The following is a 108,766-nucleotide window of genomic DNA, read 5'->3' on the forward strand; positions in this document are numbered from 1 at the left end:
GTGTGGGTCACACTGGCCTGAAACTCATATGTAACACAACCTGATCTGGCATTCACAAGCATCCTGTCTCGGGGCTTCCCTAGTGCTGGGATCACAGGCCTGTACCATCTAGCTTCCAAGTAGACTTTAAACTCAAACAGTGTGATTTGGCATAGCATTACTACTCTCTCACAGGATAACTCAGGGGAAGACTTACATGGGATGGGATAGTGACACCCCACTTCTAGGAAGGATTGAGTTGGGCTCTCAAGGAAAAGCAGGAAGAACAGAGTAGTGGTCCACTATCTATTTTGAGAGAGGCTGAGGACAGGATTCTAGGATTAAAGCCTACCAGAACTGCCAAGAGTTCAAGAAAAGGATGTGAACTGAAGGGAGAGGGGTAATAGAGAAGAGATCACAAGAGCAGCCTCTCTCCCACCCAGAGATCCCAGAAGTGCTGAAGAAAGGACCTTCCAGGGTCCCAGGTAGGGGTGGACTTCCTTTAGAAAATGGGGCAGGAACCCAGAATTTCACCCTGTCAGCATTCGAGTAACCGCCTATATTTCTAAAGAACACACCAGAGTTTACAAATTACTTGCACAAAAATTTCCCATTTCACTGTGACGACAGGCAACCTGTGTTGGGCAACTTATAAATCCTGCACTGAGCTCAGTTCCTGTGGGCCCAATGAGGGTGGTTCTGTTACTGTCCCTCCCAGACTGGAAAACACAGGCCAAGGTCGGCTGTCATGTGGCAACAGTGGGGTTGGAGCCCAGATCTAATTCGGGAAGGACTCGCTTTACCACAGTCCCCAAACAACCTAAGAAGCAAGCAAGTTACTGTTAGCGCTTTGCAGGTGGAGAGGCTCTGAGTGAGTCTGGACCCTCGAAGGTTCACTCTGCTTGTGGTTAAACCAGGTTTCCCGATATTGTGTCCCCACTCCCAGACACAAGAAGCAGAGAGCCTGAAGGAGGAAATAGGCCACTGGCGCAGGCAGACACGCCCAAAGCCTGGGTAGTCTATCTAAGTTCCACAGCTGTGGTACACACCCGGACAGACAGCCTTGGGGAAACATATTCCAGATTACCAAACACAGGACCCAAAGTCCTGTACAATCAACCATCAGGTTGTGAGGAGATTAGGGAAGACCCACCCTGCGTTAGTACCCTCCGGATGGTACTGGCTCCAACTGGTGATACCTCCTCACCCAGAACCTGGAATTAAGAGAGATGGGTTCTGAGCTCCTAGAGCCCAAACTCGAGGAAGGAAGTGGAAGGGTGGGAAGGTGTCAGACAGAAAGGAGAGCAGAAGGGAGGAAGACCAAAGCCAGCAAGGGGGAAGGGAGGCTCAGTGGTCTATGCTCTGGATGTACAGCAGATGTGTGAGGCCCCCAAGCCCCAAGACTGCCTGACAAGTGCCGACTGATTGCACAGAATCAAATACCATGCAAGGTTAGAACACCGTGTGCTAGGTAGAGTGGAGAATTTTAATACAAAATAAAGGCCTCCCTCCTCCTTCCTACCCTTCTCCCACAGAGGGGGGTGGTGACTAGGCCCTGGCAGGTCGCCTGTCCCCGCCCTGCGCCCTCCCCAGAGCCTCCTGGCTGCTGAGGTCGCTGCCCAGCAATGCCTGGGCACTCCTCCCTTGCTTGCCGCAGGTCTCGGCCCATCACCCGAGCCTGGTCCCACCCGCCAAACCGCATACTTTCACCACGGTCTCACCCTTTCCTCCACCCCTCCCGTCTTCCTGGCTCGGGCCTGCCGCTTCCTTTCAGTGGCTGGAGAAAGGATGGAAGGCTTGTGTGTGCCAGTGTTTAAATTACTTCAGAAAAACACCCGGTGGAAAAGACAATTAAGAGGGAACGGTTTCTTAGACTGCTTCTGCGGGGGAGCGGGAGGGGCGGCCCGATAACCTCCACCCACCTGCCGCCCGCCCGCCAGCTGTCTGCTGGGTGGACAGCGCGGGGGTCTTGCCCCTGTCCCCTCCCCCACCTCCTCCTTTTGGCAGCCTGGCAGCCTGGGCCAGCTGGAAGGCTTGTCTATACCCTCTCTGAGCTAAAAGGCTTCCTAAGTTAGCCGAGGCTCACAACTCAGAGATCAGAACTTTTTACTAGGATGGTGGCGCTATTGCCTCCTATCCTTGTCAGAGACCCCTCCTGACCAGCTTCGTCCCCACGGGCGGCTGCAGCTCATGCCACCCGTATGTTCCCTTCCTCACAATCACGCTGCCAACCATCCAGAACAGGAAAAGAGCTCGGCACACCTCTGATCACCCTGCCTGTCCCCAGGAAGACTCAAGCTCGCCCATAACTCCTACCCTATTTCTTTCCAATCCCATGTCTAGAGAACCTCCCATAGCAGGACTGTCCTCCAGGAAAGCATCAAGCTGAGAAAGACTAATGCATTAAAACATCACATGCTAGAGCAGAGATATGTTCAAGCTTCTAAGCGACTGTCTAATGATGTGACCTCGGGTAAGCCACTTAATCATGCTAAATTCCATGTTCCTCGCCGGTGGATCTACGCCAGAGGGATGCCTGCTGCCCATATGAAAGGAGAGTGAATCCAGCTTCCTCGCCCTTCTCTCTACTACAAATGGGGCCCAGGGCATCACACGCACTACCATGTGCCCCTGACAGGCCTGAGACACACCTCCACTCTGTTGCCTGAAGCAGCCCGAGCCCCCTCTTCAGCTGCCACTCCAGTGAAGGTGGGAGTCTAGATCTCACTGCAGAGAGAACCTTTAGGGTAAGCCAGACTGACACACAGTTGGGGGTTATTGGCAGATATGCCCGCTTGAAGAAAAAGGTCAGAGATGATGCACGCTGGTCTACAGCTGTGGGGAGCCTCTCGAGGGGGAGTCTCCCTGAAGTGTCCTCCTGGTAGCCACAAATACAAATTTTGGTAGCTCTCAAGTTACATCTCAAAGCATTACGAAGAAGACACACACACACCCTTTTTTGATAAAGAGGTTGAAGTTGGCTCCAGACCTTGGACAGAACTGCTATCTGAGAAAGAAGATAAACCATGAGCCTTGGGGGTTGTGCAACGGCTAAGACACGTCCTTTACTATAAATGATGTTTTCTGGTGAGATTCTTCAAAAGCTGCAGGGAGGGATTGCTGAGTGAGGAAGAAAGGCCGAACCTGCTTCTGCCTGAAGCTTGGTCATCTCGGCTTGAACGACGTAAGATAAACATTGGAGTTCACCTTGTCATCACTGTTTGGTTAACTGCACTGGAACTCCTAATTCTTAACCAGTGAGAAACGCTTCCTTCCTTCCTTCCTTCCTTCCTTCCTTCCTTCCTTCCTTCCTTCCCTCCTTCCTTCCTTCATCTCTTTTTCTTTTTCTGTGACAGGGTTTCTCTGTGTAGCATGGCTGTCTTAGGAGCTCACTTAGGAGACCGAGCTGGCCTTGAACTCAGAAATCCACCTGCCTCTGTCTCAAGAGTGTTGGGGTCAAAGATGAACTGCTATGCCCAGAACCACTATGCCCAGCATGGCTATGCCAAGCCCCTCTATGCCAAGCCCCTCTATGCCAAGCCCCTCTATGCCCAGCATGGCTATGCCAAGCCCCTCTATGCCACGCCCCCCTATGCCAAGCCCCTCTATGCCCAGCCCCACTATGCTCAGCTCCAAAGCAGAGTTCTTAACAAAGTACCTTTCACACAGCAGCTGTCAACAGTGGCTGCTGCAATCATTTAGACAATATCCCTGAGCCCCTACAGTGACCTAGTATGAATGCCCCAGCCTCAAGAGTCTTTCTGTTCGAAGAACAGTCCAGTATACTAACAATTGGGCATAAAGGAAACCAGAATCTGGCTGGAAAGATGGCTCAGTGGTTAGGAGCACTAACTGCTCTTCCAGAGGTCCTGAGTTCAATCCCCAGCAAGCACATGGTGGCTCACAACCATCTGTAATGGGATCTGATGCCGTCTTCTGGTGTGTCTGAAGACAGAGACGGTGCACTCATATACATGAAATAAATAAATCTTTTAAAAAGGTATTTAAAAAAGAAGGAACCAGCTCCAATAGCGTATATTAAAGTTGCTGCAGTTAAAAAGCTCGTAGTTGGATCTTGGGAGCGGGCGGGCGGTCCGCCGCGAGTCGAATCACCGCCCGTCCCCGCCCCTTGCCTCTCGGCACCCCCTCGATGCTCTTAGCTGAGTGTCCCGCGGGGCCCGAAGCGTTTACTTTGAAAAAATTAGAGTGTTCAAAGCAGGCCCGAGCCGCCTGGATACCGCAGCTAGGAATAATGGAATAGGACCGCGGTTCTATTTTGTTGGTTTTCGGAACTGAGGCCATGATTAAGAGGGACGGCCGGGGGCATTCGTATTGCGCCGCTAGAGGTGAAATTCTTGGACCGGCGCAAGACAGACCAGAGCGAAAGCATTTGCCAAGAATGTTTTCATTAATCAAGAACGAAAGTCGGAGGTTCGAAGACGATCAGATACCGTCGTAGTTCCGACCATAAACGATGCCGACTGGCGATGCGGCGGCGTTATTCCCATGGCTGTCATGTACGCCGGAGGTCCTATCAGCAGTATCTTGGTGAATAAATATGGCAGCCGTCCAGTAATGATCGCTGGTGGCTGCCTGTCTGGTTGTGGCTTGATTGCAGCTTCTTTCTGTAACACGGTGCAAGAACTTTACTTTTGCATTGGTGTTATTGGAGGTCTTGGGCTTGCTTTCAACTTGAACCCAGCTCTGACTATGATTGGCAAGTATTTCTACAAGAAGCGACCATTGGCCAATGGACTGGCCATGGCAGGCAGCCCCGTGTTCCTCTCTACCCTGGCTCCACTTAATCAGGCTTTCTTTGGTATTTTTGGCTGGAGAGGAAGCTTCCTAATTCTTGGAGGCCTCCTCCTAAACTGCTGTGTAGCTGGATCCCTGATGCGACCAATAGGGCCTGAGCAAGGCAAAGTAGAAAAACTCAAGTCCAAAGAATCTCTGCAGGAAGCTGGGAAGTCTGATGCGAACACAGATCTCATTGGAGGAAGTCCCAAAGGACAAAAGCTTTCAGTCTTCCAAACAATTAACAAATTCCTGGACTTGTCCCTGTTCACCCATAGAGGCTTTTTGCTGTACCTGTCTGGAAATGTGGTCATGTTTTTTGGACTCTTTACCCCTTTGGTCTTTCTTAGTAATTATGGTAAGAGTAAGCATTTTTCCAGTGAGAGGTCAGCCTTCCTCCTTTCCATTTTGGCTTTTGTTGACATGGTAGCCAGACCATCCATGGGACTTGCAGCCAACACCAAGTGGATCAGGCCTCGGATCCAGTACTTTTTTGCTGCCTCTGTTGTTGCAAATGGAGTGTGCCATCTGCTAGCACCTCTGTCTACCACCTACGTTGGGTTCTGTATCTACGCGGGAATCTTTGGATTTGCCTTTGGTTGGCTCAGCTCTGTATTATTTGAGACATTGATGGACCTCGTTGGACCCCAGAGGTTCTCCAGTGCTGTGGGCTTGGTGACCATTGTGGAATGCTGTCCAGTCCTCCTAGGGCCACCACTTTTAGGTCACCTCAATGACATGTATGGAGACTACAAATACACATACTGGGCTTGTGGCGTGATCCTCATCATTGCAGGTGTCTATCTCTTCATTGGCATGGGCATCAATTATCGACTTGTGGCCAAAGAACAGAAAGTGGAGGAGAAGCAGAAAAGAGAAGCTAGGGAGGACGAGACCAGCACTGATGCTGATGAGAAGCCAAAGGAGACAATGAAAGCAGCACAGTCTCCACAGCAGAACAGCTCCGGAGACCCTGCAGAGGAGGAGAGTCCAGTCTGACCTGTGAAGCCTGAAGACAGCAGTGTAACCCAAGACATCCGAAACCATTCTGCTGGCCTCTAGTCTACCAGTGGTGCTCAGTGCAGACAGTGGACATTTGTGTGGGAAACTTACCAGGTGTTCATTGGTGGGATTTTTTTTTTTTTTCACTCCTTACCAATGCCTGAATTTAAAGTATACTGTGCTTTAGGTAGGGAGTGGTTGGCAAAGGATATGGGAAAGAAGTAGTAATTTTTCTTTTTGTTTGTTTGTTTGTTTTGTTTTAATCTTAGCTTTTAACAGTGTCATGAAGATTATAATATGTGCCTTAAGTTTTAGTTTTTAGAACTCTTTAGAGAGCCTTAACTTTTAAAACCATTCTGCTGAATTCATCTGTTTTAAATATTATTTTAAAAGGAAAAATAACAACTAGCTTGCTTGAGGTAAAAAAAAAAAAAAAAAAAAAAGAAGGAAAACCAGAATCAGGCTGATGTTTGTGGTTCAGTGGGAGAACCGCCTCCCCCCACCCCGCTCTCTCTAGACCAGGCTGGCCTCAAACTCACAAAGATCTGGCTGCCTCTGCCTCCCCAGTGCTAGGATTAAAGGTGTGAGCCACCACACCAGGCTCCTAATATACTCCTTAAATTTTCCTATTTGTTACTTAGTGTTCACATAACAAATCTCTGTTCAATTTCTGGTCCCAGGACACAAAAACCTGCAGTTTAAAGAAGAGGAGGAAGAGGAGGAGGAAGGACCTGACTTTTCTCTAGGAAAGCCCCTTGAGCCATGCCAGCACTGACATTGCTTTGATAGAGGAGAAGGTCCCTGGCCCCTTTCTCTGTTCTTAATGTGGCCTCTTCAAATGGTCACCTAGGATGCTGCCAGTCAGCTGTGGGAAGGAAGAGACTGTGCAGTGAACCAAGCCTACTTCCTTAGCCTCCCACCACTTCCCTGAAACCCCAGTCCTCATCTGAGTATCCCCTTCATCTGGAGGAACTCAAGGGAAAAATACCCTACAGCAAGCAGCCAGTCAACACACCTCATTGTACCTCCCACAGGGAGCAGTGTACGTGGGGTAGACACGGCACGTGAGTGTAATCAGACTGAAGATCCACTAGGAATCCTGGGGCAGAGCCATTCTTTGGAGACTGAGAAGCCCAAGAGCTTCTGGTGACCATCTGAGGACCAGAATCAGATAAAAGGGAACTTGGTTCCTGGGCAAATTAAGATGCTAGATCGAACCTTGCCTAAAGCCTGTATATCCCCCTAGAAATAAATAAACCCTTCTATATTCAGTCTCAGCTTCTAGTTTTCAATGTATGTTCAAGAATGAACCCAGAATTAGCCTAAGAGCTAGAGCTGGGAAGTGTAGCAATCAGTGGGGAAACTGGTGACTAGAGGGTTAAATCAACAAAGGTTTTCTTTGCTCTGAGCCAAAATATTGAACTTCTGGGCAACAACAGAAAGCCCTGCTCAAAAAAAAAAAAAAACCTGACCAAATTTGTGTTAGGAAGTTAGCTCTGGTGGCCATCACATGACATATGGGTGGGGGCTTGAGGCAAAGAACTGTTTTTTTTGTTTTGGTTTGTTGTGGTTGATTTGTTTGAAACAGGTCTCAGTACATATAGGCCCAACTGGCCTGGAACTTGCTATGTAAACCAAGCTGATCTGCAGCTCACAGACATTCACCTGCCTCTGCCTCTTTGAGTGCTTTGGGTAAAGGTATGCAACACCATTCCTGGCCAAAAACTTATTTTGATTAAGTCATAAGCTTAGGTATTTTATCAAACAACCCCAGATGTGTTTGGCTGGGAGTGGGCCAGCAGACAGCGCCTTTAGCAACACCTTATCAGTGCCAAGGGCCTTTCTCTCCTCTCCCTTGAGAGTCTGTAGTACACAGCTGAGAGGTCAAAAGCCCACACTGCTGCTCCTCACAGATCGGACACTTAGAAGCTGCTTTTGCTAAAACGCATGAACTGCTCACTTAGGCTCACAAAGGAACTGAACGCAGTTAGGGGGCCTGGAATCCCCGGCTTCACTAACACCTGCTTGTCAGACTGGTCTCCAAAAGTGTCTAACCTATAGTGTTGCCCTCAAGGCTGAAGGTACAGAGATAAGTCACTGTCTGAAACCTGCAGTCTCCTTAGACACCAGGAACAGCAAAACCTCAAGACAGATCATCCCCCAGTGAGGACAGCTGTCCATGATGTGGGGGCTACACCTGGGGCAGAAGTTAACTAGACAGATCTGCACTAGGGAGAACTTCTTCAGACCACCTTGCAGGACAGGTCCGAGACACTAACCAAGCAGCCCACACCCTGACCAGGACTTAACCAACCAGCCCACACCCTGACCAGGATTGCTCCATTGTGCAGACCACTTGCCCTGTGGTAATTCTCCCTCTATTTACCCCCACAGTCAGTCACTGAGCCCTTTATCTGTTTCTCTCCCCGGCGTGACTTCACTAAGCAAACCCAACTCTCTTTCGCGACAGGGGAAGTGGGAGCCTGGTCTGCTGGGCTGTCAGAGCTCAGGCTTTTGCCCTAAAAACTTTAGTAACACTCAAGATGTGGTCCAGTTGTTTAAACATTTCAAGAAATGGGAAACTCGTCATTTTACATTTTAAAGCAATGCCCTGCATCTTTTTAAAAATGTGCACGGAGACTTCTCCTGCCTTCCTTTAAGTGATCAGATAAAGGGACTCCGGATCGCTTTGTTTTAACTCCTGACTCAGGGCCTGCCTTCCCTGCTGTAGCAGTGCCAACTGCTCCAGCCTCCCCTCGGGCTGACTGTGCAGCTCCTCACCCTCTCTCTGCCCTGTGCGGTAGCAGCCCCTCAGCCCCACTCACTCCCTTATCCCAGGACAGCCTCCCACCTGCACTCCAAATGGTCCTATTTGCATATTTCCAATTGCTTTATTCCAGCCCTAAACCCCTAGAGGATGTTTGTGAGTTTGATTAAGAAACAAGAGCACTGGCTCACAAGCACTCTCTCCCAGTCCTGTCTCTCCACATGGCTGAATATGGGTAAACCAGCCTTTCTGATGTCCGTTTCCCCTTTGGCTTCTAGAAATAGAAGCTTAAAACACACCCAGGGGTTTCCAACCCGGAGAGGTCCACAGAAGCCTCTGGTTTCACTGGCTACTGGCTTCCTGTCTGAGTCACAGAGAACTGGGCCCAGCGGTGACTCATTAGTATCATGACAGCCATTGGGACCACCATGGCTGCTGCTGAGGTTTAGTTGGAACCTCGCAGACAGGCAGCAGTGACCACAGAACATAATGGGTTGACCTTAAGGGCAGGAGACCAAACCAGAAGCCACGAGTTTCAGAGGAACCTCCTCTGTGTCCACCTGCCTCTGGCCAGAAGACCTTCCCCCAAAGTCTGCCTGAAACACTGATACAGGCAAAAGGGCCACACATGCCTCAGAATGTGGATGTGATGAATTCATCTGGGAAAATGCTCATCATTTGAGAGACAGGAGAGGGTGGGATGCTAAGGCACAGTTGCAAAGACCACCAGGCTAGGGAGAAGCAGCAGGGTCAGGGAGAATTCCTATCTACCTTGCTATGAGGTTATCTTAGAGATGTCATCCAATTCCAAGATCCCTGTGGCAGCCCTGGCAAACAGCAATGCTGGATCTGCTGTGTTGAAGCTTCCAGGGGATGTCAGCAGGTTCACAGACATGACTAAGAACACTGCCGTGCTTCCTTACTGTTCTTGAACATGCTGTAGGGTGTAACCTTAATTTTTTTAAATGCTTATTTTTAATGATGGTTCTTAAATGCTTTATCCTCCCTTTTAGCCTTTTACTGGGGGTAGTGGGAAAGAAAAGATACAGGGGAAGTGAACGGGTTTAGAAAGGTTCTTTGGGGAAACTCCCGCCTGTGTTGTCTGGAAATCGGCAGTTCAGTTTACAGGTCAGCAGCGACAGCTCTGTCTACACAGCAGCAGTGCAGTTCCGTAGAGCCGGGATAGCAAACAGGAATCAGCAGTGGTGGCACCCACTGTCTAATAAAGACAGCCAGGCCTCAGCCTCTCAGCATGAGCCAGCAGCAGGAGGAACCAGGAGGGATACCAAGAGTTCTCGAAAGCTGTGCCTCTTTCAGGGAGGCAAAGATCAGCAAAGACTCGAGACCCACCAACATCGGACGGCACGAGCGTCGGACGGCAGCGCTGAATCGGCAAGCCAAGCCCGTCACTGTCTGCAGAGTCCTATTAACACCTCCAAACGTCATGTCTCCTCCAAGTGTCTTGCCTCGGTATATCAGTCTGTCTCAGCTGACATCACTTTGCCAATCAGCTGTGGGAGCCGTGGGAGCGGCAAGAAGCTGCAGCATGCCAACAGAAGGTTTTGGTGGGTTCTCTATGGTGACAAATGCAGCTCAAGTACACAGTGTAAGGTGGACCAATACATGCATGTCATTAAGTGAAGAAGCCTTCATCACGTGTCCTTTCACGTGCTTGTTTTAGCAGAAGAACATCCTCTCTCCTGTGTCTGCTTCAGCTAAACCTTCCTTCACGAGTCTGATTTAGTCTTTCACCTGTGTCCACATCAGGAAAAACCTCACGTGTTTTCCTCAGCAAAACACCATCTGACACAACTGACTGTCCAAAGAACCCTTAAGTTTCCACTTCAGCAGGGAGTGGAGGAAGCTCTGAATGAGTGATCCCTTTGTGTGTGTGTGTGTGTTGACACAGACATAGACTGTTAAGGACTCCAAGACCAAATAGTAAAGCTATTTTCCATGGGGACCAGGTTCAAGAGAAATGTTGAAGCTTTTCTTGGCTGTTTAGTTGGGGTTTTCTAGAAGAACAGACTAATAGAATGTACTGGAGGAGACCACAGGCTGTGGTCCAGCTAGTTCAACAATGGCTGTCCACCAACAGAAACACCAAGAAGCCAGTAGTTGTTCAGTCTATTAGGCTGGATGTCTCAGCCTGTCACAATATGCTGGAATCCCACAGAATCGGGCTCTAAGGCAAGTGAAGGAATGGACTTGCTGAAGAGAATGAGAGCAAGCAAGCGCATCCTTCTTCCTTTGTATAGGCTGCCACCATGAAGTACATACAGCCTTGATTTAAAACAGGACAAGAGGCTCGAGCGATGTCTCAGCCAGGAAGAAGCGTAACACTCAAGTAGGAGGACCTGAGTTAGATCATAGGAACCAATGAGAAAAAGTCATAGCATGGTGGTGCTTAGCTTGTGAGCTCAGTGTTGGGGAGGCTGAGGCAGGAAGATCTCTGGGACTTGACACCAGCCAGTCTACCTTAATTAGGGAACTCCAGGCCAAAGAAAGACAAGACTCAAAAGACAGGCCTCTACAAATCAATACATGGACAGACAGAAACAACACAGAGATACGCACACTCGCACTCACGCGCACGCACGCACACACACACACACACACACACACACACACACACACACACACACACAAGAATCAAGTTGCGCATCTTCTGTTTCCATCCCTCAGTATGTTCAAGTTTATTATCTGTACGTTGCTGCAGTGAGGCTGCTTCTGGGCAGAGACAAGCACAGCAGGGCTACAGCCTTGGCCAGGTCTCCCTGACCTGCAGGACATTGGGCTCTTCAGTCTGCTTCCCATTCCCTTCACCTCCAACCCACATACCCAACCTTATTTCCTCCCCCATCACAGAGCCAGAAAGCATGTAAGATGCTAGGAATGAGAGAAGGCTCAATCCTACCCAATTTATGATCCAAGCGAATCACCCCCAAGTCCCAACATATTTACTACAACTAAGTCACTGTGAAGGCTCTGCCTGCTGTCTGCCCACCTGTCTGAGAAGTCACGGCATCTAATGCTTTCATGTGTGCTCGCCCATGTCTGCACTACCATTCTCTGTTAAAGGCATGGCTGGCTTTATTTTAGCCGCTTCGTGGTTCTAGTTCACTTCACACAGTAGCTACCTGTGTTCCTGAAAAACTGCATTTGAAGTCTTGTCAACCTCGCCATGTTTGAAAGGCAAGAAATTCTGCAGTGAAGCCGGGACTCAGACCACAAATGCTGTTGTAGAGATGCTGATCACAGAAGGACACACTAGAACAGGTTGTGGATTGTAAGCAAAATACATATCCAACTAAATACACAAAGTATAAAGTGAAGCCACGCCTAGAACCATGTTTTATCTGAGCAATTTTTGTGCCAATAAATGACATCATAATTTTAAAAGCAAAAAAAAGAAAAGAAGAAAAAAGAAATCCTGCAGTGAGCAAATATTAAAACGTAGGGCTACAAAGACCATGAGCAACACAAAAGATGCTCATGACTTGGTGTGAAGAGAAAAACATTCCCATCAAGCTTCTTTGTGAATCATGATTAAAATTCTCAAAAAAAACATAATGTTCATATGATAAAATTTCAGAGTAGGATTTAATAAAATGGCAATAGCTACACGGAGGGAACAAAATGTAAGTCAGTTATTTCTTATTCTACTTTCCAAACTTTACTAGGTGAGGGGCGGGGGAGCTGGCTCAGCAGTTCAGAAACCGTACTGCTCTGCAGAGGACCCAGGCTCAGCTGGCAGCATCCGTATCAGGCAGTTCCCAAGCCTGGTCTCCTCAAGTGACTGCACACATGCCATGACCATAAATCCACCCAGGCACACTTCCAGACATAATTCTATAGAGGGAGGTTACAGTCTATAGATTAATAGTGGAAGCTAAAATGTAAATTATAATCCTGTGGGTAGTTTCTGACAATTAATAGCTTGGGTTCAGAAATAGTAGCCATGTGACTACACCCAGAAAAGGACAGACAAGACAGTTACTGGCAATATGGGTGACTTGCAAATCTTTATATGCTCAACAAGTAAAAATATCTTGGGATATTTATCACATAAATCGGTTGCATGTCTAATAAACCCTTTATTTTCTACCACACCAAAATTATAAGCAAAAGTTAGCTAAATAATTTTCAGTAAAATGATTCCTTTAAGAAAAAAAATGGGCTGGAGAGATGACTCAGATGGCTCAACAGTTAAGAGCACTGACTGCTCTTCCTGAGGTCCTGAGTTCAATTCCCAGCAACCACATGGTGGCTCACAAACATCTGTAATGAGATCCGATGCCCTCTTCTGGTGTGTCTGAAGACAGCTACCGTGTACTCATATAAATAAATCTTTAAAAAAAAAAATGAAAAAAGCCTAAGGAGCCTGGCGTAGTGGCGCACATGTTTGTGTTGTCAAGGGAGGCAGACTCTCTCTATGAGTTCAAGGCCACATTGTTCTACGGAGCCAAAGATACATAGAGAGAGCCTGTCTCAAAAAAAAAATAAATAAATAAATAAGGAATGATAGAGACTTGGATCAATAGTTAAGAGCACTTGTTGCTCTGTCAGAGAACCCAGGTCCTTTGAGTTTGATTCCCAGCATCCGCATGGTGGCTCCTAACCATCCACAACTCTCGTTTCGGGGGATCTTGCACCCTCTTCTGACTTCCTTGGGTACCAGACATACCTATGATACACATACACATGAAATGAAATCATTTTAAAAATTAAGGACTGAAGATATAGCTGAATAACAGGGTGCTTGCTCTGCATGCCTGAGGCCTAGCTAAAAACTTACAAGTGGGGAGGATTAATTTCTAGGCTTTAAATGGCTTTGTCAACTGTTAACAAGCAAAACGGGATTTTAGGAGATGATAGAGGGCCTGGGGTCAGTGCCCCGGCTCTCCAGGAGAGTCATTAAATCCCCGTGTTACAGGGAAAGCCTGGGCCCACCCAAAGGCTGAGAAGGAGTCCCACGGGGACCATACCTGTTTGTGGCTCCACAGCAAAGTCAGACAGACATAGATGGAGACCCTGGACTCACATGCAGCCCCAAGTTAAAAATAGAACAGCTATAAACATGTTCTACTCTCACAGATGGAAGCCAGAGTCCGTCTCTTGAAGACCTGCCTTTCTGTTATTAGTAGTGAGTAGAGAGCTGCCTGACAGCTGAGCCCAGATGCAGCCAGGCAAGACCACACACTCCTGTGTGAGTCTTTCTCTTCTGATTGGAGGCCTCCACCACACCTGCTTGTAGCCAGCTACCACCTCACCCTACTGAACCCTGCCTGTGCTCCTCTGGCCCTGGCTCCATCACCATCCTGACACTGCTGGTTATTGTGTTTAAATTACCCAAAGCAATTTAGTTTGGCTGACAATAGATGTCTGCTCTTCTTCCCCTCCAGGTACACTGAAGACTGTAAACTCAGAAAAGAATAGCAACCTTTTAAAGAACCCCCCCCCCAAAAAAAAAGAAGCAGGAAGGGGTTTGGCAAGTGTATTGACAGCCTCAGAGCGTGGGAGGACCGGATGTCATGTCAAACATACCTGTCAATCTTTGTTTGTTTGTTTTTTAAAGATTTATTTATTATATATAAGTACACAGTAGCTGTCTTCAGATGCACCAGAAAAGGGTATCAGATCTCATAACAGATGGTTGTGAACCACCGTATGGGATTTGAACTCAGGACCTCTGAAAGAGCAGTCAGTGATCTTACCCACTGAGTCATCTCTTCATCCCCTACACCTGTCAATCTTAAGAAGCACCTGAGCAAGGACCCCCATCCCCTAGCAGACAGATGATTTCTTGAAAGCAGACTTCTCAGCCCAGGATTTATGAAACAAAAGTGAAGTTCTGACAGTTAAGAGAACAGATTTATACATGACTAATGTTCTGTGCCTCACTGGTTCATGGGGAAAAGTCCTTTTCTTCCTTTTTATCTCTAATTATAAAAGTAGCAGGATATACTGTGCAGGCAGGAATGAAATATGCTTTGAAAGTCATCACCTCAACACTCCTCAGAAATGGAGCAAAGGAAGACACCTTTTTACGAACATTTTTAGTATTAGTATATGTTTTAAATTAGGAAACAAAAACACTTTCAAGATATTGATTTGCTAGATTAATATACTACCTACAAACTACCCAAAAGCAACTATGAAATATTATTCAAAAGGATTTCTTATTGTATAGCCCAACCTGAAACTAGGTAGCCTAGGTTGGCCTTGAACTTATCACCTTCTTGCCTCCTAAGTGCTGGGATTACAGGCTTCTCCAGCAATTCTCCAAGTGCTTTTATGAATTAAATTTTTTTCTTTCTCACGATTATATAAATACTTAGGCTTCGTAGACATGCATTCTTCCAACAATTCAGCTGGATTAATCAAATGTGTAACAATAACCAAGAAACAAACCTTGCTTAATTGAATATACCAAGCTATTACTAAGGATCAAGGATTGTGCTTTGCAGGTAAGGGGGAAGCATCACTCATGCTAATGACTGGCAAGTGGTTAACTGTAGCACAGGGCAGTTTCTATGGCAAAAATACTCCTTTGTGGCCAATTTCGACAGGAACATCTGGCTATAGACCTGGGAGGAGAAAAGCAGTTACATCACCGTGAAGTCGCCAGAAAGATACAGTTGTTGGAAATAATATTCCAGGAGCAGAGGGGAAAGTAACTGCTGTCCAATAACCTGGAAGTGGTAGGTGCTGAGGACATATTGCCCTTGTTTTCAATATAATGTATTTCATTGTACATTATCAAGTTCAATATTTAATAATGACCATGTTTAATAAACAGCTTATAAAATCAGTTCTTGTAAGCCAAAACTCACCAGTTTTGCACACCACTCCCAGAGGTTGCTCTGAAGCCCATTAGTTTAACTTTTTGTTTATTTATTTGTGTGTGAGATACAGAGGTCGGAAGCAGGAGCTGACACAGAGACGGTGCAAGGCAAAGTTTTCTTTTTCCGGCCAGGCAGGCTGACATCCTCCTCTCGCCAGGAATGGAGCAGCACAGGCCAGAAGTGAAAGGACCCTTTCGTATCAAGTGAGCAAGTGATTCAAAAACAAAACAAGATTTTTCACAGCTATTTCCATGATCTTGAGAAAGGTGCATGGGTTTATGGTGGGACAGTTAACATATTATAAAACATTTTATGGAAAAAAAACATTTTATGGTCACCCAATTCTCAGAAAAATGGAAACAATTTACAAAACTATTGAGGAAGGACAAAACAACAAAAACAAAAGTAATGTGACCACTAGACAAGGACATGATCAAAGTCTAACGTCATTTAACTGAAAAGAAAAACAGAGTCAGCTGCCCCTTAGCAGGAGACAGTTCCCACATGGGTTTACGGGCATCAAAGTAAAGCCACGAAGCTCTGTGGTGAGCACCTTTACTCTGAGCCATCTTGCTGACCATTTTGTTGTTGTTGTTTGGTTTGGTTTATGAGATTATTCTATGATGTAATGGATATCAGCTTTGTAGGTAGTTAAGAATTTTCTTAAGCTAGGCCTGATAGCACGAACCATGATCTAGGATCCCAGCACTTGGGAGGTGGGAGGAGTTTCACTCCATGCATGGCCTGGTGCATAAACGTACATTAAGATGTAGAAGACTGTTGGCTAAGTCTCAAGCAGAGGCCCTGGTTTTATGAATCTGTAACAAGGATTTCTTTGTATTCATTTCTTCTATACACAGTGTAAATGAAAACAAGCAGATAAGCAAACAGAAGTCCAAACAGGTTGTACTAAGTCAGAAAATCTCAACATTTGTAAAATCAAGTCTGCAAGGCAGAGGGATGGTGACTATAACTGTAAGGGAAACCACACTCACACCCTGCAGAGCTGCAGGTCAGCCTTCATGGGGATCGGGAGAGCGCTTCACACAAAATAGAACACTACTTACTGTGCTTACTGGCAGGAACCAGATATGGATGCCTCCTTGGAGGCTCTGCCAGAGTCATACTGATACAGAGGAGGAAGCTTGCAGATAACCATCAGACTGAACACGGGGTCCCCAATGAAGGAGCTAGAGAAAGGACTGAAGAAGCAGAAAGGGTCTGTCTGCAACCTCATGGGAAGAACAACATCATCAACCAACCAAACCCTCCAGAGCTCCCAGGGACTAAAACACCAACCATTGAGCACACATGGAGAGACCCATGGCTCCAGGTGCATATGCAGCAGAGAATGGCATCATCTGGCATCAATGGGAGGAGAGGCCTTTGGTCCAGTGAAGGCTCATTTTCCCAGTGTAGGGGAATGCCAAGGCACAGAGGTGGAGAGGATGATTGGGAGAGGAAGCACCTTCATGGGAACAAGTGGAGGGGGAAGGGGGTGGGAGTAGGGGGAAAGGGAATAAACATTTGAAATGTAAATACAGAGAATATCCAATAAAAAGAAAAAGGAAAAGCACGTTTGGGCTGGAGAGATGCTCAGCAGTTCAAAGCACAGCTGCTCGTGCAGAGGGAGGGCCCGGTGTTGATTCCCAGCATCAACATGGTGGCTCACAACCATCTGTAACTCCAGTTCTGGGGGATCTGATGCCCTCTTCTGGTCTGCAGGCACCAGACACACACGATGCACATGTATGTGCAGGCGGAACACTCGTGCACATAAAAACACAACAGAGTTCTCATTGAAAATTGTCCAGTTTGAGCATAACAACAGAAGATAGTGAACTTGGAAAGTTAGTTTTTGGGGTTTTGTTTTGTTTTACTTTGCTTTGCTTTGTTTTTTTTTTTTTTAATTAACAGTGTTGGGGCTGGAAAGATGGCTCCGTAGTTAGGAACACTTGTTGCTTTTGTAAGAGCCCGGCATTTAGCTCCTAGTATCCACGAAGTTGCTCACAGCTGTTGGTAAGTAACTTCAGTTCCAGATCTCTCAACACCCTTTCTGGGCACTTTGGGCACAGAATACACAGACTTGCATTCAAGTAAGCAAACATATAAAATATAAACAACAAATCTTCAAAAGTTGATAAATAAAATTAACAATATTAGGTGATAATTTTTTAAAAACTAACACTGTTCTAGGAGCCTATTCAATCTTATAAAATTGTTTTTAATTGTTGGGCATGGTGGTGAGCTGTTAAGAGCACTGGCTGCTCTCCCAGAGGTCCTGAGTTTAATTCCCAGCAACCACATAGTGGCTCAGAACCATCTAATAATGAGATCTGGTACCCTCTTCTGGTGTGTTTGAAGACAGTGACAGCATATTCACATACATAAAATAAAATTTTGTTTTTAAAAATACAAGAGAATCTAAATTTTAAAAAAAATGTCAAACTGAGTTCAGAGTAAAAAGGGCTGTTTCATCAATAGGCCAGTCACCAGGATTTCTTTCTCTAGAGGCCTCCAAATGGTCCTTTTCTTACCTGACCATTCATTCAGTGCAAAAGAGGAAGCCTTCTCTATACAACTTGACAACATGCCTGTGTGTATGTGTGTATATGTGCATGCCTGTGTGTATGTGTGTGTGTGTGTGCCTGAGTGTGTGCATGCTCCTGCATGCACATGTACTTACATGTGTGTGCTCCGTAGGTGCACATGTGTAAACAAGAGTTCAATGTCAAGTGTCTTCCACCCTTGTTCTGCACTTTCCCTTTTAGGCAGACCCTCTGATTGAACCTGGGGTTGACTGTTTCACCTGGACTGGCCGGCCAACAAGGCCCAAGGACTGCCTGTCTCTACCCTCCCTGCTCCAGCACTGGGGTTACAGGAGCATCCCCACTGTACCTGGCTTCTTGATAGGCACTGGGGGTTTGAACTCAGGTCCTAATTCCCACCTTCATTGTTTCTGCTTGATATTGCCTTCACCTGTTAGACATTTAGAGCTGATAAATTACAGTTTCAGTAGGTTTTGTATGTGTGTTTTAAAGCTGTGTGTGTATGTATGCATGTGTGCCTTTTCTGTGTGTGGACTGTGAGTGCTCCTGCACTACAGTGTGTGTGTCAGAGGATGACCTTGGTGTTTGTTGTCACCTTTCACCTAGTTTGAGACGGGGCTCGGGTTTACTGTTGTAAATATATATACATATGTATATATGTATGTATTAATCAGGGGCTTCTACCCTGCCTTTGATTATTCAATTCCCAGATAAGAAACACATCTAACCTTTTATTTATAAAAAGCCTTTATCAGCACTAAAGCTGGGCAGACATCTACCCTCTATGCTATTAGAACCTACATTTCTACCCATTACCCTGAGTTATTACCATGTTCCATGTGGGCTGCTCTTAACTCCAATTGGCCAGCACGCAATGGCCGTGATTTTAAGATTCTTACCCCATGGTGTTTTCTACTCTCTCTACCTCCCACCCTCTGCTAGTGGTTTCCTCAGATCCCAAGTCCAGGAACACTCCCCTTACCCCCGCCCTTACCCCCGAAGCCCACCATCTTCCCATCCCCTTACCTCCCCACTCCCACCTATGTCTCTCTTCTGCCCTGCCACTGGCTGTAGGAATCTTTATTTAACCAATAGATTTAAATTAAGAGGCAAGGTCACACTGTAAGTGGGGTTTCTCAGTCCGGCCTTGGGGGCCAGTATTTATCATTACAATACATTACAATACATACCAAGACCATACATATCAAACCTCAGTTTACTGCTGCGTACTGGGCCAGCTAGCTGGGCCAAGAGCTTCTAGGGAGCCTCCTGTCTCTGCCTCCCATCTTGACTTAGGACACATGGGTTTTAGGGGTCCTCAAGCTTAGGCAGCAAGGACTTTACCCACTGAGACATCATCCCTGTGTGTACCTGTGTGTAAGGCGGGGTCAGGGGATGTTTGAATCATAGAGATGATTATTAGGAATTAGATTTGGGTATGTTCACAGGGGCCTCAGCATCAGGAAGCAGCATTTATAAGCTTGACTTTGAATCTGTCACAGCTCTTTGGTGGCTTCAGTCTCCCTGGTGCGCCTATAGCCAGCCCAGCCATGGGTGGCACTCTTCCCAGCAGCTCTGAATCCTCAGAGTCCTCAGGCAGTGTCTCTACCCGAGCACCCACATCAGCTAGAAAGCAGTGGTGCCCGGACCTCTCACCGACTCTCGCTGACTCTGGCTCCTGTGCTGTTGATTGGTTAATCATGACTGACATGTAAAGAGCATGACTGATGATGATAGACAGATGATAGATGGATAACAGATTATAGATGACAAATTGATGACAGATAGAGACAGAGCTGATTAATGATGGATGATAGACACATAGATGGATGATAGATGATAAATAGATAGATGGTAGGTGAGAAGTTGATAATGACAGATGATAGACAGCTGATAGATAATAGATTGATATGACAGGTGATAGATGGCAGGTTTCTGTGTGCGCTCCTATAGGAACTACAGAGAGCATGAACTTTACTGAGTGCTATAATGAGCTCAGATCGTCTCAACACTAAATAGCACACACTGAAAGCTACAGGCTACCCTTAAAGGCCATACATAAAACATGAAGAGAAAGTCTGAAAGCTTTGTGGTGGCTACCGGAAGTCACTGGAGACTCTTACATTTTCATATTGAATGCATCTTAATGTAGATAATAAACAGCCTCAAAGGGATGGCGGTCCACCTACACCCAAGATGGAGAGGGTTCTATGTTCCCTTCCACACAGTGCCTCTGTGGACGAATTAGGAAAATGCGGTTTCACGAGCTCATAATTGCTGGTAGGCACAGAGGCATGCGTTGTACCAGCCAGCTTTGTGCTGCTTAATGTTTTCCATACACAGAGTTGTTAAAGAAAGGGGAAAGGGGGAAGAAAGACCCATGGGAATCCACCTAAGATGAGAAAAGGGTGATACCTGGGAACAGAGAAGTCTGCAAGAATAATCCATCATTTCAAGAGCAGCAGACTTGGGGAGGAGAGAGCTCTCTAGAGCAGACAGTGCAGGCCAGCTCGGCAGTAGGATGCAAACTCCAGCATCCAGGGCCTGAGAACTGCAAGGTGTGGCCAGCCTGAGCTACACAGAGGGGCTGACTCTGCCTCAAAGCCAGCCTTCTCTAAAAAAAGAATAATAATAATAAACCCAGCAAGGCTTTTTTGTAGACATCAACAATCTTATTATGAAATGTATAGGGAAAGGCCATCTTACCACCTAGAAAAATAATAGCACCCTGTTTGGAGGCAGGGACAAGACTGACTGCACTAAAAGTGAAAACCCAGGCACCACGGCCAGCAATCTGATACACAGCACGGATGCATAAAATACTTTGAAAGGGAGCGGGAGCAAGGCTCAGCTCCATGCTCCTGACTGACTGGGAGACAGTTTCCAGCATGCTGCTGTTGGCAGCTGATGGGAAAGGTGAGGCCTGGTGAGAGGCTTTGAAGTGATGCCCTTAAAGGAGACTGGGGCCCTGGTCCTGTCACCTGCCTCTCTTTTATTTCTGGCCATGGAGTGAGTGGCTTTGTTCCATCAGGTACCTGTACTGTGACTGCCTTGTTGCTCAAAACATCAAGGTCAACTGCTCCTGATTGGAGGCCCTAAATCTCAGGAACGTTCCTCCGGTTGGTTGGTTGGTTGGTTTGGTTTGTTCTTTCTATTTTAAAGCAGGGCCTCCCTGTGTGGTCCAGGCTGACTTCACACTTCAACTTGCAGTTCTCCAGGTCTCTGAGTGCTGGGATCAGAAGCCTGTGCCACCATACCCGGGCTTCTGCACAGAAACTGACAAACTAATTTCAACATTTATATGATAATGCAGAGAATTTACAGAGCAGCCACAATAGCCTCGGAGAACACCACAGCCTGACTTCCAGATTTATTTAAAAACCAAAGGATTCAAAATAGTGTTTGGTGGGGGGGGTGGGTGGAAGGCCCATCAATTAATAGAATAGAGAAATGGGGTCGGGCAAGGCTCAGTGAACAGGGATTGCCTAGTGTGAGTAAGGCCCTGGATTCAACCCCTTACCACTGTCCAGGAAGGCTGAAGGAAGAGCAACGGGATGCTGCAGCTGGTAGAGGAGCCTCCACCTGACCTGATGTGCTTTCCCGAGACATCACATGGTAAAAATAAAAAAGAAAAATCAACTCTCACAAGTTGACCTCTGATTTCCACATATACGTTGTGACACATGCATGTCTTACCTCCAATTTAAAAATAATTAAAAGAATAAAGCTGCCATGCATGGTAGTACATTCCATATCTGGGAACTGAGGCAGAAGTCCTAGTTTAAGGCCAGCCTGGGCTACATAGCAAGAATCTGTCTCAGAAACAACAAACAGAGGGGGGGGGAAATATTACAGATAAGATGAAGATGACAGACAGGTTAGGAGAAAGTCTTCATGCAGCGAGTACCCGAGGAAGGATTCATCTGTGAAATGGGCCAGGATTTTCAAGAAAATCCTTTTTACCATCTACTTCAGATATGTCCATCCAGGTGGCGAATAAGCAAAATTAAACTGCATCACATGACCGACATTAAAAAGTCTCGCTACCCCAAATGTTGTTAAGTAATACAGAGGAGGCCGGTGGCAGTGAGCATGGGAAAGACCTGTGGCTGAACCCCAATACCTCCAAAAGCAAGCAAGCAAATGGAAAGGAGTGTGGAAGAGCCCCGTCCTCACACCGTTGGCCACTTCACAATAACGCTTAAGAGTTTCTTTAAAAGTTAAGCACAGGTCTGGAATGTCGGCACACCCTTTAATCCCAGCACTCAGAAGACTGAAGCAGACAGATGTCTGTGAGTTTGAGGCCAGCTGGGTCTATGCAGCTAGCTTCAGGCCAGAAGGATGGCATGGTGAGAACTTGTCTCTAAAACAAACGGGCCAAGCACAAGCATCGTGGGTTTAAAGGGCAGTGAACTATTCTGTATGATAATGACCCAGAAAACAAAACAAACTTGTAAGTAATAGCAGACAGGCTGCATTCAGGAATAAACACACACACACACACACACACACACACACACACACACACTCAGTACCTAATTACAGTTACAGAGAAGATGATTTTAATGAGAGTGGGGGATGGGGAGTGGGTAGGTATTGGAGGGTTTGGAGGAAAGAGAGGAAAGGGGAAGTGATGTCATTATAATCTCAAAAAATTAAAAAAGAAAATGCCCATTAATCCATAGTCATAGAGGGTAACCAGTTTATACTCGCCAAGGGAAGGGTGATGAATTACAAGAGAGAGGCTTAAGTAAACTTTGGGAGTAACGGTTATGAACACTTTATTGACCGTAGTGATACGTCCCCATAAACATAAGAGAAAATGTCAGATTATATACTTTAAGCATTTATAGTTTTCTGCCTTTCAGTTATACCCCAATAAAGCTAATTTTAAAGGGTGGCTCCAGGATCAAGACCATGTGATTCTAACTTCACCTCCTCTCACCATCCTGGCAATGGTTGGGTCAGGAAACTGAACCAAGAGCGTGGACCCACCCTGCTTCTCCCAGCTCCTCTCCAGGGCTTTGCAGACTCCAAATGTGCATTTCACAAAGGCAGACAGAGCAGCCTGTCTCCCCGCTCTGAGTCCTTACAGCCCTCCTCATCCCGTCCCCATGTTTAATCAGATTCTGACAGTCTAGCTTCTGCCCAGTGCCACCCCAAGAAAGACTTCAAATCCAATAACTATAAGAAAGCTAGCACACAGATTTTACAGTATGTGCAGAGTTCCATCAGAGACTTGAGTCATCAGTCGAGTTGTTTCTGCTCTTCTGCAAGGGTAGATGAGAACAGAGAAACTCAGCTACCGCATGGTCCGTTATGATCGGGTACAGCTGCATGCAGCAGGAAAAAAATAATCTAGTGGTTTACATGCGAGGACTTACTCTCTTCACTGTACCAGGGCCAGGAGTAAACAGTTAGGTACTCATTTGGTTGGCTCTTTGAAGTTATCAGGGTCTCTGCCTTCTGTCTTCTCTGGCAAGTGACTTCCATTTTCAAGGTCACATGACAGCTGCAGAAGTTCTGTAGAGTGTCAGTGGGAAGCTAGGAGGGGTGCCTGGTCACCTCAGGAGACACAGGCAGGCTGCAAGGAAGGAGGGAGCAGAGACCTCTCCACCAGGCCAGCTGATTGGAGCCTGAGACAGGGCAGACTCACAAACAGGTAGGATCAGACACAAGGATGAGGACCCTATCTTTGGTTGCTAAGGCTTCTCTTTCCCTGAAGACCTAGCTACTGCAAAAATAGCATCTCTGCTGTACTGTGGTCCAGCCTTTAGGACGGAGGTGAAAACTGGCCCTGGGAGCCTCCTGCATTGATGCTCAGCTTCAAATGCCTTCACCTTCTCTGAACATGTGCAGCAAGTGCACTGTGTGCAAACAAGGCTGCACTGTTTCTAGGCTATGGACAGAAAAAGAAAGAAGACTTCTTATCTATGACCATGTTCTTAAAATGTGTTAATGTGTCCACACCTTCATATAGGAGGGATGTCATGGAGGGTGATGTGGGACAGTAGGTGAGGGGATCTATATAGTGAAGAGTTTCTTGTTGGCTCTCTCACCCCAGGTCTCCCCAGAGTTTCTTTGTCCTGTTCTGCAATCCTCTGCTGCTGTTAGTGAACAAGACCAGAATGGATTCAGCCATGTTTTGTTCCCTTAAACACTCCAGAGGCTTCTGAGCACAAAAACCTGGAGACCTGGAAGGAACAGTTTGAGACTTTGGGGCTGCCCAGAATCAGCTCTTAACTGATTTTACCTGCCTTTGTTTAAAATAGCTGTTAGCTGGGTATAGTGGTGCACACTTTTAATGCCGGCACTCAGGAGGCAGAGGCAGACAGATCTCTGAATTTGAGCCCAGTCTGGACTATATAGTGAGTTCAGGACACCCAGAGTTATGGAGAGAGACTTTGTCCCCCCCCCAAAAAAAAACCAACAAAACAAAACAAAAACCCTAAAAACTGGGGTTGGGGGGTTAGACAAGAATGATGGCTCATCAGTTAAGAGTACTGGCTGCTCTTGTAGAGGACTTAGGGTGGGTTCCTAGCACCCACACAGTCGCTCACAACCACATGTAACTCCAGTTCCAGGGGATCCGATGCCTCTTCTGACTTCCATAGGCACCAGGCATGAACATGGTACACATAACTACATGTAGACAAAACACGCACACACATGAAATAATAAACCTAAAAGAAAACGTGCGCATACATATACATATAAATTAGGTTGTTTTTGTTTTTGAAACAGGGATTCTCTGTGCAGCCTTGGCTCTCCTGGACTCACTCTGTAGACAAGGCTGGACTTGAACTCAGAGATATGCCTGCCTCCACAGTGCTGGGATTAAAGGAGTGTACCACCATGTCCAGCCCTGAGAGAAAAAATGTTTAAGCTTTATAAATAAGTAAAATACATTTAGAGAGAAGCACATTAAAGCAAAATAAATCTTTCTCCATCCCACAGCTGTGCTCCCTGGAGATCCTCACAGAGTTTCTGGTCTATCTTTCCAGAATCTTCTACCAAAATATATTTTGTTGATTGCATTTTCAAGAACCTTACTTATAAATAATTCATTTAGTAACAGTAATGACTGCTGATGTATAAGGTCCGTCTTGTTTATATTGAAATTTGGAGGCAGAGAACTAGAACAGTTAAAAACAATAAAGATGGACAACTCTTTCAGAGTGCAGTTTTTGGAATGGCCACCAGGCGGCAGAGCAGCCAGGCGGAATCCTGGAGTTCTGGAAAGTTACTGGTGGGAAAGTGTCCACAGACCGTGTGGGTGACTCCTCCCCAGGCAGCTGCTTTGGCCCTTTGGCCCAGTGTCTCACCCGCTGGCTTAGAGGTGGTCTAGGAAAGGGATCCTCAGGAAAAACACTGGGGTGACAGGCCATGCACACACGTTCAGCTGGCCTCCCTTGGGTCTCTAGAGAAGCTGTTTAAAACTGTCAAATCTCCGTGAGAAACACAAACGTGCTCAGCCCTCCCATGACTGCAGGGCTGCTTTTTAAAAGGGCAAGACCTTTCCTGTCCAAAGCTGGGGAAGAGGACTCAGCCATACCACCGCATTTCAGGGGGAACATCCAGTTCTGGGTAGACAGAGCCCTGTGTAAGCAGAACACCAGCTCTTGCCACTTCCTATTTGACTCAGCACATGCTTCCTGTCCAGGCCCAGGCTGCCATCTCCAGATGTTGGTAGAGAAGTGCCAGCCCCTGCATGGAGCACAGGGGCACCCCGTTCACAACTCTTAGGCTGCTATTCCAAGGGAGTTACACTGCTGCTCTTCCTTGTTCCTCCTGGCCGGCCAGGGGTACCCCACTCTGTGGAGCTGACACCTCGTGGGATACAGAGAGATTCCTGGGAGCAAGCTTCCTCCTGCACCTTCCTAGACTGCCAGCACCCAAAGGGACAGGGCACAGAGAGGGTCCAGTGTGAGAGACCTCATCCTGGGAGGGCACAATGGACCCGGGAGGGGAACAACAGAAATGTCTTAAAGAGACAGGCACATCATTCCGTGGTGTCCCAGTGAGCATTTGTCTAGGGGGTTCCTTGGACCACATCCTACTCAGACCCACTACATACTGCAGGACTTTTTTCTCCATATGCCTGTGGAAGGGGCAGGGGCTGATGGGATGCGAGGGAAGATGTAAAGATTGTTCTGCCCGTCTCAGGCAATGAGCATTCCTGTCCTACTTGAGATGTGACTTCCATGCTTCCTGACAGGCAAGTTAAAGTGACCTTTTTATGGGAGTTGAAAGTCTGTATCTGCTAGACTGGCATATCCAATACAGGCCGCATGAAGCAACCATAATTATTTTAGTCACTATGCATTTAAAAAGCTATATACATAATTTAAAATGACACATCTGTGATGCCATACACATAGTAAAAATGCTGGCTATTATTAAAACATAGGTTCTATTCACAGTCAAATAAGATTACACAGGATGCTTGATGTCCCGTACATAATGTACGAGCCAGTGCATCCTGTGATGATATAAAGGGATGAGATGAGGCTCACTTTGGGATGGGTATTAACCTAAAATGCAGGATAGTCGCTGTTGCTTTGATGTGGCTTACAGAGGAAGGACAACAAGGCTCCCCTCCCCCTTTATCCTATCACATGTGATGTATGACGTGTGAGAAGAACATCTTGTAGTGTCACCCCCACTCCAGCCCTGACAGTGGAGGCTGAGAATGTGCTGCAGGCTGAGCTGGTCCAGCTGTCCCATCGTTGGCCACTGCTTAGTGACCCTTGGGTAATACTGGACCAGCTAGATGTCTAGAAAGCCAAAGAGCATCCAGGTCTCTGATCAAAGCCTCACTTTGAGTCACAAGGGCCACTTCACTGAACCATTCAAATGACAAGGGTTCCACAGGCCAAAAGAGACTTCACAGGCTCACCTGGACCTGAAACCTCCAGGCTTCCAGTTCCTTTGGAGAGGGAGCAGTGGGTACTGAGGGCAGAGGAAGGGACTCAGCCCCACCCTACTGAATCAAATACCTGCTTGCCCACCCTCTACGTTACTCATGCTTCAGGTCTGTGAGTCACCCAAGAGGTGGGCGGTCATGTTGAGTTTGTCACGTGTGGCATCCTAACGACAACAGCTCCATCCTCTGCTAATCCTTCTTCCTTAAGTGACTCCACCTCTTAGGCCCACGGTCAGCCAGGTGAAGGCCAGCTTTGCAACCTTCGAAGTTTCCTCTGCAGGACTATGGGGTGTGCCCCTTCCAGCGAGTGAGTCAGGAAACTGCTGAGGTGAACAGACAAAAACAGCACTTCCTGCATCAGACGCCAGCCTGGTACACAAGGAGGTCAGGCTTGCTCAGGTCACGAGCATCCCTCCCACACGGGCAGGTGGCCTTCCTCACCTACAGCCAAACAGCAGCTTCCAAGGTGACGAATCACTATGCTATTGCCCTGCAAACAACAGTGAGGGACAAGGATGCATTCCTTAGCAGGTCTCTCACTGAGCTCCCTTGACCTGCCAGGAGAAAAGCAAACTAACTACATGGAGAGAGACAGAGAGGCTGGCTTCCCGTACCCCCCAACCTTATAGCTCATCACATTTCAGCCCCACTCATACAGTGCAGCTGGATGCTTCTAACTTTGCAGAGCCTCCTGGCTTTTATACAGAGATGTCAGTTGGAGGAAGTGAAGGACAGATAGAAGTGGGGGAGGGGGCATGGGGGGGGGGGGCTGGAGGGGAACCGTTGCCCATAAAAACAGTTCCCTAAACAGCAGTGTTCAGATTTGGATGGGCAGAGTAAAGCATCTTTTGTTCCAGGAGCCATGTTAGCTGGACAGCTCGGGTGCCTTTTCTCAGAGTAGTACCCGCACTCCTGCTGGCGCTCTCCTGGCGACTTTGGCTGGATCACAACAGAACCTCTTGAGCCAGTCCTATGTGAATTCTGACACCCACTGCCCTACCTATCCAGGGTCTGAATGATCTGAGCCTGGCCTGAGAGGAAGAGGAGACAGCCCTGCTCCTTCCTTGTCCCATTCTTCTTCCACGCTACAACAAACCAAAACAACAACAACAACAACAACAACAACAACGCTCTCAGAAGTCAATGGCCTCACCGTGAAAAGAAAGAAGTGCTCAGACCCTCTCTTCTGATCATGGTGCTGTGGGTTAAGGACAGTCACAACCTCCAGCATCTACCGGTGCCTGACAGCTGCACTCACACCGGTGTCCTAAATGTCCTGTGTTCTTCCAGCCACCGAACACCGCCGTGCTTTCTAAAATACCCATTTCTTCTTGAAATATAGCCTATGTTTAATAGAGACACGGTAAGAAAATAGATCACTTTCTTCCAACTCTGGCCATCAGAAATACAAAAGCTTAGCCACAAGTACCAGTTGATGGTCAATCTGAGGTCTGGGAGGCAACAGGGAGTAGTGGAGACTGAGGTGAACAGAAGCATACATCACCTGTTAAAGGCAGAAGCCTCTGTTTATATCAGACACTCACCTTGCAGAAATTTGTACTCAAGTCTTTGAAGAGAAAAACCAGAAATCCAATTTTTTTGATAGAGAGAGACAGTCTCAAGTAGCCCAAGTTGGCCTCAAACTCATTACACAGCCAAGAATAACCTAAACTCTTTATCCCCCCTTATCCGTCTCCAGAGTGCTGGGGTTTAAGTATGATCACACACACACATACACACATGTGTCAAGGATTCTTCTATGTACTAGCTCAGTGTCTACATGTAGACTCCGGCTGTTTTCATCTGGTCACGACTTTGCTATGTGTCTTTCAGGCTGGCAGCAGTACGAGTGGAAACAGAACCACCACCCTGGAAACTAGGAGCCCAAGACTGGTAGATCCAGCTCTGATACCAGCCCACGCTTCCCCTGAGCAAGACACATTATTGTTGTGCGCCTCAACTGCCTTGTCTCAAAAGTTTACAAGTCCAGAATTCCTTCCGACCCTTAATCACTATTGAGTTTGACTGAATGACTCTTTTGAGGGCACCAATTCCCATAAGTAAATAAACCTAGGACCTCGGTAGATGGGAAAACAAATGAAGCCTGGACCCTGCACCACAGCAGAGACGTGGCCTGGGTGTGGCAAACACTTGGTTTATAGGACCACAGGAATAGACATGCTTTTGTCAGTCCAGATCTGGAGGATACCCACCACCCATCAGGGCACACCGTCGCTAAGCATAAACCTCCTTCCACGTCACAGACCTTCTTGGGCATCTTAAGGCCAATTCCAAAGATTTAAAGGAATGTGAGTCAGAACAAACCTCCCCAAGCAATGTCTCTCAACAGCGCCTCCCAAGCTGGGCCTCCTGGTTGGCAGCTCATGCCAGCCCACCTGCAACAAGCATTATCCTTTGTCTCTGTCACTTGGTGACTTCCGGCAGGGGCCAATTATACCAGGAGAGGAGAGGCTCATGTGACCTGAGATTCAGACAAAGCCCATGAAGGCTTTAAGTACACAGGTATTAAGTACATGGCCTGCACACAGTGAATTGGATGGAGGAAGTGACACCGAGTTTTACAAAGAGCATAGGAAGAAAACAGAAATGCTAAGAGAGAAACTTCTCAGTGTAGCAGATACAACGAGCAGAACAAAGGAAAGGATGCATTTTCTCGTGGTTCTATTAATCATGTATCTTAATGATGGAAACTTGTGGGAGTTATCAGGAACCTTCTTCACATGGGCCTTCCTGGCATGACGACTTGGCTGCAAGTGACAAGAGGGAGAGGGTGTGTGGAACCCTCATTCCGAGCTTCTGTGCATCACTTAGGAACAAGGGGGCCCTTTGATTTTGTTACCAGCATCTGCCAGCCAGAATGCAGTGTTCTGAAGAATGATTACCTTTGGTCCCCAAACCAGCTGCAGGCCACGTGCTCTCGTCTCAGTGCCCTAAAGGCATTTCTCACTCTGCTCTGTTGCTGCCTGTCGGGTAACTAGGGTGCTTGTTCTCAGCGTCCGGTTGTGCTTTCTCTAAAGCCTTCATGTAGTCACCCCCTCTGCTGGCATGCCCTCTAGTCCCATCTCGAGAGCAGCTGATGCAGATCTCAGCCATCAGGACGCCCCTCAGAGAGGCACTACCTAACCGTCTGCATCATGGGACCCGGACTTGAAGTCTCGGGTTAGCACCACACACCATGTGATGTGTTTCCTGTTTCTTTCTTCTTTATTTTGGGTCTTCCTTAGAAGACAGAATCTAAAATGAGCATTTACAGTGATATGAAGGTGATGTGAGCTGATAAAGGTATAAGCTCCATAGGAACTTGGAGTCTGTCCTGTTCACCACAGGTTTCCGGGGACAAGAATAGTGTCTTAGAGATACGGCAAGTGCGTTAGACATTGATTGGTTGGATGGAGAGTTGGCTGGACAGAAGAAGCCATTTGGCTAATGCCTGAAGGTACTTGAGGTGGACTGAGACACAGCCGTCCTCAAAGGCAGACCGTGGTAGGGTAAGAGAGTTGCTTTTTCCCTAGATGATTCTGAGGACAATCTCTATGGAAATTTAGGAATTGTCATGTGAGGAAAATCACACAGATATACAAACTCTGAAAGCACAGAGCCCCAGGAGATCTAGTGTAGCCGGTGTGAGGGACAGGGGGCTCAAAATCAGTGCCCCTAAAGGCATTTCTCACTCTGCTCTGTTGCTGCCTGTCTGTCGGGTAACTAGGGTGCTTGTCTCAGAGTCCGGTTGTGCTTTCTCTAAAGCCTCCATGTAGAGACCAACTTCTAAGTCTCTGAGCATTGGATTGTGGCTTATATTATGGAGAACCATCCAAATAGTTCCAAGTGACACTGTTTTTGTTCCTTATTATGATTTTGGTAGCAGTAAAGGCAACTAATTAGAAAAAGTGCAAAGCATTTAGGAAGCTGTTGTCTAATCCAGACTAGGAAAAAAAAAGAAGCAAAATATTACGGCAATGATGACAGGAGAGAAGAGCTGGGTCAGGAGCTAAGGGGGCAAATCAACAGAGCTCAGTGACACGTGACATACAGGAGGGGATGAGAGGATAAGGTGAGAGAAACTTCCAGGATCCAGTTTGTGTCAGTGGGAGAAGCTCTGATGTTTTCCTCAAAATAAAAGTCTCTGAATCTCTCTCTAGGTCTATCCTGTCTGTGACACAGTGTGACTGCGCCCCGGCTTCCAGGAGCGGGTGGATTCTGGCCTAAGTGGCCAACTATGTGCCTAGCACAAAGCTTGTTTATCTGCTTACTAAGCAAGTCTGTGTAGCAGTCCCTCTGGCAAGGATGTGCCAGACCTACAGTGCTGATGACTTCTCTGCTAAGGACACACATGCGGTTTCAGCTCACAGCCGTTTCTGGAGGCACACACTGGTCCATCACCACAGAAGCGTGACTATTGATCTAAATATAGACATGCTTGTAACCTCAGAGAAACAAAAGACCAGAAGTCAGGCTTGCAGTTAGTTCAAGGAAATCTTAAGGTGATAAAATTGATAAATCGATGATGTTCTGCTTTTCCTCTCAATTTGATTATCTTTACATTAAGCTAGGAATGCCTCAGCTGTTTCCCATCTCTTGACCTCTTAGTGTTATCACAAAGTCGCTCTCAGACCTGTGCACAGCCTCAGCTGTAAGGTATTCCTGACAGTCCTCACAAGACACCTCACAACCTAACTGAGTTCAGAGCAAGCATAGTAGGCTGTCTGGGCGGACACACTGCAGGGATCCTTAAGTCCCCTCACTCCTCCCCAGGCCTCCATCTGCAGATACCATGGCAATGTCATCTACTCTGAGCAGCATGGGCTCTGGGACCTGCCACCTTGGGTTTGAGTCTATGAGTTATGTGATTTGGTCATTAGCCTTGCTAAGGTTCAGTTTCTGCCTTCATTAAAAAAACAAAAACAAACAAACAAACAAACAAAACCATGAAGAAGGGAGCTGGGTAGAGGACTCGGTGGTTGAGAGTTCTTGCTTCTTTTGCAGAAGACCTAAGTTCAGTTCCCAGTACCCATGTCAGACAGCTCACAACTTCCTATAACTCCAGCCCCAGGAGATCCAGCACCCTATTCTGGGCACCACAAAATATGTGGCATACTCTCACACAGATACATACACATAATTTCTTTTCAAAGAACAGTGTTAACTGGCCAACCTTCTGAGGGTAACTGTGATGATTAAAAGCATTAATATTCATTAAGTAGATAAAAACCAGCACGTGGTACTCAATAAACATAAGCTACTGTGCTACTACCATGGTACCTGATGGTATGGAATGCCTCTGGTGGCTTCTGCCATAAGGCACCGAAGCTCTAAGAGTTCATCATGAAGTAAAAGCCAATGTCCTCCCTTCTGTAGCTCTATACCAAGGGGATAACGAACAGCTTATATCCTAGTGTTCTGGATTTACCACTGAGACAGCTGGCCTGCTCCCCCCACACTCCTCATGACACCCACTTCCAGAAGACCGAAGAAAGACAGAAGTCCACATACCCCAGGCTAGAAGACAGATGCACCATGACGTCCTCTCTTTCCTAACGCTTCACCTGGGTCAGGTGGTTTAGCCTTGTAGTGCACTTGGCCCATCACAGTGCTCCCTTCATCAGCAGATTCCAGAGTCTCTCCTCTCAGCCTCATTAAAGGGTGAATTGAAGGCTGCGGCTTTGAGAAGACTCAGGCACCAGCTGTACTGAAGACTGGCAGTTGAAAAACACTTAGTCAAGACTGAAAACCAGGCCTGACACAAGGTTTAATGTGCTGTGATGATGAAGTTCCTGTCCACAGGCTAGCACTAAGGCAAAAGAAAGGAAGAAAGAAAGGAAGGAAGGAAGGAAGGAAGGAAGGAAGGAAGGAAGGAAGAAAGAAAGAAAGAAAATCCAATGGGATGCCATTTAACCAGTAACTAGAAATAAATCCAACAGAGGATGTGAGATTCCTGTAGAGAAAAGTCACAAAGCATCCAGGAAGAGAGTAATTGTGGAAGTGGCAGAACGGCCCAGCTGCTGGTCCTCAAGATCCAACCACCTGAGTTTAGTTCTTGTAACCCAGAGACAGGTGGGAGAGGAGAATCAATTTGCATAAGTTGTCCTCTGACCTCCACATGCACATCCTGGCATGCATATGCATGCCTCTTCTACATAAACAATAATAAATAAAAGAAAAAGATTGTATTTTAAAAAAAGATACAGAGCTGGGCAGGGGGTACCTACTCAAAATCCGGGCACCTGAGAGCACGGCTGCATAGGAATACTTAGTCAGAAAATAAGAACAAAGAAAAATTAGGAAGACAAACAAAAGGAGAAAGAAAACAATAAAAACAGAGAAATATTCCATATTCTATCGGTGTGTGGTGGTACTGGTGGAGGTGGTGTTGGTGGAGGTGGAGGTGGTGATGGTGGTGGTGTTGGTGGAAGTGGTGTTGGTGGAGGTGGAGGTGGTGGTGGTGGTGGTGGTGAAGGTGGAGGTGGTGATGGTGGTGGTAGTGTTGGTGGAGGTGGAGGTGATGGTGGTGGTAGAGGTGGAGGTGGTGGTGGTGGAGGTGGTGATGGTGGAGGTGGATGTGGTGGTGGTGGAGGTGGTGATGGTGGTGGTGGTGTTGGTGGAGGTGTTGGTAGAGGTGTTGGTGGAGGTGAAGGTGGTGGTGGTGGTGGTGGTGGAGGTGGTGATGGTGGAGGTGGTGGTGGTGGAGGTGGTGATGGTGGTGGTGTTGGTGGAGGTGTTGGTGGAGGTGGTGGTGGTGGTGGTGTTGGTGGAGGTGGAGGTAGAGGTGGTAGTGGTGGTGGAGGTGGTGATGGTGGTGGTGGTAAAGGTGGAGGTGGTGGTGGTGGTGTTTTGGAGACAAGTTTTCTCTATGTAGTCCTGGCTGTTCTGGAACTCACTCCACACACCAGGCTAGGCTCAAACTCAGAGATCTGCCTGATTCTGCCTCTTGAGTGTTAGGATTAGAAACCTGTGTCATGACACCTAACCTTCCATTCTTAAATATTCAACATTATAAAAAAACCTGTTTACCCCAAATTGAATTGATTTACATATGCATTCTAATTGCAATGTAATCCAAGCATGTTTTACAATAACAAGATGATTTTATATTTTCTAGGAAACACAAAGGACTAAGAATAGCCAAGACAATCTTAAAGAAAAACCAGTGGAGAGACCCACACTACTAGGTACAAAACTTAAGACAACTACTCCCACTGAGCCAGGATGGCAGGGCTGGACTTCTGCCAGTGGCGGCAGAGATACGTGAACATACCGGAGAAATGAAGAAGTATTTAGAAGCATGCTCAAGCATGTGCTGGCCCCTAGTTTATGACAGCGACTGCCCTGAAGGACACGGGAGACGATTTCTCTAAAAGTATGGTATGTTCGGCTGGAACTGTGGAGTCCCTAACTCATACCTGCTTCCCCACTCCCCAAAACATCAGCCCATAAAGGCTACAGGCAAAAAAAGGAGAAAACACTGAGCCTAGAAGATGCTAGTAGGCTGTCCTCGTGTCCTTGAGGACATACCAATGTCTTCTAAAGTGAAACACTAAAAAAACAAAAACAAAAAAAAAAAAAAAAAAAAAAACCATTATAGTAACAAGAGAGTAGCTGAATTTAATTAAGAATTCATCAAGAGATCATTAAAAGTGAAAGCAAGTCACACTGTGGGAGAAGAGGTCTACAAAAGGACTCAAACCCAGAACATACAAAGAATTCCCAGAATCAGGGCTGTAGTCCATTTATTTCTTCTAGTATGCAGTAAGCCCTGGGTTAGATCCCAGTACCACCCAAAAGCAGAACGGGGGGGGGGGGTCACACCTGCAATTCTAGCACTGTACTTCTAGGAGATGAGAAATTCAAAGTCACGCTGGAAGTTAAAGACCAGCATAGGCTGCATAAGACCTTGCTTAAAAAAAAAAGAAAGAAAGAAAGAAAGAAAGAAAGAAAGAAAAGGAATCACAGAAATCAGGGGGAGCACTCACTGCTCCTTTAGATGACCTGGGTTGGATTCCCAGTCCTGCCATGGTACCTGTTTGTGACGTCGGTCCTGGGGCATCCAGCACTGTCTTCTGCCCTTTGTGCATACTAAACACATGTAATGTCCTTACACACATGAGGACAGAACACTCACAAACATAAAACAAAAATATTCCATATTTTTAACTTCATAAATTAGTAATATCTATAGAGTAACAGTTTTAATGGCAGGAATAAGGGCTGGGCATGGTGCACTAATCCCAGCACTTGGGAGGCAAGGACAGAAGAGTCTCTGAGATCAGGCCTAGACTACACGTTGAGTTCCAAGCCAACCAGAGCTATGTTGTGAGATCCTGTCTCAAAAACAAACAAACAAATAAAAAAGTAGGTGTGAGGCAGGCAGTAAAAAGACTTCACAAGAGAGAATGAGCACGTGCTAACAGCAAAACAAGCATACATGTTTATGCGTGTAAATAGACTCAACACTAGCCATAAGAGAAATGCCAACTGAAACTACAACTATTTACTACTAGCATCTGGGTATTGCTCTGTTTCACAGCCTGGGTGATGGCTGCATACATATTCACTTCAAGGGGGGAAAGAAGCCAAATTGTACACTTAAGGATTTATATACTCCTCTCTATATATGGTACTTTAATTAAAACCATTTCTAAAAAAGACAGAGAGACTTACTACTTCAAAGAAATGTGATATGTGGGCCTTGTTTAGATCTTGTTTCATACAAGCCAACTGTTTGAAAGAATTATGGCTGTTAGAGAAATTCTGAAGACTAGCTGCACATTTGATGATAATTAAGGGGCTATTAGCTGTTTAGGTGTCATAAGGGAACTATGGCAATGGTTTCTTTTTTTTTTTTTTTTTTTGCTTATGTCAGTAATGGGAAATGAATTTACACTTTCCAGCGTTCTACAAAGGCGGGCTACTGGGGAGGCTAAAGCAGAAGGATCTCAAGTTCAAGGCTTGACTAGGCTATGGAACAAATTCAAGGCCAGCCTGTATAAACCAGAGAGACCCTGTCTCAAAACAACAACAAAATAAAACTAGCTGAAGAACAGACTTCAGTGGTAGAATACTTGCCTGGTATGTATTAAAACTCTAGATTCAGTTCATAGTACTGAATTTAAAAAAGGAAAAGGAAAAAAGCCAGGGGTGGTGGGGCTTTCTTTAACCCCATTACAGGGAAGGCAGAGGCAGGTATATCTCTTTAACTATGAGCTTGAGACCAGCCTAGTTTATGTAACAAGCTGCAGAGCAGCCAGACTTCATAGTTACATAGTGATAACCTGTCTTGAAAGAAAGGAAGGAGGAAAGACAGGGGATGGAGAAAGAGAGGAGGGGAGAGAATAGACAGGCAAGCAGGCTAGCTAGCCGGGCTGTGGTTGGTGACACATGCTTTTAGCCCTTGTACTTGGCAGACAGGTCTACATGAGTCAGAGGCCAGCCTGGTCTACAAAGTGAGTTCCGAGATAGCCAGGGATAACCACGCAGAGAAACCCTGTCTCAGAAAAACCCAAAAATACAAAGAAGAAAGAGAAGAAAGTGTATTGAGAGTCTAGAGAGACTGCTCAGCAGTAAGAGCACTAGCTGCTCTTATAAAGGACCAGGATTTGGTTCCTGCCACTCACAAAGTAACTCACAACTGTCTATGACTTCAGTTTTACAGGATCTGACACTATCTTTTGGCCTCTGAGGGTACTACACACACACACACACACACACACACACACACACATACACACACACAGTACAATATATACTTGCAGGCAAATACATACATAAACTAAAAGTAAATACACTCATTTTTAAAGGCATCTTTACCTCTACCCATTTTCAAAATGTCTGAAAGAGAAGAAAACACATAAATCAAACTGCATGCTGATCTGCATAACAGGTAGCGCTGTGCTTCTTCTTAGAGAGCTCATCCAGATATGACAAAAAAAATTACCCTGTGCTGGTTATGGTTTTTTTTTTTCTGTCTGTGTTAATGTAACATTGCCAGGCATCTGAGAATAACCTCAATTGAGAAAAAGCCCCCCCCATCAGATTGGACAGCTGGCAAGCTTATGTGATTTATGTTCTTGTTGAGTGGTTAATGTGGAAGGGTCCAACCTTCTGGAGACAGTGCCACCCCAGAACAAGTGGTCCTGGAGTGTATGAGAAAGCCAACTGAGCAAGCCAATAAGAAGTGTCTATCTATAGCCTCTGCCTCAGCTCCTGCCTCTAGGTTCCTGCCCAGCCTTCCTTTAATGAAGAACTGTGAGCTGTTAGATAAAATGAATCCTTTCTTCTTCAAGTGGCTTTTGATCATGGTTTTTATTATAGCAACAGAAAACCAAACTAAGACAGCTACCTTCTTTGGGGTGTGCACCAATCTAAGGACTCTGAGCAGCCTAGCTGCCCTCCATAAACAGCAGCTTTCACTGCTTCCTGGAGCTGGCCTAGGCTATACACATCACCCCATACATCAAGCTTATGCCAAGTAACTCCATCTCAGTGATGTGCCAGCGACCTCCTCTGCAAGCTGCCCTGGCTGAAAGTGCTAACAATAAGAAAACAGGTATGACTTCCTGAACAAATCTAGTCTGGCTGTTTGCAACTCCAGAATCCTCATCCTAAACCTGGGTCTACACAAACGCAAATTGAAGTAGACTTGGTGAGGGTGTCTTGAGTCTCGAGAATTTCTTCCAGCTTCTCTAGAGGACATCGGCTGCGAGAGCTTTCTTACAGGGAGAGTAAATTCCTTCCTGTGCATACTGTCACTGTCTGCCGGGGTGTCCTGGTTGGTTAAGTCTACAGGTTACATCTGGCTTTGTGTATAATCTCTACCAGGCAGAACATCTGCATTCCAACCAGGACTCCTTGGAGAAGTGAGCTGCATCTTCAAAAGGGCACTGCAGGCACCCCTATGGCAGCTTTTGGTGTCCTTCAGTGATAGTCAGTGATAGATCAGTCTGGTGAAATGGGACAGGCATCAAAGCTGAAAGACCAAGGCTTCATATACACAAAAATTAATTTATAGGACTTGCTCTAAGTGTTCTTTTAACCTTGAAGAAATTAAACAGTGGTCCTTTTATAGTCTACCAATAGCTATCTCTGAAAAGTAGCCTATTGTAGAGTTGAGTACACAGCTCTGCCACACACAAACCGTGTGACCTCAAATTGTCTGGGTTTCAGTTTTTAATCTGTAAAATGGGGCTAATTGTATGTCATAAGGGTGCTGGGAAAAATAAAATTAGACAATGTATTTATGCCACTTAGAACAATGCCTGGCCAAGAGTGTCAGCTCTTAGTCTAAATGATTATGGAAGCTCTGTTATGGATATTTTCCATCACAGGATATAGAAAAGGTAAAAGGGAACCAGGGGCTGTCAGGATGGCTCAGAAGATTTGGCACCAAGCCTGAGGACCTGTGTTTGATGCCCATAACCTACATGGTAGCCCTGAGGTTGTCTCTGACCTACACACTCCCCAATACACACAAAAATAAACTATGGTAGTAAAAAAAGAGTAGACCCACTAGACACCAGAAAACAAGAATACCATCACTCTAATTCTGGATAAGCCTTGCCAACACACCTATTTCTATGCCATAGTCTTTGACAATGACCTAGCACTGGAAGCAGAGGTTGGACCAGGAAATGGGCATTCTCATCTTTCAGAAATGCACAAAGAAAACTTGTGGCCAGGCAGTGGTGGTAACACTTTTAATCTCAGCCCTTGGGAGGCAAAGGCAGGCAGATCTCCGAGTTTGAGCCTAACCTGCCGTACAGAGTGAGTTCCAAGACAGCCAAGGCTACACCCTGTCTCAAAAAGCCAAAGCAAAACTAAACATTGAAAGTTTATGTTCAGAAGAAGCAACTCCCATTACTGTTAAATAGAACCTACAAATCTCTAGTCTACCCTGGCCATGGTTTTCTTCCACTAGTCTCAAGAAGGGTCAGGCTATGTTTTGTTCTTGTGTTGCCAATCACTGGCATTATGGTCTCTCAAAAAAAAAAAAAAAAAAAGATACTGGCAGATTAAATGGACAATACATGTAAAGCATGTAGAACAATGTCTCGTGTAGTCTAGGTGGATTGACATTCACGTGTCACTAAGTAACTGAGGACTCTGAACCTCTGACCCTACCTCCACCTCCCAAATGTTAGGATTATTGACGTAGTTCCCACAGACAGCTTGATGGCCTCTCATTCAACAAACTTTTTTTTTTTTTAATTTAGGCTATTTCACATTTGCCTGTGTGTTTAATATCACTAAAACCAGTTAATATTAAAGGGCACAGTTTAAAATCTTTATTTGGTGCTGGGCACTGCATTCAGGACCTGAAACCTGCTCTACCACCTGACCTACAGATCCAGCAATCGCTTTATACTTTTTATTTCATGTGTATGGATGCCCTGCTGCCTGTGTGTATGCCTGGTTCCCTTGGAGGTCAGATTCCCCAGGAAGTGCAGTTATAGGCAGTTGTAAACCTCGGCATGGGTGCTGGGAATGGAACCAGAGTCCTCTGCAAGAACAACTGCTCCACACTGCCGCACTGTCTCCCCAGCCCCTTAGCAATTCTAAAATAACAATATTTTAGAAAGGGCTACAAAGTCTACATTAATTTTTCAATAATTGTTTTGAGACAGGTTTCACTAGCTGGCTGTGGGTGTATGTGTGAATAGTTTAGATCAAGTTGGTCTCTGACTCAAGAGAGATCCTCCTGCTTCTGCGTCTTGCTTGCTGAGATCAAAGGGATTCACCACCATGCCCATTCCAGTTTTAAAAAACCTGCTTCAAAAAAGTTCAGTTTTAAATATCTACTAGTCAGGTATCTCTACGTGGACTATATTTTTAATAAGCAGAATTTACTGAAGTCGTAATTGTCCCATGGTTATGTATGAGCTTTACAAATGCCAGAGGGAGAAGAGTGAATAAGGAAGGAAGAACATTTGAACTGTGAATAAGGAAGTCTGCCCAAAGGGCCTGTTGTCAGACTCTATGCAGGGACTCCCTGGCCTATTAATTATTTATCTACTTTTCAAAGTTAATAAATAGAAATGCCTTTCTGCTCTTTATCCCCAGGATGACTGTAGCCATGTTTGATGTGTGGGGGGGGGGGGGCGAGGGGGAGACAGCAGCCTGAAGATATAGGAGATCCAGGTTATGGAGAGAAGATTCTTAAAGAACAAATACAGAACACACACTGCGTTATCTGTCATGTTTTTATTAGGGTTAACTTCTTGTATTGATTGTTTTTTGAGCGTTCTTTTAGAAACACTAGTGTTTTAAAAGTGTAACATTAATACAAAAAAGCAAATTAATCTATTATCTTTATAACCCAAATAAACTCTGTTAACACTTATAAATATACTGACAGTTAGAAAATCTAAAGTGAGGGAAGTTTCATTCAGTCCCTGCACAGAAAGCCACTGTCCACATGTCTGTCCTACCAGAAATATAAGCATACGTGTGTGCCTACTCACTTCCCAAGAACAGCCCTATACAGTGTTTGGAACATTCCTTCTCTATGCATCGTGGTACCTGGCCTCTGTGTCCTTCCCAGCCCTGGTGAGTTCCTCTTTCTTTCAGACACTGTGCTTCAAGAGTGTCACCGCACCTCCAGGTTGGTGTCACAAAACGACTCCAAGCAATCTCTTATAGCTGTGTGGTAGAAAAACAGTAAGTTGTTAGTGTAGTCATTTCTTTCAGAAAATTGCCCCAGACATTTCTACCAAATGGGCCTCTGAACAGCCAGAGACAGCTACTGAGGAAAGGCTTCTTGCCTCTGGGACAAAGGTGGATGATGCTCCCTGTGAGTTCAAAGGCCTCTGGCTTCCCATGGGATGAAGCACCTGGTGCTTCAACACCCTCCCCCCACCCGAACTGTCTGTGCTAGGAGACATGCACAGGGCAGTGGTTAAAACTGGTTGGTGGCTGGGCCCTCCCTCCCCTCACAAGGCTGACAGAAGTATGACAGGAATGACTGTAAATGGCTGCATGACCAAGGCTGAAGGGCAGGGTTAAGGTCAGAAAGTGGCTCAAGTCCTCATCTCAATAATAAAGCTATCTGATATCACCACACATAGCTGCCTCAGGTCCTTAAAGGATTGAGGGTTTAAACTTATTTTAAAAGGTTTTGGTATGTTTTTTATTTGCTTGTTTGTTTGCTTTTTCTAATCCCATTTATCCATCCACCAACTCCATTAGACAAATTAATAGGGTTATTATCTACTTTAAAATAAAAATGACACATTGTGTCTGAGGGACAGTGAAGTCAAATGGCTTGTTTAGAGTCAGGTGACTGACCAAGTATTCTGACTCCGGGATTCACTCCGCCTTCTCCTCAGCCTACCCCAGTTCAGTAAGTCCAGTCTGCCGCTTGACAAAGGCAGAAGAGTTATGAGTGCGGGTGCATGCTTGGCATCCCTGCACTCCAAAAGGTAAGGCAAGAGGCTAGGTCCCAGGCCAGCCTGGGCTATATAGTGTGAGTGCCAGGCCAGCCTGGGCTCTATATATTAAACTTCTTTCTCTACTCCCAAATCCTAAACTTAAATATTGACAGAAACATAATTTTTACCAGTTTAATCAACAACTGTGAAAATTTACTTTTGTGATTATAAACACCTTTATATTCAAAACATCTCAACTTTTGAAAGTTGATCTTTTTAGTTTTAAGGACTGAGGTAAATGATTGAGTCTGTCCTACCCCCACCCCCATTTCTTTCTTTTTGGCTTTTTGAAACAGGGTCTCTATATCTAGTCCTGGCTGTCCTGGAACTCACTCTGTAGATGAAACTGATCCCAGTCTCCCAAGGGCTGGGATTGAAGGAGTGTGCCACCAAACCTGCTATATTACTGTGTTTGGTTTTGGGTTTCTTGGGCTGGAGAGATGTCTCAGTGGTTAGGAGCACTGACTGTTTTTCCAGAGGTCCTGAGTTCAAATCCCAGCAACCACATGGTGGCTCACAACCATCTGTAATGAGATCTGATGCCCTCTTCTGGTGTGTCTGAAGACAGCTACCGTGTACTTATATATAATAAATAAATCTTAAAAAAAAAAAAAAAAAAAAAAAAAAAAAAAAAAAGACAGGGTTCCTCTGTATATACTGGCTGCCCCGGAGCTCCTGTGGACCAGGCTGGGCTCAGACTCAGAGATCCGATTGCCTCTGCCTCCTGGGTGCTGGAATCAAAGGCATGCACCACTACTACCCAGCTGTTTTGGAAACTCTAAAACATTTTTTAGATTTACTTGTTTTTTCCTTTATCTGTAGGAATGATTTGTCTGCATGCATGTGCATCACATGCATGCCTGCTGGGTCCCCTGGATCTAGGGTTACAGGCCGTTCAGGTGTTGGGAATCATCAGACTTGGGTCCTCTGCAAGAGCAGCTGGTGCTCTGCTGAGCCATCACTTCAGCCCTCAAACCCTTCTGAAAAGAGAAGAAATGCATTTACTTTATAAAGCCCAGACATGTATCTGTCACTGAAAGACAAGCTTCACAAAATAACTACACCACCCTTAGGTGATTTACCTGAATATTCATGCTTGTATAATTTTCTATTTTACTTTTAAAAAAATCAATTATGGCTCAGTTTCACAAATGGGTTATGACCTATAGTTTTAAAAACAGAGCCTTAAGATGAATACACAGGGATTCTGCCCTCCAGGCAGCTGTACACTTGCTGTCCATCTCAAACATACAGTCCCAGGAGAACCTGAAGAGACTGGCAAAGGCCTCAGTGTCAATTACTTAACAACCTACTGAGCAGCCGACTGCAGCATCCCTGACAAGGTGGCACAATCAAAACTTCCGCTTTCTAGCAAGAGGGCACAGCCTAGCGCACAGAAAATCCTTGCTTCCCTAACGCTGCAGAACAGACCAAGGCGTCCCCTCCATTTTGCACCTACTACAGGACTTTCATATAGAGTCCCATATAATAGTACAGAAATTAAGTAAGCACCTAAATAAACATACCTGCAATTTTTCTCCCAAGAGGCAATTTGACCTAATCCTAGACCCAGCTTAGTCTTTTGTAGGAGGACAGAAGAGATAAAGCCAGGAGACAGAGGTCTAGAAAGTTCCCCTTAGTGAGCTCAGGAGTGTCCGTGGATGAGCTCATGGCAATCTTCAGTATTGGGGAGTCCCAACAAATCCCACTCATAGCAGAGGCTAGAAGTTGGGAAACACTCCTCTGAGAAGGTTCACAAGGAGCCGAGTCTTGACAGAGAAACTCCATATAATCAGACTGGTAGAGAAGCCAGAAAGTCTTCAGAAGAAACAAGCCTAGCACATTTGATGACAGTGACAAAGGGTTCACAGAGATGGCAAGAGATTAAATCCTTTCCATAAAGGTACACTGTACAATGTGAAACACATAATTTATGAGCTAACTAAAAATAAGATAACAACAAAAAGCTTTTAAAAAGAGAACTAGCCAAGAAGAAAGACTGAAATAAGACCAGATCTGCAGGGAATGCAAGTCAATTATACGTTTTTATACATGTGGATAGCATGAGGCTACTAAAGGTTTCTGAATGAGCAGAACAGTGTTTCAAAATTATTCAGGGGCAAGTGGGGCTGCAACCCGTCTCTAAAAGAGGCCTAGAGTCAGACAACAGGTTCTCAATATTTACTACAGATAAAAGGTGGACATGTGTATGGATCTCATAAATTCAACAACTGTAAGAGCAGTGTTGGTCACCCAGAGCTATGCATACGGAGCTTGGATGGCGATCAAGTCCTGTTTATTGCTCCTTTCATTCTTCTCGCTTTGTTTGTGAGTGTGAGCCTGTAGTCAAATGGTTCTTTTCTTTATAAAAGCGGTAGACTTTACTCAGACTTGGTCCATCTGAAGGTTGCTAGGAACCTAGTCAATTAGTATAAACTATTTTGTGGAGAGTAAATTTTGCCTAAGCAGTAACAAACCTTCATGATAATGAGATTTCTGAAGTTACTGTTTAGGGATCTGTGAAGGCATTAACTATCTAGTAATTCTGGCTCTGCTGGCTATACTGTCTGTGCCCTATGAACCTTAGCTACAACGAAGGTCTGTCTCAGGTGAATACCGATTTGGTATGTGAGTCACATTGCAATTACAGCTGACACCTGAAAACATACTGAAAGCCTGACAGCCACAAAGCTCAATCTCTGTAAGGCTGCCCTGGCCTTCTGTTTCTCTTCCCAGTCCCAAGGCGAACCGAGCTCAGGTTTCTTGACAAATCAGGCTAATTTTTATCACACTTCTAAATTAAAAAGGGCTGTCCCCCAAAGACCTCAAAATTACTGAGCTGTGAGTGGAGTAGACATAACATGTATTGCTTGAGGCTGTTGAGGTTTGTTTGGCTGGTTGACTGGTTGTTGTTATTGTTATTTTTCCTCCCAAAGGGAAGTCACCAAGGATTTCCTAAACGTCAGGGAAAATATCTGAACACACCAGGTCTACATACTACCACACAACTACATGTAACTGACTAGGGGTCCTGTGGACCATTTGCCACTAAGTAACATACATCTCAGTTCTCTGCTGCTTAAAGTAAGCCGCTTTAATGCACTAGGACAGTGAGACTTGGGCCAGTTGAAAATTTCAAAGGATCTGAACGATCTGCCCCAATCCGTCCCACCCCCCACACCCGTCAGAGAGGTAGCAGGAACTAGGAACAAGACATCTGAGCGAGCACTTAAAAGAAAAACAAAACAAACCCAGTAAAACTCCAAAGCAAAGCGCCTCTACACACCCGCAGTCTTTGAAACTTCTTGCCCCCACGAGTTGTTTTTCCTCCCAGAGGGAAGGCAGTTAGTTACAGACGACTTCGCCTTTCCAGGGTGGAGCACGCTCGGCTCTGCTGTCATCTCCCTTGTCCTAGGGTGACACGGATTCAACAAGTGTGTGTGGTGCTTGGCTGTGGAAGTTCAAGGGATTCCACCCTAACCGAGGCAGTGGTTAAATCCCGGGTGCAGAGCCTGAAGCCAGTGGACAAGGGCCTAGCACACCCTTGTGCTCGAAGTTACAGCTGCAAAACCAGGCCGCCCGCGGCCCCACCCTGGCCCGTGCGGCCCCCTCCACGCCGGCTGGTCGCTCCTTTCTGGGTCACTCCGGGTGCACAGCGCGGACACCATCTCTACCTCGCACTCTGCAGGGCCTCTGACTGTGGCTGCGAACTTACGGCGGGTGGAGCTCGCACGCCAGGCCCCGGAGCCAGGGCGGCTCGCACAGGCGGGCCAGGTCGTGCTGGGTCGCACCCCACCGGGAGCCGGAACCCCGGCGGCCCTCGCCTTCACCCCACGGCCTTAGCCCGGCTGCCGGACACACACGTGCCGGGTGACAGCCCCCTATAGGTTCCATACCTGCTGCCGGAAGTGAGCGAGGAGGGCAGTATAGGCATTTCCTGTGACGCCAGCGCCCGGACTCCATTAGGCAGCAGCTGGGGGAAGAATCAACACACCAGGGAGCGGAGCAGCGCGGACCGAGCACCGAGGCGGCCCCTGCCTCCGCCGCCGCCTCCGCCGTCGGGGTTCCAGCTTCGGGCCCGCGCCCCCCCAGTGCCCGCGAGCCCCCGGGCCGCGCCGCGAGCGCCTCCGGAGGGGGGGGGAAGGGCCCGGTCCTCCTTCTCCCCCTCCTCCCGCCCCACCGACCCCCGCCGCGCCCCGCCGGCCTCCCACCACGGCCTCTCTCGGCGAGGAAACTCTGGCCTCCGCTTCCTCCTCCTCCGACTCGGACGCCGGCGGAGCCTCCCCGCCCCCGCGGAAGAAGCCCCGAGCCTCGGCGGCGGAGGGAGCAGGAGAGCCCGGGGCCTCGGCCGGCCGAGCAGGCCTCCCCCCCCCGCCCTCGCCCTCGCCGGCCGCCTCCTCCTCCGTGGTGGTGGTGGTGGGACTGCCTCCGGCCGCCCCCGCCGCCCAGCAGCGGAGCAGCGGCCACAGCCTGGTCAGCGGCGGCACCATGCAGGCCAACGGGGCGGGAGGAGGCGGGGGCGGCGGGGGCCAGGGCCAGACCCCGGAGCTCGCCTGCCTGACGGCGCAGAACGGGGAGTCGTCCCCCTCGGCGACGTCCGCGGGGGACCTGGCCCACGCCAACGGGCTCCTGCCTGCCGCCCCCTCCGCCGCTGGCAACAATAGCAACAACCTAAGTGTCAATAACGGGGTTCCCGGCGGGGCCGCCGCGGCCTCCGCCACCGCCGCCGCCGCCCAGGCCACCCCCGAGCTGGGCAGCAGCCTCAAGAAGAAGAAGCGGCTCTCGCAGTCCGATGAGGATGTCATTAGGCTCATAGGACAGCACCTCAATGGCCTAGGGCTCAAGTAAGTGTCCGTCCTACAACTGGTGAGGAAGCCAGGCTGGGACCGAGCCTCCCGGTGGGTTGCGGGGACCCCGAGGCCCAGTGCGCAGGAGGCCGCGGACAGACAGCCCTGGGGAGGATAGGAGGGAAGGTGGAGGAAAAGGAATCGGCCTGACGTCTTGATACCAGCCGAACCGTCTGGGCTGGGGAGGGGTAGTGGAAGCCCAGAGCGACCCCTCCCCACGCACCTCCAGCGCTGGATTGTCCGTCCGAGAAGGCGGACACCGAGGGTGTTTATGCTGGGGGAGGGGTGGATCAGAGCGGTGGAAATAATGAACCTTGGAGGATTTGTTTTTCAAGTGTGTCTCAGAGGCATCTTTGTGGGACACATCCCCACCCCCACCCCTGACCGACGACAGCCCAGGCAAACTACCAATCAGGAAGGACAGTCGCCTACAAGTGTTTATGGGAACTAAGGGGCTGGGATAATTTGGGAAGAGGCTGTCGAGTAAATCTGATGGGAATAATGAAGCCAGATACCGAGTGGAAGTCATGCAGAGGCCGTGTGTGTGTGTGTACTAGAGGCCTAGCACTAGTTTTAAAAAAAAAAAAATCTCACAAAACCCAGAAGATTGCCTTTTGAAAAATATGATGTCTGGTCTGGTGAATCATTTGTTTTCAAGTAGTTTGGGTGGCCTTTAACTTAGGGTGAAGGTAGACAGCGACCGGGTTCAGTCAAAACTCAACTGCTTTGTACACACAGGAAAGAAAAGCTGATGGAGTTGAAGTAGGGTTGGTGGGAGTGTCCTGGAGCTTAAAGAAGGGGGCAGAGCCAGGAGCTGACAGTAAACATGCAACAGTTTCCTAGCGTCAAAGCAAATTTTAAATTAAACTTTTAGGCGACCCTGGTTTTTGGGTTTGTTTGGTTTTGCTTTGTGTGCAAGCTCCAGTGTGTGTGTGTGTGTGTGTGTGTGTGTGTGTGTGTGTGTGTGTGTGTGTGTGTGTGTCCCGCATTAGTTGGGAAAGGGGGAGAGCTGCACTTACTCAGAGTGACAGAAGTATTTTGACTCCCTAGCTGATAATTGCACTGTTGAGCTGAAAAATGGGGAGCGATAAAGAAGCACCGAGCAAAAGCATAAACAGCTCCCAAAGAAAAATCTAGAAAGATTTTACTTTAGTCCCCAAAGAAAAGGATAAGTGTGAAAATAAATTTTGTGAATGCTAACAGAATATGTTACTGAGAGAAACAGCAAGCTGACAGCAGCAGGCAGAAATAACTCGTGACTGGTGAGCCTACAGCATAGTAAACTGGCTATTTTTAGTATGGGGAGAAAGGAAAGGGTTTGGGATGCTGGCTTTGTTTTACTTTTAAAGATTGCCCTATCAGGATTTCCATACCAGCAAAATATCTGGAAGGAAAGGTCTACTACCTAACACAGCCATCTGTCACCTCGAAGTTTATCTTCCAAAACGCTGCGCCATAGGTAATATCCAGACCCTAGTTTGTATTTAACCAATGTGTTAGAGCACACTTTAGAAACTGTATACTCCTTTAAACTTCTAAACATTAAATGTCAAAAGTAGGAAGAACTTAATTCCAGTTTTGAAATGTAGGTGGCATTTTAAATCGTTTACTTAATGAAGGGTTTTTAAACTATCTTTATTCTTCATCAAGTTGTAGATACTAGTGTATTAGGAAGAGTAAAGCCCTGCGGTTGGTCAGGTCTTTTTCACACTGTATCTCTCCTGCAGCCAGACTGTTGATCTCCTCATGCAAGAGTCAGGATGTCGTTTAGAGCATCCTTCTGCTACCAAATTCCGAAATCATGTCATGGAAGGAGACTGGGATAAGGTAAAGTAGGGCGCAGAGCTGTGTGACTACTGCTGACGCTGCTGTGTGTGGTGGGAATTTTGTGACATTCTTGTTCTTCTTTTATATCCTTTTTTTGCAGGCAGAAAATGACCTGAATGAACTAAAGCCTTTAGTGCATTCTCCTCATGCTATTGTGGTAAGAGGCGCACTTGAAATCTCTCAAACGTTGTTGGGAATAATTGTGGTAAATACACTTTTGTTCTTAGTTTCACATTTATGCTTATTTTAGGTTGTTGATAACTATAGGCATCTGATCTTAAGAGGCTTGAAAGTAAATTTTACATAATTTATAAATAAGGATGAGTTGTTTATGATTGTAAGCTATGAATTTTAACTGTTTTAATTAAATCCTACGTAGTAAATGTAATTTGAAACAATTGGTAATTTAAGCTTTATAAAAATTCAAAGATCTTTCTGCTTTTAGTGCTGTTGATAAGAGCCTTATATTGTTAGGGTTACAAATAAAATATACTTTTATATCACTCAAAATACTCAATGTGTTTGTTAAAGAGAAAATATACTTGGGTGTGTATATACTGTACAGCCTGAAGCAGCTGGTACACTGGTTTCTTATTGTTGGAATTACATAGTTAAGACTAGTTATTACTGTTTAATGTGCCCTCCACGTTCTTTCATTTGACTTATGTGAATGACAGGTGTAAAGTTTGTATGATAGTGTCACCTTGGGAAGGTTAGCTGCAGGTTTGGCTATGGGTCTGGCCTACCAATTCTCATTTTCTTAGCAAGCTCAGTTTAATAGCTTATCCTTGTTAGTCTCTTTCATAAACCTTGACTGGTTTTCTTGTTTTTTTTTTTTTTTTTTTTTTTTTTTTTTTTTTTTTTTTTAATGCTGGTGGACTTTAATTCTTTAGGAAGGATATGTTTTTGATTTTTAAAGCATGAGTGATTGGAAAACTTAGAATTGGCTGCTGGCTTGTAAACTTGTAGCTGATTCACGCATTGTCAAAGGAGTTTCCTGTTCGGTGGGGGAGGGACAAAGGAGAGAGTAGGAAGTGAAGTAGGAAGACAGCTGCTTGTTCAGTGCTAGTGTGACCATCAACATTTCCTTTTTTAAATTGGGTCAAACATTAACTCTTTTTATCTTTGTCTATAAACTTGATAGAGCCATCCATGGCTTTTTGTTTGTTTGTTTAAAAAAAAACTTTGTTGCAAAATAGTTTGAAATTCTTTATATAATTCTGTGCAATAATCTTAGAAAGTGGGCTTCATGCAAATTAAAGGTTGAAAGAAGTATGACAAACATGAAGTTAGTTAAATTCATGGTTCAGTCTTTTCAATAAAAACCCAAAGTATTAAAAAAAATTAAACCAGTGTTAAGTCAAATGATTTAACTTAAAGAATAAAGAATTCCATAGCATAATTTAAAATTAAAATTGAGCTAAAGTAATTAAGTAATATTTGAAGGGATTAAATTTTTTTCAGGAATTAGAGAGTGCCCTCAATATCTCTGGAGTTTAAAACCTAAGTATGTTTTAATTGGAAAGTTTTCCACAAATTTTTGCCTCAAAATGAATGAACTAAAACAAAGAATCAAGTAGCCAAAATCTGACTTGGGCTTTATTGGTGACTATAAGGACATTTTTTTTTTTGTGGAGTATTTTGATGTGATTTCTTGGAACATATTTTCATTTTTTAAGTTTATCCAAATTGTGTCTGTACTCTAGTGGTAAACATTTAATAGATTCGCTTCTTATAAAACTTGATTTATAGTAGTTTTGAGACTTCTGCTTGGACTTAGATTATGACTCATTAGAAACTTCAGTAGAAGCAACGTGTGAATTGAAGAAAGGTCATTATAGATAATAAGGAGGAATCCCTTCTTTTTACAGCCTGTTGAGTCTGTAGAACATTCTAGGATCTAATAAGAAATGAAGATTAAATCTCTGACTGAGCCTCACACCATCAAACTGTTTAGGTATTTATACAAAGAAAGGGTCAGACTCTGTCTCCCCAAGCACTGATGAATCAATTGCTGTAACGGTTTAGTTGAGCATTTTTTGAAGCTATTTTTTTTATTTTCTGATGCTGTTTATTCTTTCCCAACCTTATTGCTAGAAGATCACTTTAAGCTGGAATTTGTAATGATATCTTAGAAGACAACTATGTGGGTTTTTATCATTATTACTTATTTAACGACATTATAGTCTCAGACAGCACGTTATTATTATTTTTGTGATGGAAATTGAAGCCCAAGCTTTGTCTGCATCAGCTAGTGTTCTCCCTCTGAGCTGCATCCCTAGCCTTTAGGCTGAACTTTGTTTTCTAAACCTGAATGTTTTTATTGATCTAGTTTACTCCCTCACTTTTCCTGCTCCCACACTGCACTCAGAATGGTAGGTATTACGGGTTTTAGATGTTAAGGTCATGAATTAACATTTTCTAGTCAGTTTGAGTTGATATACTCAGCCATATTTGATAAATCTAGGTAGGCATTTGAGACTAAGAACAGAAAATTGCTGTTTACAAAGTCTCTTTCTTTTGTTTTTTAATGTAATAGAAATAATCTAAACAAAAATGGAAAAATATTGAGTTAATATACAAAAATGAACTCATAAAGTCAAGAGAGAGCTTTTGCTTTTCTTGGAATCAGGATTTGATCTACAAAATTTGCTTTATAACGTTATTCCAGAGTTAAAGCACCACAAAGTCAGGCTCTGTGTGTATACTCTTTCTGTTTTTCTCCAGTGTTAAATTTAGTCCATTGACGTAGGGAAAAGAACAATGATTCAGATACTAGGCAAGGTGTAGGAGGGTCCAAGGAAAATTTCAATTTCAGGATTTTAAAAGAGATGAGGGCTGGAGAGATGGCCCAGCGATTAAGAGCACTGGCTGCTCTTCCAGAGGTCCTGAGTTCAATTCCCAGCAGCCACATGGTGGTTCACAACCATCTGTAATAGAATCTGATGCCCTCTTCTGTTGTGTCTGAAGTGGTGCTCACATACATAAAATAAACAAATCCTTAAAGAAAAAGAAAAAGCAATCTTCACCCTCTGGCTTCTTTTCAAAAGTTTTTGATTAAGAAAAGATTCCTGGGTAAGCACGCCTCAGTATTGCCTGGTTTTTAACTTTGTCAGGACTGAGTGACACTTGTACATTCAAAGGTCTTTTATTCTCTTGAGGGTCTTACATTTTGAGCTTTAAATTTAGGGAGGTAAAATACATTTCATTGTTACTATGTACCAGATACTTGCATGAGTAAAATTTCCAGACAGATAAGAGCTTTCTCCTCAGCAAGTTCTCTAGCTCTGTTTGTCTAGCAACAAGTTAGTTGGCATGCACTAGGCCAAGCTTTGATAGCTATTTGAGGGTGTTGGTTATTTTAATGTTGATGAAATGACTCAGAAAACTGTTCTTGGACTGCTTTGAGAGCGTCCCCTGTACATACAGAAGTATCTGTTTGCTCATTTTTATCCTGCCCCATCTTTGCCTCATAGACTACAGTAACATGTTCTGCCAGGATCTAGATGAGAAAGTAAGGGATAAATAGCATTTGGGCACTGTACACATTGGGACATGCTAGACTGAGGGAGGGGCAAGGTCTAGGACTTTATGATTAGTAATAATTTATCAAAGACTTGCCTGGAACTAAAAGGCCAAAGAGTGTTTCCCAAATTTCCAATTGCTGGGAAAATTTAATGAGGAATGACTAGTTGCATATGGCATTGTTTTACATTTGAATTAAAAATACACTAAATTGATAAAAACCTTCAGTACCATGCTAATGCAGAAACTTTGTTTTGTAAAATTAATTTTTTTTCAGAAGATGGTGAAAGTAGCGCTAATAACTTGAACTATAAGTCCTTCTAGCCCTTTTTAAGATTTCAGAATTTCATTTTGGGGTTTTGTCACCTGGTAAACTTTGAAGTTTTTTTTTTTTTTTTTTTTTTTTTTTTTTTTTGGTTTTGGTTTTGGTTTTTTTTGTTGTTGTTGTTGGTTTTTTTGTTTTTGATATACAAAAATAAGCTTAAAAATACACACACACACACACACACACACACACACACACACACACACACACGCTTTTTAAAGCCTTTAGGTAATTAGTCTGATATGATCTTTAGGATCAGTCCTACTTTATGTGTAAGATCGGTAAGTGCACTTTTTCCAGTTATAAAAGTAGGTCTTAGTTTAAAAAGGTTTTTTTCCTTACCTTTTAAAGTTTTAATATTAGATTACCAAACATAAGTAACATGTCTCAGAATGGATATTTTTAAATAGTTGCCTGTTTTTTATATAAAAGGATTTTTGTGTCAGGTGAGGATTTGCTAAATAAACTGTTGTATTTGAGACATAGTATAATAATTTATATCTTCTAGAAACTAATACAACAGTCATAAAACAGTTCATTATACTCTTAACTGTGTTGTTACATGGTAATATCTATGCACTATTTTGTAACAACTTAGGAAAATTTTTAAAGTGGACTTAATTCTTCATTTTCTGTGGAGTTTTTGGTGAACATTTCTCTGTCACTCTCCTTGCTAAAGCCCATGTGTCTAGTGGGAGGAGGTCCTTTCACACAGTGGGCCTTGGTTAGGGTTAAAGTGAAAAATCCCTCCTAGATAGAAGTTAATAGATGCTGCTCCTGTCTAGGAAAATTTCGAGGACTGATCATCACCTTCAAGTTTAAAGTAAGATGATGGTGTGACATGAAAAATATTAAAACCAAACATTTCTCTTTGGGAAAAAAATGGGAAAGTGTTTCATAACTAAAAAGTGTTTTATCCTTGTGGACAGAGAATAAATAATACTCATCTGTGCCTTGTTGCTAAACACTTTAGTGAACAGCGTATCACAAATGTACATAATAGATGCTGAATCCTTCTACAGGCCATTAAAGTCAGCCTTCTGATGTAAGTGTGTCTTAATATCCCTAAAGATAGCGAGTGAGCTTGTGTGTGCCCAGTTCAGTTACAGGATCTTCAAACGTCTGCATACCAGCCTGTAGTATGGATCTTGAGAAAGCCGTTTGGCTTCTGATAAGACCAAGTCTGGCGTTCTCCTGCTTCTCTTCAGTCCTGCTTTCCATTTCCAGTCCCCTGAGCTCCTCCTTCACAGTGTGTCTTTTTTGTTTTGTTGTGGGGTTTAGTGTTGTTTTTGTGGTGCTAGAGTCAAATCCAGAGCTCTGCGTGTTCTGCAAGCACCCTCCCCTGAGCTGCGTCCTGACTTGCAATGACTTAACTGGCAGTTTTTCACCAGTCTTTTCAAAGCTTGCTGCACAAGACATCTATTCAGATAGCCAGAAATTTTGAAAAGCAAATTTGGAATTCTTGGAATAGTTTTAAATGTTGATACATAAAATTAAAAATGCTAAAGAAATGTAAGAACAGTATTCATTTTTTTCTTATGTTAATGCCTCAGTCACTAATGGAGATTACTCATTCAAAGAGTTTTATTGATGTGTAGCCTTGAGCAGTCATATTTAACCTACGATGGCTAGCAAGCCAGAATATTTTGAGTCATCATGAAGCTTTATAAAATTATTTTCAGAAGGCATAGTAGATGGTTTCTACTGTTCTGTTTAGGCACAAACGTTTTCTGAAACTTCCAGCAACTTTTTCCCCTGACTGCTGCTTTCTGTCATGTCAGAGGATGAAGTTTCTGCTGCTGCAGCAGAAGTACCTGGAATACCTGGAGGATGGCAAGGTCCTGGAGGCACTTCAAGTTCTACGCTGTGAACTGACGCCGCTGAAATATAATACAGAGCGCATCCATGTTCTTAGTGGGTAAGGAAGCGATGGAGCTCTTAGACTCCAGACTCAGGAAGGGGCTATTATTATTATTTTTATATAAAAGTTTACTGTTGGCTAAAGTTATAATTCATTAACTTTTTAAAGATAGTACCTGGATATCACTAAATTCTTAGTGCTAGATAAATTTACTTATGTGCACAAGCTATGCAGCTATTCATACTAAGATTTGAGATACTCAGTAGGTGAGAAAGGAAGAAATTCATATCACAAATAACAATACTATTTCAAGATCACCAAAAAAAAAAGGAAAGAAAGAAAAAGACAAAAAAAGAACAAGCCTCCTGACTCTGGATCACAGCAAGCAGTAACGGGCATACAAGTGTTCTGCATACACAGTTATCAGTCACTTAACTGGTTGTGTAGCCTTTATTTTTGTTGTATTTATTTGTGTATTCGAATCATGATGTCAACTCCCAGTAGACTAGAATGGCCTAAAATTCATAAAAGATGTGCCTGCCTTTGCCAGCCTTGTGCTAGGGTAAAGATGTGTGCCATCATGCTGGGCTCTTGCCCTTAGTTGACCTCATTCTTTGTGGTACCTTCAGTACTGTTTGCTAGTGGTGGGTCTTCTTTTTGGTTTTGTTTTGTTTGATTCAGGGTCTCACTGTGTAGCCTGGCTGTCCTGAAACTCATTGTATAGACCAGGCTAGCTTTGAAATTGTCAGGCTGTGCTAATGATTCTTTATGTGCTCTATCTAATCACACATTTGAGTCTTCACTTGGATTTCTAATTGGCATGTCCAGCCCAAATGTCCTGTCTTCAGACCAGTTGTCTGTTTGGTTTTTTTCCTTCGTGGTGTTTTGTTGTTGTTTTACTATGTATTGTGATATCAGCATCTGGAGTATGTTTAATGTAATAAAAGTGATCTGGGTCATTTTAAAAGTCTGAGATACATTGGTACTGTGGCTGACTATTTCTAGTTGTCTAGGTGTCGTACTTTACCAGGTAAATGCTATTCACATGATCCTGTTTTCTTTCCTGCTCTGGTAGCAGAGAGTGCCTACATACACACACACACACACACACACACACACACACACACACACACACACACACACACACACACGTTCTTACTGATCAGGCTGGCCTTTAACTCACAGAGATCTGCTTCTGCTTCCCAAGTGTTGGGATTAAAGGTTTTAGCTACCGCATGGGACTAGAACATATAATTTAAAACATAATCTTTATTTTGAAGTGATCTTGAAAGAAAAGATTACCTCCTGGCAGTGTTGTGTCTTTTCTGCCCTACTCTGTCACTTCCCATAAGCACGTTTATCTGAAACCCAAAGCTTAATAATGCAAATTTTTGTAAAGGGCGAAGACCATAGTCTGTTCCCACTTTTGGCAGTAATCAAACCTAGGATTTCATGTGTTACCAGGAAGCATCTATCACTGAGGGAGGTACATGTCCCCAGTCTCTTTCCTTTTTATTTTGAGACAGTCTCCTTTAGATTCCCTAGCTACCTCAGCTTTTGAAGTAGCTTGGGTAGTAGGCATGTGCTTTTTGCAAAATTTAGAAAGGAAACAATTTTCCCACTTAGCTACTGACATTAAATTCTTCTTCTTTTTTTTTTTTTTTTCTTTCTTTGTTTCTTCACTTATTTTGTGTTGTGTACATGCACATGTTGAGGTCAGAGGACAACTTGTGTGAGTTGGTTCCCTTCCAGGGATCAAACTCTGATTGGAACAATAAAAGTGATCTGGGTCATTTTTTTTTTTTCTTTTTAGAGTTAGAGACAGATCTTTATTTTAAACTCTGATCTACCAATTTAGCGTTTCCCACCAACTCTGGGAGCAGAGACCTTTACAGGCTTCACAATCTTTTGTTTAGGTGCTGCCTTTGTGGGGGCCTTGGCAGCAGCCATTGCTGTCTTCTTTGATGCCTGCTTAGCCTTTTTTGCTTCCTTGGCAGCCCTTATGGCCTGCTCTCGCTGAGCTTTCCTGACTTCTGGTTTCTGATTCCTCTTGGCCATTATATCAGCAAGAGATGCACCAGTGATGGCTTGCTGGAACGTGACTGCACGGCGGTTTCTTTTGAATTTCTTCCGACTGTCCTTTCTTGTGTTTTCTTCTGTAGAGGACAGTCCAGTTTATCTGCCGAGGATTCCTTTTGGACAGGAATGCAGACTCGCATTTTGCATTAAGAAACTGGAAAACCTTCCCGTCGGTCTTGGCGTAGTGCCGCCCATGTCCCGGATAGATCTTGTACCCGATAAAACTGCACAGCTCGACCTTCATGGTGGTCGATCTGGGTCATTTTTTAAGTCTGCAATATTTTGGTACTGTGTTAAAAAAGCCTCGACTGGCAAAACCCTTTCACTAGCTCCCCCAAAATTAGTTTAGAGACAAAATATTCATAATCAGTTTTTCCACAGGCATGTTAAGTATAATTACACTTTTTAAAAAGTTTTTTTATTAACCAAAATTATACATCCACACTGAATACCAAGAAGACCATGTGCTCTGTTGACGTAGACTCTGCTTGATCCTGCATCTGAGAAACTGCACGGAGTCTTCACCTGTACAGCAGAGAGCAGAGTGAGCACTTCTCATTAGTTAGCCCTGCTGCCTAATTGTCCTTTATACAAGTGACAAGAAAGGTACATCTGTCAGAGCACCAGACATAGCACCCAGTAAGATCTCACATTCAAGTTTGAATAAAGGTCTTCACTTGCTCAGTCCTGTTTCCTGAGAAAAGCCATGTTGGAGATAGGCTCCCTTACCTCATGAGGTTCTTACTTCGTCCCCAGTGTTTAGGATCTTGAGCATTTACACCACTATATTTCTCACTATAGTGAGAACTAATGCCGGAGTTTCAGGCATACATGGCCCTGCCTGGCTCTTGTGTACTTGAACTCAGGTTCTTATGCAAAGTGATCGCCATTATCCACTAAATCATTTTCTTAGTTCATACCTCATTTTGATTTGTGTTTTTAGTACTTAGAGAGTAGAGAGAGAAGCTGTGGAGTTAGCTCAGTGGTGAAGAGCAAGGTCCGCAGCTAGAATACCTGAGATTCTGTATTCCCATATTGCCTACCTCCCCTCAAGACTACTTCCAAAGCTTTCCGTGCCCTGGTTTCTTCATTTATGCAACTAGAATAATAGTATCTGCTTCATATGGGATAGTTATGGGCATTTGATGAAGCATGTGCTGAGAATTTGGAACATAACCACATATATAATACATAGCAATAGAAGGGAATACTTTTAATTCCAGCGATAGTGTTTCAGTACTATCATTACCTCTTAATATTTTTTTTCCTTTTAATGATTATATGAAGGCACCAGATTGCATTAATAAATTGAATTCACTGTAAAAATGTTTTTCTTGATTTGTGTAAGCAAGAACTTGATTGTAAAAATACAGTCAAGGAAAAGGTTTGAGATATGTTTCCTACTCTGTTAAAGGTATCTGATGTGTAGCCATGCAGAAGACCTACGGGCAAAAGCTGAATGGGAAGGCAAGGGGACAGCTTCCCGATCCAAACTGCTGGACAAGCTTCAGAGTAAGAGTCATTTCTGATGTTTATTTCCTCTTAGGTCAGAAGTAGAAACTGGAGATCTAATAGGAAGCTTGTACTTAGTCATATCACTGAGTGCTTGTGAAAGAAGAGGGACCCATTAGAGAACCCTCTAAACCAAAGATTTTCGCCAGATGCTACCTCTGCAGTCAGTGAGAGAATGCTGGCCTCAGCACTCTCCTTGTAGCTGTGTTATTTATCGACACTCTCGAGGTTCCTTTTGGAAGAAGAGTCTGAGAACAAAATATGAACACAGCTTCCCATCCTAGCAGTTTACATGTTTTATATTTTTTTCCTTAAAAGAGACCAGATATCTTTTCCTATTTTCTGTTTTGGTTTTTTGAGACATGGTTTCCTCTCTGTTGCCCTGACTGTCCTGGACTCCCCTTGTAGACCAGGCTGGCCTTGTACTCTGAGCTCCACCTGTCTCTGCCTCCTGAGTGTGGGACCAAAGGCGAGTGTATTCCCATCACGCATGGCTGGGCTCTATATTTCTTTAGGTAAATTGTTTTTCCCAGCTATGTTATAGCACTTTCAAGTTGAGTTGGGAACTTTATTTTTACCGTATCTTTATATAAAATACCTCCTTTCTATTCAAATCATGCTGTTATATAGTGTTGCAGTGAGAGTGAAAGTCTCAGGTCTCAGAAAACAGATACTCCATATGCCCTGAAGACATGCATGAGGATTGGAATAACATGTATGGATGTTAAAACACTATTGTATGAGTTTCCACAGCAGCACCTTTGGCATTAGTAGCCACTGGAGGCAGCTAGAACTTGGCCAGTCAGTGTTTTAGCTTATTCTTTGCTAAGAATTCTTTGTAAACTGGTCGTCTGCTGATACATGATCACCATCAAGTTTTCTGTTCATCGTCTCTTCACTTTTTGTAGTATTTTTCTGTGTGTGATGTTTTCCCTGAAACTCTACAATGTGCAGCCAGTACACTCCTCCTTAGTGCTTCTGTCACGGTAGCTTTCCATGAGCACTAAGACTTCACCTTGCAACAGCATCATCTCCCTAAGCTTGTCAGTGGAAAGGAAACAGTAATATTGAGGAGAGAGGAACGACAGGAGTAAATGTCTTATATACATTTTACAGTTTATTATTATTTTTATTTCTCTTTTTTAAAATATCTTTTATTAAAGCCTATTTACCACCATCAGTGATGCTTCCCCCACGGCGTTTACAGACTCTCCTACGGCAGGCGGTGGAACTCCAAAGGGATCGGTGCCTATATCACAATACCAAACTTGACAGTAACCTAGATTCCGTGTCTCTCCTCATAGATCATGTTTGTAGTAGGTAAGAGAATTTCTTACATTTTCACATGTTAGCATTTTACAGTGGAATTATGAATTTTATTAGAACACGCTCTAGGGCTCCTTTGTATACTTGTGTAACAGATCATCCTGACTAACACCTAATTTTCAGTAAACCCAGGACTACTAAAATGAAAACTCAGTAGAGAAACCATAAAGAGTTTCCGTTGTAGTGTGCACAGTTGGGAGCTGAAGCCCAAAACCAATTTTTTTGTGTAGATTTGGTCACCTGTGTTCAACAGTTTATGCACCAAATTAATCCTCTGCATATGAATATTATGGAAATTTCCTTCATGTAAGTTCTGGTTTTTTGTAAAGGAAGGGCTCCAAAAGTGTTTAGACTAACGGACACTCACTTTGTGTTCCTGTTTACCACACCAGACACAGAACTGAACTTGGAAGGACTCAAGTTTGTCTTTTAGTGATGAGTATTTTTATTTTTATTTTTTTTTTTTTTAGTAAAAATGTCTTTTCTGTTTTAATGATGCTCTCCAAAATTAAATCAGAACTTTACATTTAAAATACCAAGATAGAAATTATAAAAACCCCTTCAAACTCTAGAAAAGCAGGCAGCTGACATTTTTCTGCTGACATTAATTGAAGAATTAATGAAAGGAATGAGTTTAATGAAAGGAATGAGTTTCAGTAATAAAAGACAGAAGTGTGTATGTGAGTCAAAAAGGAACTTCCAGTAATTGTAAATATTGTGTACACATGTACGTTAGTTGTGTTTAAATTAGGTGTTTTACTTGGGTATTTGTATTTTACCTGTGCTGGGAAATAGAACATACGTCCTTTCAAATTCTGGTCAAGAGCTCTGTCTGAGCTGCAGCCCCAGCCCTATCTGCCTGTGTACAGTCATGATGTCACTCACCACATGAGAAGGAAGGAGTCTGTACTGTTGTCCTTAAGACATAATGCTAGTTATGGGGCACTGGGTTGAGGGTCTAGTGAGGCACTGCTTTACTAGGAAGTGCTCAGTGCTCATTTTTAGCCCTCCACTTCTTAACACTGTTCTTTGACTTGTTTGGGAGATTTTTAAATGCATTTTTGTTTAAATTGGGGGCAGAGGGAGCTAATGGATTAAAGGCTCTTTTGTCAGTCCTTTGTTTCATAGCTCCTTTAGGTGGTTGGAAACTGTCAAAATGAAGACACTTGTAGACCAAAGTCTCTGTGGCTCATAAATTAATTTCTGCTGGGGACACAGAAAGGTGAAGCTAGCCTTGCTGGTGACAGAATTGGAAAGGGTGAGCCTTTCCTTCCTGGGTGGATACAAACCCACGCAAAGACAGCTTGTCTCCGCATAGACTCCTTTATTCCTGATAGCAATGTCTGTGGAACCAGTGACAACTACTAGTGCACCTTTCCCATCTTTCAGCTTGGGAACAGCTGATCCTCAGTCCGTGTGTAAGCACTCTGAAAGTTTACTAGGACTGAAGAGTTCTTCTTTTTCTGAAGTAATTGTTCCTCAGGTTTTCTTTATGATTTTAAAAACAAAAACCTGCATACTCGTGGTGTACAGATACATTTGCAGGTAAAACACCCACACATTGTGCCTCTTGTTTGCCACCTACCTTCAAAGGTAACTCCTTAAGTCCAGTTTTGTCCATGTTCTCGTTTTTCTTCATCCGGTTCCTATAGTATGAATGCCTATAGAGAAAGCAACGTAAAACGTGCTGATGGTGGTGAGGGACAGTCAGCGTTCCAGTTTATTTTGTGTTTTCTATAGTATTTGAGCACTCTTCTCTTAGATGAATATTCCAAGCTGTAGACTGGTACTCTGACCCCTTGGGGCTTCTGTTCCTTGCCTGTCCCTTTAGTCCTGTGTCCAGAATCACTTCTTTCCTCATGCTCCTTCCATAGGTTATCCTCCCCTTGAATCTGATGACTCGTGGAAACCGCAGACCTGCACTTTGTGTCTCTTGAGCCTCAGACCTGAGCGCAGTTTGGAAAGTGTTCTAGTTAAACATAGCAGATCCAAATAGATTTTCTCTACCTCTTACCCAGATCTGCTAAGGATGTTTTTTACACTTGAATTCTTTTTTATTCTTTTTTTTTTTTGTGTGTGTGTGTATGTGTGTGTTTTCACATGTGTGATATATATGCTTGAGTGAATGTGTTTTTACATATGTGGGCACTCGTGTGTGGGTACACATGTACATGTGGGTGCATCTGTGTGGAGGCCCAAGGTTGGTGTTGGAAATCTTCCTCAGTTGTTGTTCCACTTTATTCTTTTGAGACAGGGTCTCTCGCTGAACCTGGAGCTCACCACTCCCAGCAAGTCTCTAGCCAGCTTGCTCCAGGGACCCCTGCCTCCACCTTCAAAGGCTGGAGCTGCAGGCTGGTCATCATGTCCACCTGGCATTTACATGGGGTTCAGGCATCTGAACTCCCATCCTCTTGCTTGCATGTAAGAACTTCAGCTGCCAAGCCTTCTTCCCATCCCTGCATTTTCTATCTCAGGGAGAATCTACCTACCCAGTTTACCAAGCCGGAAAACCAGGAGCCATCCCCCGCTGTTCATTCTAGAGGTAGATTTTAAGGACACTAAAAGATTAACACCAGGCATTAACTCAGTAAGTTGTACCCGTCTTTGCCAAACTGGAAACTAGAGCCTCAATTTAATTCCTTAAGTTTATCTGGAGGTCTTCAAAAGAAAAGTTGATAATTTTTAGCCATCTGGTTTATTTTCTTGTAGAAGGTAGATTTTAGCATTAAAGCTAGAAATTCTCTGAAATTACATGTAGACATTGAAAGCTGCCCATTCTTTCCTCTCTGGAGAATTGAGTAGGAATGGCTGAATCATGACGTTGGAAAACCCATGTAAGCACTGGAGAGGCTTTTATCAGTTAATGTGCTCATATTTTTGATTAAATTTGACTAGTAAGAAATAGAGTTTTTAAAAAGGGGAAATGATTTTCTGAGCTTTTTTTTATACCAGTAATAAATGGAAGTATGTTTTCATAGGCTGTTCTATAAGTGATAATTTTTTAGTACAAGATTATTACAAATATTTGTAGACAGTACTTAAAAAAGATTGCCTTTGGTCCAAATGCTACGCTTAACTGTGTTTTCTTTCACACAGTACTGATTTTTAATACCATCTTTAATTTTAAATTTATTTGAGAGCTATCAGTTTTGGAGCTGAAAAAAGCTGTTAAATTTGCATGTTACTATAGTCTTTATTTTTAAATTTTTAAAAAATTCTATTTTATGTGTGTGAATGGCCTGCCTCTGCACCATGTGCATGCCCGGTGCCCACAGAGCCCTGATGAGTGGGCTGGAGTTGGAGACAGGTGTGAACTGCCGTGTGGGGACTGGGAACTGAACTCTGGTCTTCTGACAAAAGCAGCATGCGCTCTAACCACTGAGCAGCTCCCCAGCCCTGCCATAGTCTTAATAAAGACTGAATAAGATTAAAATAAGTGACAGCTGTCAATAGGTGAAATGATTTATGCCCTGTAATTTTGAGTCAGTCCTTACTTAAAATATAATTTGCTACTCTAAGTGAATCTTTTTTACTGTGGTCAACTTTGGGCACTTAAACTTCTTTTTTTTTTTTTTGAAATTCAGTTTTTGAAAAATATTTAAAGTTAACATTTGGGAAATTCAGTTAATCATAGATTCAAATTTTAGTTCAGTAACTAACAGTTTTTTGAAAATATGGTAAGATACTTGGCTTTTTGAGCCTTGTAAAAGTGGGGTTGATAAGACTTCTCTTGTCAAATTAGTTTCAAAAATACTAATTCTTGAATGGCTCAGCAGTTAAGAGTTTCTGTTCTTGAGGAGGCTCGGGTTTGGTTCCCTGCTCCACATGGTTAACAGCTGTCGAGAAGTCCAGCTTCAGGGCGTCCAGTGCCCGCTTCTGGCTTCTGTGGACACTGCATGCAGAGGGTGCAGAAGCATATGCAGACGGAACACCCGTATACATGAGACAAAGATAAAATCGAAAACACTGCCCTTTGAAAGGTGTCATACAATTCTTGGTATTGTATGTGCCAATACTTGTTTAGTAAAGTACAGATATATGTTCCTCTGATTCAGAGAAAAATAACTTTAATATTGATGGAATTTTTAGTTAAGTAATCTAAAAGTTTAAAGTTACCAAGTATTACCTCCTAAAGCTAATTGTAGCCTGTTAGGCTGATGAGTTGACAGTACATTTCTTCTCTATCTGCAAACCAATACACTTTTCTTTTGAGATGGTCTTACTGTGTTGCACGTGCTGGTCTCAAACTCTTGGGCTCAGTCTGTCTTCCTGTCAGTACTTAACAGGAGCTGGGACCATAGGCTCAGGCCACTATGTCGGTTCCTGTTATTTATTGATAGTGAAAAAATAGAGAAGACTGTCTTTGGTGATAAATGTAAAAGTGTGACCTTCAGCAAAAATCATACCTGCTTACCTATTACCAATCCTGTACTTGGAAGACTGAGGCCAGAAGATGAAGAGTTTCAGATGAGACTGAGCTACTATAGTAAAAAACAGTCTCAAAATGGAGGTCTGGAGAAGTGGCCAGTGGTAAAAAGAGCACTTGCTGCTCTTGCAGAGAACACGAGTTTGGTTCCCAGTACCCGCATGGCAGCTCACAACCATAACTCCAGTTTCAAGGAACCTGACACCCTCTCCTGGCTTCCACATGGTACACAAGGCATGCATATGATGCACATACACACATGCAGGCAAAACACTCAACACATTCCCTGCAAGAGTTTTTTTGAATCTTGCACCATGTGTGTTCTGGGAATTGAACCAGGTTGTCAGGCTTGACAGCATTGAACTATCTTGCCAGCCCCTCTGGAGTTTTTAATGAGTGTGTGCCTGCGTGTCATAGCACATATGTGGAGGCAGTGGACAGCATTAGGAACCGGTTTTCTCCTTCCACAGTTTGGGATTAGGATGTTAGTAGGTCAGCTGGCCAGCACGCACTTGACCATCTCACTGCTCCCTCCATTTTCTTGTTATACCGTGTCTTTTAACAACAGCTTACCAATTTTATATACTTAAATGCTTCACTAGTCCTTATTTCTTGTAGAACAATTGTTATTCATCTATAAAGTGGGTAAACATAATTCCTAAATGATAATTATTTATATGAATTGTCTTAATCATACCAAGTAGCCTTCAGAAGATAGCAAAAATGGAAATTTTAGGTTGAAGTAGGTTTTATAAAAACAGATTTTCATTAGAGTTGGCTTGAAAAAAAGTAACCCACTGTTACAGTGTTTTGTTTTTCAACGTACCAGAGTAAATTTGATTCCTGAGTTATAAATATGCTCATATTAATTAATATTGAGGTTTATGATATGTTCTGCAAAAGTTTTCTCAGTTGTTAAATGTCCTCATTATTGCTGAAATATGCTTTCAAAGAATAATTATGTGTGGATTTGTTTGTTTTAGGAGGCAGTTTCCCTGTTACACTCAGCAGATACTTACAGAGCATTGTAATGAAGTGTGGTTCTGTAAATTTTCTAATGATGGCACTAAACTAGCAACGGGATCAAAAGATACCACAGTTATCATATGGCAAGTTGATCCGGTATGTATTCCTGCATGAGTGTGTGCGTGCATGTTTATGCTTGTATATATAGTTTAGATTTGTTTGTGTATGTCAGCATATGTGCAAGATGTGCATCGTATGTGTGCCTTACTTGCATAGGCCTGAAGAATGCGTCTGACCCAAGTTATACATGGCTATGAACCACCATGTATATTCCAGCAATTTAAACCCAGGTCCTCTGCCAGAGTGACAGTTCGGAGCCATCTCTCCAGCCCCTTTTAGGATAGTTTTGAATCTTAACTCACTGGTTACCTTTTTGTTGTTATTTTCTGAGACAGGTTTCTCTGTGTATTCCTGGCTGTCCTGGAACTCAGTCTGTACACCAAGCTAACCTAGAGATCCACCTGCCTCTGCCTCCTGAGTATTGAGATTAAAAATGTGAGCCAACACTGCCTGGCTACTTACCTATTTTTAATTATATGTATATTAGTAAGTAATCTTCTGCAAGTTCATTTTTGGTCATATTTGTCACTTGTGGGGTTTTTGTTTTGTTTTGTTTTTTAAGACAGGTTCTTACTCAGTTTCCCAGGCTTTTGTAGAACTCAAGACTCTCCTGTCCCAGGCTTCCTCCTTGGATACTGGGCAGATAGAGATGTATCATCATGCCTGATTATGTAAATCACTTTTTTTATGTTTATAGATTAATATTATTCCAATTGTATATACAGTGTTAAATACTAGAGATTGTGCCAAGTTAATATACATTATTAAACTATCTGAGTGACTTGGAGGTGCTGAAATACAGTTTCTTGAATTGCAGTGAGGAAACTGGGTTAAATATTGAGTGCTGAGGATAGTGTGTGATGCAGTGGGAACCCATGTACAGTCTTCCCTGGGTTTCCCTAGTGATGACGTTTGAAAATTACTACATATGGGTATTAAGTGCTAAATTAAGTGATGGAATTAAAGACTTGCACTAGCACACCTGGCTTCATTGTTCTCTTAAAGACAGGTTAAACAAATGGGCTGAGTGCATAGTAGAATTTCGTTCCAAAGTGGCCTCAAGGTATGTTATTAACTTTGGCAGTGAGGTCCAGTAGAAGGTCTAGTCCTGTAGAATGTAAGAGACAATTGATGGTAATTTATTACCATAGTTATTAATAGTGTACTAATAGACCAAGTGCTACTTTGTTAATTGCCTACCTTCAAATAGGCATATTTTTAGTAATGGCAACTTGGAAATGACACAAGAAAAAGGGTTTGGGATCAACTCATGTCATCTGAGTTCTGGGTTTTGTCCAGTTTGTTTTTCTAGAGCTGTGTGTGAGAGTCCCACTTTTATTTAGTCAATATAAAATTCCTGTTGTGTATTGGGGTTTTTTTTTTTTTTTTTTTTTTTTTTTTTAAATCCAGGGAAATGAGCAAAAGGTAATAAGCCCTGATCATTCTATAGTGGATGCTATGGGAGCTCAGAAGAGATCTTGCTATATCTAGAAAGCTAAAGAAAGTAAGAAGATCTCAGAGAAAAAAATAAAAAGAACTGTTTGGGCAAAACTGGTTAGGAATGGCCTAGGGTCATTTAGGAGAAGAGTGTTTAGAAGACCAGGAGATAAACCTTAGGAAGCAAATCTTTTATATCTTTTGCTGAGGAGTTTAAACTTGGATGCCATTGTTTCCTGGGATGTTTTTCTTGAAATACTGGCTATGCAGAATGTAATTAATTGTAAGAATTTTTTTCTTGGCCATATTAACTTAGGAATGCAGAATTAATACTTAGATTCCAATCTGAAATGCGAGGGTAATTTTTAGATGGTTGCACTATTAAAAGTTCCCTAAGGCTGGTTAACTCTTGGTATGATGGCACTTTTCAAATTCTATCTAGAAAAGTTGACTGTGCTCTTGGAAAAAGAATAAATGTTTTGCCTGCATGTATGTCTGCAACTGGTTCCTGTAAAGGCCAGAAAATGGCTGGATCTGGTGGAACTGGAGTTAGATGGTTATAAGCTGCCACATTGGTGCTGGGAATCAGATGGTGTCCTGTGAAAGACTATGTCTTTCTCATTTACAGAGTTATTTTCTATATAAGACAATTGGTTTCTTTTCTTACTCTTTTGTCTTTCTCTTCCCCTTCCACCCTCCCTTCTTTCCTCCTATGGTCTTTTGAGATAGGATCTTACTCTGTAGCCTAGCCTAGGCTGGAACTTAAGAGTCTTCCTATGTCTAACCTTCCAAGTACTGAAGTAACATGCCTGAATAAAACAATTAGTGTTCTAGATAAGTATTTCTAAAAAAAATTTATTGTCAGATTAGAAGCAAATCTTTGTATACATATGGAGTACTATTTGTCCAGATTATGTCCTTTGGCAATGTTAAGCTAGTCAAAAAAGATTTAAAATTACATAAGCCAGTTTGATCTGCTGTTGATCTGATCCAAAGCTTGATGCCTCTTACTTAGCTCCTCACAGAGGAATCCGTGGTCATACTGTTAAATGTTTGGATTTCTGAAGACCGTGGGTTGGACTATACCGTTATGTGAGATAAGCTTAGGGCCTGTAAATAAACAGCGTAGTAAACAGTCCACTGCACAGTTACATTTCTGGAACCAGGAGATTTCAGTTTATTAAACTAGTTTCAGAGCTGTTTCTAGTTTCTTAGAGGTCATCACTAATGAATTTTCTCTACTCCGGGCTTAAATTAAGCCCAAGGGACTAGAGGCATGGCTCAATGATTAAACATTTCCTCTTCTTCCAGAGGACCCCAGTATAGTTCCCAACATCAATATCAGGCCATTCAGACCACTCAAAACTGCATGTAACTTCAGTTCCAGGTGACCCAATAACGTCTTCTGGCCTCTGTACCCTACTTCCACCCTAACAAGTACACAAATAAAACAAATCTTAATTTATTTTTTAGTTGGGCTCAGTAAATCTCTAGTCTGATATCTAAAACATATTACTAGGTTATATTTCCTCTCTTTTCTTTTTACCTTCCTTAAGCCAGAAATTTGGAGTTTGTTTTCTATCCCACCCCTAAGTGCTGGGGATTAGACCTAGGGTATCATCCATGCTGCTGAAATCTAATGTTCAAATTGCATTGTCCTCTAATATGTGCTCTTCTCATCTCCTTAGTTCTGACAGCTGGAGGTCTTTTGTTGTGCTTTGTGTGTGGACATGCTCATGTATGTGTGAGTGTTTGAAACTGCTGGGTTAGCTTGTTCGATCTTTGTTGGGTCTTTTCAGGGTCCAGAATCCTTCCTCCTATTCTTCCATACGTGCCCCCAAGCTCCATCCACTGTTTGGCTGTGGGTGTCTGCACCTGAGTCAGCTGCTGGGTGGAGCCTCTCAGAGGACAACATGTTCCTGTCTGTAGCATAACAGAGCATTATTAATAGTGGTAGGGAATGGTGCTTGACCATGGGATGGGTCTCAAGTTTGGGCTGGATATTGGTTGGTCATTACCTCAATCTCTGTTCCATCCCCAGTCCCTACAATGCTTCTAGACAGGATAAATTTGGGGTTTTAAAGTTTTGTGAGTGGGTTAGTGTCTCTATCACTCCACTAGCTAGGGTTTCTTCCTGACTACAGGAGGTGGCCTCTTCAGGTTCCATATTCCCAGTGTCACCCCCATTGACTGGAAGAGCAGTCAGTGCTCTTAACTGCTGAGCCACCTCTCCAGCCTGACAGATTTCTTAATCTTGCCAAAACTTTATTCTCATCCCTGGAGTATATTTTTTTTAATTAAATATTCTCTTTATTTACATCTGAAATGTTATCCCCTTTGCTCCCCATTCCCCCCCCCAACTTGTCCTCACAAAGGTGCACTAGTTCCCCATTGCCCTTTCCACCTCAGTGCCTTGGCTTCCCCTACACTGGGAAAACGTGCCCTCATTGGACCAAAGCCTCTTCTCACATTGATGCCAGACGCTGCTATTCTCCACTGCATATGCAGCTGGAGCCATGGGCCTCTCAATGCCTGCTCGATGGTTGGTGTTCTAGTCCATGGGAGCTGTGGAGGATTTGGTTGGTCGACAATGTTGTTCTTCCCATAAGACCCAACCCCCCTGGAGTATATTCTTATTAGTAGTATAATGCTGATATCACATTAATGGTAAAAGACATGTCCGCAGAAAAGTGCCTAAATATTCTTAGCCATTTTACTCTTATGTTCAAAAATGTAGAAACCAAATAGACACAATATGTTTGTAAAATGGAGTATCACTCAATAAAATTAGATGCCCTATGGCATGAATGAATCACAGAAACATTGGAGTGAATAAAAGAAGCCAAATAAAAGAGATTGTATCATGCTTAATTTTATTACATGAAGTACCCAGAATAGACAAATCAATTTAAAAAAAGGAATGGTTCCTAGAAACTACAGGTAGAGAAATTATCGATACCAGATACAGGATTTCTTTTGGGGGGGATGGTAAAAATGTTATTAGATAATGCTAGTTGTAACTGTTGAGCCCTAAGAGGATGTATTTTATGCGTTTGTGTTGGTGACGTTTTCCAAGTCTTTTAAGAAGAGCTAACTTGGTATGCACATCTACTTTCAGTGTCAAGTTTTCTCAGGGAAAATTCTGTGACAGTTTTATATATTTGTATAGTATACAACATCTTGTTTATAGTAGATAATTAATTGGTATGAGTGAATGTCTAAAGCAAGCAGCCAAGCTTAAACTTTTATGGATGGGAGTTAACCAAATTGTCTTTTTTTTTTTTTTTTTTTTTTTTTTTAGGAAACACACCTGTTAAAACTGCTTAAAACCTTAGAAGGACATGCGTATGGTGTCTCTTACATAGCATGGAGTCCAGATGACAGCTACCTTGTTGCTTGTGGTCCAGATGACTGCTCTGAGCTTTGGCTTTGGAATGTACAAGTGAGCAAGTTCTATCCTTGGTTTATATCCAACATGCTCTTAATATATGCATTTGTTAAAACTTTTATTCTTATCCAGCATAGTCGCCCTGACTTTAATATCAGCACTCAGGAGGCAGAGTCAGGCAGATCTCTGAATTTGAGGCTAGCCTGGTCTACAGAGGGAGTTCCAAGTCAGCCAGGGCTACACTGAAACTCTGCATCTAAGGGAAAAGAACAAAACAAAAAACAACATAGTTATTTTTACTTTATACAACAAAACTGTTTAACCTAAATTACTATAACTCATATCCTGTAAATTATAGTACTTCAGGTGTTTAGATTTGTAAATTTAGATATATTTAGGGCAGCAAAGCTATTTCATTAAAGGATGATTAGTAAGCATTCCCAACATACTTTGCTTTGCTCGGTGAACTTCATACTGTTGAATCAGAAAGGACTTTTGTTTTCATCACTGTGTGTAAAACATAATCTTTCAAGTGTAAATATCTGTTAAATATAATTTCATATTTTGATGGCAAGTACACCATCTCCTAGCCTACATTTAGTAGTCTGTGCTAGTTTAGTGCCACTAAAGAATGTTCTAAGAACATTACTTTTTCTAACTTAAAATTTAATTTATGATACTAACTGAGAAAAACTTGGCATTAGATTCATTTCATTTTACATGTTTTTAAAACCCCATATTCAAAATTTAGACTCTTGAGTAAAAGCATGATAATCTATGGTTTGAGTATAAAAGTCAAACTTGATGGGATGAACCTTTGAATCTAGTAACTGTTAGTACAAGACTTAAAGTAATACTCCAAGCAAGGAGTCTTGCTGTACACCTTTGATTCCAGCACTTGGAAGGTGGAGGCAGGGGCAGATCTAAGTTTAAGGCACCCTGGTCTGCATAGCAAGCTCCTGGACAGCTGGGGCCATGTCTAAAAGAACAAAATGATGCTGATACTTGAGAGTTGACTCAAGTAGCATGGGAGGTGTGGACCAGACAGTGAACACTGACCAGAGGCGCTGTCCTGAGCTGTCTGAGGAGGGCTCCCTACTGCTGCTTCAGGCCCTCGTGGTAGGAAGTCACCATGTGATACAAGAACCAAACCTGGTCCTCTGGAAGAACAACAAGTGCTCTTAATAATGGCTGAGCCATCTCCAGTGCCTGTTACTTTCTGATACCTAACTCACATCTCATTTTGTGCCAGAAATTTTCTTTATGCTATTTCTTTCAAGCTAGCAATTAACCACTGTCAAATTTGGGTTTAGGGAGATGGCAAAGCACTGACTAAAATTGGAATAAAACAGTGAATCCAATCTAAATGACCTTATTTCCCCCCATGAAAGCTTTTTCTTCTTAAGTAGGCATATATGGCATATATGTACAAGGGGTACAATGACTGGCACTTGTGTGGTCTGTACTTGAATCAGGGTTTAGTTTCTGGATTATGGTTATTATGATATAATTGTTCCTATGCACTCTGATAAGTTAGAAGTCTGAAGGTGCTGGTAGCACATGCCTTTAATCCCAGCACCGTGGAGATAAAAGCAGTCAGAGTTCTAGGCCAGCCAGGACTATACAAAGAAACCCTATCTTGAAAATCCAAATTGAATGAATGAATGAATACCACAAGAACAAGAAGAGTCCACAGACAGCTTGTGTTTACCATAGGTTTCTAATGGAGTGACTTCATGTCTATGAATAGTAGAAGAGAAACATTTCTGCCCCAGAGCTTGCTGTTTTTAATGTATTTGTTAAGAGTAAACACTTAACAGGCAGGGGAGATGGCTCAGTGGTCCTGAGGTCAACTCTCAGCAACCACATGGTGGCACACAACCATTGTAATAGGGTCTGATGTGCCCTCTCCTGGCACCCCAGGTGTATATGCAGGTAGAGCACTCATATACATAGAATAAACAAACTGTAAAAGAAAAGTAAATACTCTAGATTTAGTGCTTTTTGTAAATACTCTAGATTTAGTGCTTTTTGTATTTAAACTTTTTTAACTATTTTGGTCAGTGACTAAGGCAGCAGTTGGGTAGCTGAGGGTACTTTAAAGTATCAGAGATACTTTAGGGAAAGACTTATAAAGTCTTAAAGTGTCAGAGTGGGTTTTTAATCCTTTTGTCTCTTGGTTCCTCGTGTAAGGGAGGTATCTGTTTTCTGTTGTGTGCCTCTCTTGCCTTTGTCCCTTGCCCCATCCCTGATGACACCTTTGTTTTCACTCTTATTTTACTGAGTGCCCATGTGCTTCCCACTATACCAAAGGCAGCAAATGCCTCCCAGATCCTGTTTCTAATCTCTGAGCAAAATGGAACAAGACTAGGTTAAATGGTAAGTGTAACAACTTAGAACATGTAACAGGAGCATGTCTGAGGTTTAAGCACTGAACAAGTTTGCTTAGTTGGAAGCACCATAGAATGCTGAACAGTAAAGAGGTTCATTCTTTGTTCTGCTTTATATTGAAATAAAGATATATATTACAAAAAGTAGCCTTCTTTTCCCATCTTCCTTTTGCTATATTGTGAACATTTGAATTTGATATTTTGTAACTAAAATATTGCCCTTAGCATATATTAAGGGCATAGTTTTACTACCCATTAATTGTCTTAAAGAATTGCTAGTTGCATTAATGTAGTTTTAGAATAACATTCATAAAGAATTTTGGACTGAGGTAGAAGATCAGGATATAGGTGTATAACTTTGGACTTTTTATTGTCTTGATTGTGAAAACTTGTTAGTTTATAAATATATTTCTTTTAAGATAGAATTTTTATTAAAATTGATTAAAACTTAACCTCATATCTGAACTTGCTAATTTCTTTGAGTGCTGTAGTAGTCTTGTTTCTGGTGAGGCTGCAAAATGTTTCTCTGACCAGGAAACACTAGAGTTACTTCCTCTCTTTCCAGTCTTGTCTTTATATATACCCCTTAGAGACAAACATCTTATCCACAGTTTTATTTCCTTGTAGACGGGAGAATTAAGAACAAAAATGAGCCAATCTCATGAAGACAGTTTGACCAGTGTAGCCTGGAACCCAGATGGGAAACGCTTTGTGACAGGAGGTCAGCGTGGCCAGTTCTACCAGTGTGTGAGTACTGCATGCTCCTTGTCACAGTCTGACTACCTGTGTGTGAGTACTGCATGCTCTTGTCACAGTCTCACTGCCAGTGTGTGAGTACTGCATGCTCCTTGTCACAGTCTGACTACCTGTGTGTGAGTACTGCATGCTCTTGTCACAGTCTGACTACCTGTGTGTGAGTACTGCATGCTCCTTGTCACAGTCTGACTACCTGTGTATGAGTACTGCATGCTCTTGTCACTGTCTATTTATGAGTAAATTGAATGTTTGTTTGTTTTTAATGATTCTTTAAATTTATACTTGCCAAGAATCGTGGCACATGCTTTAAATCACAGCACTTGAAAGGTGGAGGGAGACATATCTCTGGTTTTACAGGCTAGACAAGGCTATAAATAATGAGTGAAATTCATATCAAAAAAATAAAAAAAGAAAAAAATAGATAAAAACAGATTCACTTGACACACACGTTATATAAAGACCTATTTTACCTTCCTCTTAAATAAGTATTTAATATAATATTTGTTAATTTTCTTTCTTCATATTTTTAAAACTATTTCAGGTATTCATGAAAAGTCTAGAATTAGCTATACTCCCAGTATTCAGGAGGCAGGGGTGGGTTGATCTCTTGAGTTATAAGTCAATCATGACTACATAGACTCTGTCTCAAAAACGGAGGTACTAATTTTTAGGACTTAAAATTTTAGCAGTTTCTTTTGAGTAGGATTAGACCTTTGTAAATAAAACATTATTAGCCTGGCATAGTGGCCCATGCCTATAATCCTTGCACTTGGAAGACTGAGTGAGAAAATTGCAAAGAGCTAAAGGACAGCTTGGGTTATAGTGAATTAGATACCAACCTGGACTATAAAATGAGAGACCCCATCTTAAGAAATAAACAAGGGCTGGAAAGATGGATCAGTGGTTAAGAGCACTGGCTGCTCTTCCAAAGGTCTTGAGTTCAGTTCCCAGCAACCACATGATAGCTCACAACCATCCGAAGACAGCTACAGTGTAGTCATATACGTGAAATAAATAAATCTTTAATAAAATAAAGGATCTTATTTGTGATAATTGTGATTTTGTTACTGTTGTTTTTGAGGCAGTGTCTCTGTGTCACCGTGTCACCCTGACTATCCTAATTCCCTATGTAGATCAGACTGTCCCCAATTCACAAAGATTCTCCTCCATCTGCCTACAGAATGCTGAGATTCAATGCGTGCACCGCCATTCCAGACAGTTGTAAATTACTTAATTAACTAGGGTAAACTGTCCTGTGACATGCTGTGGATGACGTGTCCTTGTTCTGTGTAGGCTCCACCTGTCAGTCATTACTGTCACACGTGACTAATGGGTTTCAGATTATTTTTCATTTTTTTCTCACTGCATCACTTAGGTGTTTACAAAAACTCATAGTTGTAGTTGATCTTTATGGAATAAAACAGATTTTTAATAGGTTCTATAACAGCCTGCTTTTCTTCTGGGTAGGTCATTACTATACTTCAAGGGCATTCCAGGATCTCCTAGATAGCTGTTGAGACTCCTACTTTTAGTAAGATGAGGCTTATGGGATTCATTGCCATTTGTTTCAGCAGGTCACATGCTATTACTTGCTAGTTCTTCTTTTTCATATCTCAGTGCTACATGTCATAGTGTTACAGCACAGACCTGTAGTCAAACTCCTATCCGTTAGGTTCTTGTCAAGTTGTTCTCAGAAAGAAGTACTAAGCATTTCTGAGGTTTGTTCTGGTTTCTTTGGTTTCCTGCTTAGGACCTTGATGGGAATCTTCTAGACTCCTGGGAGGGCGTGCGCGTGCAGTGCCTGTGGTGTTTGAGTGATGGGAAGACCGTGCTGGCCTCTGACACGCACCAGAGAATCCGAGGCTACAACTTCGAGGACCTGACAGATAGAAACATGTAACTATTTCATTGCCTTAGAAAAGGTCTAATTTATCCAGGCATGGTGGTGGCTCACACCTTTAGTCCTAGGACTCGAGAGGCAGAGGCATACAGATCTCTTTGAGTTCCAGAGCAGCCAGGACTGCACAGAGAAACCCTATCTTGAAAAAAGAGGGAGAAGAAGGGGTGGGGGCGAGGAAGAAAGGAAAGAAATGCTCTAATTTATATCAAAATGTGTATTTAGTTGGGTTAGTTGGGCCTTTTTAGAAAAGCAATTTATGTTTGTTTCTTTATTTTGATTGGTAATCTGAATTGGCATTTAGAGTAGTGCTTTGTTAATGCATCCTGATTAACATATATATGGCAAAATGTCATTTAAGCTATAATTTATAGTCTCATAATTTGAAAATCTTGACTCTTCATTTGCTGCTCCTGACAAATTATTTCTGATTACAGAGTACAAGAAGATCATCCTATCATGTCATTTACTATTTCAAAAAATGGCCGATTAGCTTTGTTAAATGTAGCAACTCAGGTATGTTTTTTTAACAAAAATTAAAATATTTTTGTTTTAGTGAAAATTTGGTTTTGTTGTTTTAGTATAAGGGTTAAATAAATATCTGTTTTTAGTGCTTAAATGTGTAAGGATCAGGAATGAGTTAGTTGAAGTAGTGACATTTTTGACAAACAGAAAATGAAAATCTTCCAGTAGGCAAAGGAATATTCACAGTTACTATGAAATCTGTTGAGACTGGGTTTGACAGACCACACCTTCATCCCTGAACTGCCTGGTTTTTATGAATTTAAGACCAGCCTGGTGTTCATGGCAGCTCCAAGCCAGCTGAGCTAAATCAGTGGTTCTCAGCCTGTGGGTTACAGCCCCTCTCTGGGTGGAATGACCTTTTTTCATAGGGGTCACCTATCAGATATCCTGCATATCAGATATTTACAGTAAGACTCATAGCAGCAGCCAAATTACAGTAGCAACAAAATAACTTACGGTTGTGAATCAGCTCACTATTAGGAACTGTATTAAAAGGTTCCAGCATTAGGAAGGTTGAGAACCATTGGGTTAGATAGTCTCTTAAAAAACAAACAACTAAGCTGAGTGTGCCTGCACTTGTGAGGGCTTTTAATCCCAGCATCAGAACAGCAGAGGCAGGTGACTCTTGAGTTTGAGGCCAGCCTGTTCTACAGAGTGAATTCCAGGGCTATACAGAGAAACTCTTTTATTTAAAAAAAAAAAAAAAAAAGTATGGTGGTGGGGAGGATTTCAGAGGCTTTGTCAGGTCCCGGGAATCCTGGGACATACAGTGAGATATGTTTTAAAAGAACATACAATTCTTTAAAAACAAAAAACAAAGCCCACATACCAGGGCGCAAAACCTGCAGGGTTATAAAGTGAGACCCTATCTCAAAAAACAACAGCAACAAAGACTTTTTTTTTTCCTACAGGGAGTTCATTTATGGGACTTGCAAGACAGAGTTTTAGTAAGGAAATATCAAGGTGTTACACAAGGGTTTTATACAATCCATTCGTGTTTTGGAGGCCATAATGAAGACTTCATCGCTAGTGGCAGTGAAGGTAAAGTATTCCTGCCCCTATTGGTGCAGTTCTTTCCCTGCAAGTGTAAAATAGTCTTACAGTTTTTAGTCTGTTACCCAGAAGATTCTAATATTACCTTTCGGGGAATGGTTTGAGTGTTGTGTTTTAATGGATTGTGTTGTTGGTGATGGGACCCAGGGCCGCAAGCTGCTCTCATTCATTGGCTGCGCCGTCCCTATGGTTACACGTTAGTAGTACCTATCACAACCATGTTTTAGAAGTATGTGAGATGGTGAATCAAACGGATTGATTTAAATCATTGTACCTTTGTTTTTTATGAGACAGAGTTTTCAAAAGTTGGTAACAGTCAGCTTTGCTGGTCATAGTGGTACATGCCTTGAATTTCTGAAGGTGGAGGCAGAACTAGGCAGATCTCTGAGTTTCGGGACAGCCAGGACTACACAGAACATACACCCACACCCCCCAAAAGTCAATGATATATAGAAAAACGAGGGACTGTAGATACTGCTCAGTTGGGATTGTGCTTGCACACCAGCTTTACACATGAGCCATGCACGGTTGCTCACACTTAGATCAGAGCAGGGGCAGAGTTCAAGGTGATCCTCTGCATCATGGTGACTTTACATGAGACTGTCTCCTAGAAGGGAAAAAACAAAAAACAGTATTGACTGTTTCCAGACTGAGGCAGTGCACAGAACGCTGTCATCATAAGCCATGCTAAGTTCTGATCTCAGTGGCCACAGATACTGCTTTTGCTGCCTTGTCAGCAAATATTCTCCTTGAACATGCGTTCATAAGAACCACAACTCAGAAATGCCCACCTCCTAAGTTCTGGAATCAAAGATGTCTATCTGTTGTAACACTTTTCAAACCTGTAGTCCTTCATTGAAATACAACAAACTGCCAGGTATGGTAGTGTGTTCCCCCAGTCCTAACTCTTGAAACATAGAACAGTACATTCCCTCACTGACCCCTTGGTTCACCAATAGATTGTCATAATAAACCCTTGATTTATCCTTGAATTCTGCTCTCAGATTAGAACCATTGTCATGTAATTAGCTTATCACTAAGGTGTAGTGGATTTAATTCTTTTTATGGTCATTTTATGAGATTAGCATCTTCTAGGTCTACAAAATGCAGATATAAATAAGGTAGTTGTCTACAGTAATCCCTAAGCAGGGTGGCTAGAACTAAGAGGCTAACTGCATTTAGACCATAAGAGGTGGTTTAACTTGGTTACCATCTGTACAGTATGGGAGAAGCATAGTGCCCACCTCCTAGCGTGGTGACCGTTTAATCACACAAAGTATTCTCAATTGTTGCTGGTTTTCAGTTTGAATACCTTGGGTTTTTTTGTTTGTTTGTTTGTTTTTGTTTGTTTGTTTGTTTGTTTTTAGTCACCTAAGATCTCCACAGAATGTATTACCATCTCTGTTCTGCACTACGCTATGTTCATATACCTTCATTGGAGTTTTTTGCTTAAAAAAATGGTATTGTGTGTTTATGTGTGTGTGCACACATGAATGTGAGTGTGGATGCCTTCTAACGAGTCACCTTATATAGGTGCTTGGGAACTGACTGAACTCTGGTCATCTATAAGGGCAGTAAACACTCAGTCAACTGCTGAATCGTCTTAACCATTTTGCCCCAGATTGTAATATTTATCAGTCATATTTGAACAGACACTTAGGAATGTTTTTGTGATTTTTTTTTTAATTAAGCTATCCATATTTTTTCTCCTGATAAATTATAATGTTGAAGAATCCTCTTCTGTGTGTAGTAAATAGTAATTTGTTAATGACAGCTTTCTAACATTTCTCTGATTGCTGTACATTTAGATCACAAGGTTTACATCTGGCACAAACGTAGTGAACTGCCAATTGCGGAGCTCACAGGGCACACTCGAACAGTAAATTGTGTTAGCTGGAACCCACAGATTCCATCCATGATGGCCAGTGCCTCAGACGATGGCACTGTTAGAATATGGGGACCAGCGCCTTTCATAGACCACCAGAATATTGAAGGTAAGGTCATGCAATCCTTGTTTGCGCGAGATGAGACTTTGCTCTGAGTTAATGGTACTTTACATAGCGGTCAATTATGGACCATGGCTCTTCTTTCTTTTTACCTATCTCACGTTATAGAATGAATTTTAAAAATCTAGGGATTAGGTTTTATTATTTTAGAGAGGCAGTGAAGAAAGTAAGCTGGAATAAGCTACCTGGTTTGCATCAGATTAGCTATATTAGTAATTAAAGATGTTTGGGTTTGCAGATAGGTCAATGGTTAGTACTTTCCACATAGGCATGAGGACTTGAATTTGGATTCCAGAACCCACATGTTGGTGTGCAGCAGTGCAAATCTATAATCTCTTTGCTTTTATGGGATGTGGGAGGTGGACACAGAACTGTCAGGCATGTGCAGCAGCAAGTGAGAGATTTTGTCTTGAACTGGAAGGTTGTCCTCTGACCTCCATATATCATTCCACCTGCTTGCGTGCACATACAAATATTAAATGTTTTGTTCTGCTATGTAAATGTGATTTTACATGAAACATTTTATATACATATGAGAACTAACAAATGTATAAAACTTGAGAAACTTTAGTTGTAATGATGATCATTTGGGGATTTCCCTAATATCATAGCACTGTATAGAATGTACTCTACTAACATGAACTGTGTCTCATAGTGAGGGAAAGAAGAAACTAAAATTTCCTGTGCTGCCCATGTGCCAAGTAGTGCACTCAAGAGTATTTGCTCTCACATATGTTCATGGTCTTGTAAGAGAAACATTTTTATTTTCATTTTATAGGGAAGGAACCAAAATATGGCAGAGCTCATTAACTTGAACATTGCCATTTCGGCAAATCTAGGTCTGGAAGGTTTTCCCCACCACCTTGATACCTGAAGATGAAGAAAGTCATAAAGCTAACAGATGAGGACAAATTCTTGATTAAATATAATAGTACTAGAGAGAAGTAATAAATTTTATGTAAATATCTTTTTTTCCCTCAAAGAGAACAAGTAAAAATGTCTCATTTGGGAGGAAATGACTTACAGATCGTTTTGTTCAGTGTGTTCCACCTATATAGTTGGTGTTTTTGTTTTGTTTTTCTTGTGTTTGCCTGTGCCCATGCTACCTGATATGCATACTGGGACCCAAATGCCAGTCCTCTACAAGAGTAACAAATACTCGTAACTTCTAAAGCCATCTCTCTCCAGCCTCTCACCTAAATAATTTAGTAAGAAAAATGTCTTAACAGTTGATTTCCATTAGAGGAAAGTTAGCTTTTTTTTTTTTTTAATATACAAATAGAGATGAGGCTGGAGTGGTGGTGGCATACACCTTTAAGGCAGAGGCCAGCCTGGTCTACACAGATAAACCTGTCTCAAAAAACCAAAACCATCCTCATGGAGATGTTTACGGTGGCTTCTCCTGTGCGCTCCTAGGTTCTGCCAAGGCCCAGCTCAGATCAGTTCTGTAGTTTTCTGTTAGCTATTCAGAATGTGATTGGAAGTAGGAAAGTGCTGGTCTCGTGGCAGTTGCTCATGAGAGCTACACTTTGTACTCTGTTACTTCAGTTCGTGTGATAATTCACTGCAGCGGGTGTGTCAAATACTGGCCCGACTCAGCAGTTCCCATTATGCTGTACCAACATAGATCTGATAGTACAAATACGGTCATTCTTACTTCAAAGAAAAGGGTGTGGCTGGGTGGTGGTGGCACATGTCTTTAATCCCAGCAGCAGAGGCAGGTGGATCTTTGTGAATTTGAAGCCAGCCTGGTCTAGAGAGACAGAGCTCCAGGACAGCCCAGGGCTGTTACATAGAGAAACCTTGTTTTAGGGGAAAAAGGAAAAGTCTACTTTTTGGGATACTGTCTGCAGTCTTCCCACACAATAAAATCATTTCCTGATTAAATTGTACCTGTTTAGAATGAATTTGAAAGTATAAGTAGGTTAAAGATATTATTAGAATACTGTAGTATATGGTACTATATGTTATTTAAATACTGCAGGTTTGTACATTCATTAACTACATGCAGGAGAGAGCTGGGGTCACTTGCTGTGCAGAGGCCGGTAGATAGCTTGCTAAAGTTAGTTTCCTTCCCCCACATGGGTTCTGTTGATTGAATGTAGGGCTTCAAGCTTAGCAACAGTGTTTTTTCCCATGGTGCCATCTTACCAGCCCAGGAACTTCTTTAAATGAATTTATTTTTGTTATGGGTGTTTTCTCAGAGGCCGGAAGAGGCCATCTGCTTTCCTGCGACTGGAGTTAGAGGCTTTACAACCTACCGTGTGCATTGCTAGGAATCAAATCATGGGCCTCTGCAAGGACGCACATTGTTTTAACTGCTGGTCTATCATCGTGGCTCCTAGCCCAACAATTTTTTTAAAGAGAAGTTGCTGAACTTTAGTGTTAAGTTACAAAACTGGTTACTTTCTGATTTGTGTATGTGAGGGGGGCATATCAACTGGAATAGAATGAAGTATTTACACGTTACCATCGCAGTGTGCACGGAATGCGACATACTAGAAGCAAAATGTGCCAGACATAGCATGTGCTGGGATTGCATTTTATACTGAAGTGGTATAAAAATAGGTCAACGCACAAACCAGAGGAGTGGTTTTGTTTTTGTGAGAATGTGTGATTGCAGCAGGTTGAGGTTGGTCTACAGGTGTGAACTGATGATGTAAAGCTGTTTGTCTACTAAACTTAGATACTCTCGATGCGCTTATCTTACTGTATGTGAACCATATCTTCATAAACGTCATACATACTTTTCTTAAACAGAGCTGGATGATGTGGTAGACTTGGAACAGCTGAGGGAGTTGAGTACACAGAATGTGCAGCTCTGCCTCATACAACCAGAGTTCCTTTCCATCTTTTTTTGTTGTAAACTAGCTCAGATTTTTTTATTCAAATTATCTGTCTCAAGCTTAATTTTAAAGATAGGAAATCTGTCAGGCATGGTTATGTGTGCCTTTAATTCTAGCACTCTGGAGGCAGAGGCAGGTAGATCTCAAGTTGAAGACGATCCTTGTCCTACATAGTGAGTGCCAGGCCAGCCAAATGTACACGGTGAGACTCTGTCTCAACCCTGCCCCTTCCTTCAAGAGTAACATAGAAGTGGAAAATTCTAACATAATTACTCATTCCCTTTTCTCCATTATTCAAAATAATCACAAGGTTACAATTTAATATATCACCTAAAAACTGGGAGGGACCTGTTTGTTTTTCAAGGATTATGAAAGTATTAATTTGTTACTTATTCTACTGTTATTTCTTGATGCAGATTTTGAAACTTACTAACTGGTCTCTTTTCTCTCTTCCCTTTTCTCTTTGCACATTTCCTGTGGCCTTCATCAGAGGAATGCAGTAGCATGGATAGTTGATGGCGAACTTGGAGCAGACGACTTCTGTTTAACTTAAAATTAGTCGTATTTTAATGGCTTGGGATTTGGTGCAAACAAACATGATTGGTAGCTGGACAGACATGTTCGTCGTGAACAGAGAACCATTCTGAAGCCCGACTGGGGCCAAACACTTACACCTTGCTTCATAGTAACCAGTTGATGAAGCACGTCCTTAGAACGTTGTTGGACACCATGTTGAATTATCCCCCATCGGTTGTGAAGAACTGTGCTACATTCAGGCTTACCCATTGAACTCAGTATATATATTTTTTCCCTCCTGCCTTTTGTCTGGTGGGATACCATTCTTGTTGCTCTTCTGTGTAATGAAGTTCAAATGCTTGTTTGGAAACTTTATTTAACAGTTTAGAAGGCTTGGTAGGAAGAGTTCATTAGTCTGAAGAGTATACATTGGACAGGAAAGAATTTCCTTTTGTTTCTCCAAATCCTTCCGCCTTATTTAGCTTGAGATCTTTGCAGCTTGGTTCATGGATTCTAGCCTTGCCCGTTGCGCAGTATATACTGATCAGATGATAAACCAGTGAACTATGTCAAAAGCACTCTCAATATTACATTTGACAAAAAGTTTTGTACTTTTCACATAGCTTGTTGCCCCGTAAAAGGGTTAACAGCACAATTTTTTAAAAATAAATTAAGAAGTATTTATAGGATTAAAGTGACTTCATTTGTATACATTTGGAATCTAAACCAGCTTAAAAAGTGTCCTCTGTGACAGAGATACGCAGTGTAACTGATGCTCTTCTGGAGTGCCACGTGAAACCTGGCATGCTCAGAGACAGTGTTCAGAAGGACATGGCACAGGAAAGCCAAGACACTTTGAAGGTCCCCTTTTATTTTATTCCTGAAGGAACATCAGTACCCGATAACTGAAGAAATTCAAGACTCAAAAGGAAAAGTTTATAAATAAACCAACACGGGAGATCAGCATCAGTCTAGGTTTTCAAAAAAGCTTGTTCCAAGTTCTTCTGAACTTGGGGGAAACATCTTAGTGTGATCTAGCAAAAGTAGACATCAGAAGATAGACCCACTTTGGGAATTTAGAGTGTAGTTGAATCGTAGAGGAGTTCAGCAGGCTACAAACATATGTAAACTGGATTAAAGCCTGAGTCATTTCTCCTAATTGCCCTTAATGTCCAACATCTAGGGACAGTCATTTAAAGAAGACTCCTTCTCAGTTTCTCAGATGTTGCCATAATGAACCTCATTCAAACTGGTGCTGTGGAAAGTCTTTCCCTCTTCGTACCCTTTTAGTTTACGGGAATGTTTCCTTTATGGGAGAAAAAAAAAAAAAAAAAAGACTTCTCATTTGGAAGACCCTCTATCTAACATAAACATTACTGGTATCCATGGTGTGCTTTAAGTCCATAATTACTGGGTCTGACAGTATCTCTTGAAATCCATGTTTTCCAGTAGAGGACAACCAGGGTGACCACAGCTATTGGAAAGAGAAGTGGATTCACTCCCAGTGTATTCAGTGAACAAAAAAAAAAAAAAAAAAAAAAAAAAAAAAACATCTTGTACAACTTGCCCTTAAGGCTGAGCCAAGTCCATAGCATTTGCCATGATCATACCCCTCAGGAACCTGAGAGAAGAGACAGGCTTGTACTGAGGAATATTTCCACCGTGGGGGTCATAGGGAGGGAAAAGCCAGGAAGAGGGAGAAGAAAACACATTTGGCCTTAAGATAGTGTTCATTCTCCCAAAGCCCATAGTAAGGGGATGACAGATTGTAGGCAACAAGATTAGTAAGTCAAATGGGTATGTAAAAGATTCCTTTAAGCTCCATTTTTCAGAGACCACCAGTTTAGAAAAATTAGAGAAATCCTGTTTTGATACTTCTTAGTTAAAATAATATGTTACCGTTTATCTGGTACTTCATTTTCTTGACTAAAATTACTTTTCACTTTAAGCTTGAATAAAAATTTTCATTCATAACTGTATATAATTAAGTGGCAACTCCTCTTTACCTCAGTGCAGTTAAAACCATCTTTTGATTGATATACCCTGAAGCCATTAATCCATACACCCCAGTCTCTACTGTAGCAATCACTAACAGATGTGGTTCCATTGTACTACATGGCATGGACATGATGTTCCCTGAGGTTTGTCCCCATCAGGCGGTTTGGGGCGTACACCCAGCTGCACCTGCATCTGAGTTTTCACAGTGCTTCTGAGGTACATTTAGAAACACAGAAGGTGAGGGACCGCACCAGAACATAACTCCTGTTAGAGTGGAGTCACAACTATGCAAAGGTGTTCACAATAGCTAGGTGAGTTTGGTTTCCAGGTCTGTCATAACTGGCAGCTTCCTCTATAGACTGGTACTTGACTGTGCCAATTTGCTGTAAGCGTCTGTTTCATATATTTGCCATGAAGTGAGTGATAGAAAGGTGGTGAAGAAACCTAGGGTTTATGGTGAAAGAACCTGGTGGCAAGATTAAGTGAAAATCTCTGACAATGTGATAAACTATAAAGGCTTAAGAGAATTCTGTCAAGCCTGCCACAAGATGCTAATGTATAAACTGAAAAGTACCAATACTTTTTGCACATAGATCAAAATAGTGGAGAATTTTGGCTCCAAAAATCAGGTTAGTAGGCTCAATTCCATGTGCTTAAAATGTTTTTGTTGTTAATGCATCGATTAAGGGCTAGAGTAAGAATGAAATTAAATGTCTCTTTCCTCTAAATAACTGGTTATTAGTGGTAAAGTGTTGGATTTGGGGATCACTGAGGTTGGTTTGTGGGACGACGCTCCAGACTTGGGTCTGTTAGTGCTCAGCCAGCTGTGGCACTGCTCTTCCTGGCCAGATGAATGTTCTGGTAGCCCAGGTAAGTGGTTACAACAGGGCATTTCATTTGAAAATGTCCCCATAAATTGGCTCATCTTATTGGGTGGGAGAACTAAAATGGAATTCACCTAACTTAACCTGGTAGGAAAACAAGCAGTAACTCCGCAAGATGAGTCATTAGGAGTGCTCTGCCTTGACTGGCCTTCTGTGGCATCAATAGAAAACTTTCCCACCCCTCCCCATCTTGAAATTTTCTTTTTTAGGATATTGGTTCCTGCAAACAAGAACTGACCCTCTGCCTCCCAGTGGGTACATGTCTCACACATCTCTCGAAAGGGGGCATACCTATGTGGTTTACTTTACAGCGGAAGAATGGGAGGAAAGAAGATACGTTGTCTTAATGTCCGTTGTTCCCATTTAAAAAATATATATTTTTACTTAGTAATTTTACGTTAGTGCCTCATTTAGACTTCACCAACACTCCCTTTGTGTTGCTGGCCAAAGCATCACCACCATTTCCAAAACCATACCTGATTTCACAAACTGCTAACTTGGTGAATTTTCATTTACACTTAAGACACTTTCTAAAAACAGGGTGAAATTAACCTAAACTTTGCAGTGTTATTTTAGTAGCTGCCCTAGAGTTGCAAAACAAGCTGTAAAAACCCATCTCCTATCTACTTAATCCAGATTGCCTGGATTTAATGAAGTTAATCTATAAAAGAGGGAGAGAGAGTGTGTGTATGTGTATGAGAGAGAGAACTTGATTCATAGAATACTCTAGAAGCAACTTTTAGTTTGTCATTTTTACTGAACATCTTGTGCACATGTAAAGCACCCTCTCGAGTTTAAGGCTTGGTTAATACTTGTCTATTTTTATAAAAATGAAATTGTGTCCCATCTTTAACTTAAACATTTACATTACCAGGATCAACATGCTAAATTAAATCAACATGTATAAGTTCAGTGAGGGTAAATGCTATTGGCCCTTTGAGAGAGAGAGAGAGAGAGAGAGTGTGTGTGTGTGTGTGTGTGTGTGTGTGTGTGTGTGTGTGTGTGTGTGTGTGTGTGTGTGTGTGTGTGTTGAGGGAGATCACAAAAGCATGTATATGCTTATAAACCAAGCTGTAGAGATCATATAAAGAACCTGGGTGTTGCTCTGGAGATTTCTGAGCTATGGGAAGTGGTAAGGCATTGTGTGATGTAGCTAACACAGAGCCGATGGGATGGAGTAACAGTTAACTATGGGCTGATAAGATGTTTCCAGAGGATTGTGGTCTTAAACTTTGGGGTTTGCTTTTTTAACTGCCTCTCAGATTATATTTACTAGTTTAAATTTCTTTATTATTTCATTAAAGTATAAAAACTTCAGGTCTCATATTTATTTTCACTTGTTCACTAATTATTTACAAGACACCTTTTGGTTGACATTTATTTTATAAATGTGATATATTAAATGTCTTTAATTTTTTTGTTTTATTGAGATTACAGTAACTTTGATTTGCTTTCTTGGGATTTTTAGGTTTTATTTTAATTCTACCTTTTCCATGTCAGTGCACAGCACTTGCCCAGTCCTTTGTATCCCTGTCAATTCAATAAACAGAATGAGTACTTGTCATTCTTGTTCATTGCATCTCAACTGACTGCTGAACTCCACTTAGGGTTTATGAATGGAATCCAAGGAAACACAGTCTCTAATGTCTTGAAGGCCATTATGTATCTCAGCTCGGAGTAGTGGTGGGTTAAGATTTCAGTTCTTAAATCACTCACTAGAGGGAAAAGCATTGAGATGGCTCAGTAGGTAAAGGTGGTTATGGCCAAGCCTGGTGACCCGAGCTTGATTACTAGGACCTACACGAAGAGAGAACTGATGCCTGTCCTGCAACAACATGCCCCCCTCCCAAGAAATAATCTTTAAAGAATTGTTTTTATTTCTGTGAGAGTGTGTGCACTCTGAAGCCAGAGGAGGTGTGGGATGCCTAGAAATGGAACTTTAGTGTGAGGCATCAGGCATGGATTTGGGGGTTCTGTCTTCCCAGCCCAAGAATCAGTTTTTGTCACTAATATCTCACACAGTTATGTGTTATCAGCCTGCTACCAAATCCAGTGATTGGCCATCACAAGTCTGGGCTGTATTACTCCAGTGATGAGGGACTGACCACTGATTATGTGTGTGATTGTGTGTATCTACTTGATTACAGAGAGACACTAACAAATTCCCAATGCCCTCGGTGTTTAGGGTGTAGGCAAAAAGCCCTTGATTGAAACAGTTGATTTATAAGGCAAATGCTAATTTCCAGATGAGGAGGTACAGTTATGAAGTTCAGATTCAAACCATGCCTCTAAGCTCGTGTCTAGTTTTCCTTAGTCTGTAGGTGGTTACTGGGGAAAAGATTAGTTTAAAATTTGTTAGTATTACATGATACAAGATTTCAAGAGGTATCTCTTAATTAGAGACCAGTACCAGTTAAGTCACTTAGCATGTCAAAGCTAGGCCACTCATCTGTGAAAGCAACTGATGGTATCCTACCAGACAGTGAACTGAGAATCCATGCATGAAAATTGTATGTTCTATAGAGTGGTTTAAAGCTTAATTTGACAAAGGGGATAAAGCAGACTTCAAGGACATTCTAATCTTCATACCAAGTTCCAGAGCCACTCAAGGGGGTGCTCTTAAAAGGGAGAGAGGGCACCAGGTGGTGGCAGCCCATGCCTTTAATTCCAGCACAAGGCAGAGGCAGAGCGAGTCCCAGGACAGCTTGAGCTACACAGGGAAACCCTGTCTTGGAAAAACAAAGGCACAGGGAGTGGGTTGTAATGTAGGGCTGGCTAGATGGTTCAGAGGTTAGGACAGCAAGCACTGGTTGTTCTTTAAGAGGACCCAGGTTCAATTCTCAGCACCCACATGGTGACTCATAACCACCTGTAATTGCAGTCCGTCCTCTGACCTCTGCAGTGAAATAAAAGCTTCATAGGCATTGCTCACATGTATAGGCCTTGTTTTAGATCACTGTTAACAAACTGACTTCAGAACTAGGTTGTGTGTTCAGTGGGAACTGCACAGAAGAGACCCAAGACTGCCGTTGAACGGATGTAGCAGAGCAGACTGACCAGAGGAAGCTGCAGTCAAAGCTCCCAGCTTCAGTTAATTGACTGTGATCACACACCCAACCTCACGGGAGCAACTGAAATGATACCTTTCTTACCTGAAAAGACCTTTCTAAGGAGTAACTTGAGTGCAGTTAGTGCTGTGGCTTACTGTGTTAACCGCAGCTGAGGCTTTGAATGACCCTGGCTAACCTACCTTTAAGAATATTTGAGAAAAGTGGCCTAAATCCTCTAAATGGAAGTGGCTCCACAGAAAATCCTCAAGTACAGCCATTTTTGATCAATTTTGCTAACCAGCTTCACATTTCAATTTATTATATACATGGCAAAATAGCATGTTTGGGATATAGCTTGGTTGATACTGAGTTCCAGACCAATCTGGGACACAGGAGAGCCTGTCTTTAAAAAGAAACAGGCAAGGAAGACTGCACTAGAGAGTGCAGGCTGTCCGGAGGAGGTGGGTTTGATTCTTAGTGGCTAACAATCACCTGATGCCCTCTTCTGCCTTCCACAGGCACCACACACATGTGCACAGACATGAAAGCAGGCAGAACACACATAATTTAAAAAACAAAAACAGAGCCTCAGGTTGCTGACCCTAGATGACAATAAGTTTCGAATTCTCGCCTACGGACCTGAGGATGGGACCTATTGCCTTGCTCATGCCAGAAAGTTGCACTTACACTGAGCCACTCCCCAGCTACTTCTATTTCTCCACTATTAAAATAAGTTTTTCGCTTCTTCTTCTTCTTCGGGGAAAACACCAAATGGCGGATGACGCTGGTGCAGCGGGAGGGCCCAGAGGACCCGGGGGCCCAGGCTTAGGAGGCCGCGGCGGCTTCCGCGGAGGATTTGGCAGCGGTCTTAGGGGCCACGGTCGGTCGTGGTCGAGGCCGCAGGGCTCGTGGAGGTAAAGCTGAAGACAAGGAGTGGATCCCCATCACCAAGCTGGGCCGTCTGGTTAAGGACATGAAGATCAAATCTTTGGAGATCTACCTGTTCTCCCTGCCCATTAAGGAGTCTGAGATTATTTTTTCCTGGGTGCATCTCTAAAGGATGAGGTTCTGAAAATCATGCCAGTGCAGAAGCAGACCGGGGCTGGCCAGCAGACCAGGTTCAAGGCTTTCGTCGCTATTGGGGACTACAATGGTCATGTTGGTCTTGGTGTTAAGTGCTCCAAGGAGGTTGCCACTGCCATTCGAGGGGCCATCATCCTGGCCAAGCTTTCCATCGTCCCTGTGAGGAGAGGCTACTGGGGGAACAAGATTGGCAAGCCCCACACTGTCCCATGCAAGGTGACAGGCCGCTGTGGCTCTGTGCTGGTGCGTCTCATTCCTGCCCCCAGAGGCACTGGCATTGTCTCTGCTCCTGTGCCCAAGAAGCTTCTGATGATGGCCGGTATAGATGACTGCTACACTTCAGCCAGAGGCTGCACTGCCACCCTGGGCAACTTTGCCAAGGCCACCTTTGATGCCATCTCAAAAACGTACAGCTACTTGACCCCTGACCTCTGGAAAGAAACTGTGTTCACCAAGTCTCCTTATCAGGAATTCACTGATCATCTTGTGAAAACCCACACCAGAGTCTCTGTTCAGAGGACCCAGGCTCCAGCTGTGGCTACCACATAAGGATTTTTATAAAAGACAAAATAAATGAACCAAGTCTGTTAAAAAAAAAAAAAAAAAAAAAAACAAGTTTTTCTAAATATTGGAGAGACAATTAATTACACCTAGTACATGATAATTCATAACTTCTGATAAAATGTAAGCAAAATCAATTTCAGCAGTCAGAAGTAAACCCAATTAATAAAAGTTGCTTTTATATGTCCACATGGTTTTACAGTACTTCTAATGTTCAGTGTGCTATTGGGCTGGTGAAATGAGTCAGAGGTTAAAAGCACCGGCTGTTCTTCCACAGAACCTGGGTTCAATTCCCAGCACCCATATGAGAGCTTACAACGGTCTGTAATTCCAGTTGCATGGATCTGACACCCTCACCCAGACTTACATGCAGCCAAAACACCAATGCAATAAAATTAAACCATTTAAGAAAAAAAGAATACTTCTGAAGCTCATTACCTTGAAGAAAAATAAATATAGTGGTGAGCTTTGGAGATGTTCCATAACTGCTCTGAACTAAAGGACGTAAGTCAGAGTGAAGCGATAGAGCGATCAGATTGACTTGTTATTCAACACCCATTTATTGTTTCTGTGTGCAAGGCACTGTATTAGGCGCCAGAAAGGAGACAACACAAACATGTCAGCGTGGACTCTGCCCTCTAGGAGCATACAATCTAGTTTGCATCCAAGAAATGCCACATGGAAAGTGGTGATTGCCTCCCACAGGAAACAGTCCAGAGGTTTTAAGTCAGAACAGGTCAGAAGGAAGCCGCCAGGCTACATTGTCTTCTAGATGTGAGGAGAGGGGCTGCATCTTGGGCTTTACTTCCTCAGCTCTAGACACACAGCATCTGCCTAGGAAAAGGACATAACAGCTTGGCTGTACTCCATGGCAGGATGCACTGGCCAGGGGAAGAAGAGGACAGAAGAGGACACTGAGCTGAACTCCAATGGTCAGACTTTTGAGGCTTCTGCTCCATCTCTGAGATGAAGATGCAGGAACACATGGTCTCAAAAGTTCCTCTGCAACACTGATCACTGTACAGTGGCATTGCAGGCATGAGAACCATAGTCACTTAGGGCTGGCGCTCGAGTTCTCTTTTTCAGCATTTATAAAAGCATCCTCCTCCCTCCAAAACTCCCCAAAATGACTCCCCCCTTTCCTGGCTTTGATACACATGAGCAGTATGAGGAATAAAGGGTGTTATTTGTAACTAGCATTTCAGAGTTAAGTTGGGTCTTTATAGACAAGGCAGCTTTCTCATGCATTCTTCCTCTGCAGCTTAAGACAACGGACAGCCCAAAGGACCTTGGCTACCTGGCTGTCAGTTTGGGTTAAGTTCAAACATTTTTAGACAAAAGCCCTGCAGGTGTGTCTCAGTCCTATGAAGCCCCCAGCAGGTCTGTGTGAAAAGATTGAATAACACTGAGGACAGTGGAAGGTAGGGAGGAGCTATGAGCAGTAGGTACCCCAGAGGGAAACGTCTGAGAAAATACAAAGTAACTCATACAATATAAACAACTCATAAAAAATACAAATGTTGTAGCCTCTCAGCCCTTTTTTAAGCAAAAACAAGATTATTATAGGGAGAATTTCTCTGCCTTCACAGAGGCCCAGGGAACCAAGTTTTCTTTGCATGCTGTTCCCAATCCTTTTTTCCTGTGTGGTCAGACCACAGGTCCTATCCTAACAGGGAATCCAGTGTCCTGGCTCTTCTACCAACTCCTCAGTAAGACATGCAACATTTAAACACTTAATCTTTTGGGGAGCTACACACTTTGTTTTGCCACCAAGGTTTGTTATGCCACAATGTACAGACATATTTCCTTACAGATCAGTGCTTATGATACCACAGGGAAGAGGTTGGACTGCCAGATTCACACTACACTGCAAGTTAGGAGAAGCACAGTCTGGTTAACTGCTCACTCTCATCACGAACAAGAGCTTCCAGAGTAGCTAGGTACTGCCACACACATGCAATGGCGTGTGCTGGTTCCCAGTCCACAGTGGTTAGTGCAGAAGAGGAGCTGTGGAGAATGCTGCACCAAGTGAGCACTCACAGGCTGTTCTTATTGTTTAACAATGACTGACTGGTTTCCTGATTCTGAGTGACTTCTACCAAATCACTTCTCCAACTCCATTAAGGTATATTATTAAAGAAATCAAATACAAATGAAACAGCTACAATGCAAAAATAAGGTCTGGCAAGAGCTGAGGTGATTGGGTGGAGGTGGGATGATTACGGAGGTACAAGCTTTAAAATAAAAGCTCTTAATAAAATCGTGATTTTTAAAATTTATTTTTCCTTTCTGTAAGCAGAAATTTAACTGTTCTTCACGGCACATGGCTCATAAGGTTTCAAATACTGCAAATAAATATATTTTAAAATGTCATTTTCTATTGAAAGACTTAGATGAAAAGTCCCCAGATCCTTAAGCCATATTAACATGACTTTCTTCATTTGTCCAGATTAGCTGTGTTGCTTTCTGCTCTGGCTTTTCAGACAGTCCAGCTCATCTAAGGCAGAGGTTCTCAACCTTCCTAATACTGTGACCTTTGACACAGTTCCCCACATTATAGTTGTGCCCCCCACCCCAACCATAAAACTATTTACCTTGTTACTTTATAACTGTAATTTGCTACTGTTATGAATCATAATGTAAATATCTGTGTTTTAAATGGTCTTAGGTGACCCCTGTGAAAGAGTCATATGACCCCTGAAGGGGTGCTGAACCACTGTGGTAAGGGCTCGTCTAGGTGTGTCCTTTATCTCTTGGGCATGCAAAGCTGACGCACATTCCTACTTCTACCAAACAGTCACAGAGGAGACAAAACACCTTTATGTGTTGGGGTTGAGAAATCAGAAATTTACAAAAACTCTATGTTTTTTAAATACTTTATGTGGTAAAAATACAGCAAAAATAGTTTTTTTTTTTTTGTTCAAAGACCAAAATATATACTGCTCTGGTCACGGTTCTAAGGGTGGTTTTAGTAGTCTCTGGCTCCTCGGTTGTGCAGTGTGTAGTGTAGCTTGGCTTCAACCCGGCTTCTCCAGCTTCAGTCATTTATCAAAGCTAGAATCATACTGTGGAAAGAAGAAACTGGAATTACTAATGTAAAGAATAACACTGGCAGTTTTAAGCATTTCAATCACCTTAACAGCTAAGAAATAAGTGGCATAGAAAACTCCACTATAGCTTACATAGAACACTAATTTAATGACATGAAAAATGTACACAGCTACAACAAACTCATATACAATTCCTGAAAGTGTTACAATGTTAATACAAAATTCTCCAGTACAGTAATACCTCATGAACCAAAAGCAGGCATGGTATTCAGTATGCTGTGAAGACTATTCTAAACTTACCTATAGAGATACATGAAGAAACAGAGGAGGTAGAAACCAAGCTTGATCATGGCTTCTTTCATGTGTGACTTTAACTGTCCCCGGTTGTGTATTTCTGTTGGATCAAACACTCCCATGTTACCACTTGGCACCATAATGAACCTGACAAAGGACACGCACATAAAAGGAAATCAGATCTCAGCATGAATACTGAAAAACAATTCCAAAATAGTAATGAACCTGCAAATGTGAACCAGGTACTGCAGCCCCAAATTCAGACAAAATAGAGCTGTATAATAAAGTCTACCATCTGGTTTTCCTTTGGAAGTTACTGTTGACTTTTCATTTGATTTTCTTCCCACTGAAACAAATACAGAAGTAATACTTAATAAATACTAAGAGCCTTTAACACATCTGTCTTTCTTTGGCTCTTTCTCATTAAATACAAGTTAAAGGAGATTCCAATGCCAAATTAATGTCATAAAGTTCTCAGAAACTTCTAAGGATTTTTTTTGTCTTTGTGGTAAGCTTGTATGTATGTATGCTTATGTGTGTGTACATGTGGAGGACAAAGGGTGACATCAAATGTTTTCTTCCATTGTTCTTCATCTTATATACTGAAGCAAAGTTTCTTGCCCAAACCAAGAACTCCCTAAAATTCAGCTAGTTGAGATAACAGGCTTGCTTCCGGGATAACTTGCCTCCAACTGAGAAATTACAGAAGGCCCAGGTCAACACACCCATCTGGCATTCATGTGGGCGCTGGGATCCGAATTCCAGTCATCATGCTTGCACTTTGCCCACTGACCAATTTCCCTGCCCCCCCCCCCTTTTTTTAAAGATTTAGTATATATATATACATACATACACTGGTATGTCTTCAGACATACCAGAAGAGGGCATCAGATCTCATTACAAATGGTTGTGAACCACCATGTGGTTGGTTGATGGGATTTGAACTTGGGACCTCTGGAAGAGCAGTCCATGCTCTTAACCACTAAGCCATCTCTCCAGCCACCTAGCCCCTTTTTTGAGACAGGGTTCCACTCTGTGGCTCAGACTGTCTTCTAAGTCATTATATAGTCCAGTCTAGCTTTGAACTTGAGAACCATCCTTTCCCAGCTTCCTGATGGCTGCAATTCCAGGCATGTATCACCATACCTGGCTTTCGGACACTTGCTTCTATGAATTAAGAAGGAAAACTATGATCATCATCCAGACTGTGCCAAATGTGTGATATACATGTCTGAACCTGGTTCTGTGAATCACCTCCTTCTGCTTGCATGTCCAGGCTTCATGATTTCCTTACTCTTGCTACACAGTTTCTAAATGTCATTTCTGTGAAACATAAAAGCCTCTTTGAGCTTCACACGTCTTAAACTGTCCCCTAAATCCTACTGGCCTATCTGTACCTGAATAGAAGGTGCTTTTACTTGAATATCCAAATAATCCCTCTAAATAGTCTGAAAAAGACTTACAATTCAGAACCTTTATTTTCTAAGTTCCATGGTAATCCTTAAAACTTTCTTCTTATGCAGTTCTTGTCTCTCTCACCTTTCATAACCCACTGAACTCCTGTCATTGGCTCTTTCTACTTCCCTTTATAAGCTGTCTGTTTCAGTCATACTAATATAACCCTGTAACAACAATATAATCTTTTCTCCATTCTTTGAATTGAATTTGGACTATCCTGGCTCTTCTCTATATAATACTAGTAAATACTTCTCTATTCAACACATACTACTTATAAAAAAAATTTCAAAGCATTTATGTCATCTTGCTGCTTAAAAACAGAAAACGTGGGCCGGAGATATAACTTAGCAGAACAGTCTTTCCCAAGCTGGACAAAGTGCTGAGCTCAGCCGTCTGTGGTGGGCACACCTGTAATCCCAAATTAATCAAGTGATGATAGAAGCTGAAAATCACTTGGCATTTTAAGTGGCCAGTCAAAAGTGACTATGCACTCAGCTTTGTTGCAGGGTATTTGGTCACACTGTGAATCCTGAGATTGTATATCTACTGGAAAAGCCTGTTTCTAGTTGTGATGTGGCTCAGCCCTTAGCACATACCTTTAATCCCTCTGGATGGAATATACACAAATCATTAGTATAAACTTTTAATCACAAATGATAATTAGTTTGTAGAAGGAAATGCCATGTTTGTAAGTAATGTCTCATTGAGGGGCAGTCAAAGTGACAAATCAGAGAAAGATATGACAGAATAGGATATGCCCAACTCTCACGAGGAGAGGAAAAGGGTCTACTTAAGAACAGTGCAGAGAAAAAGAAGTAGGCAGCTTTACTGGGACAGCTGTACAGATTGCAGAGAAAGAAAGAACAAGCTGCAGGTGAAGACAGAACAAATCCAGAGAGTGAAAAGGAGCCAGAAGATCAGAAAAAAACTGCTATAGTTAGTTTGAGGCCAAGAAGACCAATTCGGGAGAAGCCAGGATAGGTCAGACTGAATCAGTCAGTTTGGAAAGTAGTTTGAGCCAGAACAAGAGTTGAACCATCCAGCCAGAGTTCAGAAAGAGCTAGAAAGGGTGAGCTTATAGAGCAGTAAGTAGTCTCAGAGGCTATAAACATTCTAGGCCTAGATTCAATTTTATGGAAGCTAGAAGCTTCTGGAACTATGCTTAGGTTAGCAGACTGAGGCAGTAAGCCTTGGAGATATTAGTTCACTGGAATAAAAGTTACATTTTACACATCTTTATATATGTCTGTCTAGGATCTGTATATGTTGCTCAAGTAGTTAGGACTGTAGATGGCATCAGCTGGTGAAGTGCTTGCCCAGCACGCACAGAGCACTGGGTTTGGCCCCAGTGTAACTTAAAGTGAGCATGCAGGTGTATGGCTGTTTTCTCAGGACTTAGAAGATAGGAGTCAGAGACTCAAGAACATCTCTTATCTACTGTGCTGGCTAGTTTTTACGTCAACTTGATTATCTTAGTTAGAGTTACTACTGCTGTGATGAAACACTATAACCAAAAGCAACTTCAGTAGGAAAGAGTTTGTTTGATGTATACTTCTGTATCACAGCTCATCAAAAAAGGAAGTCAGGGAAGAAACTCAAGCAGGGCAGGAACCTTGCTCCTCATAGCTTGTTCAGCCTAACTACTTATGGAACCCTGGACCACCAGCTCAGGGCTGTACCTACCCAAAATGAGCTGGGTCCTCCCCAATTAATCACTAATTAAGAAAATGACCTTATACATGAATACAATGTATGGCTCTTCAGAGTTTGGGTAGGTGTGATAAGAATTGGAATGTCTGTGTACTCTGCTCCTCAACCAATAAAACCTCAGGTATGAAAGAGTACTTGAAAAAAAAAAAAAATGGCCTTATAGGCTTGCCTGTTTACAGCCTGACCTTATGGAGGTATTTTCCCTGATATTCCACCCTCTTTTTATTTATTGTTTTCCTTTGTGAACTTTTTTATTGCTCTCTCATGACAGACCAACATCCTAGTCTGAACCTCATCCTGGGAACATAGGTTTCTTACAGTCTGGTTAGGGCCAGTCCTAGGAAGACATTGGTTTGTTTTTTGAGACAGGATCATGCTTCTGTCATGAGAAAACTAAGGAGACCAGAGAAGCAAGCATGAAGTCAGTTTTGTCCTCCCATGTGGAGTGCAGGAATCAAAGCAAGGCTGTCAAGCTTGGCAGCCAACGCCTCTACCCACAGAGCACCCAAAACCACTCCTTAACCTTACATTTTGCTGTATGAGATTGGGGGAGGGGGTCCTCACTGTCTCCCTCTGGCTGTCCTAGAAGTCTCTATATAGACCAGGCTGGCCTCAAACTCACAAAGGTCTGCTTGCCTCTGCATCCCAAGTACTGGGATTAAAAATGTGCACTACATATGACTCATTGTTATTCTAACAGTATTTTTATAACATCATACTTAACAATCAAGCAATGAGTGGTTTTGCACTTATAAAGGACTAAATATAAACAAAATAAAAGCTGAGAGGGGGCAATCTATTAACATAAAAATAATTCTAAGGCAGGAAAAATGGCTCAGTGATTATGAGCACTGGCTCATTGCCTGTTCTTACATAAAACCCAGGTTTGGTTCCCAATACCACATGGCAGCTCAAAACAATCTGTAACTCCAGTTCCAGGGATTCAATACTTTCTTCTGGCCTCCAAGGGTACCTACACACATGACATATAGCTCTATACATATATACACACATAAGCAAATAAGTAAGTATTATTCTATAGTTCTTCACTAAATAACAAAATATAACAGCTTGACTATAGGTGACTTCCCAGGGCTATTTCTAAACAAATTTCCTGGGGATGGTGATGATGATGTTGATGATGATGATAATGATATTTTGGGTTTGGTTTTTTGAAGGACAGGGTTTCTTTGTGTAGCCCTGGATATCATGGAACTTGTTCTGTAGATTAGGCTACCCTTCAGCTCAGAGCACAGTCTGTAAAGGCCTACTGAGTGAAAGAGATTAAAGGCTCTTTCCACCATACCTGCCCAACTAGGGATCATTATTGATTATCAACATAGAAGATAAAGAGAAGCCAGATTAGTAAAGCACACCTCTCTAAGTGTGTCTGTGAAGTTTCTGAAAGCAATTAGATCGTGAGAATTATGACCCAATCAATGATTAATCCCTCAGTGTACTCATAATAGGAAGTCATTATTGGGAAGTGGTGAGGCACCAGGTGGGGCCTGCACAGAAGTGTGTCCCTGCGGACTATGCTGGGGCTGAACCTCACCCTAGTTCCTCCGATTTTCCCTTTCCTCTGCCTTCAGATGAGATGGAGTAAAGAAGCACCTCCTGGCAAGGGCTTGGGTCCAAATAACCATCAACTGAAAACTCTGATATGGTAAGCTAAAGACAATTTTTCCTCCCTTTAAACTGTTTCTATGAGGCATTTTGGTCACAGCCATGAGAAAAATGATTAATACATTTTATAAAATTTTTAATTATATACGTATATGTGTGTGTGTGTTTGTCTGTCTGCCTGTCTGTGTAGGAATGCAGGATGCTGGGCTTCTGAGTGCTAGATAGATCTAAACTCCTACATTCATTACTGTGCAGTAAGTGCACCAAACCACTATCTAGCTCCCTACTTCCTAAAATCCTTTTAAGATCAAAATTTTAGTGTTAATCTTCACTGGAAAAACAAAGATCTCAAAACAAACAAAAAAATCCCAAACACAAGTTATCGACTTTGCAGGCACTAAAACGCAATGTTGTTTGATGTACGTCCAGTATTATAGATATAAATAAAGGCCTTATTGTCTCATGACTTTGACTATTCTTATAAGAAAATGATATTCAGGGCAATGAAAACATTTCCCAAGTCTTTAGACCTCATAACTAAACTTTAGATTACTCTTATGTGAGTTTTGTGCTTTACCACAGGACTGAGTCATACCAACTGCTATCTGCCCAATATACCAAAATGAACAATAATTCACTCTGATTTCATAAAGTATTTTGTTGTTCTTTATTTAATCACTGGGATGTTTTTATGGGGAGAACCAGTTAACCATTTTCTTTTATCTTCGGTTTTATGTAGCCTAGGATGACTTCAAATTCACTAAATGGCCAAAGCTATACTTAAACTCTTGCTCCTCCTAACTCAGCCTCCCAGATGCTGGGATGAGAGACATGTATCATCACGTCCAACTGTCAGAAAACAGTAAACAGGCTATACTTACCTATATATATTCCATGTGGCGACAGGTAAGTTGAGAAGGAAGATGAACCAGTGCAAGGACACAAGCATCAGCACAGTGACAATGGTGTGGCCAACCAACTCTGGTATCACCCACTACAATCCAAGAACAGAGCATTATATCGCTGACCTCTTTCCTGGCTGAACATGACACTCAAGCCAAATTGATGACTATATAGAGAGTTTTTACTTCAGACTCAGAAACCCCAGTCAGGGCTATAACTTCTTACCCTAGGCAAATACATCAGGTAACAGCTCAAAACTAAAGCAATTAAATTTCAGTTTTATTTCACCCTAAGCAAAGGCTCAGACTCTTTCACTGAGCAGCTCAGAGTAACTAAGGAAAAGGCAGAGTGTTAGTTACTTCCTACTCTAGCATCTTTGACAATAGGCTAACCCCCCTGCTCTAAATTAGCATGGCACATACCCAAGCACATGCCTTTTCAATGAGAATGTCAATCTTAAAGTAACAGCCACCCTTTGAAAAAAATCTCCTCATATCCAGAATCCTGAGGAAGCAAATGCAATGCAAAAGATACATTTTTTAGAATGTCCAGGCGTGGTAAGTGCCAGCAATCCCAGCACAAGGAAAACGGGGAATCATGAGAAGTTCAAGGCCAGCCAGGACTACTTGGTGAAATTTGGCCTCAGAACAATAACAAAATAGGAATAGAAAGTTTAAAAGAGCAGGCTGGGGAAATGGTTTAGTGGTTAGGAGCACTTGTTACTCATAGAGTACTGGAGTTTGTTTCTCAGCACCCTAAGGGGTGCTTCCCAACTGTCTGCCCTGGGGAAAAACTGATACAGCCTTTTCACCTTTTCCTAATTCATTTGTGAGAGCAACAGTGGAAGGGGGTCTTGCTGGAAAACCCAGGCTGGCCTCAGGGCAAAACTCTTTCCTCAGCCTCCTAAATACTAAAATTACAGGCACTCACTAACATGTCTTAACATTTTACCATGTTGAAGATAGTGTTGAAGGGCTTACAGATGTGTCTGAAAACTCAGTAACAGGCAAACAGAAAACCAAGGAAATAAAAATATATATGAAAACCTACACACCCCCTCCCACTTCTGCTTCTTTTTCTTTCTTGTTTGCTCATTTGTTTGTTTTTGAGACAGGGCTTCTCTGTGCAGCCCTGGCTGTCCTGGAATTCAACTCAGAGATCTGCCTGTTTCTGCTTCCCCATTGTTTGGAAGGTGTACACCATCATTGCCTGGCTGAAATGTGACAATTAACACAAGGACACTAAGGATTCAGGAGTGAGGGAAGGAGGAGGTTCAAGGGAAATACTCTGTGTCTACTCTGAGGCTCAGCAACAAGAACATGTCTTACAGGAGCAGAGCATAAGGACACAAATGCTAGACAACAACTCACTCTGAAAAGACAAAGAGAAACTAGCACAAGCCAGACACAGCAACCACACCGATGAGGAAGTGGTGTTTTCAGTGAGGGAATGCCTAACAACCAACTCCTCTTTGAACCTCTTGCTGGTCTGTTTTTCCGAGTAGACTGAAGATGTGATGTCACATGGGAACTGTTTTTCAAGTCAAGCAAAAAGTGCCCTTCAATATAGTTTTACACAAAGTTTTATCCTGAAAGCTTCTTTGTCTGCTCATCTCAAAATGAGTCAGGGACAAATGTTTTCCCTGTATCTATCTTAAATCCCCCCCCAACTTAGAGGATTCATGCCAATATAAAGTTCTTGTGCTTTAAGTATAAAATGGCCCTAAGATCAAGTCCACTTCTTTCCACAAACCACACAAAGAAGGTCTTTCACTCAACAAATAACAGACTGACCATTTCTTCCATGAGCAGGGGGTGGCAGTATGGGCACAGAAAACAAGAACAACCAACCCTGTGCACACAAGACAACCAGGAAAATCTACAGTCAGATCTAGCATAATTTTATGACCTAAAATAATGTAAAACATAGCAGTTCTACCTAGGACATTACAATGAATTTTTTAAAAATGCAAATGTGAATTATCTATAATAAAACAATATGAAAAGAATTGGCATCAACCAAAAATTCACAAAGAAATGTCTTACCTTGTTTAATTTTGAGCAACATGATCTAGCATTAATGTAATCACATTCTAAATCAGACAATGTAATGATCTGGTAATCGAGATAAGGAATTATATACATAATTTTGGTGTTTGTAAGGTATATGTTTGTGCACATGTATGCACTAGAGGTTGATATTGGCGGTTTTCTTCTATTTCCTTCCACCTTATTTTTTTGAGACATCGACTCTGACTAAAACATAAACTTGCTGTTTGATTAGTCTGGCTGGCTAACAGCCCCTGGGATCCTTCTGTCTCCTCTTTCCCCAGTGCTGGGGATCAGAACTAAGTCCTCACACTTGCACAGCAGGTGCCTTACCTTACTGAGTCATCTGTCATCTCAGGAATCCTATTTTCTGATTATTTATGTTTCAGAAAAAAAATTCTAGCACTCAGAAGGAGATGAGTAGATTAGAAGTTCAAGCCCGGGACTGGAGAGATGGTTCAGTGGTTAGGAGCACTGACTGCTCTTCCAGAGGTCCTGAGTTCAATTCCCATCAACCACATGGTGGCTCAGAAACATCTGTAATGGGATCTGATGCCTTCTTCTGGTGTGTCTGAAGACTGCTACAGTGTACTCATATAAATAAAATAAGTAAGTCTTAAAAAACAAAAAAGTTCAAGCCCACCCTCAGCTACACAGGAATTTGAATTTTAAGGCTATGATGAGATACAATAAACATTCTCAAAAGAAAACAGGCAAAATTTAGTAAAAAAGTAAAATATGTTCAATCAAGTATCTCCTACTCACCTCTTTCCCCACAAATTCATAATCAGTCAATGCCAACACAATTAACACTATATTCAAATTCAGAATACTCTCATCTCAACTGGTTTATCTTCCAATATTTCTCATTTTCAAACTACACTACAAATTCATCTTTCTAATAAACTACTAAATTTTGAGCATTTAAATTAACAGAATTATATGTTTTATCATTATAACAGATTTGAGATAATATGCACATTGTAGAATGATAAAATCTAGCCAATCTAGATGCACTGTTTCACATGGTTACTTTGTTGTAAAAGCAGGCTATTTTTAGTCTTGGTATTTTTTACAAATGGGATACATTGTTAACTGTACTCACCAGGTGAAAGTATTTCCCCTACTCCAGGTCCAACATCTTACCCACTCTGTGGAGGCACTCTACCACTGAGCCACACCCCCAGGTCAACGTAGAATCTCTTTACCTTATTTTTATGTTGTGTATCCTTGACCTAAAGCCATTGTGTTTATGTCAAAAGTTTGTGGGGACTCACTACTGCTTGCAGGATAAAAAAGCCCCCCTCTTTGATCTAATTCCCCCTTCCCAACCTGATCTCTTGCTCCAACCTAAAGCAACCATGTACTCCTGATCTTTACCCATTACCCAAAATGAGCATGACTGCCCTGCACCTTGCTCTGACAGTGACTGCAATTATCTGTCCCCCGTTCCCGTATATTTCTTTACTATTCAAACTCCACACACTCCTACTGTCTACATGAAATGTATTCTGACCATTTTCTACCTACCCTCTGTGAAGTTATTACTGCAACAATCCTACAACACTGTGAAATGCTGTGTTTAACACAAATTCTCATTGTGTATATTTAGGAAATAAATACAATCCTAAAGAAAGTCGAAGCAGGTAAGATACAGTTTTAGGCAAGATTCATAGTTCCAAATTTTGTCCCTTCCTATTAAAACAAACTGTCAGTTCACTATAAAGTGGGAAATATACTCTATGCAGCCATTCCAAAGTTGCACAGTGCCAAACAAAAAGTTAAATTCGAACAGAAAAGAGGACGTGATTTCATAGGAAAGGGGGCAACAGCCAAAGGTTCTAAAGCACTTTTCTAGTCATATTTAATTACTTAAAACTGGTCTGTGCATTACATTACAGTATTACAACACTGTGCTGTAACAAAGACCATCATCCCCAAGGACTGGGAGAACTGTAGCCACCCAACTACTACAGTGATAGGTTGATGAACACCATTTATTAGTCTGGAAAATACTGTTTAAAACCAGTAACAGAAACAAGTACAAAAAATATTGAATTTTAACACAGACAATGTTGTTTTTTAACTTTAGAAATCGGGAACTAAGTCACATGTAGTTAATGAGTTTACAGATCTCCCACTGCTAAGGCAACCAGAAACACTTTGCGGATGCTTCTGCCATAAGTCCTTTCAAAAACTCTCTCAAGAACAGCACGTGAAGGAAGGGCATCGCTGGTTCTTGGAATGAGTCATCTCCTGGGTGTGGGGAGTCCCCAGAAGCGCAGACACTCACGAGGACAAAGGGGCAAGGGTGCTGCCTGGGACCAGAGGAGGCAGCAAAGTCTTCCACCCACCGTTTACGCCCGGAATGGCTTCATTCTCTTGGGGCCCCGGAGGCCCAGGGCAGGCGGAGAGGAGGCCCGCCAGAGGCGCAGAGCGGCTCCTCCGCTCTAGACCAGGGCCCGCGCCACCGCCCCCTCACCCCACACCTGCCAGCGCCCGCCGGGCCCACCCCTGCCCACTGCCCCGGAGGTAACCCTGGGGATGAGCAGCAACCGCGGTCCGCTTCAACCAAGGATACGAAGTAGACAGAGAGGAAGATGAGCGCGCAACAGTCGAGGAGCGAGAAGAGGAAGACCACCGCCTCCATCCTCCGCCGCCGCTCCTCCCGTCAAACCAGCTCCGGGCCGCGCCGCCGGGACAGGCAGCATGCTGGGAGTTGTGGTCCAGAAACCCCACCTCCGCGACGCGATGCATGATGGGAAATGAAGTTCACTAGTGCCCAGGGTGTGTAGAAGGAGATGGGCCTCGCCCTCATTGAGTATCCACTTTAAGAAGTTACTCACCATGTATGAAATTTTCTTTCTTTTACTTTCTGTCCATCCTTCATTGCCTACCATTGTTGGTTTCTGTGGAACGTGCTTTGTATCTGTGTGGTAAGATCTTGCTTTATAGCCCAGGCTGGCCTTAACTTGGGTCTCTTCAGTGTTGGGATAGGCCTCCAAACATGGCTGCTTTAGTGTCTGTTCTCTACTCACTTGCATTCTATAACTTTTCATCTCTAATACAAAGCCGCTGAGAACTGCTCTTCAGTTCCTGACCTGTGTTTCTCCAGAACTTACTAAGTTACTTGCTGATTCTCGGATACAACAAGCTTTTTCTCCTCTGAATTATAATATCTTTACAGAATCCCATTAGAGGGAGACAAATAATTCTTACTACATCTCTACTATAGACCAAGAGCTATTGTACACTTCAAATGCAGAAATGAACAGTGCAAACAAGTGCCCTGGTGGGTAATAAGGCAATAAAGTAGCAACTAAATATTCAAAAAAGAACTTTGGAAGCCAGTTACAGCAGCCACTCACTCGTCCATTTATTTAACTTGCATTTTCTGGACAGCTAGTGTATGTGAGGCACTGTTCCAGGACTTAGAGACACAAGTGAACAGAGAGGGAAGGTATCCACAAACCTCCACCTTCCACAGTAAGTGTGTGTGGGGGGGGGGGGAGATGGATGATAGAATAAATTATAGTAATTAAGAGTAGTCCCAAGTACTCTGAAGGGGATGAAGAACCATCTGAACACCAGCAGAGACCAGGCTGAAGAACTCACACAGCAATGAAACAATAGTGTTGGAAGATTTACAAGGAACCAGAGAGGCTGGAGACAGTAGAAGCTTGCCTTGTTTAAAAAGACAAAAAAAGAATGTGGGGTGGGGGAAGTGTTGGAGGGAAGGCTCAGTAGTTTAGAACACTAGCTGCTCTTGCAGAAGACCTGGATTCCATTTCCAACATCTGCATGGCAGCTTACACTTGTCTATAATTCCATTTCTATGGGATCTAGCGTCCTCTCTATCTCCACACAGGGCCTGTCATATATTCTTTAAATGTTCTTTTATGCTGAGAAAATGTAATAGCTCATACCAATAATTGACCACAATTATTTTGTTTTAATTTTTTAATGTATATGAGTGTAATACCTTCATGTATGCCTGCATGCCAGAAGAGGGTATCAGATCCCATTTTCAGATGGTTGTGAGCCACCCTGTGGTTGCTGGGAATTGGACTCAGGCCTCTGGTAGAGCAGCCAGAGTTCCTAACCACTGAGCCATTTCTCCAGCCCCTCTACAATTATTAAACTACCATTTGCCATTATGATGGCGGTGTGATGAACACCAATGCGAACAACTGTTGTAACCCACCATTGGAGCCTGGCCTTATTTTCCCCTCCCACAATTGTTTTGCTAAAGAACTCCTTCCTTGTATCCATTGTGGTTCTTAACCAAGTTCCATCCTTCAATCTGAGCTATCTTTACCTTGAAAACATCCTGTTTTGAACACTCGTGACTGCACCTGGCCTCCCTGGGTTTTGTTGTTCACCCCTTATAAAAGGAGTCCCAAGTAAAGCCTGGTTGGTACTCACCGATTATTGAGTGACCCCAGTGTGTGTGTGTGTTTCTTTTTCAATCCCCCAGGCCTCTGTCCAAGGCTCGGTGACAGTGATGGCGCAGGTGTCATCATCTGGAGGTCCCGCTGAGATTGGAAACTGAGGAAAACCTGACAGGATCGTCCCCAGGAGCCGGCAATTGTAAGTAAAAGGGGGGACGTATTGGGAAGAAAAACCATTAAAATGTTATTATTATTTTCTAATCTTCTTAAAGTGAAACTAAAATGGGGACGACAAGTTCCTCCGTACTGTTAGCAGTCACCATTTTCTTTCTTTGGAGGTTGGTGAAAGATACTCTCCTAAGTGATAATGCTAAAATAAGAGAAATTAGGACCGAAATGGAAAGAACTTTTGAGACTGTTCAAGATGAACAGACAAAGGAATCTGTAGTTCCAGCAGATTCTTCCGATGAGTCGGGAGACAGTGAAAGCAAAAGCGAGGAAGAGTCTAAACTCGAAGAAGAAATTAGGAACCTAGAAATTAGACAAATGTAAATTAAAAAATAAAAAGGACTTTTCTTCAGAGAGGATCATCGCTCCTTTGGCCCCTCCAGCCTATGCTCAAACAACAGGGAAACGGTCCTCTTCCTTTTCTGGGATGGTTTGGCAAAAGAGGAAGAAAAAAGAATGTAAACTGTTTCAGAGTTCTTCAAACTCCGGAAAGTCAGGAGACATCTTGGCTTTCTGGTTCTCTGGACACATGTAATTCTCTTCTCTTGTGTGTTTGTCTCTTGGCCCACCAAGCTGTCTATCCATCCATCCATGAGTGTCAATTTGTGTCCATGTTTTCTTTGTTTGAGTGTTACTCGTGTTTCACGTTCAAAAGAAAAGGTGGTTAAAACGTTATGGGTTGGTTGTTTAGCTCTTGATTCAGTTTTAACTCGTGTCTAGAAGGGGAAAATTAAAGATAGAAAGCAGGCATTTGGGGCCCTACACCTGAAGTCAATAGTTTAGCTCAGCTGGAGACCTGCTGGAAGCTGATTTTTTGGCCGCTCCTAGATAAACATGCCGGCAGCTTCTCTGTTTAGAGCTGTTCCATTGCTTCTCCCAGAAAAATTTCTGTTCACTGAGCTCAGAAGGTAACAAGGTGCTCATTTATTGAAATTACAGCTTTAAAAAGTGAGAATTTTATCTAGTTTAAATATATAAAATGTGTGATTACTTCATGTTTGCTTTTGACTGGTTTTAAAAGGTATAAATATGTTTTGCATGTCTTGGTAGTAAATTATTTGCTTACAAGTAATTTGGTATGATTCAAAAATTGCAATATTGATAACAGAATATTTGTTTTAAACTAGTAACTAGGTTAAAGTCACTCTAGACAACACCACGTGGCATAAACCAACCCAGGGAAACAGGTTTTTAAAATACCTCTAAATTGGGTAATAAGATAGGATTTAAGACAGTATCTCCTGAGGTATTGGCAGCTGCACTGTAGTGTGTTCATGTGCAGGAAATTGGCAGCCAAACTTAGTAGCATAAAGCTAATGTGCTCTGACGCAAGATGTGTTGATTTTGGAAAGACTAGGTTGTTTGGATGTTAAGTTTTGCTTTCTAAACTTTTTCAAGAGTTCATTGATAGGCTGATTAAAAGGTCTGAAAAGGAGTTTGGAACTGCTAATGTTGGAATGCTTTTGGTGAAACAATTAGTTTGCGATTGCTTGAAATTGTTTCATTTTTAGATACTGGTAATTCTTGAGCTTTACAATTGTTTATACAAATACAACTTAATTTAAGAGAACATACTGTTCCATGCTTAGATACTTAAGAGATACTGGGTTGCCTGGATCACTTATTAAAGGCAATGCCACAACAGATTTGTATACCAGGCAGATTATAATCTCATTTTTTACCATCAAAATAGTAATGACCTGAGAGAACAAATTTTGATATTTCTAGAGAATATACACGTCAGATTGTAATGATTTGTCCTAAATGTCCTCAGTTTCTTATGTTAACCCTCAAGGACTTAATTCTAACCAATTATGGCAAATATTTATTTAAATATTAACACCTTTTCAACCTTCCTAGTTGCAATTGCTTTAACAGAAAAAACAACTAAAAGTATAATTTTTCATGGCCTATGTTATTTTCCTATGGTTGGTGCTCCAAATCAGATTATAACAGATAATGGAGCTGGCTATTGCAGTCAAGCATTTAAGATGCTTTGTTGCCAAGTTAATATTACTCATATTATTAAAATTCCTTATAATTCTCAAGAACAAGATATTGTAATACAGATACTGTGAAACTTTAAAACAATATTTTCATAAATTAAAAGGGGGGAGTTATATCCCCATTTATTTGAATAATACACTTTTATTTTTAAAAAAATTTTAAATTTGGATGTCAAGGAATGTCTGTGGCATCCTACAACTGGGCAAACTTATGCCCAGGTGAAATGAAAGGATCCACATACTGGCATATGGTATGGTCCTGATCAAGGGGACCAATTAATATGGAGAAGAGGGTGTGTTTGTGCTTTTTCCCACAGGATGCTGCAAGAGCATACTAGCTGCCAGAGTGGTTGGTGAGCCTTAGTGATGCTGAGACAAAAATATCATGCTGACCCATGGAACTTCCTGAGTGCCCTGACAGTGGTGACCAAGAAGCTGTATTGGACATCTGTTCCTGACCCACCTTTGCTTGCCTTTAACCCAGATTGGACAAACAGCTTTACTTCAAGCTTTTAGACCTTGTGGGACAGAGAACATGGGGACTGTAGAAACAGACTTTAAAAAATTAATCTAATAGAGAAAAAGTTATAATGACTTTTCTCTTAACTTTAATGTGACCAGCATTTACCATATTCTTATGTTTGGACCAGTTCCTTTTAATAAGTTTCTAGGTATTTTGCAAAGTCGACTTGCAGCTTTTCAATTGATGATGGTGAGACAACAGTACCACGTCCTTCATGAAGGAAGAGATTTCGCCATGCTCCTTCCCTTCTTCATATAAGTCAAGGTCATGAGGTGCAGCTGAGACTGCAAGAGGGGCTTGTTATAGCCATCCTGGATCCTCTGTGAAGCATGCTTTCTTGATGCCATTCGAGGCCAATATAACATTTTGGACCACAGAAAAATTGTGGCCATAAGGACAAGCAGTTAGCCAAGGACGGGCAACCTTCTGGGACCAGGCTCACCTAAGGCAGGGGCTCTGAAGACTGGCAGGGTACCCAAAGATGGGCAAGAGTCTTGGACTCCCAAATGGATCCTAAGACAAGCTGCTGCTTGAAATTGAAGTTATGCCTCTTTTCTACTCATTTGAGCCTCTACTTCCCCTCTAAAAAATTTTCTTTTATATAATATAAAAGGGGGAGCTGTTGTAACCCACTGTTGGAGCCTGGCCTTATTTTCCCCTCCCCCACTTGTTTTGCTAAAGAACTCCTTCCTTGTAGCCATTGTGGTTCTTAACCATGCCTCAGAACGTGCCATCAGAACGTTCCATCTGAGCTATCTTTACCTTGAAAACATCCTGTTTTGAACACTCGTGACTGTACCTGGCCTCCCTGGGCTTTGTTGTTCACCCCATATAAAAGGAGTCCCAAGTAAAGCCTGGGTGGCATTCACCCATTATTGAGTGACCCATGTGTGTCGCTGATGCGCGGCAACAGGATTCTTCTGCGAACAACCTTTATTGTACAGTACTCTTGAGCAGGGGACCCCAGGAAGAAAAGTGCACTGCTTATATATGCCCAGGAGACTCGTGTCGATACCTGATTGGTGCACCCTCCAGTATCTCATTAGCATGCCCCGAGAGCCGGCTGTGACGTGCGTGGTACATGCGCACTACATCCCTTGGGCTGGACAACAGCTCTGTTTGCTGAATCATCGGCAGGAAACTGGTGCCATCTTTGGGTGTGGCACAAACAGCTACCAACACATGTGTGTGTCTGTGTGTGTTTCTTTTTCAATCCCCCAGGCCTCTGTCCAAGGCTCGGTCACAGTGACGATGGCGATCCCATCTCACTCCAGTCATAAAGGCAATCATTAAAGATCAATAATTAACAGCAAATGCTGGCAAGGATTTGGAAAGAAGGGAACCCTTATATACTCTTTGTGGGACTATAAACAGATACTATGGAAGGCAGTTGGAAGATTCCTAAAGCTAGAGCTATCATATGATCTAGTTGACACATACACACACACAAATGAATGATTGTCAGTACACAAGAGATATTTATAATAGCCATATTTTATCATAACACTATCTCCATAAAAGACAAGTTACAGAACCAACCCAGACACCCACCAAGATATGGATTAAAATAAATACATATACAATAGAATATTATTTTGGTATTAAGAATGAAATTTGAAGCTTGGACTATAGTTCGCTAGATGTAGCTCAGTTGGTAAAGTGATTGCCTATCATATATGAGGCTTTGGGGTTTGATATCCAAAACTGAAAACTAAGGACTGCCAGGCATAGTTACTGTGGTTGTTTGAATAGATGCCCCTCACTCTTGGGCATTTAAATACTTGTTTCCAGTTGGTGGCTATTTGAGGAGGACCAGGTGTGACCGTACTAGAGCAAGTATGTCACTGAGAGCAGTCTCCGAGGTTTCAAAAGACTGCTATCAGCTTGAGTTAGCTCAAGGCTTTCTGTTTGTGCTTAGAGATACATGCTCTCAGCTGCTGCCCTAGTTGCTTGCTACTTCCGCACCACCATAATGGACAGCTATACCTCTGGAATCGTGAGCCCCAAATAAACCCTTCTATA

The 108,766-nt window shown here is 42.8% G+C and overlaps 3 protein-coding genes, 1 long non-coding RNA gene and 2 pseudogenes across 8 annotated transcripts; 3 read left to right on the top strand and 3 right to left on the bottom strand.

The window, feature by feature from the left end:
* Positions 1–4,494: 4,494 nt before the first annotated feature.
* Positions 4,495–5,977, top strand: LOC308413425 (monocarboxylate transporter 1-like; the record flags this gene model as incomplete). Its single annotated transcript, XM_080908384.1, has 1 exon — positions 4,495–5,977. The coding sequence occupies one exon, from the start codon at positions 4,495–4,497 to the stop codon at positions 5,770–5,772; it is 1,278 nt and encodes a 425-aa protein (XP_080764510.1). The 3' UTR covers positions 5,773–5,977.
* A 34,122-nt stretch (positions 5,978–40,099) lies between these two features.
* LOC308419962 lies at positions 40,100–44,414 on the bottom strand. The gene is made up of 3 exons (XR_013975013.1): positions 42,830–44,414; positions 42,104–42,283; positions 40,100–40,515 (listed from the first exon to the last, which is right to left on the bottom strand). It is a non-coding gene; the product is annotated as an uncharacterized lncRNA (long non-coding RNA).
* An 863-nt stretch (positions 44,415–45,277) lies between these two features.
* WDR26 (WD repeat domain 26) lies at positions 45,278–85,377 on the top strand. 2 transcript variants are annotated; one of them, XM_080909401.1, is made up of 14 exons: positions 45,278–46,147; positions 47,878–47,977; positions 48,078–48,182; positions 53,609–53,745; positions 57,182–57,279; positions 58,443–58,599; positions 64,015–64,153; positions 68,856–68,996; positions 71,960–72,079; positions 73,839–73,984; positions 74,423–74,501; positions 75,422–75,551; positions 77,372–77,557; positions 80,906–85,377. In XM_080909401.1, the coding sequence occupies exons 1-14, from the start codon at positions 45,792–45,794 to the stop codon at positions 80,929–80,931; spliced, it is 1,920 nt and encodes a 639-aa protein (XP_080765527.1). In that variant the 5' UTR covers positions 45,278–45,791; the 3' UTR covers positions 80,932–85,377. The 2 variants fall into 2 exon arrangements, with proteins under 2 accessions (XP_080765527.1, XP_080765526.1); XM_080909400.1 differs by having other exon boundaries at positions 45,644–46,147; positions 48,078–48,134.
* Positions 55,543–56,011, bottom strand: LOC308437247 (large ribosomal subunit protein eL24-like; annotated as a pseudogene). The gene has a single exon. The product of its transcript is annotated as a large ribosomal subunit protein eL24-like (transcript).
* A 2,257-nt stretch (positions 85,378–87,634) lies between the features above and the next one.
* On the top strand, positions 87,635–88,495 carry LOC308427276 (small ribosomal subunit protein uS5-like; annotated as a pseudogene). The gene has a single exon. The product of its transcript is annotated as a small ribosomal subunit protein uS5-like (transcript).
* Positions 88,496–89,105: 610 nt separating this feature from the next.
* Positions 89,106–102,295, bottom strand: CNIH4 (cornichon family member 4; the record flags this gene model as incomplete). 2 transcript variants are annotated; one of them, XM_080936983.1, is made up of 5 exons in its annotated part: positions 102,178–102,295; positions 99,594–99,662; positions 97,527–97,639; positions 91,858–91,998; positions 89,106–91,572 (listed from the first exon to the last, which is right to left on the bottom strand). In XM_080936983.1, the coding sequence occupies exons 1-5, from the start codon at positions 102,244–102,246 to the stop codon at positions 91,545–91,547; spliced, it is 420 nt and encodes a 139-aa protein (XP_080793109.1). In that variant the 5' UTR covers positions 102,247–102,295. The 2 variants fall into 2 exon arrangements, with proteins under 2 accessions (XP_080793109.1, XP_080793110.1); XM_080936984.1 differs by lacking the exon at positions 89,106–91,572 and having other exon boundaries at positions 91,858–91,951.
* Between the last annotated feature and the right edge of the window lie 6,471 nt (positions 102,296–108,766).

The sequence above is a fragment of the Micromys minutus genome (assembly GCF_963924665.1).
Source record: "Micromys minutus genome assembly, chromosome: 1".
Taxonomy (NCBI): domain Eukaryota; kingdom Metazoa; phylum Chordata; class Mammalia; order Rodentia; family Muridae; genus Micromys; species Micromys minutus.

Excerpts from the sequence above, each read along its gene's own strand:
- WDR26 (XM_080909401.1), top strand. The coding sequence starts at position 45,792 with ATGCAGGCCAACGGGGCGGGAGGAGGCGGGGGCGGCGGGGGCCAGGGC. Across the intron at positions 46,148-47,877 it reads CTCAATGGCCTAGGGCTCAA|CCAGACTGTTGATCTCCTCA; the intron begins GTAAGTGTCCGT and ends TCTCTCCTGCAG. Across the intron at positions 74,502-75,421 it reads TGTTAAATGTAGCAACTCAG|GGAGTTCATTTATGGGACTT; the intron begins GTATGTTTTTTT and ends TTTTTCCTACAG.